Source organism: Barbus barbus, assembly GCF_936440315.1.
Source record: "Barbus barbus genome assembly, chromosome: 30".
NCBI classification, from domain to species: domain Eukaryota; kingdom Metazoa; phylum Chordata; class Actinopteri; order Cypriniformes; family Cyprinidae; genus Barbus; species Barbus barbus.
The window spans coordinates 22,422,712-22,566,890 of record NC_136758.1 but is presented as its reverse complement, the minus strand read 5'-3'; the positions used below and the strand labels follow the sequence as shown (position 1 = coordinate 22,566,890).

Genomic DNA, 144,179 nt, shown 5'->3' with positions numbered 1-144,179 from the left:
CAACAATAACTCACAATCATGTGTGCTTCAGACATAAAAACAAACACATGTGATTCATGACTTGTGAGTGCCTGGGCCTGGAAATGATCGATATTTCTTATAAACAAAATGTTTACCAAAAATATAAATTAAAGTGTGCTTTTTCATATTAGCAGAGCAAAAATCAATGTCTTAATTGATTTTGTCTTGGTTTCCAGTAAAAATATGTAAACATCCTTAAAAAAAGCTATTTTTTCTTGAGGTCAGAGCTGGGTAGATTACTTACAAATTGTAGTCCGTTACTGATTACAAGTTACATGAGAAATATTGTAGTTAGTAACATAATCTGGATTAGACATATTATGTAAATTAGTCTGACTACTTTTTGTATTACTTTTAGATTGCTTTTGATCTAACTTGTTTATCACATAGATTTAAATGGGATTATTGTGTACCATACTGATATAAAGAGAAACACAACAAAAAACAAAGAGAAAGAAAATAAATTCCATTCTTTGTTATCAACATCATGAAATGCATTAAACATTACATTACAGTGAATAATGTGTGATCATGTAATCCATAAAAATTTAATCTGATTACGATCATTTAAATATATATATATATATATATATAATCTAATTACACATACATCATTTTTGGAATCTGATTGTGCAATCCAGATTACATGTAATCAGTTACTACCCAGCACTGCTTGAGGTACAACATTGTTTATGATAATAAGACTTGTTTCACTGAAAATATAATAGTTTTTTAATCTACCAAGCGCATTCCATTAGCTCAAACAGTAGTGCATGCTGCTTGCAATGACAAAGCCAGGGGTTCAAGTCCCAGGATAAAATGTATACCTTAAATTCATGTAAAATACAGCAATATAAATAAATGCATTTTTTTTGTTACCCATTGGCTTGGGTTTTATTTTTGATTTATGCTTAAAACTATATCATTTTTAAAAAAGAAAGACATTTTTTTTTTGTCATACACAATTTCTTCTCAAGTCAAAATATCTTGTTCTAAGGATGTTTAGATTTTGGACTACTGGAAACAAGACAAAACAGCATTCAAGTAGGTTTTTTGTTGTTGTTGTTTTTGTTTTTTGCAGTGACAGTATCAATAGCTCAGTCTGTGATCCACAGCTCAAAATGATCTCATTGATCAGTAATAGAGTTCTTCACCCTCATCTAATATTAGACTGACTACATGTATGTAAGCACATCTAAAACAGTCCTTCACCATGAAATGAAAGCCGATCTGAGAAATGGGATGATGTGAATCCCAGAGATATCAGATCAGAAGCATCATATTTGAGGAAGAAAACTTTGGCAGCAAACAAATCTTCTAAGCTTGCATCTGGAAAAGCGAGTCATTATGATTCTCACATTATAATTTCATTCATCTCATACATCTGAGCGCGTCTAAACATTTGGCAACATTTGGAAAAAAGTCTTCTGCATGCCTGTGAATATGGCACCACCCACACATGACTGTATGTATATTAGCCTCCTGCTCTCGATTCAACACTTCACTGTTAAACAAAAGTGACACTTAAATATTTCAAAGACAGAACTTCACAGTACACATTGATACTTCACAGTATCACATATCCAAGCCATGTAAGCTACTTAACAGTGATATTATCAGCAGTTATTCAGTACAATAAAACATTATCAGCAATGACGCACTTCTGGCATGTTTGTTTTTCAGTAGCAAATGCAGGTTGGTCACTAAGGTGTCCATTATGGCATGGTAAAATATGAATGCGCAAAACAACATCCAAAACCATGGAAATAAAAGGCAGGTTGTCTCAATACATACACATTACATTACATGGATATTTTGCACAACATAAGTTCTGTAAACACTGCATAGATGACTCTAGCACTAACATTTACACAATAACCAATGATATAAATAAAGCATAAAAATCTTCAGAAAGTGCTCGGTTCTCATTAAATATACAGATTTCCTGTATAATGTGTTGTATGAAAACAGCAAAACTGATTTTTAAAGCAATATTTCACTCAAAAATTAACATTTTGTAATTTAGTCACCCTCATATCATTTTAAATCTGTATGATATACTTTCTTCTGTAGAACTGGATGAAGACTTTTATTACTTTCATGTGTAATTTTGGACCCCATTGACTTTCATTGTATTGGCAAAAACTATGGAAGCCCGTTTTCACTTCAGAATTAAAAAAAAAAAACTCACAATTTCACAATTCTAAGTTTATATCTCACAATTTTCTGAGTTTACATCTCGGTTGTTGTTTTTTCCTGCCATAGAATGAAAAATAAAGGTAAATGCGACATCTCGCAATTCTGTCTTTTTTTTTTTTTTTTTTTTTTGCATTTACAAGATTATATCTTACAGTTCTGACTTTTCTTCTCTGAACTTTGAGATAAAAAGTTGCATTGAACTTTTTATTCCATGGCAGAAACATAACAAAACACATAAAACACTCTTCAAAGTATCTCCTTCCATGTTAACTCGAAAATGCATGATTTGCATCCAAAATATCACTTACAAAATATCTTCTTTTGTGTGTTCCACAGATCATATGGGGTTGGAATGACAAGAAGGTGCGTAAATGATGACAAAACTTTCATTTTTGGGTGAACTGTCCCTTTAAATTAATTTGTGCATTTTGGTCAAAATCAGCTTTCCAAATAAATACATACTTATTAAACTCTAAATTGCATCATTTGCATCCAGATTAATAAATGCGTGAAACCGAACACGAAATAAATGTACATCTACTTTGGGACATTTTACAAAAATAAAAGTCTGTAAGTCCTCACAACAGACCCTCATTGGAATTAAGTTATATGAAGCTCTTATTGTCAAGCCATTTTCATTAATCTGGTCCAGTGGTTCAGTTGTGAATTAACCCCAATACCATTTGTCAAGATTGTTAATTGTTTTGTACTCATTGTGCCTTCTGATGTAATCACAAGCCAGACATGTGTGCTCGGCCCAGAAGTACGCCTTTTTCACCTTAAAGTGTTTACGCCAGTCAAAGTACTTCAGGTAAAGCTCCTCGTTTTTGTCAAGGAACAGGAGATAATCAGCAAGCTCCTTCGGAGACGGGAAGTCATCAACGTGGATGAAAGCATTTCCCTGCACAAAGTTCTGATAGTTCTCCCTTGGTGGTCCGAGCACAACGGGTACGGTGCCAACGGAAAGCGGGTTGTACAATTTCTCAGTGATATAGTCTTTGTGAATCGAGTTCTCGAATGCCAAATAGAATTTACAGCTTGCAATTGTAGGGAAATAATCCTGGTCGGAAATGTACTCACCAAATGCTTGTCCGTATGCATGAACCTCGATGTGCTTGTAGAGTTCATTGTAGTATTTCACTCTGACGTGATCTGGGTTCCAATTGCTGACGATCCAACAAATCAGCTTGTTCTTGCTTGGCGGCACAAAGTCCTCCTCTCCTTGGGCTGCGACAATCGATCCATAAGGCACTTCTATATCAGCATCCTGCCGATAGTTTAGAGTTAAATTAAACAAGTTTTCAGTTCCAGGTAACTGAGATGAATGCGAAGGTGATTCGAAGTTCATCCAAATCCATCTCTGCAACGTGGGCCGATACGCCGGTGGCATGTTGGACAGGTCGCTGGTGATGTCCCTGTGATGTATGACCACAGCGTCGGATTTGTTGTAAAGGTTTCGGTCGGCGGTGATGAAGCAGCCATCGATGCTGAACAAAGAGCTGCAGACGTTCAGGTCGTAGGTTTCGCCGAAAGGCCAAAGCCAGACCAGGATAGTGGTCTGGTTCTGCTCACTTCGGGTGGAAAGGAGGCTCTTCGCTCGGGCTGTGGATGTTTCTGACTCAACTGGGCCTGACAACCAGCTCGTAGATGGTTTGATGTACATTAAAAACAAAGTCACAAAGCATCCTAATAAAAAGATACCAAGCAGGAGGGGTCGTAGGATTCTGTAAGTTGGTGCAGATGGCATACTCTGGCCTTTACAGGAAATAGATAAAGATTGAAAGGCAAAAAAAAAAAGGTTATGGGTCATGAAATAGCTGCTTATTAGGTAGTAGAGCTATAGGCCTATTTAATTTTTGACAGGAATGAAAACGATTGTACTGTAGTTTAACAACATACCGACTGTTCAGTTGATGAAATGTCTTTAAAAAAGACTTTCAGTAGGCAAAATCTCTATAAACCAGTTTTGAAAGTTACATGATCAGTTTAAAGTAATTTCTTTAAGATTCTGAAGTCTTTAAGTTTTGATGAAATGCATTGCACCATCTAAAGCTAAATGATGATATGCTGGGTCCACAATTAACAGACGGTTCTTTGACCTAAAATGACCTGCTGTGCAGTGTTTCAGTTGGACAGGGTATAGACCTATTTCTGTAAATAAATTGTTACTGTGCATGGGTGTGCCTACAGTACACTGCCAACACAGGTGAATGACAACACAAAATATAGCTTACTTCTGTATGTACATAACTATGCAGGAAATATTCATATTAATATATTGCATTAAAATTCAACGTCTTACACCATGCATCATTTTGCTCAGAACAACAGTATAAATGCTTGGAAATATGCAATAGCCAGCATTATTTAACTGAAAAATGTAAGCATGTCTTTATATTATATTATATTATATTATATTATATTATATTATATTATATTATAAAACTGGCATTTTACTTGCAAATCAGTTAGCATAGGAATGAACTGTTGTGTGTATCTCTATTAATTTTACAGACATTGAAGCTGGTAATCTTAACTGCTTTCAACACATGCTCTTTACAAAAAGAAAAAGAAATGTGCAGTAAATTACTGTGCTAATAGCAAATCTAACAAATTACAGTTACATAATGAGAGTTAATGACTGTACAAGATGAATTAAGTTGTTTGCGCTGACCTAAAAAAAGCATAAATCTCTGTTCAGATTTCAGAATGAGCGCTTTGACATTTGCAATACATATGTTGAGGTGTCTCATCCATCAGCTGATTATATGTATGCTACTGTAATGAAGATAAACATAAAATCCTAGACTTTATAATAGAGAAGCATTTACATGTCTAGGACGTTTGACTGTACAAGGACACTTCAGATATTAAAATGCTGGCTGGTTTACACATTGAAGTCATGTGATTTATTAAGACAGTAGAATGTGTGTGTGTGTGTGTGTGTTTGTTTTTGTGTGTGTGTGTGTGTGTGTGTGTGTGTGTGCGCGTGTAACTAATCACAAGCACAGAGAAATCCAACATAAATGTAATCTAAATCATCCTAAAAATTCACCTGACAGATTTGCTGATATCCAGAAGGTAAAATGATTGTATGTTCCAGGTTCTTCTTTTTTATTGGCAGAAGAATGTCAGTCTTAAAATAATAGGTCTTCTCATGCAGGAAAAAATACAGAAAATAGATTAGATCACTGTACAATCAATATCAGCTCAAGCATTTTAAGGATTAAAGCTGCAGACTGACTATAAAACTGAGTATCAAATAACACTTTGGGTAGGGTGGAAACAAACATTTTAGACTGGGGAACTAAATGAGGAAGTTTAATATTTTGTTAATAACTCCATATTATTTTATGACTGTTCAGGATATAAGAGGAGATAAGCTTCCCTCAGTGTTTCTGGTAGTCCTAGGTCTGTTGTAGGATTGTCTCCTCAAAAATAATTCTGGATCATAACCAAGAACATTCAGACAATCAGTTTTACACATGGGAACACTGCCATCTTCAGGATGTCACCAGATAATAGAACCAAAAGGCCTATTTACACCAAAAATTAGCTGTTTTAGGATCTAAAAGCATAATCTTTTTTCTTTTCTTGAATCTATTTTTCTTTGTTCATTGAAAATTATGTCATTATTTCCATTTTCCTACATTCCTATACTTATAAGGGTTTTTCTTAAAACTGCATTCCAAACTGTTCATTCCATGCAAATTCTTCAAAAGCAGACCAATGACTTCAAGGGGCTATTAAAAACCATTAGTATCAAAATGCACCGAATAAACATTCAATTGACTTATTCAATAAACTTCAATGGACTGAATAAAGAGCTCAATTAACTGTACAATTTCACAGGGACATCTGCCAATAAAAAATAATCACAGCTTCCACTTAATAACATCCTGTTCTGTTTAACTGCATATGCTTATCTGACACATATAAGCAAATTAACAATTGAACAAATCAGTGAGTCACATATCTTTCACATTCATTATCTTTCACAGTAATACTTCACAATAAGGTTCCATTTGTTAGATAAACTAACAATGAAAAATACTTCTACTTAATAACATCAAAAGTCGTATCTGTTAATAATGTCAGGGAATTGAGCTTTAATGAACTAACAATAGGTGTAATTTTAACAAGGATTAATAGATACTACAACAAATGCATTGCTCATGGTTAGTTCATGTATTATCAAATGTGTCCTTATTGTGAAGTGTTACCACTTTTACATGTGCAGGTATGCGGAGTAAAACGTAGGAAGCAATCAACGTGACAATAAAAATGATGTTTTCTATATATAATGAAATGATTTGTGATTATGCATGCGTTACACTACAACACTGATGGTATTAATAGCACATTTGCTATTAATACACATGTAAGAGCTGTTTAAAAGGTTTATCAGTGCATTTGAGACTCAATCATCTATATGAACGCAAAGCTCTGTAAAAGCGCGGGACACTGATGAGGCTTCTGGGAAATAGATTATACACCTGTTAAAGCAAACATCGCCCACATCCAGTACATAATTGAATATGATAGTTGCTAATGCATGATATATTTCTCAAACTTTGGGCTGTTTAAAGGTCCTGATGGGGAGGGTCTCTTAATTAGCAAAGTGTCTGGAATTTCATATCTTGTTTCTTAACTGCTTATTTTTGGCCAGCAATACACACATGATGCATGATTTTATTAAAGTAAACAAAGGTTGATGAATGTTGCATGCTTGTGTCTCACTGGGAGTCTTTGAAAAGAGAGTCTTTTTGTTTTAAATGTATTGTGATGTATTTGGGACACAGAGTTGCATGCTGGTAGTTGGCTTCGGTGTTCACGTCTAATAAATAGAAGATGTGGATGAAGGACGTGAAGATGAAAAGAAGAAGCATTTGTGTTGTTTATTTAGCAGGCTTTACGAATTCGTGTCTGTGCCATCGGTGACATGCTGGTATTTTATTTAAATAACACGCATCTAAAATCGTTCAGAAAAATATAAATGAGCGTGATACCGTGCAAGGTGATGTGCTTTCGCCAGTGATGCTGAAGGTCATCTTAAAACAGACTGTCACACGAAATATGGCTATTCCTTAAATATGACACGCTCCCTCTCTCTAGCATCTCGACTGCTTTGTCTATTTTAAGCAAAACCGCATCGTATCCAAAAAGGACGCATTAAGCATCCCACGATAACGATCGTCCCTGCGCTCATGCCATGTTTAATTATTATAACTCCAAAATCCCCCAAGAGATGAATGAAAAAATTATAGTGCGCGCAGTGCGTGATATTTAAAGCCTGAACTCGTGTCATACAATATATGCAAAGCATACAGGTAACCTTCATATCAGTAAATCGTTTGTCTCACCTGTCCATCAGCAAACATCCTCGAGGGAAAGCCACATCATGCGCTTCTTTTATTTACGTCCCACACACCTCGCATTATCGGAATGGTGCTGAAAAATCTCCGATGATGGCAATATTCGGAGAGGATGCACCTGAACCCATAGCCTTCGCGTCAGTGCATCACTGCATGTTGCGATGTGTCCGCAATGATGACAGACTAAAATCAGCGCTTGCAAGTCAAAACATGTAACATCCTATGGGTCAGAAACGGAGAACGCGAGCAAGTGCGTCGATGGAAAGGACGCCATGTAACGCAGTGTGATGTGATGTAGAATAATGTCCCCCTCCCCACATGCGCTCGGATACCTTTCCAGTGTCCGTGCTGTTCATATGCATGGATGCAAATATAGATTTAGAGTATGTGTGTGCAGTTAATACATGCAAATGCAAGAATGCAAAGAAATGCATGGAGTGGGAAATGAAACATAACAGTGGCGTTAGACTGGATTATGATTTTACTCATGGATTATTCCTTTGTTCATCATTGCTGTTTGAATTCAGCCTATTACAGACAGTTGTGTATTATTTATAAATAAATGCATGGTATGTATGGGAAAAAAACCTGGTTCAAATAACAAATATGAATTTCCCTCAAAATCTGTTTAATACAATAATTCAGACATTCAAAGATTTGTAGTAAATAAGCAATTGCATGATCAATTATTTGAGAAAATGATTACCACAGGCAATTTGTTTATTTAAAGCGTTCCGGTCAGAATATCTTTGAATGCAATTTGTTGAGTTTAATAAGTCAGGATTTCATATAGGAGTAAAAAGGCATGAAAGTAAAGAAAATGCCTAGTTCCTTCATGAAACTCTAGATGGCGCAGACTGATGGGTCTTAACATAACTGATGATATTCACAGTAGGCACAAGCTGATTGGTTCTTGTTGCATATATACGCAGCCAATGAGCTTGCTGCTTTACTTTTAAATGCCTGGTTAGCATTCACTTGAGCATTTCCCAGCAGGCTTTTTAAAGTTCTTCTGAAACGCTCCACCTTCCCCAGCTCCGCCTGTATAGATCTGCTACAAGTTATTCTATTTGTGCAGCAGCAGTATGTCTTCAATACTCACAGCACCGTATCGCCATATGCATTGGCAGCAGCAAGTTTCTGTACTTGCTTGCAGAAGCAGCAATAATCTACAACGACAGAAATAACCAACAGCAGCAGCAGCCTAGCAGATCTGTTCAACCAAAACCAAATTGTCATGACCATGCTAAAATCTTCAGAAAGTTGTCATGATAGAAATGTCAACAATTCAAAAACAACAAAATAAACTGTGGCCAAATTTTATATTCCTTGTTGCTGTTTGAATTCATTGCATTCCACGGAAAATGTTAAACATACAGATAAAATATTATATATGCATATATGTTGAATTAAAATGCAGAACACAATGTTTTTAATTTAAATCATTTATTGTTAATTTAATAACTTCTATTAATATAATAAATAATCAAGTCAATTATTTAATCAATTAATTGTGATGCCAGAGCAACCATAGGCAATTATGTAGGTCAAACTTTATATTAGGTGTCTTTAATGTTATGCACTTAATTAAAATTTAAAGGATGTGACGCGGTGTGTTATTGTATTGTTCTGAGAAAGACAGTTTATGAATATCATATGTGAATACTGAAAGACCTTTCATCAAACTGTAGTTTAAAATGCATTTTTGCCAAAAATGTTGTATCTTTTTAAATCCATCTAAATTAACAATAACTTAACAATAACTAAATTATTATAATAATAATATAATAATAACTAAATTAATAAAAATTAACAATATTTGTAATTATTTTTGAGATTTACTAGCGATTTCTGAGTAAAAGACTGTTTCTACATCATTTTTTTCAGTGTAGTTAAAAACACCTAGTATAAAGTAAAACCGTTTTATTTACAGCTTCAAGGCAGAATATTTCTGATTGCAGTTTAGCATTAATATTTGATGAGCCTAATCAGTCAAGTTGTCATATACAGTGGTAAAAGGCATGCAAGTAAAACAAAATGCACACAACTCAAACAGAACAAAATAAAACAAATCATGGTCCTTGTAAGCACTACGTAGGGCAGTATTGCTTTTTCAGGATTAACAATAAAGTAATTCACTTTTCTTTACTCCAGCCATTTTATCTGCTCCTCACTGAATTTTCTAGCCCATTTTTGTGTTATCTCTAAATAAACTGTAGGGTTATGAGGAAGGTAGTCAAGATACACAGTTTTACCCCATGTCTTTGGGATGGCCTTTTCGATTTGGGTTCCTTCATGCCATTCATTGAATGAAGTTATAGAGATGATCTGTGGCCTTGCATCCACAGCCGCATTAAAAGAGGTCTCATAATACTTGCCATTAATGCGGTTCCTTGTATTCTGGGAGTTCCAGGGTCTAATGCTAGTGTCAATATAACCTGGCCCTACACTTGGAACAAATACCAAGTCATTATAGTCACAGAAGGTTTTAATGGATCTCCAGTTGTGATGTGAGGAGCCATAAGTAAAGCCGTTGGTCGCAAAGTACGTGTAGAGTCCATCAAATCCAGCAGTCTGTATGTCCTTCTTATGCCTTTCTTCCACAAGAAGAGCAATGAAGATGCCATTATATGGTGTGTTCCTGATTGTTGATATACCATTTGGCTTTAGCAGTTGTGCCCAAACATCTGGAGTTTGCAAGTAGGAGTCATATACATAATACAGTGGAAGAAACTGGCCAGTGCTTGTTTTGTATCTATAAAAAGCAGGATGGTTTCCATATCTGTAAAATACAATTGACAATAAGTGCTATTAAACACATATCTATTCCACTGAACTAGAGAACAATTAATGTGAATGGGTGCAGTCAGAAAACATAGTAGAACATCAATTAACATTCTGTGAAGTGGAAAGATTCATGTTTGTAATAAACAAACATTATTATTTGTAAGAAATTACATTTTTAACATCAACTCGTTGCTTCTGGCTAAAATACGAGTCCTCTATCTATAGAGAAATCTGCACACAACATGCACCGTTAACAAGTAAAAACAGTTGATTTTGATGAGAGGACAATAGGGGATGCACGTTTTCATTGGAGAATCAATTTGTTTATGGACTCATATTTTAGCCTCAAGTGATGGTTAATGGATTTGTTTCTTACAAACATGCAAACAAACATGGATTATTGTGATGTTTTCATCAGCTGTTTGGACTCTCATTCTGATGGCACCCATTCACCCAGGGTGTGCATGTCATGTATTGCTAAACCTGTTCTTATGAAGAAACAAATGCATCCACATTTTGGATTGCCTGGGGCCACATTGTCAGCAAATTTTAATTTTGGGGTGAAATATTCCTTTAATATTAACCTAGATTTATAAATGTTGTAAAAGTATTGTCATTGTTAGCTGAAACACAATACGTTTAACTAATGTTAAGAAACTGAAAGTGTTATCTGTGTAAGTATGAATGCCTAAAGATGAATGAAATGCATCGAACATACCTCTCCACAATATATTTAATATTTTCACGCATATTTGCATCATCTCGTCCTTTGTATGGTTCAATATGAAAAACAACCTGTCAGGGACAATAAAAAATGCATAAGACACAAAAGGAAATACTGAATTTCAAACCTCCATCTATATCTATAGTAGTCAACATTTGAAGTGGATCAAAAAATTTATCAAAGTTGTCCTAAGACAAGAACGCATTTTGGTTTGATGAAACTTTGATGAAAGGTTTTGATCCACTTCAAATGTTGATAGTGTATACCACCTTCAATTGATATTTGTCAGCTGCATCCAGAACCAAAGGCAGCAAATTATCAATTTCTCCTCCATTGTCGTCATTCATACTACGTGGATACCACGAAACAGCTAGAACACCTAAAATAAGCAAAAATATTCAGTGGATAGTGCAAGTGTAGTAAAGAAAAATAATATATATGTTTCAAAGAGGCTTCTTACCGACAGCAGCTGTTCGCAACTGTCGCATGTGTTCCTCTAAAACCCATGGATCTCCAGAGCTGTATGGACCTAGTGCAGGGTAGAAATTGGCCCCGATGTCATCAGGAGGCTGGTGTCGTCCTGATGGATAACCTGAGGCCACTTTGGAGTCCCAGTGTGGTAAGAGTGGATGATCCCAGTGAACATATTTTCCATTAAACTGTGGGTTCCCATACCACACATAGTAGAAAGCGTGCACGTTGTAATTTGGCTCAGGAAAATCTTGCATTTTCTTCTCCATTCTATCAGCTTTCTCTGCTGGTACAGGTTTAGCGGATATAACAACGTTGTTATGTTGTTCCATTTGTCTTGAGGGTGGAATAAGTCTTAATGCAAACTGACTGCCAAAATTATTATCCTCAGGGCTCAGAGATTTTAGGATGACTGATATAATAAACAAGGCCAAGGCTAAAGCAATAAGTGCACAACATGATTTCCGCCTAAACCGTGCCATTACCCTGGAGGCTGGTTAAAGTCCATTCCACCAAAGATGTTCAGTCAATGGTGGAACAAATATGTTAACTGAAACCCTCAAGGTTCATTCTTCATCTTCAATCTTCTACTAGAACAGCTGTAAAAATACATAGCACACTTAAACAAGTAGATACATTTTTTGAGAGCTTTTTATATATTACTAGTTTTTATTTAGAAAAATAAAAAATGTCACAGTCAGAAGGTCATATAAAGGCACCTTGTACATTTAGTTGCACAACTTACTTTATACTAACCATTAACTTTCAGGCTATGCTGCTTTTTACACTCAGTACACATGCAGTAAGGTAAAAGGTCAATCTTAATTGTTTGTTTTTTAATGGTTATGGCTATGTATACATTCAATATAGCATTTAAACGTTTACCTATTAAATGCAACTTATTAAAATAATCAACACATTTTCCATAAAAAAATCAATACATTTTGTTATAAATAATTAATATTTTTAGAGCTAAAACGACAACCATTGAACACTTATCACAAAATCTCATGGAAAAGAGATAAATGGTACAGTTATTTAAAACTGGCACATGTGCAACTGAGACTGAAATTAAACAATAACATCATTGTATGATTATTGCATTTGAGCGTCATACCTCTGTTGACAGACATCAAGTGATACATCTTTTGTATGAAACCAGAATATATCTGATACTTTAATCTAACGCGGAAGTATCGGTGAGGAGTATTTTCTTCTGTCTTGTTTATTCGGCAATTGTAGATATGAACGAGTTTTACTGCGATCTACTGGACGGGAGGGGATTTTACAAATCCTACTATGACGAAGGCTGAACTCATGAATAATAATGAGGTAGCGTTCACGCTCCTCGGCGAAAGGCCAATCACGAATCCTGATTAATATTCATGAGCCAGGCATTCTCCATAGTAGCGTTCGTAGATCAGAGAGCTGTGAAAACCAACCCTCCCTGACAGCTGTCAGATAGTAATCCATCACCGCTTTCATTCATTGTCTGTTACAGTTTGCATAAGGTCAAATTTCATTTTTTTCACGTTTTCCTTGAGAGCAAAATAAATAAGCATGATATAAGTTCAATTGCAATTACATACAGAATAATATGGTACGGAAAATGCCTACAGCAATATTTTTTTTTTTACACCAGATTTTTCGTGTTTGTCATTTTTATTAATTAAAATTAACCTAATTTTAGGTATTATCGCATTTTCATTCGCAGCCATAAGGGGGCACTGTTTGCATTAAAATAAATGGGTTGGGAGGGAAGAGTCTGGAAGACTGCATGATATGTTTATGCAGTTTTTTGAATGCATTCTTGAAAATTTATATGTTCATATTGAGCATATAGAAAAGGACAGCCTTACTCGTGAATTTCCACAAGATGGCATCAATAACATGAAATAAAATAATATTTGGCTAATAAGTCAAATTAAAATGATGGAGTTTGGGATCTACACACCTCAAAAATAAAAGGAACAATAAGTTCTAGACAATCCCACTTTTAAATCTAGCTTACTGGAAGCAGTTTAGACTACATATATACACTCCACTGTCAACACTGTGCTGCTTTAGAACTGACAATCAATCCCTGGTGTTTGAAATTACTTCAGTGACTCAAACAAAGCTGGAAAGCAATCATTTCTAAAGTGCACCATGCACAGACTGTGACAGGTTGCACTGATGCTTTGTGAGGACGGATGCAAAGCTGAGGCATTTTTCGCATCTTAAGGTCTCCATTTTCTGTGATAAAGAGGACTTTGATGTCAGTGCCACTCTGTGCCTCTGAGAATCTGTCACAGTTATTTTTGAACCTAACAGTGAAATTATGGCTCGTTTGGATCGGAATCAAAGGAGAAGCAAGAGCCGTCTGCAACAACCTGATAATTCATATAATTGCTTGCCAGCTCCTTTGGGGTACAGTGAGATTAAGTGCTGTTGTGCTTACTCTGGCCTAGCTCTAATCTAAATATACAGACAACCTCTATAAAATTGGATCTGTTTTTATTGATGTATCCAGTTTTGATGTATGAATAACCTGAAGTGTGGTTGCAATGTCGCTTTCACAATTTTTGGTACCATATAGGCTACAGTTATACTGTTGCACTTTAATAAATATATATGTAAAATAAATAATATAAAAAATATTAATTAATTGTTTTTGGAACTTAAAAAGAAAAAAATAACAATAAAGTAATTTATTAATTAGTAAATTAATTAATTAAATTAATAATAATAATTAATAATAATAAAGGCTATTAGGTAGAACTGATTAGATACTCATTGTCACAGACTAAGCGCATGTGGTCCAACACATAATATTAATTTATTAATATTTAATTTATCATAATATTTTATTACATTTTTTATTCATATTTTAAAACATGAATAACTTACAACATAGGTTACTGCTACATTTTTAGTTGTTAATCAAATTAATGCAATTAAATTAATTAATTTACATTTAATTTAATAAAAATAATTACAAATGATGAGAAATCATTTAATAAACAATACAATTAAACTGATGATTTACTTGAATAACTTGCAAAAGGTTACTGCTACACTCTTGCTTTCTTGCAAAGGATGGAAAAGGGATTTAATAAATGACATAAATTTGAAGAAAATTAATATAATGAAATAAATTTATACATAATTAAAAACAAGGACAATTAATAAATTTAAATTAGATTGAATAATACAAATCATTATTTACATGAATACTTACAATACTGCTACATTTGTTCTTTCTTGCAAAAGGTGGGAAAGGGATTTAAATTAATGGCCAATTTTTATGACAGCTAAAAAAATATTTATTAAATTAATAATTAAAAATAACCTGCATAAATGCGTTAAACTTATAATACATAATTTAATAAACAATAGGTAACACTTTACAATAAGGTTCATTAGTTAGCAACATTAGTAAACATGAACTAAGAATGAGCAATACTTCTACAGCATTTATTAATCTTAATTAATGTTAATTTCAGCATTTACTACTGCATTATTAAAATCACAAGTTGTTTTTGTTAACATTAGTTAATGCACTGTGAACTAACATGAACAACTGTATTTTAATTAACTAACATTAACAAAGATTAATAAATAGTGTAATAAATGCATTGTTCATTGTGTTCATGTTAGTTAATACATTAACTAATGCTAACAAATGACACATTGTAAAGTGTTACCAAACAATTTAATTAACAATACAATTTTTTTTTTTTTTTTTTTTCTAGAGGGCTTAAGTCAATACGAGGTGTCAAAACCTCACTATCTATGAAATCATTACCACGCCAAATGCGTTATTCTCCTATTCGCTTATACACTTGATTAATTTACAGGTGTGAAGATGTTACTTCGCTTGATCGTTAGATTCACAAATTGTGAAACACATGTTTCGTGCTATCTTTTCCCTTTTTACTATGGGCGCATCGCCATGACGTCATCGCCCCAATGTCAACAATGTAGCAATTTAGAGGAGGCGCGTGCTGGAAATGCCACAATCAGCAAAGAGCAAAGCAAAAGCACAAGCACGCGGGCTCGAATGTAACTCAACATAGACGGAGGAGACTGAACACACCGTTCCTCCGGCTTCAGAGAAAACAATAACTCTGCACGCTCCTCCAGCCATGGAGACCATGTGAAGGCGTCTTGCAGAACATCTTCGTGCGGGAACGACTGAAAGTTTAGGTGAGTGACCAAGCCGCCTGTTACAGTTTATGTGTGTTTTGGTTTGAGCGTCTTGTTGTTTGTGGTCTATGCCTCGCGTAAGAGGCAATGTCTCAGCACAGACAGAAAGCTTACGTCAACGTTTTTGGATGTCAGTGCAGCTCCTCTGACTGACTGACTGTACATTTTTAGATCTGCAGGTTAGTGCTGCTGCATTTAGTCTCTGGTACTGTAGATGGCAGGTGCAATTATGGGTTGGACCGGATGCACTCTGACTGAGACAATGGGAAACAGTGATTCAGCAAGACAATATTTAATGCCTTTGTGTGTAATATTTTGTGTGTTCATCCCTCTCAAGTGGACATTAACTAAAGTAAAATATAAATATAAAAAATCAGTTAATTACTCCCTCTCCTTACCATATTCGTTAGCCTGATGTCCTAACATATCTAAAATAATTCAAAATAAATAAATTGTGAATATATATATATATATATATATATATATATATATATATATATATATATATATATATATAATTAATTAGTTGGGCAAAAAAGTATTGTCAGCCACCAATTGTGCAAGTTCTCCCACTTAAAGATGAGAGACCTGTAATTTTCATCATAGGTACACTTCAACTATGAGAGATAGAATGGGGGGAAAGAATCCAGGAAATCACATTGTAGGATTTTTAATGAATTAATTGGTAAAATAAGTATTTGGTCACCTACAAACAAGCAAGATTTCTGGCTCTTACAGACCTGTAACAACTTCTTTAAGAGGCTCCTCTGTCCTCCACTCGTTACCTGTATTAATGGCACCTGTTTGAACTTGTTATCAGTATAAAAGACACTTGTCCACAACCTCAAACAGTCACACTCCAAACTCCACTATGGCCAAGACCAAAGAGCTGTCGAAGGACACCAGAAACAAAATTGTAGACCTGCACCAGGCTGGGAAGACAGAATCTGCAATAGGCAAGCAGCTTGGTGTGAAGAAATCAAGTGTGGGAGCAATTATTAGAAAATGGAAGACATACAAGACCACTGATAATCTCCCTCAATCTGGGGCTCCACGCAAGATCTCACCCTGTGGGGTCAAAATGATCACAAGAACGGTGAGCAAAAATCCCAGAACCACACGGGGTGACCTAGTGAATGACCTGCAGAGAGCTGGGACCAAAGTAACAAAGGCTACCATCAGTAACACACTACGCCGCCAGGGACTCAAATCCTGCAGTGCCAGATGTGTCCCCCTGCTTAAGCCAGTACATGTCCGGGCCCGTCTGAAGTTTGCCAGAGAGCTTTTGGATGATCCAGAAAAGGATTGGGAGAATGTCATATGGTCAGATGAAACCAAAATATAACTTTTTGGTAAAAACTCAACTCGTCGTGTTTGGAGGAGAAAGAATGCTGAGTTGCATCCAAAGAACACCTTACCTACTATGAAGCATGGGGGTGGAAACATCATGCTTTGGGGCTGTTTTTCTGCAAAGGGACCAGGATGACTGATCCGTGTAAAGGAAAGAATGAATGGGGCCATGTATCGTGAGATTCTGAGTGAAAACCTCCTTCCATCAGCAAGGGCATTGAAGATGAAACGTGGCTGGGTCTTTCAGCATGACAATGATCCCAAACACACCGCCCGGGCAACGAAGGAGTGGCTTCGTAAGAAGCATTTCAAGGTCCTGGAGTGGCCTAGCCAGTCTCCAGATCTCAACCCCATAGAAAATCTTTGGAGGGAGTTGAAAGTCCGTGTTGCCCAGCGACAGCCCCAAAACATCACTGCTCTAGAGGAGATCTGCATGGAGGAATGGGCCAAAATACCAGCAACAGTGTGTGAAAACCTTGTGAAGACTTACAGAAAATGTTTGACCTCTGTCATTGCCAACAAAGGGTATATAACAAGTATTGAGATGAACTTTTGTTATTGACCAAATACTTATTTTCCACCATAATTTGCAAATAAATTCTTTAAAACTCAGACAATGTGATTTCCTGTATTCTTTCCCCCCATTCTGTCTCTCATAGTTGAAGTGTACCTATGATGAAAATTACAGGCCTCTCTCATCTTTTTAAGTGGGAGAACTTGCACAATTGGTGGCTGACTAAATACTTTTTTGCCCAACTGTGTATATGTGTGTGTGTGTGTGTATATATGTATATATATATATATATATATGTGTGTGTAGCAAATATGAAACCATAATACATATCTAGCTATTATCTTAGACAATACATATTAGACAATATGTAAAATTAATAGAAAACAGACTGAAAATTTAAGTCAATAATTTGATCAAAGAACTTAAAAGTCATTTTTCCTCAGTGTTGGTGTTGTTACTCCGTTTTGACTTCGTTGGAGTTTTGACCGAGCACTTGCCTAGGCTAATGCTGATGTTATAAAAGCATGAATTATCTGGAAATGCTCAGGTTTTTAAATAGAGGTGTGATGACTTTGGAGGAAGTAAAGCTGGTAAAGATCAGCTGATAACCAAGCCTTTGGTACAATGAAAACATAAATCAAGAAATAATAGACTTAATTATTCCTTGCAGTTTCTTATATTTGGAATTTGTTTCAAAGTAGGGATGTTGAAACATACTTAAAAAAAAAAGTAGAGGAATTGCAGCACTATGTTGTAATGAAAGAAGTGCGAGAGGGCATTGGTTGGAGGCTTTGTGAATTTTTACAGTCACTCTGCCAAGTTTAGCTTGTGTTTGTTGCTTTCTTATTACTATATTTTGAACTAGACCAGTTTAAAAACACTTATGCTACAAAATCTGAAATATATCATTTTCCTATCTATTACATTTTATGAAACCAGTTGCGTTGCACCACAGACCCAGATTTGATGCATTTTAGATTAAGCAAGGAAGGTAAAGATAGAGTTAATGGGTGGATGAGGTGTTTGTGGTTCACGTCCTGTGAGATGAGATGTTCACAGCTCTTTGTGGTGCAGCATATAGAGTAGCTAATTTCCTGTGCTCATTGTAGAAATTCTAGAAATATTCAGATTGATTATGGATAGAAAATCCACCATTACCTTTTAACTTAAATTTGCTCTTTCTTTAACATTTTTGAACATCTTACCTGCATCTTTATTTAGAGCTGTGACCTTAGTGTGGTAATATCATGAGAAATCATGGTCTGAATGTGATAATGAGGTTCAACTGCACTGCAGTACCGATTACAGATGTTCATTTCTCTCAGGATCTTTCTAACCGTAAAAGATTTGGCTTGGGACTTGAATCTGCTTTAGTTTTCATCCTGATTTTATCTCCAAAAAGTGTTTAGCAGGTCAAATCAATGGCCCATGACTAATCAATGGTTCATCTTCACTGTGGACTGTGCAGAAACATCTCCTTAGTCATGTAACAGTGGTTTGTTCTTCTGATGAAAGCACCTGTTTTGTCAGCAGTTGTGGGTTTGTCGCTTATCGCCAGTTGAGAAACAGATGTTTGTCTTCTGCTTGTGTTTGCAACACAGCAGATGTTTCTTCATTGGCTGAAAACTGCTGCCGTAATACAGTTGTTTGATTATGCAAACTGAATTCTGGTTCTGTCATGAAGTGCTTGAGTCACCATATGTGTGACCTTAATGTTCAACAATGGAAGCTGAATTATTTGTCAGTGTAAGAGCTACACTGTACATATCAACATCAGCAGATTTTAGAAACAAAGTCATAGCCAAAATACTTGCTTGACAGTGTCTAAAGTATTTTCAGTGTTTTTTAGTGTACAGTATGTGGTTGCTTGATTTGATTACTGGCCCAATTCGATTACTGGCCCAATTCAAAAACACCATCCTTCAGTGTCTTTTGGACATTTTAGCAGATCTTGTTCAGTTGCTTTGAAAAGCAATAGCAGCCTTTTCCTCAGTCATAATTTGAGCTATAATTCATGTCTTTAGCATGATGTTCACATTTATGCAAACCTCTAACCCATAGTATGAGCATTAATAACAGTGTTGCATGCTGCAAACACCAATAGGCCATAACACTGCAATGGTGTTCAATAATCTCTGCACCATCAAATCACTGACTGATGTGTTCAGAGTTTTGTTTTTGCTCATTTAGTTTCAGTTTGGCTGACTGCGATATTACCACAATATTGCAGTCAAGTCATTTCTATACCTCTGTACCAAAACATATTGTGATTTAAAGCTAATAATGAAGTGCCAGGTCATGATATGATAATACAAATGCCTCTAATGGCCACAGATGGGCCAAAGGGTGAGAGAAATGGGGCTGGAATGCACTTGGCCACAGCTGTCATTTATTAACTATGTGGACTTGATGAACCTGTTGAGTTCTGGTTCACTTCCTGTTGGACAGCAAGAGTACAGTTAGTCTGAGACATTGACGCAATCCAAGAGAATACAGAAACCCAGCTAATGGGGCTATTAAAAGATTTCCTTAGCGGTGAAGGACATTTATTTGTTTATTTTTAATTACACAGGACTATCTGATAAGGGAAATATTGCTGTAATGACTGGCCTGAACTACTTTTTTGTCAAATTAAAAAAATATTATTAATTTTATTCATTCATTCAATAATAGTGGGTCTTGGGGTGGGGGCATGAGATTAGTTGGAATAAAACAATCCTAATATTTGGTATATTTGTCTTTTAAAAATACAAATAAATGAAAAATTTGGATATTTCAATTATACAAAATACAGCAGTTTGTTCATCTGCAACATATAAATGTAATTTTTATATATATATATATATATATATATATATATATATATATATATATATATATATATATATATATATATATATATATATATATACTTAATATTGAATGATTTAGTGGAGTGAAGTTTATAAATATTCATTAATGTATTTATATAGTACATTTTAGTAGTGCAGGATGAAGCTGCTAGAATCAAGTTTAAAAAAAAAAAATCCCAAGACAGTTCTATATGTTACCATGCATTTTATGAAATTATGCATATCTCAGCCATTGCAGCTTCAGTCTGCAAATCCAAATGTATAGCCTCAAGATGCGTTCAAGCTTAAGTAGCTTGCACAAATTTCCAGCTACACCCCCATCTCGTCTCTATTATTTCTTTGAATATAAGTGTCATGATGCTTACCGCTGCGGTTTTTGTATTTTACTGGAATCTTCTGCTTTGACGGACAGATGAAAGAGGAGCTGTGACTCTTATCCTCTGTTTGAAGTAGGTCATCAGCTGACTTAGGTAAAAGTAACCCAGCTGAATATGAATGCAGGAAACCAGCTGCGTAGTAAGCAGTAAATGCGTAGGGGTTTCAGTTTGACATTTGGGTTACATTTAACCCCAATAAACTCTTTGGTCACACTCTCTATGACACATGCGGTTCATGCCGTTATTTCTAGTTTTTGTAGTAGTTCAGTTAAGGTACAAGATGTAGCAGTGTGAATGTAGTTACAGCTAAAGGACATTTTTTTAAAAGGAATAGTTCACCCAAAAATGAAAGTTTGTGGAAAATGCACTCCCCCCTCAGTTTATTTCTTCATCAGAACCGAATTGGAGAAATTTAGCATCACATCACTTGCTCACCAATGGATCCTCTACAGCAGGGGTGTCAAACTCAGTTCCTGGAGGGCCGCAGCCCTGCACAGTTTAGTTCCAACCCTGCTCCAACACACAAACCAAGTAGTTTTCAAATAAGCCTTAAGGACACGATTAGCTGGATCAGGTGTTTAATTAGGGTTGGAGCTAAACTCTGCAGGGCTGTGGCCCTCCAGGAATTGAGTTTGACACCCCTGCTCTACAGTGAATGGGTGCCGTCAGAATGAGAGTCCAAACAGCTGATAAAAACATCACAAAAATACAGAAATAATCCACATGACTCCAGTTCATCAATTAGGCCTAACTTCCTGTGAAACGAAAACCTGCACCTTTGTAATAAACAATTCAATCATTAAGGCATTTTTACTTTAAACTATTGCTTTTGGTCAAAATATTAGTCCGTAATAACGCTTCAAAAAAAGTCCCCTATTGTCCTCTCACATCAAAATCCACCAACATATTTGTTTAGAACTGTTTTAGACTGTTTTGCTTGTAAACATTGCTTGATCTGTGCATATTGTTCCAGACGAGATGACTTTTTCACTAGAGAAAGCGATATAATCGATAGAAGACTTGTTTTAGCCGGAAACAACAGTTTGAACTTGTTTATTTCTAACATGCAGCTTTTCTCTTCACAAGACATTTGATGGACTAAAGAAAGACGTGTGGATTATTGTGTGTTTTTATAAGCTGTTTGGACTCATTCACTGCAGAGGATCCATTGCTGAGTAAGTAATGCTAAATTTCTCCAAATCTGTTATGAAGAAGAAACAAACTCCTCTATATCTTGGATGGCCTAGGTAAATTTTCATTTTAAGTTTAAGAAATATTCCTTTAAGCACAACATGCCAACATATTGAACAATCAACTAGCAGAATTGGAACTATCCTTTTCATAATGCGTAATTTGACCATGAATATCCTAGATTTCACTGAATTTCATTACCTCTTTTGTTGTTATATTTTGCTTTGACTGACTTCAAGTGAGCGGTCCAGTTATACTCTCGCTGCAGACCGAGGAAACATACCTCAGGCGAGATGTGATGTCAGTGGTTCACCTGAAATAAGAGAGGTGTAGACCACATCCTAGAAAATGGAGTGACAGGAAATTTCCAATGGATTGAAATACCTGTGCTTATTTTAGGAAAGATCTATTGAAATGACAACAGTGAACTTCAGCTCAACTTCAGGGCGGTGATTCTAAATGGCATTGTAATATTACTTTCCGCAGTTTAAGGAGAATAATTGAATGTGTCAGGAATTGAGACTGCAACCAGGAATTTCTCATAAATCAAGGCCTTAATTAATCAAATAGTTTTGCCTAATTAGTCAACAGAATCAGAATACATTTTTAGGACACTACCTAACATGGTTTGGAGTAGAGGGCTGCATTGGGTTTGGGCTCCCGTGGGACCCAACGCAAAAAAAGTGGAACACGCAGGTTGTGGGAGCGGGCATTTCTGGTCAGAAATTCTTGCAAACATTAGCTACCTTGTCAAATATCATTCGTTAGTACAGAAAGAGTTCATTCCACCAAAATAATAGATGCTTTTTAACGTTTCTCAACAGTTTGTTGTCCTGACATGCCTTCGTTCAGGTCTTAGTTTGTTTTACATGGATAAAAAGTAATAATCTGTCTTCAAATGTGTATTTATGTTCGTCAAATTTGTAGAGCATGATGAAATTTTAATAAGCGCTCAAACCTTTCAGCTTTCGCTTTTTTTGCATTCCTTCTTTTTGATGTTTTGCAATCGGTTTGTGAGATCACAGAAGAATGAAATCTTCAAAGCTTTTCGGTGTTTCCTAGTTGATTATGTTAATCATTTCTTGCAAGCTATTTGAGCCCACAGTACTTGTGTGATATTCATTTGAAATTCATGATATTTTACTGTATGGAGAAAATCAGGTGCAACCTGCTGGCTGAACCATCAGTCACCCTCAGAGGGTTACTGCCTCCCATGCTGGCCTCAATTACCATCTGTTTAGAAAGGATGTCCAGGCCTTGGTCATGCTGACATCCCATCTACACATGCGAGCGACATGACGTGACAAAATTAGCATGCCCCAGTTTTAATCAAGCAAACTGTATAGACCGCAACAGTATGAAGTCAAACTGCAATGTGCACACAATGTAGGCAGCTTTGTTGATTATATCGGGAGTGCTCTAGTTTTCTTGTGTTGTCAGGCATTGCTCAAGTTTAGATAAGTTCTAAAAGGCAATAAGAAAAAAGTTCCACTGTTTACAGTTTTTCTCAATTGCTAAAACACTATAAACCAGGCTTTTGAACTAAAATTTAAAAACCATAACGCTATTTTTCAAAAAGCACACCCATTTTGCTGAACTATAAACACTGTTCCCTGCTTTGACACACAAGTCAGATTTAGTGAACTGTTACTGCAAAACTCTACACACAAATACATTTCTCAGTGCTTACACCATGTGATCATTTAGAAAGCACTAGCATTCAATATTGTTCACTCAAGTCTGCACAGTTTCAGCTCAATCAGCACACAATTACCCAAGTGGAAACATTAGGAGTCTAAATTTATCACACACCAATCAGAACCTTCGATGGATAGATAAAAGAGCCAAAGTCAGCTTACAGTTTTTCTCAGTGGCTTTGGTACATTTCTCAGATCAGAAATAAAATTTTCAAAACTACTTCCACATCATCTAGTCACTTGTGCACATCATAAAAAGTTTATGAACAAGTTGCGATTGCTTTGGTACATTCAAGCAACTGATTACTGTATGTACATTTCTCTGTGGTTTCCTACATTATCAGTTGCTAATGTCATGTTGCTCAAAATGTATAGTTCTCTGTGCTATAGACTTACCCCTCAAAACATCAAGTCATTGTATAAATCATTACGGTAAATGCAAAATGATTGATCTAGTTGTCAAACTGTCAAGCATATTTTCTACACATTTCTATTAGACTTTTTATAAATTATAAATTAATTTATTTGCATGTATCTGCATAAACTATCTCCTTCAATAAAATGCTTCAGTTATTAATTTAGCATCATCTGATTCCTTATGACAGTTTTCTTGCCATAAAATATTTTTGTGCAAAAAACAAAACAATCAACGGTTTAGGGTAAGTAATATAAATTTTTGAGAGAAATTATTTCTTTTATTCAGAAAAATAATACTTTTTTTTTTTTTTTTTTTAAGCATTAAATGGATCAAAGGCTAAATTATGATGTAGACATTTGTAATGTCACAAAATATTTGTATGTCAAAATGCTGTTCTTTTCTATTAATCCTAAAAAAAACTTGTCACAGTTTCCACAAAAATATTAAGCAGCACAACTGATTTTAACATTGATGACCATAAAAATGTTTCTTGAGCAACAAATCAGCATATTAAAATGATTTATGAAGGATCATGTGACACTGAAGACTGAAATTTCCGCTTTGCGTCACAGGAATAAAAAACATTTTGAAATATATTCAAATAGAAAGCATTTATTTTGTATTGTAATTATATTTCATAATTCTGTTTTTACTTTTGAGCAAATAAATGCAGCTTTGGTGAGCAAAAACATTTAATCTCACAGTTAATCTATGTACCTATGAACACACCTTATTTATGGCAAATTAATGGTAATGCACAGTTGTGAATTTAGTCTAAAATATCCATGATCTATGTTTTAAATGCCTCGCCATCTGCTGACTGTGCACACTGTGAGCTTCTGTGAATATTTATAGCTTACTTGCTGTGTTTTTGTGTCACGGTTGCCTCTGCCCATATTAAAGACAGTTATGAGTCACTTCTCACTTCAGTCTCTGGGAAACCATGATTCATTCAAGCTCTGTTTCAGAAACCAGTGCCCAAAATACTCTGGCATGGAGTCACCCCCTATCTTTACATTAGAAAGCCTGCTTAGGAATGCCCTGATTGACTTGAGGAGTGATATTTCAGCTGTTTAGCTAACACCTGATTGCCTTTGAATAAACAACACTAATTTGTAGAACTCTAATTCATATGAATAAGTGTACTGGCTCAATTTACATTGGCATTTTGTGTCCAACTTGCATAGGGAACTGAACGAGCTAGATGTGAATGCAATCGTGAATGCATCGTGGGACATTTCCCACGGAGTACCAAAAATAGCTTGCATTTTTCAAAGGAATCCATTCTTTCAAACACCATTTGTTCACGTCCTTTATACTGGCTTGTGAATATGACAGTGACCCTCTGAAAGAGAGACAGCTAACCTTATTTTGAGCACAATAGTTCATTGTCGAAACTAATGATGTCATTGTCGAGTTTCCTGCTGGAAAATCCCCCCAAGATGAGCTCTTATCTGAGGTGTTGTGTCATTCTGTTTGGTTGTGTGTGTGGTTTTCTCTCCTGACCTGCAGGCTTAAAGCATCAGGCAGTACTGGATCGCCGCTCCAGCAGCCTGCCACGTCCTGAAACACAGAACATTAGCTCATGGAATCTGCAGATAGCGGTTTGCCTATATATTTTACGAGGATATGCTCATCAACTGTTCTCACAACCAGAGCATCAGGCATGCACAGAGTTCACGTGTAGGCCAATGACAGTTAGTGGTGTGGTATAGTGGTTAACAATGTCTTTTTCTTTCTTTAAATTTAGGTTTGGTAGACTGTCTGTCTATCTAATATATATTAGTGCTGTCAAACGATTAATTGCATCCAAAATAAAAGTTTTTATTTACATAATATATCTGTGTATTTATTATGTGTATATGTATTCACATGTATGTTTATACCAGAGCTGTCAAACGATGAATCGCATTCAAAATAAGTTTTTGTTTACATAATGTGTATACTGTGTATATTAATTATGTGTATATATAAATACAAACACATGCATGTATATATTTAAGAAAAATGTTATATATAGTATTATTATATATAATAATATTATAGTGTATATCATATAAAGTATAAGAATATAAATGTATATAGATGTAAATGTTTTCAAAATACATGCATGCATATATTATGCACACACAATTTTTATTTTGGATTCGATTAATCGCGATTAATCGTTTGACAGCACTAGTGTATACTCATTTAATTTATATTATATAAATATATTTAATATATAAATATAAAATTTTTCTTAAATATATACATGCATGGATGTGTATTTATATTGATGTGATTAGTCATTTGACAGCACTTATATATTACATTATATATAGATTACATTATATAAAGATTATGATCTGAAATACAAATGGAAATCTGGACTGTAGCAGTCTCTATAAATGTCATTGGTTTAGTTGTAGTAACATTTCATCTTATTATTTAAGTTATTGACTAATAGTCTCTCCTTATTAGCATGTTAGACCATCTCACTTAAGCTTCTTTTAAAATACAGCATACCATTATTTTCAGAAAGCTCTTCAGTGGTTGGAACTGAAGGAAGAGCTGCTGTAATCAGGTCAGTGTGAAATTAGGCCAGGCTTCTCTTGGTGGTCATAACGGCCATATTACCCCCTGAAGTAGGAGGCCTTGAATTATATGTACTTTTTAATTAATGTCTTGGTGATTGTGTTAAAAATGGGGTAACCACATTTGTGCTGTGTAATCAATTATTTAATGTTTGTCCATGTGGGATCTAATGGACTTCTTTTCTTGAAATTTTTGTTGAGTTTAAATGTTTAAACAAACTTTAATAGATAGTTAACCCAAAAATGAAAATTCTGCCATTTACTCACTCTCAAGTTTTTCTAAACCTGTTTGAGTTTGTTTTCTTTCTGTTGAACATTAAAGAAAATATTTGAAGAATGTGGCTAACCAAATCGTTTCTTGTCCCCATTGACTTCCATTGCATTTTTTCCATACTATGGAAGTCAGTGGGGACCAACAACTATTTATTTGGCAACATTCTTCAAAATATCTTCTTTAATGTTCAACAGAAGAAAGAAATTCATACAGGTTTGAAACAGCTTGGTGGTGTATAAATGAAACAGATTTAAAAAAATATTGTATAAGAAAAAAAATTAATAAATATTTCCTTTTTTCGTTTTTCACTCACATTCTCTTTAGAGATGTCAAATTGAAAAAAAGAATTGTGCTCAAAATGTTTAATGTCTGTTTATGCTTAATTATTCTGAATTATACATTGTATATATGTTCAATGCAATTTATTACAGTTTGTTACTAGAGTGTGTACATGCTTATTGCAGTCTCTTTTCCATCAAAGGAATTATTACTCCTCCATATTAAGCCATATTGGTGTTGGCGATGGATTTAGGTCGGGGAATTAGGGGCTTCATAAATTAGCAAAACTGCAGGGTTGGTCAGCATCGTGGACATTTTAACAAATGCTTTCTAATTATATTTCCATTCAGTCCTGGAGGAGCAGAAACGGAATAGGCTAGTTCTGTGGTAGGTTTGTTTCCACAGCGACCGGACAGTTAAGCGTAGTTTTGCACTTGAATGAGTTGTCAGTGGATCACTTTTCTCTGAGTAATTTGTCTTTTGATAACCCAGTTCATTGTACTGCATATGCAACACTCACAATACATGATACTTCATACGCCATTGTAATGACGCTCATCTGCATTATGGTCATGGTTGTCTGACATCGTTATGCATCAGTGTTAATGATGAAACATGCTGTAATTCCCTCTGTTTATTTGCATGGTATTTTCCTTTTCAGAGCAGCATCTCTGAATGAATTGACATGCCGGTGATATCTCATTAGTGTGGGTAGAGCAAGCGAGTGACAGCTGCTATCAGACATTTCTCTGTCAGTGTGAGTGGCTCTGTATGTGCTTTATTGGGAGTTCTGTTAATGATTCATGAGCTGATGCTGAAGTTACCAAAGCCAAGATGCTGAAATGCTGTGTGTTAGAGTGAGCAATTGCTATTCAACAGCTCATCTTCACTAGACTGGTTCACAATAATTGGAATATCCCCCTTACTAGTTCCTCCTTTCAGCTTTTCACTGTCTCTAGGAATGAACATAGTGTGATAATAGATCAGAAAACACATCTTGTGTTGTAGAAGTATATGTGAGGGATGAAGCACGGTCAACCGATCATTATCACAAAATAAATCTGGATCAGGTCATCCTCAGGGAGTTTATTATAAAGTAATGACTTGCAGTAAATATTTCCACTTATCAAATTAATATGGACATTGGTGTTATTATCTTACTTATTGATTAACTTCCACTTATAGTCTTATGTGTATTATATCTTGTTTTACATTTTCATTTTCTTGCTTTAACTGGTATTCTAACTATCAAAAGGTTTATGCTCAACATATAATCATCATTAATACTGAAAATTATATTCCGTAATATACACTACAATTATTGTATGATCTTATTTGTTTGTTAATTTCCACTTAGAAAAAGTAGTCCATCAAAATATCAATAATATTTTTTATAATTTGCAGTCTGTGGGTTATTCTATTGATTATTTTTCTAAGATATTTAGCTAATACAACATTTGTTTAATTGTTTTGTCTCATTTATTATTTTATTTATTTATTTTTTTCTTCTGAATTTTTTTGGTTTCTGACCATCATCAAATGGTAAAATCATTAATACTGAAAATTATATTCAGTATCATATAGAATAATTATTTATACGCTACTAGTACATTTTTTGTAAGAAATACACTTTCAGTGAAGATGCATTAAATTGATCAAAAGTGACGCTAAAGACTTTTACATTATTACTTAATTTCTACATTTCAAAATTTACCATAAATCCGTTTCCCTTTATTATGTTTAGATCAGTTTTTTTAAGCATCTGGGATGTTATTATCTTGAAAATGGGAACGGCAGGAATAGTGCAACAGAGGCTACCACTATTGCAACCTGGTCTTGCAAAATAGGCTCATATTCTTTTGCCATTATATGGCCATGCAGAGCCATCATTAGACTCCCTTGAGATGGCTACCCATACTATTATAAACTCATATTTTTTACAGTTGGCAACACATTTTTTGCCTTTTTTATGTAGCAACTGCCCTGTAAAGTAATCATCTGTCAGTATATGAGCTTCAGTGTGCTTGTTTGACGTTATTTTATTTTTGAGACCATTACCCATGATACTGTATGCTAAAACTTTTGCTGTTTATGTGTGACTACAGCCTCTTGGAAACTCTACTAGTGTCGCTTTGGAAATTCACATATCAAAGTCCTAATTATCAGGCCACTTTTGAAGCTGACACATGCTGCTAATTGGCCATCGGCTCAATTTGAGACATCTGTGCGATTGCCTCAGCAATTGTGTAACTGTCCATTATTGGTTTTGAATAATAATATTATTAGGTGATAATGATAATCTGACGCTTATAAAATATGAAGATGATATGGCATTAGTGGGACGTGTAAAGGATATTCAGTCATTAGATATTTACCTTAATTTTGTTAATTATATCACAACTTGGACACAGAAGAGTTCTTTGCAGCTTAATATTAGTCAAACCAAAGAAATGTGTTGTGGGGTTATTGGTGTACTAGCACTTTGTGAAACCTTGTTAGTTAATGGAGAGGAAGTTGAACAGGTGGGGTCTTTTAAATATTTAGGTACAGAGATTGATTCACAATTCTTATTTGAGAAGCATTCAGATAATGTTTTTAAAAAGGCTTATCAACGGTTAGGGTTATTGAGAAAACTGAGGAGTTTTAACATTGAAAAGGACATTTTGATGGTTGTATATAAATCACTCATTGAATCTGTTCTTACTTTTAATATTGTTTCCTGGTTCAACTCTCTCTCTGTTAAAAGCAAAAATAAACTCTTAAGGATAATAAATGTGGCGAGTAAAATAATTGGTGAGAAACAAACATCTCTTTCTGATCTTTTTATTATGACGTCAAAAAGGAAAGCCTTTGTTATTGTAGGAGACTCTTCTCATCCTTTGTATAGTTCTTTCCAGTTACTGCCTTCTGGCAGACGGTATAAAGTGCCTTTAGTGAAAAGGGCCAAGTATAAGAAGTCCTTTATCCCAACTGTGATTGGTATTTTAAATAGGATCTTAAAATGATTTTTTTTTTTTTTTTTTTTTTTTGTATGGATGGATGTATGTAATGTGTTGCTGTGACGATTATTTGTATTGTTTGTATGTCTGAGCCTTTTGTCTAAAGATAATTTTCTACCCCTTTGGGGATAGACAAAGCTTTTTTGAATTTGAAGAACTGCCATTGAGATGAATAGCATTTTTTTTTTCCTTTAAACTAGCTTTCCATAAGATATGTGCAATAAATATTTTTTGAAACTTGAATAATGTGCAGTCATGTCATGTCACTTTCATCCATAGGCTCTGAGCAAGGAATGTCTACGGAGGAGAAGCCTGAAGCTCCCATGTATGTCTATGAGTCGACAGTGCATTGTGCCAACATCCTCCTGTGCCTGAATGAACAGCGGAAGCAGGACGTCCTGTGTGATGTGACGGTGCTGGTGGAGGGGAGGGAGATCCGTGCCCACAGGGCAGTGCTGGCAGCTTGTAGCCAGTATTTCTCCCTGCTGCTCAGGGGCCAGACGGAACATGAGCCGGTCATCAACCTACCACAGAAGGTGAGTGTCCTCATTTGGCAGGGGTACAGATTCAGCATACATTAACAGCCTGCAAAGATGCACCTGAATGACCTGCACAGAAAACCTCACAAAAATCCCAGCTGTGTCAGAAGAGGGGAGATATGAGATCTCTGAAATCCTTGCATTTACTGCATATAAACACCCTTATTGTCGTTTCTTTGTTTATTCACTTTATTGGTCAGTTTTAGGACCATTATTTCCTTTTTTATAAGGCAATTAATCAGACAATTTGTAGCAGAGAACTGTGCCTTTCTGAAAAATTAAAAGACATAATTTCAATACACAATGTTTTGAAATATTTATGATTGCATTTAGAGTGAATGTTGTGAACAGTTTCACAGTCATGAAAAATAAAATTGTCTGAATATCTAAAAAAGTCATGGAATTGAGTAACATCTGAAAATGTTTTGAAATTGAATATACATCACCGTTTAAAAGTTTGTTGTTTTTCAAGAAATTAATACTTTTATTCAACAAGGAAACATTAAATTGCTAAAAAAAGGCAGTTCCCCTTTCAAATAAATGCTGTTCTTTAGAATTTTCTATTTGTCAACAAATTTGTAAAAAAAAAATAACGAATTCTGGAAATGTTGGGACATTTTTTAAATATGAATTAAATGAAAATTAAAAGACTTTCAAATTGCATGAGCCAATATTTTATCCACAATAAAACATAGAGAACATAACAAATGTTTAAACGGAGATATTTTACACTTTTATCCACTAAATGAGCTCATTTCAAATTTGATGCCTGCTACAGGTCACAAAAAAGTTGTCACGGGGGCAACAAAGGGCTGAAAAAGCACAACATTTTGAAAAGATTCAGCTGGCAGAACATCTAGCAACTAATTAAGTTAATTGACATCAGGTCTGTAACATGATTAGCTATAAAAGGTATGTCTTAGAGAGGCAGAGTCTCTCAGAAGTAAAGATGGGCAGAGGCTTTCCAATTTGTGAAAATGGGTAAAAAGTACGTAAATATATTGTGGAATAGTTTTAAAAACAACATTCCCCAACGTCAAATTGCAAAGGCTTTGCAAATCTAATCATCTACAGTGTATAACATCATCAAAAGATTCAGAGAATCTGGAGAAATCTCTGTGCGTAAGTGACAAGGCTGAAGACCTTTGTTGGATGACGTGGTCTTCGGGCCCTCAGACGACACTGCATCACTCAACAACATGATTCTGTCATTGACATTACTAAATGGGCCCAGGAATACTTCCAGAAACCACTGTCGGTAAACACAATCCGCCGTGCCATCTGCAGATGCCAACTAAAGCTCTATCATGCAAAAAGAAAGCCATATGTGAACATGGTCTAGAAGCGCTGTTGTGTCCTGTAGGCTAAGGCTTAAGTAGCTGAAATAAGCACAAATATCAGGGCATGTCAAAACATCTCAAGGGCCCCAAAATCACCTCAGACCCCAGAGGGTTAAAATGAACTGTTTCAAGTGGAAAAGTGTTCTATGGCCAGACGAGTCCAAATTTGACATTCTTGTTGGAAATCACGGACGCCGTGTCCTCCCGGCTAAAGAGAAGGGAGGCCTTCCAGCATGTTATCAGCGTTCAGTTAAAAAGCCAGCAACTCTGATGGTATGGGGGTGCATAAGTGCATACGGTATGGGCAGCTTGCATGTTTTGAAAGGCACTATGAATGATGAAAAGTATATAAAGGTTTTAGAGCAACATGTGCTCCCCTCTAGACGACGTCTATTTCAGGGAAGGCCTTGTGTATTTTAGCAGGACAATGCAAAACCACATACTGCAGCTATTACAACAGCATGGCTTCGTAGTAGAAGAGTCCGGGTGCTGAATTGGTCTGCCAGCTGTCCAAATTTTTCACCTATAGAGAATTTGGCACATCATTAAATGAAAAATACGTCAAAGATGCCCACGATCTCTTCAGCAGCTGGAAACCTATATCAGGCAAGAATAGGACCAAATTCTAACCCCAAAACTCCAGAAACACATAACCTCGATGCCCAGACGTCTTCAAACTGTTTTGAAAAAAGAGGAGATGCTACACCATGGTAAACATGCTCCTGTCACAACTATTTTGAGACCTGTAGCAGGCATCAAATTTGAAATGAGCTCATTTTGTGCATAAAATTGTAACATTTCTCATTTTAAACATTTGTTATGTTATCTGTTCTATTGTGAATAAAATATTGGCTCATGTGATTTGAAATTCTAGTTTTCATTTTATTCAAATTTAAAAAACATCCCAACATTTCCAGAATTCGGGTTGTATCTCAGTGTCCACAAAAATATTAAGCAGTTTATATTATAAATCTTAAACTGTTTTTAACATTTAATAATAACAAGAAATGTTATAAAGATAAGATTGTTTTGAAATAAATTATACATTTTATTTAGCAATGACACTTTAAATTGATCAAAAGTGATGGTAAGGATATTTATAATGTTACCAAAACAAATCTATTGTTTTTTTCTTTCTATTCATCAAAGAATCTGGTACATTTCCACAAGCAGCACAACTTGATCATAATAAATGTTTCTTGAGCACCAAATTAACATATTATTTCTGAAGGATCATGTGACACTGAAGACTGGAGTAATGGCTGATAAATTGTAAAATTTAAAATAATAATATGTTCACATCTGTGTAGTGGTGGGTGGTTTGACCAAAAATCTTTATCACTTTTTTTTTTTTTTTTTTTTTTAGGACTGTGGCGTTTTATTTATCACAAAAAACAGAATGGTCTGACTTAAACCCTGTGAAACTATACTACATAAAACACATCTGCACGAAACAAAAACAGCAGACAGGCTGCATGAGAGGTTGAGAACATACTGTGAATGTGAAACAAAAATAATTTGAGGCCGCTGGCGATCTTTGCAGATCAAACCAGTTTACCGTTTGAACCAGTATATCACCCACCACTAGTTATGTGTTGTAATCTATTGCTGTTTTACTGTCTTTTTGATCAAAATATTTTCCTTTTAGGAATATTATGTTCTAAAAACAAGAAATGTGCTCCTTTGTGTACAGATAGATAGAGAAGTCCGACAGGAATGTGTCAGTGAAGAAAACACGTTCATCGTCTGCAGCTTTGAGTTGGCATAATTGCTTATCTTGTTTACCAACTCAGAACTTCACTGTGCTTGAGGAAGTATGATTTATTCATGGCTGATTATCTGTGTTGTAATACTTTAGGTGCTTTGCGATCTCAAAGCTCAGAGTTATATTACAATATCCCAGATATGTCAGAAGGCCCCCATTTGCCTCTGCTTATATATTAATTATCGTTCATCTTCAAAACGCTTAATGTCAAATTGTATTCTGTAATGACCACGAAATTGGCTTCATATCTCATTCTCTCCTCAGAGCCATGCTGAGCTGCTTCCCTCTTGCTTTATAGTGTGGAGTCTCTGCTTTCTGCTTTGTGTGTGTACATGCGTCCCTGCATGCTGCCCTCATTAGGATTGCTGGTTATAACATTAAAGGAGTCTCATATGGCACTTGGCTTCCATAAAGACATGCTTCTGCAGGCGGCAGCTGCTGATGCCAGCTGAAAATAGATCCACAGAATGCTCAGCATTCCCCCTCCCCTAGCTTTTCTATTTATTAGCAGCTCTGGGAAGACTGACTGAATGTCTGGGGGAGCTGTATTTTCAGCAGAATGACTTTCTATTTTAAAGATGATGTACTTGATGTGGTTGCGCTGCCCTGAGCATTCATGGATACCTGCGAGAGTGATAGAGTGATTGAAAGTGATGAGAAGGGTGGTTTATTTTTGTTCCTGACACTATGCAGTTCACTTCATTTTATTACTTGACATAAAGCTTGTGAGACATTGAATAGGAAGTACAGATACTTTGTAGCATAGATGCAGTTTTTTTACACCACAATTTATAAAATGTGATTTGAGGATAAGCTAAATATTCTCAGTCATTTGTGGTCACGGTTTTCATAAAAATATTAACCAGAACAAATGTTTTTGAGCGCCAAATCAACACATTAGAATGATTTCTGAAGGATCATGTGAGACTAAAGACTGGAGTAAAGGCAACTGAAAATTAAGCTTTGATACCACTAGAATGAATTGCATTAAAAAAAAATTTTAAATAGAAAACATTTGATCAAATAAATGCAGCCTTGATCAGCATAAGAGACTTTTTTCACAAACTTTTTTTTAACTTCTTAATTACTCCAAACTGTTGAACAGTTGTGTGCACCTAAATATCAGTCGATTCTGATTTAATTTCTATATTAGTTATAATCTTAATTATTTTTCTATATTAGTCCTATTTCTATATTTTTTTTTAATATAAATACTTCTATATTAATTTCTATACATTTTTACTTTGAAATGACCATTGTCAACATCTAAAACACGCTTAATCTTTAAAAATGTTAGTTTAATAATACTGTTAAATGTTATCATTGGAAGATATCAAAATAAACAAAAAAAAATTCATATTGTAATGTTATCATAACTACATTCACTTATTTTAGTTTTTCTGTTCTTTTTTTTTTTTTTTTTTTTAAGAGGCTAGTTTATTTATGGGCTATTTTATGCCTTTAATTGGACAGGACAGTATAGAGTAGACAAGAAATCATTGGGTGGTGAGAGAGGGGAGCGGGATCAGCAAAGAACCACAAAAAGGGTTTTCAAACTCTGGTCGCTACACTGACCATGAGGCTATTGGCACTGACAGTATTATCAAATTTTAACGTCTACCATTAATAAGAAATATCAGTGCATCACTGTTACCCAAGTCTTAAAGGTACAGTAGTAAAACAGCCTTTTGTAATTTTCATAAAGGAGGTAGAAAATGTATCGTAATGATGGCAGGAAACCTTGAGTAACAATATAATTGGTTTTGGGGGAAACAAATAAAATGTCACAAAAGTGCCGCTTTAATTTATTAAAATACCACTGAATGACCCTGAAATATCAGCTTGTTTTATTTTCTTTTTATAGATTACGGAGAAAGGCTTTACCCCACTGTTGCAGTTTGCTTACACAGCCAAGCTGCTGCTCAACAGGGATAACATCCAGGATGTCATGGGTTGTGCCGAATTCCTGGGAATGCACAACCTCGAAGACTCCTGCTTCCACTTCCTACAGGCCCAGATGAAAAGTGAGGCTGATGGCATGCAGACCAGCCAGAATCCACCATCACCTCAGACTCTGGTTCAGAACCATCATGATAATGGATTAGAGGATGCAAATGTTCAGCCAAATGACTCCAAACCACCACTGTCCGGATCAAGGCTGAACCCTGAAGCTGAGCAATTAAAAGTCACCAACAACCTGCATCAATCAGGCCAACCTCCAACTTTTGACCTCCCTCGTTATCCCAAATATAGAAAGTACCATCAGGTTCTTGCTAAGCACAATGCAACCACCTCCTCTCACAGCAGTACTTCAAGCTTACACGGCTCCCTGCAGGATACCGTCACCAGCAGCGATGCCCAAGGCCTTGATCTTTCCAAGGTTAAAGCAGAGCCAGCAAGTGGGGAAGACTGTGTGCCACTAGACTTGTCCGAGTTGGAGCAGGATGGTCTAGTCGGTGGTAAAGGGAGTGAGATGGAGATGGAAATGGAGTTTGAAGGAAGACAACTTAGCTCAACGCCCATCGAATTGCCTGTGAGCAAGCGTTCACCAGTGTGCCTGCGCTCCCTTTTTAAAAAGGAAGTCACGTCTTCGGATCATGGTCTTACCACTGATCTGCAACTTACCAGCAGAACCTCTCCCCTTCGAGAACCACAAGTTGCTCCATACGACTTCCAAAAAGACTATCAGACCTTCGTTGGGGGACTTGGAGTGACATCCTCAAAGAACGCTGAGAAATTAACCGATGGCATGTCACTCAAGTCACTTTCCTTTGTGAGGATCTGTTCCCAAGATTCTGAACGGGAGAATGACAGAAGAAGTGTCATCTTCTCCTCTCGAGCCCCTTACCATCTTGCAGCACCCGCACACTCCTATCCGGGTGAGAGCTGTTTGGGCCAGGAGACCCCGGATGACTTATGGGCAGGTTCCAGCCAGTCGTTCCCCTGCTCCCAAGCACTGTCTCCAACTTCTGTCTCTCAAGAGCCCACATTGCCCTACCGTCGCCGGCCAAAGAGCAGCTGTCCGGTGCCCATTAAAATGTGTCCCCGTTCATCTCGTGCCGAGAGCCACATCAGAACCTCCAGCTCTTGCTCTTCCTACTCCTACGCTGAAGATGGCAGTGGAGGATCTCCTTCCAGCCTGCCCCAGTTTGAGCTCTCTACCTCTCCTTGTTCCACCATGGCACGATGTCTGGCCCTTGAACACCAGGAGCATAGCATGTCGGGGCCACCAAAGATCAAGTGCGAGAAGTCGTATGACACTAATTCCAGTGACGAATCTGGATCTTTTTCCGATGGAGATAGTGAATCCTTTCCCACCAAAGAGCACACTCAAGAGGTTGGTATATGTTTGGAAATATTAGTTGCACTAAGGTTGCACATTCTGTATCCCAAATAAATAACAAAGTTGATATTAAAACTTGCAGTGTAGCACTGCATGATTAATCAAAGTAAAACTGAAATCGAGAAATGGCTTATTGCAATTATCAAATCACAAAGACTGTTACATACATAAATACATAAACATTTATGTCAGTGCTGCATGTTTCAGAGTGTAGCATGGCACTGTGCTCATTCACACGTGAGTAGCTCATGATCCAGTGTTTTCAGCAGCTTCATTCGATTGCTTAAACGTGCGTTTAGCAACCTACCACGTGCCAACCATCTTCCCAGACTTGAAAGGAGAAGAACTTCTCCACCTAAACATCAAAGCCCAGTTGTTTGAATGACTGAAAATGAAGAAATTATGAGTCCAAAAGTATTACTATCGTAGTATTGTAATTTAACAGTTGTATTGTAAATTAAAATTATTATATTTTTCTTCAATACTATTTTGTTTTTCAGTAAAATATTACAATAGCAGTATTTCTTATTTTGTTTAATTTGTAATTTTTATTATTTTAGCATATTATTTTATATTATTATCATATAGGTATATAATCACAGCCTTTTTTTCCGAATTGTGCATCCCTACAGACAAGCACAGCAACCCTGGAGCTTTTTTAAAAAAATGCTGAATTTATATTGTGTTCACTATTTTTATCAGAAAAATCACTTTGGTTATTATTATTATTATTTTTTTGTTCCCCCAAACAGTCCAGCCCTGTGCAGTTGTTGGCACACGTTGTCGACATTTGAGCTTTTGATGGGAACAAGTTCAAATCCAATTCTTGATCCGATTAAAATGCAAAATCCCCTTAAATAATTATGAAAAATATTATCATTACAAAACATTCCCACATTTGATTCCCAAGCTTCTGAGATTGAGAATCAAGCTGCATTAACTTGGCAAACACTGGAGGGTTGCCATGGCAATAAGCTCGGAGCCGTTCTTGTTCCTAAGGTCCCAATGACATAATAGTTCCTCCTCCTGACAACACTGACACATTGCCAGTTCAAGAATCTGTGTATGGTAATTTGCTGTCTCATTTAGTCATTTGATTTTTGATGACCCAATTGAGTTGTTGCTGTCAGTATACAAATGACTACAAAGATGTTTTTGTGGGATTCTCAGAATGTTTTGAAGGCAGATCCATATAAAGCCAGATATTTCACTGCAGCATTATGAAACTGATAGCTTCAGGTTCTAAAGTCTGATTGAATGAGTTTCCTTCTGTTGTAAAATAGCAGATATACGCACACCGTTTATACAATAGTGTATATACGTATATACAATAGTACATGTCCATAGCACCATGGTAATACCATGCAATTTTTTTTTTTATCTGTCACAAATTTAAGAAAAAAATAGGTTATGAAAAAATTTGAACCCAATATAGTTTAGAAATCTCTTCAGAAACAGTCTTTCTATAGCCGTCTTTATTTTGCCCTTCACTCTGCCTGAGTTTAAAGCTCCCAGCTGCAGGTCCCCAGACAGAAGTGGGGCAGCAGCCCCCAGGCTCCCATCTGATGATGGGCCGCTTCACCTCACTGGCTAACAGATGAGCCCTACTTCGCAGTATGAGTGCCTTCTCCCAGAAACGACCTGACTTCAGAGAGAAGGAGAGGAGAAAACGTGCCTGTGCTGCTGGAAGCCTAATCTGTCATTCTAGCCTTATTATAGAGCTCTCTGTAGTAGAGCGGTTAAATATAGACCTCCATTTTACACAGACTGAACAGTGGCACAAGGTCACAGCAGAGAGAGGGAGTATTCGTCATGGTGATTACTATGACCAACTCCCTCGGCAGAGTTTTAAGTCAGGTTTCATCTTTGTCATTGCATGGAAATGAGAATACTCGATTCGCAGAATTTGTAATTGAACCATCATGTGTCCTGTGCTCCTCTTCATTTGCATGACATTTTCAGAGCTGTGCTGTGATTAGTTGAACATTATAAAGAAACCGAAGCTCTTTGCTGTAGCTTATTACAAGCATATATTTACAACACACCTAAAATCCTTCAGCGAGGGTTAAAGAACAAACTTAAACCCAGTGGCTAATCTGTAAGGAAATTTAAATTTACAGTGGTTTTAAATAATCATACCATGTAGAATTTTATGGAATCTGTCAAGAAATTAACGCATGTATTTGATTGAAAATACAGTAAAAGCAGTAATATTTTGAAACGCGTTTAAAAAACTTTTCTATTTTAATATCTTTTAAAATATTATTTATTCCTGTGATAGCAAAGCTGAATTTTCAGCAGCCATTTCTCCAGTCGTCAGTGCCACGTGATCCATCAGAAATGATCAGTTTTGAAAAACAGAAATTAATATTTCTATTGATGAATTAGAAATTAATAGAAAGTTCAAAAGAACAACATTTGTTTATCATAAATGTCTGTACTCTCACTTTAGAGTATCCTTGCTGAATAAAAGACATAATTTTTCATCTTAAACTGTGTAAGATTAAACATTTTGACAGAATGACTGATCTGATACTGCATAATTTTAGCATTAAATAGCATTTTTGTGGAAGCTATCTATTTATTGTTAATTTATTGTTTTATATTTGAGTTTCCTGAAGTTTAGTTTTCTAGTTTAAGCCTGAATGCAAATAAATAAAATATTTCATACAAGTTAGATGGCAGTGTCATCTAGTGGTGAAGTTCCATATTTTCTGTGAAGGTTGTGTGAAATTTGCAGAATATAAACATATACATACTGTAAGTATATATGTAATTGTTGTTTGTTAATATTAAGTTTCTTCCTGTATGTGAAGTTATATGCTGCAGTAAATACATCTTAACTCTAATATGCTGTAAACTTGCAGGTGAAACTGCCTTTCTCAATAGACCAGATCACAGAGCTTCCACGCAATGACTTTCAGCTGATGATAAAGATGCATACACTGACCTCAGATCAGCTAGACTTCATCCACAACATGAGACGCCGCTGTAAAAACCGCATCGCAGCTCAGCGCTGCAGGAAGAGAAAGCTGGACTGCATCCAGAACCTGGAGCGTGAGATTCACAAACTGGTAGGCTGCACCAACAACCTTAGAGCATTTGCTTGCATGCTTCACAAGAATCTAGATTTTTCTATATCACCTTCATTATTGCATTATTTTTCTATATCACCTTTATTATTGCACGTGTTTCTCCTCTGCAAGGTCTGCGAGAGAAAGAAGCTCCTAACCGAACGCAGCCAGCTGAAGATCTGCATGGGGGAGCTGTGGGAAAACTTCTCCTTTTTGTCTCAGGAGGTCTGTAGGGAAGAACAACGGAGTCCAGGACAGTCTCAATCTCTGTATAATCTACACTCAGACCCAGTTTCATCCGGTCCAGACCTTAGAATCTCTCCCAATCCCACCAGTATAGATATCACTCTCACCTCACACGACAGCGTGGTGTCGTCCCCAGGCTCAAATGACTGCCAGGCCATAGTCAAACCACCACACTCACACCTAAGAGTGGAGAGAGCGGCTGTGCCGCCCCAAGAGACTGTCACCTCTGAGAGGTCAGAATCTTCCCACATGGCCAGCTCAAGTGTGACGACTGATTTCTGCCAGGAAATGACCGAGAAGTGTACGACAGAAGAGCTGCCCGAGAGAAACGGAGTCTGGTAAACTGCATTCATGTTTTTTATCATGACAGTTGGTTCTGTGTGTTCACATGTTACTTTTTTTTTGCCAGTGTTAAGTTTTGTTAGTCGCTACTTTAGGGGACTGTTCTGTTGTTACGCTCACGGTGCATCACCTGATGTGGTTTTGTTTGTGTGTGCATATGGATTTGTTCTCGTACATGCTGTATAGGATGCTAAAGTCATTTCGTTTTAAACATTTCCTTCTTTTTTTCATATTCATTATATGGTATCTGGTTCTCAGATTTATCTCAGGAATTCCAGATTTTTATTTTTTTTGTTGGTAACTTTAAATCAAGCAGCATATGCAAATGAGATATTGAGTGTTTTGTATCTATTGTGCATTCAAGCATTCCTTACAAATTTGAATAACGTGAGAAACTAAACAGCTGCTCACCTGAATTTACAAGTCGAGCAATCTGTTTGTCACCATGGAAAAATCAACATCTGATGAATAGTACAACGGAGAGCTATTCTACAAAACAGATGATGAAGCAATGACGATTAGCTGCCTAAATGTTCCCTCAGTCATTTTGTGATGAAGCATCATTTGATATGGAAGCAATTTTCTACAGATTTTTTTTCGATGCTCAGTTTTCTAGACTGTTAAAATGACTGATCAGGGATGTCTGTTGCATATAAAACTCTCCAAGCAAACTTTAGTAAATTAAGTTATTCTGACTTGGTTCATTTTGGCAGCTCACACTTAGATCTCTTAGATTTGATTCCTTCAGGGCGTTACGCACATTATCATTTTACTGGAGTCAGAAATGAAAGCAAATCAATGTCATTTTCCTCTCTTACGTTTGTTTTTTGGGGGGGTTTGCAGACCTTTTATCATTTTTTTAAATGTTAAAAAGTTTGCATACGTATCCACAGTCCACTCTGGTCCTAATATTTTCACTTTTAAAAGTTCTCAATTCACTCGCTCAATCAATTCGGTGTAATTTTCACTAGTCTTATAACACTTTTACATGTTTAATGTAATAACATGAGGTGAAAATTCAAGCCTTAAGGTAAAAACAGTTGGAAAAACGTAATGCTGCATTTCTATTTTTGTTTCTAACATTGTTGTTGCTTTAAGCTATCACGTGTAGGAGCCACTCATATCTGCATTGACACAATAATTAAGTTCAAAGGTGAGATGGGGTATATGTTTTATTGTTTAATTAATTTAGTCTGTTTACTTCAAATTATTGTGGACTGCATGACTTTAATAAAATGTAAGACTTGATTAAACCTTATGTTTAATATTTTGTTTTTCCAAAGGTTTTGGGAATCTGATTGAACATGTTAGCATAAATTCACATTGGGGAAAAATCTTATCAAAAATCTCATACAGTCATGTAGGTTAATTTGTGCACCATAAAAGGTGACTCTCAAAAAAATTGACTGTCAAAACTTCAAATATGTCCTATAATGTTTACAAATTACAAGAGTAAATATTCTGAGTTTTTATTCTCATGACTTTATGGATTTGGATAAAACGCGCATCATGCCTTTTGTTATATGATGCACCACAGTTGTGATATGAATATTGTGATAAGGGCAAATATGAATATTGGTTAGGGAGAGTTTTGAAATTCACAGATCTACCTGTAAAATTGATATACCTCTCGTCTCGGACAAGGTCTGTAGCAGAACTGGTTTACAACCTTTTTAAAAGACGTTTTACAATCATTTCTTTTATGTAGATTTTGTATGTATTGTACATATTCTGTTTATAGGTATTTGTGGGATTCTTTGAAAACGATTGTTTTGCTTTCTTTTGTTAATCAAATCTTGAAAAGTTGTGACCTCAATGTTCATAATCTGTATTTGTTACATTCTTGAATGTGTCCACATTGAATTTGTCTACTAGGATATTAAATAAATTGCCAAGCATGTTTTATGCAGATTGAATGCTTTGCGCATCATTTGCTCTGAGGAGTATAACATTTGCATGATCCGTATTCACCCTGAATTCAAACACAAACACTGTTGGAAATAAGAAAACTTTTATTTTCTTCAGAATTTGATGTAAGAGTCCATCAGCTTGCATCACATTTTATGGATGGAAGATACATGATTTAAAAAAAAAATCTTTTGCCAGCTGTCTGAATAAATGTGCACAGATGTCTTTTGGCTTTCATAATTAGACAGAAAAAATGTATACTGTGCTTTACTGGTAAATTAAGGTGCTTGCAATAAAAAAAATGAACAGTACAAAACAGCATTACTTATACCACAATGAAGCTGCGTTAGACCAGTGCTTTCCAAGCAGAACAGATCGGAGTGAACCCCTTTGTCGCTGATATCTCCATTCATTTCTGCTCATGAACGGCCTGTTACATTCCTGTTGTCCTTCTGTCCTTCTTACTTTCATTTTTTCATGATGGAAGAGATATCCAAGAATACACTCTGTAAATAAGACATTTTTCATATCAGTATACAAATTAGACACACATATTAAATATAACTCCAATATTTATTATTAATAATATTAACATAAAATATATAATGTGTAAATATAAACATATATATATATATATATAAAATCTCATTATTGATTATTTATATATTAAAGATCATTGATTTATTTTTTCCTATTATTATTATTTATTATAATCAAAATTAAAAAGTAATTTTGGGAATAGAATCTTTCATATGACCAGCTCAGTTGCTGGGTGGTGTTTGTGTCTACTTGCCATTGACATCCGTCGTCCTCCCCCTGGTGGTGGGTTCATAGGAAGGTCGTTGAGGGAGCCCAGCTCGGACTCTGAACTCCTTGTGGAGGAACATGACGGACTGCCGGAAATGCTGTCTGAGGGCATACGGACCATGAAACTGGCTTTCCTGTTGGGCGGACAGAAGTCGCTCTCGGAGGACTCCACTGTGTCGTTCCCCAGGTCTGGCACATGGTTGGGCCTGTGCAGAGTGTTGCGAAGGCAGGCTGGTATTTCTGTATGACCCTCAGGACCCAATTGACCCGAGTTAAAAGGCCTAACATCCTTCTCTGAGCCGTTACTGCTCTCTAGATGCTGGTCGGGGTTTTCCCGGTCCTCTAGTAAGTCCATGGATCCTTGGGAGTGCAGTTCATGGATCATTCCCTGGCTAGTCTGGTGCATTTGCCGGGGTTGCTGGGTTATGCAGGACACCGGGAGGGTGGCCGCGGCAAAATTGTTGTGACGCAGCATATCGTTGCTTGAGCCGATGTAAGCACTGGTTAAGAACAGCGGAGGGTCCATTTGCCCCTGTGGGATAAAAGTTTTCAACTGCGGGTTTTTGTGGGGCGACATATTCGTCATTACACACAGTTGCTGAATGGTTGAATGCTTGGTATTGCAAACACTGTTGTCCTCGACAAACTGGAGGCCGCTTAGAGTCTGTTTAATTTTTTTCACCCCCAGGTGGGATATTTCTAAGAGGTTCAGGAATAACGAAACCCCTCCGATGACAATCATGAAAACCATGAAGATGGTCTTCTCCGTCGGCCTGGAGACATAACAGTCCACGCTGTTTGGGCAAGGCACCCTCTCGCACTTGTACAAAGGATCCAGTCCAATCCCATATAAGATATACTGCCCTACAATGAACACCACTTCCACCACTGATCTGGTAAGGATATGAATTATATATGTGCGCAGCAAAGAGCCCCTCAGAGGAGCCTTCCTAATTTTCTTCTGCTCTTCTAGCTTCCTCAGTTCCTTCTCCAACTTCTTGTGCTCCTCCAAGAGGCCTTCTGTCTCTTCTAGCTCAGCTTTCAGCTGGATTTTCCTCCTGTGCCGTTCTTTCTCCAAAGCCCTCAGTCGGTACAGAGCATGTCCCATGTATACCAGCGAAGGCGAGGAAACGAAAATGATCTGCATTACCCAAAAGCGAATGAGCGATATCGGGAACGCTTGGTCGTAGCAAACGTTCTTGCATCCCGGCTGGTCTGTGTTGCAGACGAACTCACTTTGCTCGTCCACCCAAACATCCTCGGCTGCCACGCCAAGAACCAGCATCCGGAATATGAACAGGATGGTCAGCCAGATTTTACCCACGATGGTGGAGTGAATATGAACCTCCTCTAAAATGCCCCCCAACAAGTTCCAGTCCCCCATCTTCACCGCCACATGTCCGTGCTTAGGTTAAGACAAAAAAATAGGAGTTTAGCCTATCGTTCAAGTTGATTTATTCTTTAGATTTCTGTATTCATGCATTAGCTGTCATGCATAAGGATTTTTGCATGCATTCGACAAAAAAAAAAAGTTATTTGACATAAAATTCCAAGTCTAGAAAGTCGTGCACATGGAACAACAGATTTGATTCTGACTGTTCAAGTTGGTTTATTCTTATTTTTTCTGCATTCGTGCATTAGTTATCATGCATTTTGCATGCATTCGACAAACAAAAAAGCATGTTTGACAGATTCCAAGTTTAGAAAGTCATGCACAAACAGTTCCTTTGTAATTTTGCCCGAATTATAGTTTGTAAGCACAAACAAAATGAAATAACTAAGCCAATCAAAGCTTTATCCATAAAACCAAACTAAAATCAACTTACATTTCAGTGGGATTTGCTGTCTAGTTTCCTTGGAATATAAACAAGCATGTTTTCCCCGATAAGGAAAATCATTCCTTCATTTTACAGCCATGGAGTCCACACATTAAAGCGCAGCCAGTCTCTCTACATAATGTTGGGCTACAGTGAATGTTCCCCACAGCTGTTGCATGCTGTGAGTTCACAGGATGTAGAAATTGATCAGAAACTGACGGGACAATGCCCTATGGCAGATCTTATCAAGCAATTGCTGAAAACAGCACCCCCACATGCATAAAAAGTTGCCCGCAATGCCAACCAACCAAATGTCCCTCATGCAGTCAATACAATATTCTGCCACACAAAAGTTCATGATATTGCTCTCCAGCAAGCCGTTTTTATGCAAGCCCAGTACTACCATGTTGACTCGAACCAGAAAATGGTTTTCAAACTTTTGTAAGCCTGCATATCCATCCTATTTAACCATTCATCTTTTGTGTAATCTATAATTCTAGCCAATTCAAGCCCAGTTTCATAGCTAACTGGATGTCTGTTAGATGGAGTATTCAAAAGCTGATCCTTTTATCTAACCCTGCACCTAGAACAAAACGATGCATGTTGAATTTATCAACTCTATTTCACCGTTTTCCTTTGTGTTCCTCTTTGAGTTTGTGCTGAAGCTTTCAATGTTGTTTACGTTTGCGAGCACTCAATGTCAAATGAAAGACCTTGCACTCGATTGCATCAGACCCCCCTTCCTAAACTCAATCCATCAATACTGCAGTGATTTGTTTAGCATGCTCTTTTTTTCTAGTTTTATGTGGCACAAATCTCATTAAAAGGCATATTTGCACAATATCGTGCATTTACCCTATAAATCCAATAGCAATTGATTAAAAAAAAACATGGTTTTATATTAAAACAACGGGGGGAACGAGGCAAACCGTGATCCACCAATCAGCACATGCACGTGATTTTGTTATCCTGATTTGTCCCTGCACGAACCTTTCAGGCACTGCACAACTGGATCATCTCGCCGATCACACTACATGCTTCATAAAATGACCAGTCTTCCCTTAGGGCCTTTAATTAGCTTTCCATCACATGCTGACAGAGTCAATGGGAGATTGATTTGATTTTCCCTTGCAGAAGCTTGAACTGCAAATGCCAGAAGTCACATCAGGGACGTTGCATTACATAATGAGTTCATATGGTACCAAGCGAATGGCAGAAAACCATCTATCAGTCTTTTTTCTGCGGTGTTTCATTGTATCTAATTGCCTTGATTAGAGCCAAAATGTGCACTGAGGAACAGGTTGTAGGGTATTGCAACTAGGGGAAATTATACTTAAAGCGCAAAAACATTCATATAGGCTACATGTGCTGACACCTACATGGTCATTATCCCAAAATAAACCCTGTCAGTTTTATACCATTGTGAATTGGTTTATTTTGCAGTAATGAGTGGTTGACTGTATTATCCCACTTATTATGTGGCTGCTCACCAAGTAAATAAATTTACATTAAATATTGATTTGAGTTTAACTTACATGAGAAAAAAGTCAATGCAGTTATACAAGAGACAAGGCTATCACAGTGTGAAAGACTGGTTGGCAGGCTGCAGGCACAATGCTCTGATATAAGATATGTTCACACTGGCAGTGCTTTACTTATAGGTGTGAGTATAATGTCCTATTCACACAGTGGAGGAGCAGCTCTCGCACTGTGTGACATGACACATATGTGCTAGTTGTCCAGGGCTGCGTTTCCCAAAAGCATCGTAATCCTAAATTGACCGTAGATCCATTGGTGACAGTTGGTTCTATGATCAATTTAGGATTACGATGCTTTTGGGAAACGCAGCCTAGAATGGTTCCGTTCACACCGCTGGACTGAAAATTTACGAGTATGAGACGAGTTCTAGAATGCTGTTGTCAATCCTGTAAATAACTGAAATTTGTGAGAATTTATCCGTATTAGTGACTCAAATACCGTGCAAGCCTGACAGCTGTATTCTGCTGCTGTGTGAACGTGGCCATGCTGCATCATATTTTTAAGCGTTTTTACAGCTTTGCTCATTGTAATCAATCACACATGATTCCAAGGGCGTAAATTTCATCTAACGGGGGGGGGGGGGGGGGGGTCATACTATACTATACACCATACTATACACCACGTGGTCATACTATAATTATTCAATTATTTTGCGTAATCCACATAGTATTTTAGGTTTCATCTGGGACTGAGGACATCTCGTATTTAGATATTCAGAATTATCTCTAAGTAAAAATGAAAAAATGCAGATGTTCTTTAAAATAAATTTTACTATATAAAAATGGGCAAAAAATATTAATACTTTTGAGGCGAATTATATATATATATTAAAATTACCCAACTAAAAAGTGAGCAATTTTACATATGTTTGAAAATAAAAATGAATAAAAAAATGTGTTCTACAGTCTGGGGTCTGCCATCAGCAGTTAATGGGGATGTTATGTGACACACGTTTCTTTTTTTTCTTGTTTTTACTTTTCACTTTTTTCCTTATGGCATTAAAAAAGGGGGAAGGGGGTTCAAACCACTTTTTTACACTCCTGATGAGTTTGTATCCTTCCGTGCACAAGCTAGAAATGAGCTTTTGGTCATTGACTTGCAGAAAGTTTTCTGCATGAGTTAGTGTTAGAGGCTACTAGAATACAGGGGGGCGCAGACACTGATCTTGCATACCCCTTGGGAAATGTGCAGTTGTGCCCCTGGGTAACCTTATAATCGCTCATAGAAAAATACATCGGATATCATCATTTTATTAATGAATTATTTATTCATGATCCAGTATCATCTGTATTAAAGAGAAAGAATCACTTCATCCGATGTCTAAAGTGAATAAAGCCTTGACAGCCTACTTACACATAACTACTGAAGTCTGAAAACTGGTTGGCTTTTTGAGTTTATATTATTTTGCTACTTACACAGTTATTTTATTTACACATATTACTTACAATACACAGAGTGGTTTGTAGTGATTTTGTTTAGGGGAGACAACCCTCAGATTGGGGGATCCTCATCCACCTTGTGATTTAAACCCCTGCATGATTCTGTTGAGCTTATAAATGCAGTGGCCAATCAGAGGTGTTCAGATGAGTTATGTTCAGTGCACCTGCTCTCTGACTGAATTCTGCACTTGTGCTAAATCTAGTATCATAAACAAAGTCGTAAAGAACAAACAAAGTCCAAATGTAGGTATGGTAAGAGATCCATTTCTTTAAGTAGACAGCTTCATTTATTATAACCATTTTTTTTGAGAGTGTAAACTCACGCTAGATTGAAATACTATTCTCTTACATAGCCTATATGTTCTTTGTTTGCTTTCTGTATAGGCTATCATTTATTCGCTGTTTGAATAACGGTGGGAGTGAAAGTATTATTAGTAACTAACTTACCATGTTTTTTTAAGTTGTGATCACATTAAATAACATTCTAAATATTTAAATCTGTAGTAATGTATAACAGAAAAATGTAGCCGTAGCCACTGCAACAGCCTTTTGTTTTTGTTGTAGTGCAGAAACATTTTGTTGTTTAGGGCGGGAGTTCGAAAATGGATGGAGGCAGTGGGATGGACATCCACCATGCTGATAGATTACTTTACTCTGATCCATTTCAATCAATACAGACTCGTGCAACCCTGATCTGACTGTTTGGAGATAATGAGATTCCAGCACGCCTGCAGATATTTACTGAGAAGAGGTTTAGGGTGTGAACGGGTCAAAGAACAGAGTGTGAGGATTGCATTTATAAATGTAATTATTTTAGCCTTGTGCTTGAGTTTCAAAGTATTAGATCGTTTTCAACTTTGTAGTAAACATGATCATTAATCATTTAGTGGGAAAGATATAAATTGTTTATGAAAAGATAAGATTCACTAATGAAATCTGACACTGTATACAGAATGATGCATCTGACCTGTTAGACTCCTGCAAAAACAGAAATGCTGTGCTGCAGAGATCATGGTGGGTCATGAACTGAGTGTTATACAACATTTGACTCATCAAACGTTTAATAGATTTCACATGTATGGCATGAATTCTCATGTATCATCAATCACAACAAAACAGCCTGCATTCTTACATGCAGTTTAAACAGTTCTCTTCATTCTCAAGTTGAGCAACTATAATTGCAATTTAATTAAAACATTTAAATTATATTTTGTACAGGTACACGGACTGAAGAACTGAACAATATATTATATTTTACAATAACAAGAACAGAACGATGTAACTTAAGGTAATTCCATCTAGGATTAAAAGAAAGGTCTTTACTATTAATCTTGACTGAAAGTCACCTAATTTACAATATTTCACTCCATATTGTTGGAGTGAAGATATTTTATTCACATTTAAAGTAATAGTTTATACAAATTGTCAATTCTGTCCATTTTTACTCACTATGATGCCATCCCAAACTCTATGATATTCTCTATGAACACAAAGGAATTTTTCCTTTTGCTTAGGAAATAATAACATGTATAATAAAAGTCATTAAAAACAGGGGGGGGGGGGGTGCTAATATTGTGAAATATTATGATATAAAATAATGGTTTTCTATTTTAATACATTAAAAATATATATCATTTATTCCTGTGATGCTAAGATGAATTTTTAGTATTCATTGCTCCAGTCCTAAGTGTCACATGATAAATATGCTGATTTGGCGCTCCGTTTTATTTATTTTGATAGACCAGTCTTCATTAACTGTACTATAGAAAACAAAATATTACTGACTTTTGCCTCAATAAACTCCTAATTTACTGCTTATTAATAGTTAGTAAGATAATTGTTAAGTTTAGGTATTGAGTAATTAGGGATGTAGAATATGGTCATGCAGAATATGTGCTTTATAAGTACTAATAAACAGCTAATATGTTACCCTGGACCACAAAACCAGTCATAAGGGTCAATTTTTCCAAATTGAGATTTATACATCATCTGAAAGCTGAATAAATAAGCTTTCCATTGATGTATGGTGTGTTACGATAGGATAATATATTTGGCCGAGATACAGCTATTTGGAAATCTGGAATCTGAGGGTGCAAAAAAAAATTACAAATTGAGAATTTCTTTGAATCACTATTCGGCAAATACTTCTTCCTGTCATTCCAATTCAAATTCCAGTTGAGCTTCCTGTAGGGTTGGCCAATTAAATTCACATTCCAGCTCAAAGAAAGGAAGCCAGTTTTTCGATTATGAATATTTCTCAAACTTGTTTGAAAGTCAAGATGGTGAGTAAATTGTCAATTATAATTTGTGGGTAAACTATTCCATGGGTTACTTAACATTGAACAAAGAAGTACTCAGTTTGCTAACATAGCCTCATTGTACCATTATTGTAATCACAACCTACATACACACATGGTCAGAATTGTTGGTACCATTTAGTCATTTGGCAGACGCTTTTATCCATTTATTTTACCCTTGGTCAATATGATCAAAGGCGGCTGTGAAAATAAATGTGCATTGTTAATTCTTTTGATCTTTAATTAAAAAAACACACAAAAATCTAAGATTTAATTGGAGAATAAGAATTTACAATGGGGGGAAAATCTCATTATGAAATACATGTTGGACAGGATTACTGGTACCCCTAGAAATTCTTATGTGTAAAATATATCTGAAATATATTCCCATTCATATTCACAATTTTGAGAACATCTGCGTGATTATGAACATGAAATTATCCATGGCTTCCTGTTTTACAGAAATATAAATAGGAGGGAAAACAAATTCCCTTAATGATCCATCACAATGAGAAAAACCAAAGAATATATTTCTGATGTGCAGCAAAAAATAACTGAGCTTCGCAAATTAGTGAAGTGGCTTTAAGAAAAGCAGTGAAAATTTCCATTTCCACCATCAGGGCAATAATTAAGAATTTCCAAACAACATAAAATGTTATGAATCTGCCTGGAAGAGGACATGTGTCTATATCGTCCTAATGCACGGTGGGGAGGAGAGTTTTGGTGGCTAAAGACTCTCCAAGGACCACAGCAGGAGAGTTACAGAAAAAGGTTGAGTTTTGGGGTCAGAAAACCTTTAAAAAATTATCAAACAGCTCCTGCATCACATGTTGTTTGGGAGAGCTTCAAGGGGGGAAAAAATGCTTTCACCAAAAAACAATCTCCAGCATATTCAGTTGTCAGACACGACTGGAACTTCAAATGGGACTGGCTTCTATGGTCAGATGAAACTAAAAAATTAGCTTTTTAACAGCAAACACTCAAGATGGGTTTGGTGAACACAGGGATATAAAGTACTCCATGTATACAATGATATATACTGCTGTATTTTTGATGTTGTGGACCTATGTTTCTGCTGGAGGTCCTGGACATCGTTTAGATACATGGCATCACTGATTTTATAATGGGCCATGTTTGGATCTTCCAACCGGACAATAATCCAAAAACAAACCTTAAAATCAACACAACAATGGGTCACTGGGCACAAAACCAAGCTTCTGCTGGCCATTCCAGTCCTCTGACCTGCACCCTGTAGAACTGGGGTGAACAGAAGAGGAGAAGCACTGTCATGGAGCTGGGAATCTGAAGGATCTGGAGTGACTCTGGATGAAGGAATGGTCTCTGATCTCTTGTCAGGCATTCTACAACCTCATCAGGCATTATAGGAGAAAACTCCTATACTATTTTGGCAAATGGAGGTTTCAAAAAGTTAAGTGTTCCAATGTGTATTAGAGAAAAAACATTTATTTCATAATGATATTTTCCTCCATTTTAAATTATTATTCTCCAATGAAAGGTTAGAGTTTTGTGAATCTTTTAAATAAAAGATCAAAAGGATTAACAATGCAGATTTATTTCCACAGCCGCCTTTGATCATATTTACCAAGGATACCAACAATTCTGACCACGTATGTATAATAATTGCTGCCGTTGTCAAAATGAAACTTTGATTCGGAGTATTCTAAATTTGACATTTTTCACAGGTTTTGCATCCCTGTGTTTTACTATAGTACAATAAAATTGCTGTAAGTTTACTCAGTGTTTACAAAGCTCCAGTGTCATTTATATTGCCATGACTTTTAATATTAGGTGGAATCAAGGTATCTGGATTTAGTACCTTATGTGTCAAGACTCAAGAGTTTGTATTAGTGTTAGTGCGAAGCTTCTGAAGCTCTTCCTCCAGCATGTTGATCCTCTCCTGTAGACTGGCTCGGTCCTGCAGAGCTTTCTGTTCTGCCACCTTCTGCGCTTCCAGGATCTTCCTCTCGTACCAGCGTTCCAGTTGTGTGGAGACAGTCTCAAAGAAACGCTGCGTCACCTCCATGGCGTGCAAGTTTGCCCGCTCTTGGGTGAAGGTGGCCTCCACGGGCCGCTGGGAAAACACCTCCAGGGTCTTCATGGTGCTGCTCTGCTGGGTTTGAGCGTGATGTGCTTTAATCCTGTCCTTCAGGTGCCTGCTGTGTTTCCAGGCCGGGCCGGGTGCTGGTTTTGTTTCTCTGTCATTGAAATGCTTGCTGGATGTGGACAGGCTGCTGCTGCCACTGCTGTTGCAGAGTTCTTCCCCTTTGTCTGACCTGGACTTTGAGACACCAACCTCCTGCACTTCTGCTCGGTGCCACTTGGAGTCAGCAGTTGCCAGCTTCCTTAACAGAGGTTTGTGTTTGACCATTGAAGGAGCTGTTAGGTTATGATATTCATCTGTATGAATGTAGAAAGATATTTTAGAAAAAAAACTTTTTGACTTATGTACTCTCATTAAATATATTTTACTAATTTAAATATCTTATTAAAAGGTCTTATTTTAGAGTAGAGCATAATAAAAACAAAAAATCACTTAAAATAACATAATAAAAAAGTTTAATGCTTAAAGTCAACATGAAATAAAAATCAAACCCTATTATTAATTTCTTAAAATATTTTTTTTGGTCTTTATAAACAACTAATCAGTGATTCTTTCTTTTGAGTATATCCCGGTCCACTCAGAAATACAGTATGTCACATTATGGCAATAAAATGGGTTGGGGAGGCCAGTTCATGTTCACTTTAACATAAGTGAAACAAATATACTTAAAAATAATATAAATAAAATAAAAATACATTGTATTCGATATCAATTTTCCAAAACCAAGTCTTAATAGCTTAACATATATTTATAATTTACTTCTTAGTTAAATGTACTAGTAAAGTTTTAGATATTTTTTATTGGAAATGATAGTGATAAAAATTGATTTTTTTTTCTGATTCCGTAGCACCCAAAAAAAAAAAAAGCTAAAAGGACAATTCAGCATATCTAATTTTGAGTATTCAATTTTACTCAGAAATATGTCACATTGTGGTAGTAAAATGGGCTGGGGAGATCAGTTCACATTCACTTTAACATGAGTAAAAAATATTAAAAAATATTATAAATTCAATAAAAATACATTGTAGTCAAGATAAAATTTCTAAAAACAGGTCTTAATATATTAATATGATAATATGCTTCTTATTTAAATGTACGTCCTGTTTTAAGGATGTTTAGTTATTTTTACTAGAAATAATGATACTAATAAAATATATTTTTAATGCATTTTTCAAAGCTGAAGAACCATTCAGCTTTCTTTTTCTTTTTAAATAGCCCATTTCACACAGAAATATGCCACATTATGGCAGTCATATAGGTTGGGGAGGTCAGTTCATGTTTCTCATGAAGAAAATAGAAATATGATAAAATACCTTTGTATTCAAGATAAATTTTCTAAAAATAAGTCTAATATTATCTTTTGTATATAATTAGCTTTTTAGCTAAATGTACATCTTGTTTTAAGGATGTTTAGGTATTTTTACTGTTACTATAACGATACTGATAAAAAATAATTTGGTGCATTTTTTTCAAACCTGAAGAACCGTTCAGCTTCATCTCAAAGTATCTCCTCGCACGTGCGTCCCCAAATTCAAGACTTTTCCCGTCATTGTTAGGACCTGCTCCTGGGCTGGGTAAAACATTGACATAGGTGGCCAGCGAGCTGGAGCTCTCCTCAGAGATGAGTGACAGCAGCGGGAGACCCTCGGGGTCTGAATCCACCAGAGACTGATCCACCGATGGAGAGCGCAGAAGTTTGTAGTATTGTGTCTCTGCAGGCATTCGCACTTCAAGATCCTGAATCTTAGACATGCACCAGCTTTTCACAGCATCGGTAGCAGCTACCTGCTTGAAAGATAAAAACAGAGCAGCATAAGTTTGATCAGTGATGCCAAGGCCGATGCGATTGTGGTCGCACCTCTCTTCTCTAAAGGTGTTGTACCTGTTTTCTCTCGCCCTCCACGCGTTCCAGGGTGGCTCTCTGATTGATTCGATAATGACACTCCATCCTTTCAGCCGACACCCGCTCCTGTGTGAGTTTCTCGAGAACTTTAATCTGAACAGATAGAGATATGAGTCTCTAACACCCACATTTTCAGTGGCATTGGTTTTGGAAGTGATTTTCCGATTTATTTTATCCATAGGGATTACAAAGAGTCATGTCTTTCTTCTTGTAAGTTATATAATGGTACTACTTATATTCATATACATTTTTCAAATACATTTTTCATTAAAATTCCTAGAATGCCAAGTTGAAGAATTTTCATTACACTACCATTCAAAAGTTCAGTAAATTGTTTTTGTTTTTTTTATGCATTAAATTGATGAAGTGACAGTAAAGACATTTATAATGTTACAAAAGATTTAGATTTCAAATAGTCTTTTTATGAATTAAACTATTCAAATCATTTCTATTCATCAAATAATCCTGAAAAAAAAATGTATCAAAATTTCCATAAATATATTAAAGTAACACCGCTGTTATTAACATTGATCATATTTAAAAATGTTTGCTGATCACCAATTCAGCATATTGGAATAATTTCTGAATGATCATGTGACACTGGACTAATAGCTGCTGAAAATTCAGCTATGAATAAATTGCATATTAAAATTAAAATAGAATACAGTTTTTAAATTAATAATATTTTACAGTATTACTATATTTTACTGTATTTTATTTAATAAAAAAATAGCTTTTGCAAGAATGAGACATTTGATAAAAAATATTTGTAAAACATTTACCAAACTTTTAAAAAGTAATGTACAGTATGGGTTTCTTCTCCAAATATAGAGGTTAGATAGGTATTCTGTAAGTTAAGGAAATTCTAAACAAAAAACTTCATAGCAAACAACAAACCTGGTGCTTGTTTTTTTGCTCTATTCTGCCCAGCCTGCAGTTGATCTCCTCTTGGACAGTGTGAATTTCTGACCTCATCTCCATCTTTGTGGCTTTCAGCTTATTCTCCAGAGTTTTAATGAGGGGCTTACAATGACAGTCATTCGCAGGAGCCTGTTTGCAGACACTGGTTAAGAGGTTTAAAACAAACAAATGCATTGCACTAAGTCTAATGTAGAGTTTACCTGCTTTATCTGTCCATCTTTATCCCTGTATAGTGTATAAAGTTGATAGGCTTTTCCAGGAACGTCCTCTTTCTCCTGAGAGCTGGGGCTGCTGTGTTTTACTCTCTGGGATGGAGATCCTCTCTCATGTAGCTGATACTCTCTCCGGAACACATGTTCCAACTTTTTTAACAGCAAAAACATATTTAGAATTATTAAACAGAGTACTTTTTAAAATGGTCGTGCTAGAGCAGGAATTATAAAAGAGCATAGGCTACATTAGGAGGAAAACATTTTCAGGTAAAATGTGTCACCTAAAAAACATTTAAATTAACTTCTTGTATTTAAGACAAAAAAAAATGAATGAGTCTATGTGATTATATTAGGTTATACTGATAAATGCAATTCAGATTATTAAAAAAAAAAAAGTTTTTTTCTATTATAATGGATACAGTTTAATCCATACATGTAATAATCGCTAAATTGTTTTTAGTAAAATTAGTAAAAATAGTTTAAAGAAGTGTATATATTATTATAAGTGTAACTATTAAGCCATCTAATAAGCAGAATAATGTACAGTCAACATGTCATTACTGAAAGATAAACCCTCTACAAACACACCATATCACCACACATTAGTGCTGTACATCATGGTATTTTGGTATATATTATAATATTATAGTATGAAATATTATAATAGGTATTAATTAATAAGGATTTAAATTTAAAATCACTACCTGTCTTCTTGGGCTCCTGATCTTTCTCCTCGTGCCGGGGCTTAGAGTTGCTGTTTTTCGTTCAGGTTGATGTACTTGATCACTGTTGTTTGTGTCTTCTGCCACTTCAGTATAGTCCTGCACAATGATGGGAGTGTTTAGCATGAGAGGGATATTTAGGCAAAAACAATCACATGACCTCTGATCTCTTTTAGGGTTATGGAAGCTTAGTAGTCATGTGACATTTTCTTCACTGGCCCCTAGACCCCAATCATATTACAAACGATGAATCTGCAACAGCACAGATGTTGTTCTAGATGGGTGAATCTTATCTGAATTTTCCACCTTCTCTCGCGAGGAATGAACTCTGGGGAGGGACTGAGCTCTCCTCTGGGCCCGCAAGACATCTCTTCGTTTTCTCACAGTTTTCCCTCGAGCAAACCTCTGCACCTAAGCAGGGACATACAACCTGAGTTACAGTATGCTACTGTTAAAATAAGCATCATTTGCATCATTTGTTCATTTAAAGGGGTCATCAGATGCCCATTTTCCACAAGTTGATATGATTCTTTAGGGTCTTAATTAAGTCTATAACATACTTTGGTTAAAATTTCTCAATGGTAATGTAAAAAACACCTTTACTCTGTCAAAATCAGCTGTTTTCATGTTGGCGGACAACTCAGGGCGGGTCTAAGGTAAGGCAATCAACTATCATGGGAGGGGCCTGTACAGAACTATGTCATTCTGACAGGAATCTCAGAACAGCCTGATTTGAGAAAGGAGTTTTTAAAATAGGGATTTAAAAAATACCACTGGGTGGATTTTTATCATTATAGGATATTTGTGTATGTATATGTTCAAACAACTTGAAAAGTGAATTTTGCATCCAATGACCCCTTTAAAAACACTGAATCATTTAGAAATGAATGAGGGGATTGCCTTTATGAGTGAGTCATGGAGTCATTCATCAAACCGGTTTGTTCAGTAGAGCTTATTCAGTCAAAAGTAAATCAAATAATCATATAATGCTTTGCTAGAAAGAGCAGGACAATGAATTGCTTCTAAATGGAAAACTTTGAATGTAATAACATTACTTACCTGATTGGATTTTGCTAACAGAATAGCCAAATCTCGGTTGTTATTGTCCCGGGCTTTATCAAGAGCAGTGTGGCCTGTCTGTTGATAGATTTAGTATGTAAATAAATTGACATTTAACAGACACTGTACTTCTTTACACTCCAATTTGTTACGCGTACTGTAGGTTGAGCTACCATCATCCAACCCCAGCCCCCATTAAAACTTACTTTCATAATAACTATACAATCATAAAGAGATTGAGATTACATGACTTACATTGTTTTTTATGTTTGCATCAGCACCTGCTTCCAGTAACAGATTGACAGTTTTCTTGTGATTTAGGGCAGCAGCGACATGGAGCGCAGTGTCTCCTATCTGTAAAGTATGTCGATTTTCCACAAGATTATGACCAAAATAAACTGTAAGCAATTACTAGATGCTGTAATCTAAACCACAATCTAGCAGTTTAGACAGACCATTTTAATTTTGTTTATTTGTCTCTCAATTTTACGTTATGTGCCACTTCATTATGGTTTGTTGCAGTATAAAATAATACATCAAGCCATAATTAATTATGTAGTTTTGTTTTCTTTTGACAGTTTATTGCATAATTGCCTATTAACTTAGACAAAATAATTTAGAAACTAGGACACAGCAGTGACACAAAAAATAAACCACATTGGTGCTGGATTCAAAAGAATCAGAATGAGGATCTGACCTGGTTTTTCTCAGCCACAGAGCAGAAAGAACCCAAGAGGATCTTAATCATGGCCAAGTGATTGTAGCGTGCAGCAATGTGTAAACATGTGTCACCTGCCTGGAAGGAAAGAAATGATTGCACTTCTTTTTCAGGATTTTAAACTGAACTTTTTACTTTCAGTTTGCAATTTATATAATCATTTAAGATAGATTGTAATGATTTTAGACGAGTGCACATGCATTGTTTTTGCTGTCAGGCATCGCTCCACCTAGAAGTAGTACTCGAGCGGTCTGGGAATGCCCATTCTGGCACGCTAGATGTAGAGGTGTGTTTCCTGCCTTTAAAAATGAAATAATAATATAGTTTAAATAATGGAATAGAAACTGATTGCAAGGATCTTTCATCAGAATTCACTAAAACAGAGTTTCTAAATTTAACAGAACATATCCAGTTTTGAAAATGTTGGGTTTTAGTCCATATCTGTTAGCTTTCCATTTATCTACAGCAAACTGATTTAAAATTACCAATTTACAGTGTACATATCCCATCACAATATTCCACTTTTTCATATATAACCAACCCTGATCAAACTCACCTACCTGTGATTTTCTAATGATCTTGAAGACTCAGATTAGCATGCTCAGGTGTGTTTGATTAGGGTTAGAGCTAAACTCTACAGGAATGGGCCAGATTTGAGGATCCCTGTAGCCAATCAAACCCTAAGAGCTGATTGGTGGATTTTTGTCTATGTATGTATTTGAATGTATGTTGTTTTAAGTTTGTGTTATCAAAAGTTCCTTTTGTTGTGCAAATGAAAAGCCCATTAAATTTTTAAATAATAAAAATATAATTTAAATATAAAAATAATAATAATAATAATAAAAGCTTCAAAATGAAATACTTAAACATAGGAAATACATTTTGCTTTTCAAAATATCTGTTGAGGTCTTTAAAGAAACCACACTTTTTGTTATTATATATATATATATATATATATATATATATATATATATGTATATATATATATATAATTTAATTTTCTTTAAATAAAAAATCTGATTTAATATCAAAGTAAATGTAAAATAATGCACATGAAAATGACATACTTTGTTCTTCACTTGGACATTGGCCCCAGCTTTGACCAGTAGCTTTACACATGAACTGAATCCATGCCATGATACCTCATGCAAAGCAGTGTTTCCTTCCTTATGAAAGAAAATCAGATTCTATAGCATTGATTTTACCACAAATAAATGTTGTTGTTGTTTTTTTTCACTTAACAAAATCAACTCATTCCCTGTGCAGTAAGTCTGGATTTTTACATCTTTTATTAATAGATTCCCGAATCTTGATTTGTATACATTATAACAATTCTGATATTATAATATTCATTAAGAAACAAAATAAGGATTTTTGTAATGCAAATGAACAGACCTTGTCTTGTAAATCAAGTGCACAGCCTCCATGGATGAGGGCAGAGATGGCATCACGGTTTCCCACAACAGCTGCCCGGTGCAGGGCTGTCTGATGACCCTGGAAAAAACAAAAACACATCCATTAGCACTGGTTCATATATTCTATCTAAGCTCAAAAGCCACCAGAGGTCATACATCAGCCACATTAAGAACTTTCCTAGAAGACTGCAAATTGTGGCCTTCGCAAAAATCTCAAGAATATTGGCTTAAGCCTTCTTATCATCTGCTGTAATGGTCAAAACGAGAAGTAAAAGAGATAGACCATGGGTTTACATCTTCCAGGCTGCCTTTGAAACCGCCGTCCGCCCCCTGCCTCTGTGTGACTGTTATGTGAGACCAGGTGAATTCACAGCAACTGTCCTGTGCAAAACAAGACACGCATGCTCGCATAAAAGAAATCACATGCAGATGCGCCACAATCCCACACACACGGACTTACAGACCCGAGAGAGTATGACCAGCTGGCTTTACTGACATTAAAAGAGTCACGTGGGTAATCCCTCGCACAGGAATAGAGAGAGATTCATTGTAGTCTTTCCTTTAGGTCTAGCAAAAGAGGGAATATTTCTGGATAAGAATGAAACTCATCAGATCTCTGTGTTTTAAGCTCTTGCTTTGATTTCTGGCCTGTCTCTGTAAATTTTGTGTATGGCAATATATGCTTCTCTTTTATAAAGCCAAATTAAGAACTGAATGGTTAAATTAGGACAAAACAAGTGGTAGAATTGAGAAAATATACATTGTTTTCTTTCATTTTTCCACTAAATGTGTGTTTTTACTTTCTGTAATTTAGTGTCAACACAGCAGGATGATAACTCTAGCAGCGACTCTAGCATTTGCCTACATTTAAAAAAATTAATTGAGACTACAGGATGGTATGAACAGATTTTTAGCTCCATACAGTATATTGAATTTTCACCACAGTCCAACTGGAAATCTTTGACTAAAGACTAATCATCAAAAGGCTGATGATATTACTAGATTTTTATAAATATAAGTTTTATTATTGTATTTGTAGTAATATTTTTATAAATATCCGACAATGATGATTGCTTGATATTTCTTATTTTTATTCAATATATTTTAATCTGCATTAATTAATGGTCTGAGTTTTTTATATTAAATCTCCGATAAAATAAACATATAGCGGTCATCTCTTATAAGTATTGTTATTATAAAATAAAATAAATAAAATGGACTAAATTTACTCAAATTAAAACTATTAAAATGTTTGTTAACTGAAAAGCTGAAATAAAATTTTAAATGTTCACACACACACACACACACACACACACACACAAATTAGAACTGAAAAAAGTTGAAGTACTAAAATAACTTTTTGAAGCTAAATATATAAAAAATAACAAAATTACTAAAACTTGCAATTAAAATAAAAACTGAACAATTAAAAATAAAAGCTAATTTAAAATAATAGTGTATAATAACACTCGAAATGAAAATGGGTCCATTTTGTGCCATGTCTCAAGAATCAGCACTGATTCTTTGAATTGAATTGGCTTGAGTATTTCTCAGAAAAGAGCACGTGATGATCTCATTCTCTCACTGAAGAGTTATTTTGATTGCGTACAGCAACATTGAGGCATTAGAGAGATTGGTGAAAACAGATTACAAATATGCATTAAACAAAAGACACATTAATAGCCTGGACCAAATGTGCTAGAGAGCAAGATTGAAGAGTTGCAGAGTTTGATCTCATGGGTTTAGCAAGATGCCCCAGATGTGAGTCCTAAAAGCTACAGCTGGGACATAGTAGCACAGATGGAAAAGAGCTCTGGTGTCTCTTTTACTAGTCAAATAGAAAAACGATACTATTGTTGCAAGCTGCTCAACAGTTCATGAAATGCTTGGTGCTTATATCCTCTTTTAGTGAAGCTCACAAATTATAAATATGCTGCACTGCAAAACCTTTGTACTTAAATATTCAAAATTCAAGTAATGAGACTGTTCTGAAATTGGTCGTATTGGAAATAGCTCACAAATTACAATTAATTACTGCAGAGGATCCATTGGTGAGCAAATGATGTAATGCAGATTTAAATGTCACTAAATCTGTTCCTTTAAGCAAAATAAAGCAGGTGTTTGAGGAAGGCATATTATTGCATTTGAAAAAGAACCCATAACTTGGGAATACAAATCTTACAATGAAACAAACAGATTAAGTCTGGATGTCAAGAAGACAGAGATGTCAATTTCTTCAACTTCTCTCAGATCCTAGAATAAAGCAATCAACTCTCAACACAGCACTTCTGCATTGATGACCTTCTACTATCAATGTATCTCCTTTGAAGTCATCATGAAGAATGTAAAAGCAACATCTGGGAGTTTAAAGTGGGTCGAAATGTTGCATGCAATAACAAGAATACAGCATTTCTGGATCTGTGTTTTGCTTATGCAGTTTGTTATCAAGGCCACATTCATCATGTGGTTTCATGAATACTGCATTACTCTGTCCACAGGGAAATTAATATATGTATTAAGATAACACGAAAATGAAAAGTGTTTGAAGGCCAGATGGGTGGATCCATGTTATCATGAAATAATTAACAAAAAGTAACAATCTGTGCTCATCTAAGGAACACGACCAGAAAATGCTTTCCAGACATACTAATAATAATAAATATTTAACTTACATTTTGTGTCATTTTAATATATTATTATTATTATTATTATTTTAATTCAGCATTTAATAAATCAATGTAAATCATGTATTGTTTCAGCATATATTGTAGTTCTTTTACAGTATATTATAGTTTATTTTATATGGAAATTAGAATCAGTACAGATGTAAAGCTCCTGTTATTGCAGTTTTTCTGCTTATAACTCAAGCCTCATGGATCATTTCTAAGCTGATCTTTATTAAAATGATCAACTGACCTCGAAGCTTAAACTGAACCACAATCAACAACAGCATCTGACAACAGCAGGTCTACATTAAATATCTCTGTGTGTAATAAATTAATTTCTATATGTTCCATGTATAATATACCAGTGCAATAGGTTTATGATGTAGTGTATATTTATGTAGTTTACTTTACGTGTAAATTTTGTGGGCATTACAAAAATGTTTTAAAAAAATTTAAATTTCAAATAATAAAGATGATTTAATGATAATAATAAAATGAATACATTACCTTTTTAGAGTTTCCGTTGTGTCGGAGCAGGACTGGGTTTCAAAGCATCATTGGCTGGAATGAGAGAGTAAAGGGGCAGAGTTCACACACTTACAGCAGTGCACACACTGAACATCTGTACTACACCACCTAACCACACTCACCCCCTGCTGTCCCAGAGGAAATATCAGCATCAGCAGGCAGTCTGCTGGCTTTGTGTCTGTACAGAGGCAGAGGAATTGCAGTAGAACACAATACGATGGCTATCGAGCGAAGATGAGCTGGAGTTCAAACTGGAGTCACTGTACTGTACAGTGACTCCAGTTTGAACTCCAGCTCATGTTACGAAGTTATAGACCTTTGCCTGTTCTTTATCTTGCCTTTAAAGCATCTGTGATTTTTCAAACTTCAAACCTGCATACAAACTCTCTGATGAAAAGATCTTAAACATTTTTCAGAATATTAGCTATAAAAAAGAGCCAATAAATCCTTTGAAGTTAAACAGACTGGTTATGACCCTGAGGAATCAGGAAGAGTGTGCAGCTCTCTGAAGCAATTGTCTTTATTTCCGTATTAGGCAATGCGTTGAATGTTCCCTTATTTGGTTGTAAGGCCTATTTGGAACATCAGGACAAAGTATGTAATAAAGTTTGAGACTGCAGGTTCGCTTCCAACAGAATGAGAGCTAAACTAGAGAATTGTTTTTAATATCTAAATAAAATAGGTAACAATTTACAATAAGGTTCATTAGTTAGCATTTGTTAACAACATTAGTAAACATTAACTAATAATGAATAATACTTCTACAGCAGTTATTAATCTTAATGTTAATTTCAGCATTTACTAATGCATTATTAAAATCACAAGTTGAGTTTGTTAACATTAGTTAATGCACTGTGAACTAACATAAAAAACAATGAACTGTATTTTCATAACATTAACAAAGATTAACAAACAGTGTAATAAATGCATTGTTCATGTTAGTTAATACATTAACTAATGTTAACAAATGACACCTTATTGTTAAGTGTTACCAAACAATATATATGATACAATTTTTGTATCGGTGAACATTAACAGAAAATGAGACGTGCTTTAATCTTCTCTATAAATAGTTATTGAGTGCTTACATCTCAGCTCTTACAGCGCCATCCAGCGGCGCAGACAGAGGCCTTCAGCTTTTACTCAAAGGTAAGAGGGCATCTTGGCTACGAAATCAATATTTGAAATAAATAAAATATATATTTTAAAGTCGTAGAAGGTCATAGAAAGTTTTTTATAATAATTAAATAATTTTAAATAATTAAAATTATTTTTACATAATAATAATAATAGCAAAATGTTATTATTATCATTATTATTGTCAATTATTTTGTTAGAGTGTTGGATATCTAGTATTATATTACATATACAGTATATAAATACATAGCCTCTCTCTCTAGGCTACTACAGTATTATAATTATGGTTGTGTTAATAAATATTGTGCATTACTATTATTATTATTTTTCAATTGACCCTCTAACACTAGAATTCTCTTGTTTTCTTTATATTTATAAAAAAAAAATGACCCACTAGCATTCTCTATTCTTTTTCTATTCTGTCTGTATATATTTATATAAAACTTTCTTCGTGTACTGCATTAGACTAACCGAGACTTGTCCCAGAATTTACATATTATTGCTCTTTTGTTGATTTTGATTGCTTCTATTGTCGTAATTTGTAATTCACTTTGAATAAAAGTGTATGCTAAATGACTAAATGTAAATGTATATTTTACTTATTATAAATTATTTACATTTTAAATAAGAAAAATATTATAGCAAAGTGTTATTACTATCATCATTATTGTTATCAATTACTATTTTGTTCATTTGAGCTTTTAATGTCTATTATATTACATATAAAGAGTATAACAGTTTTGCCATTATGGTTGTGTTAGTAAAATATTGTTATATTATTATATACAAATTATATATATATAGTAACAAGACATTATTATAATCTCACTAAATAAATAAATAAAATTCTCTTAATGTGTCCTTATGTGAACAAAAGACTACATCTCCCAAGATCCACAGCCATCGTTGGAGTCCATGCACAGGCTGTTTGTTTGGGGAAGGGAGGCGTCCTCTCCTCTGTCTTCTCTCACAAGTTGTTCTGCACGCAGCTCTTGGTTCTGTGATGATAGTGATGAATAGTCACAGTGTGCTGTGATTGCTCACGCAGGCGGGCTGCTATGTGTGTGTCACAGAGCTAGAGAGCGAGGGGGAGGTGAAAGTTCACCATGGCTTGGCCATATCAGGTGACAATGTGGAAAAGTTTGGCTGGTGGCTCAGATTAAATTTCTCAAACTCGGAGAATGACAAGCGAACGGAAATACAATGAAGCGGACGGAGAAAACCAAGCGCTGTCTTTCGATTATTATGAGGATGATGATGATTTCGACACATTCACTGACGGAGACTGCGGCTGTGATGAAGGAGGTTAGGGGTAGTTTTAATTTATCACCCATAAATAAGGGCTTATGTATATTTTACATGTTTCTGAACGAGCGCAAAGTATAACTCCATTGCAAAAACTATTTCCATTGTAACCGCGGTTTGCTCTTAAAATACAAGTTAATTTGTTACTACAACAAAACTGTGGTAACATGATAGCCAGCAGTGTTATAAATAAATAAATAAATATTCCATTAAATTATATAAGCTTCTTACACTGTTTGGGATCCGATATAAATTTATTATGGTTTTGAAAGTAACCCCAATTATTATATATATAGGTTTTGGGTGGAAACTCTGGCTGGTAAATATTTACGAGGGATTTATTAATAAACTGTTGTAACTAGATGTCCCCCAGTGTCATTAATAAATAAATAAAAGTAAATATTCAATGAAGTATTCTGTAAGCTTCAACTATTAAGAACCCATAAAATGCATATAGTTTTGAAAGTAACACTGATAACTGTGGGAACTAAGGTGCATTTTTGGAAACTGGTAAATATTTATGAGGGATTTATTAATAATGGTACAGTAAAACTTTGCTAACTTGGCATTAGCCACCAATATCATAAAAATATAGCTTGAAAACAATAAAGTACCAACAAACCATAGTAACTACAGTAGTTTGGAAGTTTGGTGGAAATACTACGGTAAATATTTTCAAGGGGTTTATTAATAAGGGCGCACACCTTTTGTTTCTCACTTGGTTTTAGTTTAAAATGTCTAAAAGATATATTATATAAGCCTATGGATTTGTGGCTTTTACAATGTCTTTTTCTGATCAATTTAGCTATTTGACTTTCATAGTACCTTCAAGCTTCCCCTTAAGGCAAGATTTCTTAGAAAGCAGGTAGATTTATAAGTTAGGCATTGGTTACAGCTCATTGTTTCAACACAACTTTAGATGCAATCTATGATTGTCAACTCAGCTGAAGTTTTCCTTCACTCAGTTTTTACTATTGTTTACCAATTCAACAAACACACTAGTGTTCCTTCACTCTGTGGTGCCGCGGTTGAACACTTCGATAAACACTGCAGGATTCCTAAGGCTGTATTTTGAGACTAGAAGTGTCCCTCAGTCTCACCAAATGCAGTTGACATTCCTCAGCTGAGAGCTAGCAAGGTCACAGTCATCAAATCAGCTGCAGCATGTGATATGAAGGAGTGGAATGCCAGTGTAGGCTTTGCCCACAACTCCACACTCAAGCTCTCCAGCAGTCATTCTGGTAATATGATTCAAACTGATGGCAAGTATGCCATTTCTCTTTTCACTTTGCTACATGTCTAATTGTAAGTATATGAACTTGTCACAAGGCATTTTGTGGCCATGTTCATATTTCTTTTAGATGTTAAAGTATGTGCAATGATGCAGAATGATATTGCTTTGAAATTAGATAAATATGACAGTTTTTCTAAAGCCTCTCTTATGAAATTTCATGTCAAAATGTTCTGTCTCATATGAAAGAAAAAAAGCTTGTTTAGCCATCATTTTTGTTATTAAATGACATTTTCAGGTTTGTGTAAACATTAGAGCCAGCTGCAATTATTTTCAGTAAACATCAGAGCTGCTCCGTTTAGAAGAGCCCTCATGCAGCTCTCCTTCTATTGAAAATTAGGTGTACTTTAATTTTGGACTAGTTTATTATTCAGCTGAATACATGATTTTTCTTCTCAAGGGTGGGACCTCACATCTAACTGTTTTGTCCAAATCTGCAGCACTCTGACTAAAGTGATTAATAACCTTTGTTGGTTGATGACGCCATGTTAATCAGGTGTTATTGTGTACTTCTGTAGTCAGTACCTGCAGGACTGCTCTCAAGGGCATAATGGGCTAGTTACCAGTGGTTACTAACCACCTGACAGACAGATATGACATACATTGAAGACAACCAGAGAGACTGGAAAGAATCATATATATATATATATATATGTGTGTGTGTGTGTGTGTGTGTGTGTGTGTGTGTGTGTGTGTATGTATACACAGGGCCATCGCTAGTGAGGTGAAAGGTGGTGACGATTATAGGGTCCCACGGCGGAGGGGGGGGCTGAGGCCAGCCTAAAAAGACGCTCAGGACAGTTGACGGGCCACTGCTGCGTCGTCGTCATGAAAGCTTATCATTAGCACGTGTTTTTAAGCCGGCCAATTTAAACATTCAAAAGAGTTTAAAGCATTCAAACACAAGAAGCGGAAAAGCTGAACTGAGTACTCCCGAACCGAGCTCTCGTTCGGGTCCTCCTGCACCTGAACGAACAAATAGGCTACAAATCGCAGTTTAAACATGCAAACAGAAAAGGATGTGAAAGAGCCCAATTCAGCACCCGCGCGTGGTGTTCTGTGCGCACAGGGCGCACGCAGAGAGACGCGTGTCAAAGCGCTTAAACACCGAATTTGCCTCTTCTTGCTCTTGTGCATACAAAATTATGTAAAAATATCCTTCTTGGAAAGTATCTTCGAAACAACTGTCGGTTATGTCTTAAGTGAAAGAAAACAGTGGAGAAAGAAATCGGATGTGTATCATTATAATGGATGCATTGTCTCTTAAAGTGACCGCGCCTAATTTACTGGAGCTGTCGGTGTCCTTAATGTTAATCCAAGAAAATGAAAGAAAGAAAATAACTCTCCCGACTGATTACTTTGTAGTTTTAACAAGAACTAATCCACAGTCAAACCAAAAATTAATCAGACACCAGATATTTATTTATTTATTTTACTAGTGGGTACAGGACAGTAATTTAAAAAAAAAGCATTTCTTGGTAATTGGTCAACAAAGTATTGATAGTTGTATAAATATTGTCATACTAACAGTTGTCTGAATTTTTTGGTTGATTGTAATCCATTACATACCTTTCTATCAAAGTTATCTAACATTATAAAGAATTTGTTCTGACACAGAATTTGTTTTACTCTGAGTTCTTGTCATGTTTTATTACCATTTTCTAAACTATAGCAAATAAACTGTGATAATATGAGAAATGTTAAATGTGTCTGAATAAATTTTGGTTTGACTGTATATTTAATTTTTACAGTGAAGACCACGCAGTGCTATTTTATATTTGATTATTCGGTTCTGTGCCTGGACACCTACAAACTTGAAAAACGTAAACATTGTGTAAATAGCACAAATAAATAAATAGTACGAACATACAAATCAAACAATTTCAAACAGGGCCCACTGGTACAACCTGCACCGGGGCCCCGCAAACCCCATCTACAGCCCTGTATATATATATATATATTAGTTAGAAGTTACTGTCTATAGCATATTACAGTAAACCTGAGTAAAACTGACATCAAGTAGGTCATTCATTCAAAATGGCTACATTCACAATAAATAGCATATTACTAACCAGTGTGACTTTCTCATCATCCTGTACTTCCAACAGCAGATGACACAAATCAAATATTGTCTGTATGCACAAATAACCAAACCCATTTTGGGTAATTCAGGACACACTGGCTGCTCAAGTATTTGTCATATTTGTGTCTCGTTCTGTAAGCACAGATTGTTCTAATATTAGTAACCAACAGCACAGTCTAATGCTAAAGGGTACGTCAGTGACAATTAGTTGTTGAGTCTGAGTCAGTTTATACCAAAAACATAATAACTACGCTCACTCTCACATTTTTCTTCTGACTTTTGTAAATGTAGGATTGTCACTCGGTCACACTTTATTTTAAGGTCCGATTCTTGCTATTAACAAACCATTAACTACGACTTTCGCCTCAATAAACAGTTAATTTGCTGCTTATTAATAGTTAGTAAGGTTTTTGTTAAGTTTAGGTATTGGGTAGGATTAGGGATGTAGAATATGGTCATGCAGAATATGTGCTTTACTAATAAACAGCTAATATGTTACCCGCTGACTCTCTGTTAGAAGTACCTCTCTATTTACAAGGCCTTGTTTCAAGAATATATACAACTCTTATGTCTTTAAAGAGTGTAGGAACAGCAGATGGGAAAAAGAGCTCAGAGTAGTATTTTCAGAGGAATTTTGGAGTAATGCCCTCCGTAAAGGGAATGGTAGTACCTTCTGTGCCCGATTGAGTTTAATACAGTTTAAAGTATTGCATCGTATGCACTTAAGCAGAACAAGGATTGCCTCTTTTACTCCTACTTTTGACAAGACCTGTATTAGGTGTCACCCAGGTGAAGCAGACCTGATTCACTTGTTTTGGACGTGCCCCGCACTTACTGCTTATTGGTCAACCATATTTGATACATTTTCTAAAGTGTGTGAAGTACAGCTGAAGCCATATTTGGAATATTTGGTGTTTCAGATGATGGATCAAATTTGACTCAGAGCCAACTAAACATTATTGCCTTTGCATCGTTATTGGCTCAAAGACTAATTGTATTACATTGGAAATCTACAAATTCACCTAAAGCATCATACTGGCTTCAGGATTTGATGTTATACCTACTCTTAAAAAAGATTAAATATTCAATTAGAGGTTCCAATAAATTCCCTTATGTCTGGCAACCCTTATTATCATATTTCTCTGCTATAAATATACTACCTGGGGAGTATAATACCTGATTGTGGTATCCAATGACCTTTTTTTTTACTATTTTTTCTTTTCATTATTTATCATCATTTTATTTCTGTTTTATTTAGATTTATATGATCATTATTGCCATCATAATTATTATTATTATTATTTATTATAGGCAGTTTGTTCTGGGTTGGTTGCGGAGGGTTTAAGAATGTAAAAATACAGTTTTTGTACAAATAATAGCATTTGACTTTGGAATAAAAATAAAGAGAAAAAAAACAGCCAATATGTTAATAATGGGCATGCTAATAAGCAACTAGTTAATAGTGAGATTTGGTCCCTATACTAAAGTGTTACCTGTCACACTTATTCATAACTGAATTGTGTATAAAAAGGCCATGTATGTTGATAAAAAAGAAAGTTCAAAACAACAACTTTTATTTGGTAATAATGTAAATTCTTTGCTATCACTTTTTCTCAATTCACAGTAATTTCTTCCTTGCTGAATAAACGTATTAAAATAATTCTTACTGACTGTAAACTTTGGAACAATAGTGTAAGCTCTATTATAACTGTCACTAGCAGTTTGTTTGAATGCTAAGTTTGGTTTACCATTAACCAAATATGGCTTACGTATGGTGATCTATGATTCTCAAGCAGTGTTTCTGTGTTTGGCTGTTGTAAAGTGCTGGGCTTCAGTGATCCGTTCAGCAGTGAGGTGAAACCTCGTATCCTGCTCATGGGCCTGAGGCGAAGCGGCAAGTCTTCCATTCAGAAAGTTGTATTCCACAAGATGTCACCCAATGAGACTCTCTTTCTGGAGAGCACTAATAAGATTTGTCGAGAAGACGTTTCCAACAGTTCCTTTGTCAGCTTCCAAATCTGGGACTTTCCTGGTCAGATTGATTTCTTCGACCCCACATTCGACTATGAGATGATATTTCGCGGCACAGGGGCTCTCATCTTTGTCATAGACTCTCAGGTGAAATATCTATCTATCTATCTGTCTGTCTGTCTGTCTGTCTGTGTGTGTGTGTGTGTGTGTGTGTGTGTGTGTCTGTCTGTCTGCCTGTGTGTGTGTCTGTGTCTGTCTGTCTGTCTGTCTGTCTGTCTGTGTGTCTGTGTCTGTCTGTCTGCCTGTGTGTGTGTCTGTGTCTGTCTGTCTGTCTGTCTGTCTGTCTGTGTGTCTGTGTCTGTCTGTCTGCCTGTGTGTGTGTCTGTGTCTGTCTGTCTGTCTGTCTGTCTTGTCTGTCTGTCTGTCTGTGTGTGTGTGTCTGTCTGTCTGCCTGTGTGTGTGTCTGTGTCTGTCTGTCTGTCTGTCTGTCTGTCTGTGTGTCTGTGTCTGTCTGTCTGCCTGTGTGTGTGTCTGTCTGTCTGTTTTCTAAAAACACACTACAAATATGTTACTGTGTAGGATGATTATGTGGAGGCATTGAGTAGACTTCACCTCACCGCGACAAGAGCCTACAAGGTCAATCCTGACATCAACTTCGAAGTGTTCATCCACAAGGTCGATGGGCTTTCAGATGACCACAAAATTGAGAAACAGAGAGACATACACAAACGAGCTAATGATGATCTAGCTGATGCTGGTTTAGAAAGAATACACTTAAGGTTGGTGTCATAACAGATATTATGTGGCATTTTTGAAATCATTGAATGTTGGATTTGTGATTTGAAATGTATTATTTTTTTCAGCTTCTACTTGACAAGCATCTATGATCATTCAATCTTTGAGGCCTTCAGTAAAGTTGTGCAGAAACTCATCCCTCAACTTCCCACCCTTGAGAATCTGCTCAACATTTTCATATCAGTGAGTAAATGAACATCTTTTAGTTCACTGTGTGGCTCATGCACTTCTTTATATCTTGATTTCTCATATTTTCAGCATGAATAACCAAAGTGAATCTCTGATCAGTGCTTAGTGTTGAATTAATTATGTTCTTGCTCAATGACTGATCATTTAGAACTTAGCGATTTCTAGTAATTCATACATTTTTGAGCTGAGGTATTGAGACTTATGATTAATTAAGATGTCATGAGTTGCAATCAATGATGCATAGAAAGTTATCTTTAGAATCAAAAGAGTGATACAGTAATTATGAATAACTTGTAAAGAGTTTTCACTGTCATGCAAGAACATGTTAAAAGAATGTTATATGTGATGTTTTTTTTTGTTATTTATTTTCATGTAAACATGCAAAACCAGAAAGCATAATTTTCTGTCTGTTAAGAATTATATCTATTAGCATAGGTACATTAGCACTGGCCTGTAATTTGTGCTTGCAGTGAGGTATAATGGAAATAATATTCCTACAAACATGATGATCACAAAACCCATTATTATTTATTATGATCTTTCTCAGACATAATATAATTTTATGATGCTCATGTTTTATTTTAATGTTGATCTGGAAAGCAATTACAATTAGCAGAATCACAAATACTTCTGAAGTTTTTTTACATTAGCCAGCGGGTGGCAACAGAGGGTAAATTGACATGGTAAAAGCCTGATACATGAGTACAATAACTGAGCAATTTATAGATTTTATATTATGAAGATTGAAGTCTCTTAACCATCTGCCATTCAATGCAGTGTGATTTTAATCACTTTTTATGCATTATTTGATTTCACAGATTGATTCGGATTTACCCTTGATCTGTGTCCCTATACTGTAAATATATTTAGATAAATGTAAGATGTTACAAAATATTTCTATTTCAAAAAAATTCATCAAAGGATCCTAAAAAATATATATATATCATGGTTTCCATAAAAATATTAAGCAGTTTTGACTGTTTTCAAATATATTAAAATAGTTAATAAATTAAAACAGTTATTTCAATAATATTGTAATAATATTTCACGATATTATTGTTTTACTGTGTTTTTGTCAAATAAAGGCAGCCTTGGTGAGCATAAGAGACTTGTGTTCAAAACCATTAAAAAACATTTGAATGGTAGTGTACAGTATATATTCACGTGTGTTGTATATATTAAAATAATTGTATTTTTTATCACTTAGCTTCTGCTAAATAAAGAAATGTAAATGTAAAATATAATTTAAAAGTACAAATATTATTGAATATAATTGCAATTTAAAACTTTCTTATTGTTATGATTAAAAAAAGCAGTCAAAAAAGTCATAACTTGGGAAGAGGCTTTCTAGTCTTTCAACAGCTTTTATAGAATTAGATGCATTTTATAACAACAGTACTTGCAAAGCAGTTGATTACTTGGTTGCGCAATTCATTTCCACTTCAAAGTGTTCTTAGATATGATGTCCTGTTCCGCTGCATTTCTTAAGAATAAAAGCTGACCCCTAACCCCCGTCCTGTGCTCTCATTGCAGAATTCAGGGATTGAAAAGGCTTTTCTCTTTGATGTGGTCAGTAAGATTTACATAGCAACCGACAGCAGCCCGGTGGATATGCAGACCTATGAATTGTGTTGTGACATGATAGATGTGGTTATCGACATCTCGTGTATCTATGGGTGAGTGATAACCGAGTGACAATCCATCCAGTCACATTACGCTACAGAACATGTTCTTATCCCGTAGACATGAAGGAGCATGGCAAGTTTTGCATCTTCTCCCACTATAATTCTTTTGTGGCATACATCCAAAAAAAATACCCAATAAAATGCAACACTCTACATTCGACCACCTTGTTTCCCTATTGCCATTGTTGGCTGGGATTTAATCTTTTGTGGATTAGTAGCATATAACTCGGGGATATGTAAACACTGGCTGTAAACATTGGAAAGGCAGAGTGTGGCACCTCCAGCGCCACTGACCCAATTTGTCCTGTAATTTGTAGGGGTGTCCTCGACTAAGGGTTTTCATAGTCAAATCGGAATTTTTGAATCTTGCCGATATTCGACTGATACTCGAATCATATGTTTTGGGGGCGGAGCAAAATACACTACCAAGAGTCAAGTCAGTCATAATTACTGACGTTAATGCACAGGGAAGATGTGTATCGGACGCCTCGCCGATATAAACGGGGTGAATAATGTTTTTAATGTTTTATGTTTTGATTAAAAGATCTTTGGATGAAAAATTCGGACTCAAGGTCTCTGCACACTGAGTCCAAAATTTTTGCGTAGCATGCATTTTAATAGGAAAGGATGGGGAATACGACAAAAACGGAAAAACGCATGCAAAAATTTTGGACTCAGTGTGCAATGGCCTTCAGTGTGCAGAGACCTTAACTCAACCAAATGCACCTTATACGAGATAAATGATATATAGGCTACACCTGGCTGAAATGTTTTGAAATCCCTTATACCCTACCTGATCGAAAAAATCCAGTCTTTCACTCTGCCTGTGTCAGTTTGAGTCGTGTTAAAGATTTAAATCCCTGCCGCCAAAATCCTCTGTAAGGAAAATTTTATGGAAATTGAAACTTAAATCTATAGGGGTGGTTGGATTTATTCAAGCATGTTAAAATATTTATTTGAAGCTTCTTTCTTTTCAGATTGTTATTTATAGCATTATTTTAATTGACTGTATATTAACTTGTTGGGAGAAAACTGGTAGTTTAATGTGATTTCAAACATTTGAGCACCCCCATTTATCCAAAAAGGCATGATCATAACACCTTGCGAATATTCGACTGTGAGATTGAGAGTCGAATCCGTCTCCTCCTTTCGAAGCATTGAATCGTCAACTATTCAGGGTCACCCCTAGTAATGTGACGGGACACAGCGGTCTGGGTAGGTACAGGAATGCAGGCCTGACCCGGGGCCCTGCATATGTTGGTTTGTGGTGGCCTGCAAGAGCAGATGGGACACCTCATCACTTTCTGATGAATAGGAGAGCAGGCAGGACAGTTAACCCTGCGAAATTGTAGCCTTAGTCTGTAACTGAGAGGACTCTAATAGTTCACCCAAAAATGAATATTTCCTGATAATTTACTCACCCCCAAGCCACCCAAAATTCTATTTTTCAGCCAAGTGAAGTGAAAGTTTTGGAAGAACGCATTTCAGGCTTTTTCTATATCTAATGCAAGTGAACAGCTCAACGTAGACCATTTTTGACGGTTAAAAATCCATATTTAGCTTCAAAGTAATCCACCTGACAAATAAGGCTCTTCTCTAGCAAAATGATCAGTTATTTTCAGGAAAAATAAAAAATGACATACTTTTTAACTATAAATGCTCGCCTTTGTCCAGCTTGGTTTAAGAGAAACGTGCAAAGACTACATGTCAAGAGTCTTTCACACTGTAAAATAGGCCAAAAGAACTATTTCAGCTATTTCAGATGATTTTTAAGTTGGAGGAGAAGAAGAGATCGCTCAACACTTTGATCCTGAGTACATGGATGATGGAGGAGGATGACAAGCCTCTGAAGCTAGAATGCACACATGCATGGATAATTTTAAACAACAAACTTACATTATTATACAGCAGCAGCCATTCAACTTTTGAGAAGGCCATTATTTGTCAGCTGGGGTTGTGTGGATTACTTTGAATCTGCCTGAATATGGATTTTGGACCATCGAAAATGGTCTGCAACTCCACCTCTTCTTCTCCTCCAACTTCAAAATTGTCCAACATAGTTGTTTTGGACTGCTTTACAGTGTGAAGGGTGCTTGACATATAATCTTTGCAGGTTCCTCTTAAACTGAGCTGGACCAAGATGAACATTTGTATGACATTTATTTATTTATGTATGTATGCATTTATTTATTTATTTTTAAAATTATATTATTTTATGGAAATTACAATGTTTTACTAGAGAAGATTTTTCATGTAGATTACTTGCTATCTAAATATGGATTTTGGACCGTTCAAAAATGGTCTACAATGAGCCATGTTCACTTGCATTAGATGGAGAAAAATCCTGGAATGTTTCCTCCAAAACCTTAATTCCTCTTTGGCTGAAGAATGTAAGTTATACACATCTTGTATAATGGCTTGGGGGTAAATAATCATAAAAATGTTCATTTTCGGGTGAACTATTCCTGTAAGCCACAAGATGGTCATGTCAGTTCAGCCCATTTCGGCTTGACAGCTTGTGCATTAATTTGTAGTATATGGCTTTTATTTAGATTTGGCGAGCTGCTGTGGAATTAATTTCCGCAAGCCTTGTTTGTATCTCATTGAAATTAATAAGTCGCTTATTTGTTCCCTATTCATCATATTGACATTGATTCGTGTTCTCCGTTTCAGGAAGCTCCAAATTACATGCTTTATTATGTCGCCTCAATTTGTTCATCATCTTTTCCGTACTTTCTTTTTTGTGTGAAAATATTTATATATTTGTAACATCCATGCATAATAGCATAAATTAGTTTGGTTATAAAAGCGGAGGATTATGACAGGGCATCTGTTCATTTTGATAATTATGATATGAATCAACATCTGTTCCACACTGCACAATTTTTCAGCTGTATGCAGTCTGTTCTTAAACTGAATTGGGAAAGTGTCTTCCTGATGGAGCCGTAATTCACGCTGCTCTGTGTCCTCAGAGGAAGCCGCCCGTCAGGGACATGTTCATTATGTGCATTCATCATACAAATTGAAGGACAAGTGCAAGAAAAATAGAATGAGATGGAACTGCAGAGAGCATGGAAGACACGATGAGAGATGGTTGTGCTTTGTTTTATAGTTGTTATTTTCCATATAGGTTGACTGGAGATGAGGCAGGAACTCCGTATGATAAAGAATCCATGGCCATAATCCACTTGAACAACACTACGGTCATGTACTTAAAAGAGGTCACTAAATTTCTTGCCCTGGTGTGTTTCCTCAGAGAAGAGAGTTTTGAGAGGAAAGGTGAGCTTTCTGGACATCATGCAAACGTGTTCGGTTTGATGTTATTGTTTATATCTGCCTTTTTTCAGAGCTTGTTGTCACATGAAGAAGTAGTTTTAAGGGTCTCAGTAACACGAGTCAATTATTAAAGTCCAATTATAAAACATGTTGTATGTTGGTTTATCATCTAGATTTGAAATTAGTTTGTTTAATATTTTATACACTACTGTTCAAAAGTTTGGAGTTGGAAAGTTTTTAATTTTTTTATTATTAATACTGGATGCATTAATTTGATCAAAACTTAGTTAAGACATTGTTACAAATGAATAAATGATCTTCTTTTGAACTTTCTTTTCATCAAAGAATCCTGAAAAAATGTATCACTGTTGGTGTTTTCAACACTGAATAATACATAATAAATATTTCTTGAGCAGCAAATCAGCATATTAGAATGATTACTGAAGGATCACGTGACACTGAAAATTCAAACATTTTAAAATGATCAACCCCAAAATTTTAAACAGTTGTGTAAATGCACGTGTGTTTAATGGAGTAAATATTTCTTTCCTTGGCAATTGATTTTTGTAGCCAACACTTTAAGGTTTATTCCTATACAGAAATTAACTGAAATGTATGACAACTACAACATTAACTATATTTTTACTGCTCTTCCAATATTCTGTTATAAATTGCACTGGTGACAGTTTCAAAAGCTAAAAGAAAGCAAAAAGAAAAAACAGCATACCGCAAAATATTTATTAACTATTAACAATTCCCACTAGAAATCCTCATGCAGCACATACGGATTCAATAGGGACTACAATAAAGACCTAAAGATCAGCTTTTGCCCACAAGGTGTTTTTAGCAATTACTGCTACACTACATTTGTCTTAAATCAGTCAGAAAAGAACCTGCTGGTGTAAAGCGGCACTCACATGAGAGAATGGGATAATTAATGGAATCCTTGGGAGGCTAATGAAGATTGAAATATTCATGCTAAGGGGAATTACTAAGGGGGTTAGGGAGAGTATCATGAGCAATCATGTTAGTCAGCAGGGAAAACAAGGCATTTTATAAAGGCGTAGATTTGCGCTGGCTTCTTGCATGATCATAAAGTATTATATATTTTATTACATTTTTTCACACTATATCTAACTGAACTTATCAAAACTTTAACTCAATTATAAAACCCTAAATCACTAGGGAAGCTGGTTCTTTTTTCTGTTCAAACTGAATATTTAATAATTTGTGGTTTCATAAAGCCTAAGTTGGCACCCGTCAAGCGGTTACTGTATGTTTTACGTCTAGCTTTCAAAGTATATCTGTATGTAGGTGTTAGTAAATGTTTTATGTAGATTTTTTTTCTTTCTCTGGATCAAAGCTAAATGACATATCTCGTTATGTGTGTCATAATCTTAATTCAAAGTGCATTTATGCAGTGATCCAATTTGGGAATGGGTTGAACGACTCTCCTGCCGCAGGCTAATTACACTTGTCTTTGCTCACGCAGGACTTATCGACTACAATTTCCACTGTTTCAAGAAAGCCATTGAGGAGGTGTTCGACGTGCGCTTGCAAGTGCAGAGGAGTCGGAAGCTTCTGAGCCAGAGGAGGTGGAGCAGGCAGACCGTGCCAAATGGGACTCAGGTGCATCCTCATTGAAGAGTATTAAAAGCTTCCTGGTCTGTTACAGTGACTCCGGAGTGAAGGCTTCACACAGGCTTTGCTTGTGCTTTGCATCTTCTTCAGGGCCACTTGCTGCTCTTCAGCAATTCAAAATAGCAATATAGATTCCGTTGTGCATATCTTGCACTGCTAATTTAGCTCAGTCCATGCAAAGTTGTAAAGTAAGCAACCTTTTTGTTGTTTTCAAGAATATTTTTTACTCAATATCAATCAACTGTGCTTGAGTTTCTCACAAAATGCATGGTAAAAGCCATTTCCAAAGTCACAAGTGCAAGATCATATAGTACTTTTGTCGCATTTTTACAGTAGGGCACAAACATCTTATTTAACTTCAAAATGCATTGTAAAATTATTTTTTTTATTCATTTTTAATTGCTTAAAATTACAAATTAATTCCCCTCTTTAATCCATAATTATTTATTTTACTACTCCTGCAGATTATTTACTTTGTCATTTATGGTTAAACAGCTGTTCAGTTTTGCATGTATTTCTTTATTTACTTAAAATTGTATTTTAAGTTTGTCAGCAAATTTTTCAGGGCTAACTACTGTTCTTCAGCAATCTAAATAGTGCATTAAATATATTGCACAACTAACTTAGCTGTCCATATTTTAACGGTTGACAAAGAATGCAAAAAAAAAATATTTTCAATATTTACCTTATACCTTAGAAAAATCTGTGCTAAAAGTTACAAATATAAGATCATACTTCTGTCAAGTTTAGAGCATAAACATCTCAGTTATTGTCTATATACATTGTAAAATAAAAAAATTTTGTAAAAAATTATTTTGAATTGCTTAACATTTTAAATGAATTTCCCCTTTTAATTCCTAATTATTTACCCAGCATCTTATTTGATCTCATGGATATTTTTTTTGTTTATTTCCTTAAAATTGTAATTTAAGTGTGTCAGCAACATTAAGTTAACAAACAAGCATATGATTGGTTGTTTTGCATACACCAGTGGTTCTCAATCAAGGAGCCGGGACCCATTAGAGGGCCTCAGCAAACTTCTTAACAGACTTAAAATAATTCAAATGAATTATTATTATTATACAAATAATATTAATATCATAATTAAACAACTAATGCAATTTCATTATTTTCCCCCTCAATAGCTATTCATAGTTTCTGTTTGCAAAAAAAAAAAGATTAAAAACAAGCATCTTTGTCATAATTATAGCAAAAATATTGTATATAAAAATATGTTGGCCTCCAAAACGTTTGAGAACCATTTGCATATACAGTTGCCATATTGTATACATTTAAAGCATAAAAATGTATGCTAATTTGTAGCATATTTATTTATTTATATTGTTTAAAAAAATTAAAGTGCTTTTGGTTAAAAAAAAGTCTCTTTCTTTGTCACTTACAACTACATAAAAATATATGATGTTTTATTAACAAAGTTCGGGAGGAGCACGTCAGATACTTAGCCTAATTAAACAAGTGGTACGTTATCATGTCAATCAACACACGGATATAAATACAGCTGACATACCTCCACTCATTCGACGGTCTATCAGCATCCCTCCACCACCCCTTCTCCACCAATATCACTAAGTTCTCACCACACCATGGGGGGATGCTCTGGGTTTGGGCCATTCCGGAGCTCGGAGCCCTCCCCCAGGACAGCACGCCTAATACGCATTACGTAACTCGTGCTAAATATATGTAAGTGTGAACTCGTGAAATTTTTTTATTTCACTACCACGTATCTTAGACGTAAATTTAAAATGTCTTGTAGCTAAAATAATTCTTATTCTCACATTTCACCAAATGCAATAAGCGTTGGTTGACTCACAGACACTTTTCCCTTTCAAGGCCATCCGCGCTTTTGCTCACAAGGAACAATTAACTTCTTTGGCGTCACAGGAAGTACAAGGTCCCGCCTCCGCCCCGGCGCTAATATCATGCAACTGATTTCAGCGGTTGGTGTGTGTTGCCAGGGTTTAAATGCGTGTGCAGTGGATGTGTCTCGCTGTGGGGTTAGAGCACCAGCATTAATCCCAGGGGATACCTTTGCTTCGGCAATGAAGGCTGATGGGTAAATCTCATGAGGTCAGAGCCGCTTACGCAAGAGCTGCTTCTCTCTGGATGGACACTAAATCATCTGTAGTGAAACTACAATGTGTTATGTAAGACAATTTCATGTTTAGTATTATAATCTCTATCAGCGGGCCAAACGCTATTTACTCGGCGAGAGCAGGGACGCATCTGTGATTGAGAGTTTTTCCTTTTGTGCTCATGTGTTGTTAAGGTGAAGTGAAGAACTTGAACTTGAACCTCTCTCTTAGTGCGAATATATTAGAATCTAAGAAGGACGCTTTCTTGGCAGCACTTTTAATAGCGCTGCTGTTGCCATGTCAAACCGAGTGTAATTTAAATCTATCAGCCGTAGTTCTCAGTCACAACTAGTCAGCTGCTATAGTGAACGTACCAATCAGAGGCTGTCATAGAGGATTAGATTGCTTCAAGACTTAAGCTGTCGCTCCACATTAAGAAAAGGCTTTATGGGCTCTTCACAAGGTCTTCATTGATTGGGTGAAAAGAGAGCAGTCTTCATGTAACTCGTGCTGTCAGACATGAAGTACACATCAGACACATGTCAAGTTATCCAGATACTTCCGCTCTCACTTATCCTAGTACACATACACAATTGACGGATTTTCAATGTATATTTAAGCTTCTTGGTTTACTTTGTGTATTGCTTTTTATTGTGCAGCATAATTTAAACAAATTTTTTTTGTTTTGTGAAACTTTACAATAATGGTCAATTTGTTAAAGGAACAGTTCACGCAAAATTGAATATTTTTTTTATTGAATTTTGAATTTTTTCACACTCAGGCATCCAAGATGTAGACGAGTTTGTTTTTTCATCTGAACAGATTTGGAGAAATTTAGCATTACATCACTTGCTCACCAATGGATGCTCTGCAGTGAATGGGTGCCGTCAGAATGAGAGTTCAAACGGCTGATTAAAACATCCACACGACTCACTTCTTGTGAAGTGAAAAGTTGCATGTTTAAGTTACATTAAGACGTTTTTAACTTCAGATTGCTGATTCTGGTTAAAATATGAGTCCTAAATATTGCTTTCTCCAGATAAAAAGTAATCTTGTCTCAATCAGGAGAGAAATACACAAAGATCAAGCACTGTTTACAAGCAAAACCAATATGGCTCAAGAGATGATCTAAGGTCCAGAAGAAGTCTCTTCAGTTTCAACCTCTCTTAAAAGTAATCTTTGTTGTTGCATAACTATTGGCCCTGATCAACAGCCCCAGATTCTGTGACGAGTGAGGACAGCCCAGCATCCAGCCTGCGTTTCTTTGACCTCGCTATTTCCCCAACGGAATGAAGAAGTTGAAGGAAAAACAGCAGATCTGATTTGTGAATTTACCTCCTGCTGACACATGAATATGCAGCCTGAATATTATTATTAACAATTCAGAAGTGCCTCATTAAAGATAACTTATAATTTAGGCTCACAGCATCCAGCAAATCTGAGAACCATTTCAATTTTTTAGGAACCGAGGAAAACATTCAATTTAATGATAAATGAACAATTTAACAATTTAATCTTATTTTTTGTGACCTATTTTCAAATTTCAAATGCCACGATTTGTTTGCAACCCCGCAAAGGGAAATGAAGGTTGCACTAAAAAAATGTTCAATATGCTTAAATAAATGAACAAATGATGTACATTTTAAATGACATTTTTATATTCCCTTATATTGGCAATGACAACAACAGGTCTCATTTTCACTTCAGATTGCAGGTGTTTCATGCAAGGTTAAAGGTTATGACAACATATGTTTTACTTTTTATTCTCTTCAGTTAGGCTGCATGTCACGTTTCTGGAGTTCAGAATAAATATCAGATACAAGTATGTCACGTGGGCTTTTCTTCAGTGAATTGTTACAAACTGCACAACCTATCAAAGCTTGCTTGTCTATATTTAACCTTCAATAGTGAACAATGTTTTGATGTTTATCACCTTGGAAACAGTTTTTTTTTTTTTTTTTTTTGAAGGCAGCTTTATAAAGCTCTTTGCAAAATTGCATGTTTCTCTTTCATAGAGCATTTCAAGAGGAACATCACATTGGTCACTTATACTGTATGTCACATATTTCTTCACCAAAAAATATTTATCTTTCAAAAGCCCTTAACTATGGTGTCTGTGTTAAAGGCTCACATAAAAACTGATGTCCAGTTTTCTGCACACAAAAAGTTATCTAAGCCTACAAAATGTGTTTTTGGCTCTGTGAATTGTAGCAGTGGCCTCACTAAAGCACTATGCAGAGTTTTACATTTTGTATTAAATGTTTTTCAAACATTTGAATACACTATTCACTGTAAAAAATATCAAAAAAAAATTTCATGCAACTGAGCAAGGAGTCCAAGGTTGCTTATAATCAAGCTATGCTTGCTGGTTTGATTACACTCACGTGAATTTATTCATAATAAATATATAATCTCAATAAAACAGTCTGTTTGCTTAACTTGAGTTGGAAATAATCATGAATTGATAATTAACCCATAGTATTCATTAATAGTTTTATAACTGGTTTATCTTTCGTCTTCGTTGGATTATACTGAGCTTGCAGTCATTTCCTGCATATTTAATATCTATTATCGCTCCAAAGTCTGATTTGTAATTAAAATAGTCTTTGAGGCTAGGACCTTTTATGTTATGAGAATCATGACATTCAAATATTTTTGTTTAACTGACTGTTGTCCCAGTCAACTGATTTTCTACAGAGCTAGTTTCATATCTCTCATATCTTATGGTCTTTTTTTCTCACATAATAAAATAATTTAAACTCAAATCAATATTTCATGTCACTTATTTATTTACTGTATTTCAGTTATGAGAAATCATAGCAAAAATGAATATTACAATCATTTTTCATGGCTCTCTGGAATTTATGATTCTGATTAGCTGAAGGCAATCAAATAGTTTTACATAATTGACTGTTGACCAAGCCAACTGATTGTCTACATAGCAATTTCACATCTCTCATCACCTTATGGCCTTTTTTTCTTACATAATAAAATAATTTAAACTCAAATCAATTTTCCATTCAATTTATTTATATCTACTTTATTTCAAGTCTGTGAAAACATAGCAAAATGTATATTATAATAACTTACATGGCTCTGGAATACAGTGGGCTCCACTAATATTGGCACCCTTGGTAAATATGAGCATTCAAAAAATCACAAAATTTTAACCTTTCATTGAAGTAAAGCAATTAAAAGTGGGGAGAGTATCTCATAATGAAATAAATGTTTTTCTCCAATGCATGTTGGCTACAATTATTGGCACCCCTAGAAATTCTTGTTAGTAAAATATCTCTGAAGTATATTCCCATTCATATTTACTTTAGCACACCAGGGTGACTAGGAGCATGAAATTGTCTAGCCATGACTTCCTGTTCCACAGGATTATAAATATGAGGAACACAAAGGCCAAATTCCCTTAATCATCCATCACAAGGAATAAAACCAAAGAATATAGGTCTGTTGTGCAAAACAATATTATTGAGCTTCACAAAAGAGAAAGTGGCTGTAAGAAAACGCATTGAAAATCCCCATTTCCATCATCAGGGCAATAATTAAGAGGTTGCAATCAACTAAAGATGCTAAAAATCTGCCTGGAAGAGGATGTGTCTATATTGTCCAAATGCACGGTGAGGAGGAGAGTTTGAGTGGCCAAAGACTCTCCAAGGATCAGAGCTGGAGAATTTAGTAGAATTTAGCTGGAGAAATTTGTTCAATCTTGAGGTCAGAAAGCCTAAAAAAATATATCAAACAGCCCCTACATCACCACATGTTGTTCGGAGAAAAATTATCCTTGCTCATCCAAAAACAAACTCCAGCATATTCAGTTGTCAGACACAACTGCAACTTCAAATGGCACTGGCTTCTATGGTCAGATGAAACATAAAAAAGAGCTTTTTGGCAGCAAACCCACCAGATGACTTTAGTATACTGCTGGATCTTTAATGTTGGGGGTCTGTTTTTCTGCCGGAGGTCCTGGGCATCTTGTTCAGAAGCATGGCATCATGGATTCCATCAAATACCAACAGATAAAAAATCTAAACCTGACTGCCTCTGTTAGAAATCTTATAATGGGCTGTGATTGGATCTTCCATCAGAACAATAATCCAAAACAAACATCAAAATTGACACAAAAATGGGTCACTGAGCACAAAATTAAGCTTTTGCCATGGCCTTCCCAGTCCTCTGACCTGAACCCTGTAGAAAATGAGTGGAGTGAACTGAAGAGAAGCAGCGCCAACATGGAGCTGTGAATCTGAAGGTTCTGGAGAGATTCTGTATAAAGTAATGGTCTCTGATATTTTATCAGGTGTTCCCCAAACTCTTCAGGCATTATAGGAGAAAACAGAGCTGTTATCTTGAGAAAAGGACATTGCAATAATTGGGTGCCAATAATTGTGGCCAACATGAACTAGAGAAAGCATTTATTTCACAATGAGATTTTCCCTCCACTTTCAATTGGTGTACATCAATGATAGGTTCGAAATTTGTGAATTTTTTGAAGGATAAACAATGCAGATTGATTTTCACAGCCGCCTTTGCTCATATTTACCAAGGGTGCCAATATTAGTGGAGGGCACTGTACATAATTCTGATTGGCCAATCGTGACATACAAATATTTTTTGCATAATTGACAGTTATCTAAAGCTACTGATTTTCTACACAACAAATTCCATATCTCTTGTCACCTTATGGTCTTTATTTTCTCATATCATAAACTCAAATCCATATTTAATTTCACTTATTTATACTTACCGTATTTCAACTATCAAATATTTTTGCATAATTGACTGTTTTCCCATGCAGGCAACTGATTGTCTACATGCCCTTTCATGACCATATGGTCTTTTTTCACATAATAAAATTATTTAAACTCAACCATTTAAATCAGTATATCGTGTTCCTTTTTTAATTTTTATGTTATAGCCATTTAATAAATGGCATAACACCTGGCGGGACATTATTAACACTTGTAATTTCATTGCTGCACATATGTTTCTTCTTTCATCACATCTCCAGTAAAACGTATTTCTTCTATGACATTGTTTACATGCGTCTTGCAGTTGCAGTTGATCAGTGCTGAACAAAAATAAGATGAAAAAGACACGACATGGTTGTCACTCGCCTTTTATTTTCTAAATCTGTAAGAACGATGCATGTAACATTAGTCCGCAATTTGAGGTTTCCAGCAGTTTGAATGGCGAGAATGATTCCAGCATCCATCATCTAGGGAGGAGATGAGCAAATTTAACGCAAAAGAGTCCTACATTGCTTTGCTCCGCACTTCAAAAGATCTCGCCTGTCTGCATGAGTGCTAACCTCCAATCAGAGTCACTCAGATTGCCAATCTTTGTCACTTGGCTGTTAGCGCAGAACCAATGTGGCAGCGCTCATTTGGACACAGTTAGGGCTGGATATCATGAGGTTGACACGGCACGTTTGGAAAGCCTCCTACATGCCATCAGTCACGTCTTTACAAAAAGGTCCAAGGATAGCTTTGTTTATATTTCCAATTGAATTTCTCCATTTTGATGTGCAAACACTGCAACACAAAAGCCCTAGCTGTGCAGGGGACAGATTTATCCATTTAATATGAGAGGCCTGACAAACTTTTACGTAACGGATCCTTTAGTGACACACTGGCGATGCTCCAGCTCAGTGGCAGGCATCAAGTGGATACGGAGCTGGGGCGTGGCAGCACAGAATTGCTGTGAAATCCCAGATAAGCTGAGTTTCAGTGGCAGTAGAGCCGGAGCTGAGTGAGTGGGAGGACAAATGCATGAAAAAAGAGCCTTACCATCTGCTGCTGCAACAGTGGCAGGAAGGCAGACCTTCAGGCAAGCCCCTGGATGGAGATCACCCAACAAACCCCCCAACCCCCCCCCCCCCCCCCCCCCCCAAAAAGCCAGGGGTTTGTGAAATCTTCGTGAGATTGAAAAGATTTCAGTTGCATTAGATAACAAAATTGACTTTTTCTCAGAAGTAAATTTTACATGCTGTCTTTGCACTGACTTTTTTAGGAAACGTACACGACGTCAGTTTCCATCACAAGGACTTTTTGTGAAATATGCTATATTTCAACGCCATTTGATTTGATATGTAGATAACGCTTTACAAGGAGATTCCATTTGTTATTAATGAGCTACCTTAGTTAATATGAACTAATATCGAAAAATACTTCTAAAGCATTGATTAAGGAACAGTTCACCCCAAAAATTAAAATCTGATGAAAATGTATTCACCCTCAGGCCGTTCAAGATGTGCAGATGAGTTATTTAGCACTACATCACTCAGAATGAGAGTCAAAACAGCTGATAAAACAAAAAAAATCCACAAATAATCCATCAGTTGTGTCTTCCTGAAGCGAAAAGCTGCGTCTTTTTAATGTATAGCAAATGCATTGTTCCTTGCTCAATGCGTTAACTAACATTAAGAAATAAGACCTTATTGTAATGGATAATTACACCAAATACTCACTGGTGTATTGTATTGACATTATGCATGTTTCCCAAGATTATTTACATGTTGTAAATCAAATTTGTCATTCCTAAACAGCATCGTTACCATTCAAAGAGAAATATTTTGGAATTGCGGCCATTACTCAGAGGATCCAGTTTGTCTTGTTGCGGACGCAAAAAGCATGCAAATTAACAAAAGGAAATCCAGCAGTATTACTGTAGTCATGGCAAACTGCCTTCTGTCTGATGTTCTCTCAACAGGAAATAAATTACAAATGGAAAGAAACAGTGGGAAAAGACGCTGACTACCATTGTTTGATTCTTTTTCATTCTCTGGGTTGTTCAGAGCTTATTATATCATTAAATAAATAGTTCATTATGATGCTTGTAAGACTGGAAGAAGAACAATTCATAGAATGGTTTATATAATGGTTATGATATTCAAAAGACATTTTTAAGCAATCGAAACCAAGGGACTGAATATCACATCAGTAGATTTTCAGAAGTTATGCATTCATTCCGCACGCTAAAAAAATCTATTCATCATTTTGTTGCATTTAACTTGGCATAATAATTTCAGCCCAATAGAGCTATTATGTTGTAGCCCTAAAATCCGGAACAGACTGAGTTTTTTCAAGCCATGGGTTCCCTTGGGATTGTGTTAGGTATTTTTAGAATGGTGGTTTTGGATTTGTGAGTAAAAACGTCTGTGGTTTACATTACTTGATAAAAACTTTTTTTATGTAAGTTGCTAACAAGCTGTTAAATAAGGACTGCAACTACCAAAGGGCATTATAAATCCTTATCCCCCTTATTTGTTATAAGTAGGCCTACACAACTAGAAGAAGAGTGCAGTAGAAAACTATTTGTGCTACAGACCAGTGTGTTTAGAAATACGACAATACATTTAAATAATATGATAAGAAATACTGCAATATCAAGTGACATAAAGAGCTGTTTTGTGCAGCTATAAATAACCGGAAGCCTTGCACAGTCACGTTACAAGTGGCCACTCCCACAATTAGTCCTACGATTTTAAATAAACAGCAGTTTAAAAATTCATAATTGAGGTGAACTCCTGTGTAATTTGTGTGTAACCACAAATTTTACTTTAATCATGCATAAAAGAATGACGTTACTGTCTGCATCAGTGGTAGAAAGTTGCGTTAACTAGATTGCAACTTAACTTCTTGGTTTCAGTTCGGTTTATTGTTTTACAGTGTAGTAAAAAATAGGCTAGTAAATGCCACGATTATGCAATACATAGTAGCTACTGTAAACGAAAGCATCGTAGGTGAGTCAAACTGCAGCGCATTGATCCCACGAGAGTTATATGGAATTGAGTTGAGGATGTTTTGGCATTTAGAGGATGCATTTCACCTGTGCATTAGATTTGAAAGCGTGCATATTTTCGGATGCAGAACATTTTCGGGTAATATGTGTCTTTCTAATCCGTCTTTTCCTCCAACCGTACAGACAGCTGTGGGAAACGCGCGTATGCCTACCGCTGATGCTCTGTGGTCAAAGCAGCTGTGCATAACCAATGACAGGCAGAAGACGCCGCGCGAGGCTGCAGAATGCGTCGCGTCGCGCCGCGCTTATATTTAAACCATCAACACATCGCGCATGCCAGAGATGCGAGCTGCAGCGATTTCTGCGCTGAGAACGGAAAGATGCTGCCTTTCCCGAGACGCCGCGTTCATGGATTAAGCTGGATTTCAGGACACACCTGTAGATTTTTCACCTGCTCTGCATAATGCCTTATCGGAGACAGTTCCTGATTTTAGTGCTCTTCCTGGGCTCGTTTGGGGAATGCCGGAGTAAACACAGCACCAGAGAGAGGAGGTGGACAGGAGCTGTGGAAACTCAGAAGCATGGGACGTAAGTGGCATTTCGGTCTTTCACAGCTGAACTTGGATTGACATGACATGCTGCTGTGGATTCACAAAAGATTATGAAAAAATGCTGATGTTGATGACTATTGTGGTGGTGGTGGTGGTGGTGGTGATGATGATGATGATGATGAAGAGCAGTTATCACATTGAAGATAGCTGAAGATGTCTGTCAACAAGTAGTCTACACACAACATCTTTGTTTCCATCTAATTAACTAGTCACAGAATTACTGTGATTTCTACTGAGTTTCAACTGGATTTTCTTCATCACTGAACTTCTTACTGCATGTTAAGACATAAGGCAGCAATTCAACTTAAGGTTTGGTAGGTTTAACAGGCTGTGATACTGATATTTACAAAGAAAAGTCGCAGATATTATACAGTTTAAATATAGGAACTGAGATTGTAGAAAACAAATAGTTGAAATTAACCCTAAAATGCATGTGTCTGGGTGACAGTTTTTGCTTTACTTGTGGTCTTTTCATCTGGAAATTCAGCAATGCCTCAATGAAGTCTGAATTTTAATTAATTATCATTTTAATTCTGTGCATTTTTACCACAAATTATATGAATTTTATAGGGGAAAGGTTTGCATTTTAGGGTTAAACGAAAACTTGTTACAAATTAAAAAAACATTAAGCAATTCATTGAAAATGTATGACACTTTTGTTAATCAGTCAGGTGGCTAGTTATCAGCCAATTCTCCATATGGTCAAATATCATTTGCACCATAAAAAAAATTTTTTTGAAGTTCTAAATAAAAGAAGGATTATTGGAGTATAATACTGTTTCATTCTTTTTACTTCAAGTTTAATTTAATTGCATTTATTAGTAATTATTTGTATTATTTGTAAGTGAACATTGTTTCCAACTAAAGTTTCAGTGTATTGGTTCTTACTTATTACAATAATTTGGTGGTAATGCATCTGATATACCTGTATGTGTTCATTGCTGCACATAAGAGCTGAGGTAATGGTGTGAACTCATTGATGTTTTTCGCAGACTCATTTTTCGACCACCTTTATTAGCCTGATTTCTATATGACAGCAGAGGGCCATAAATGAGGCCAGGGGCCGGGGCGCAATTAATGTGACCCAGACAGATGATACCGCCACTGAACCAAACACGTATCACTAGCGTGCTCGAACTGGTGCTTTGTACTCAGACAAACAGCCACGTGGCACAGGCATGTTTCGCTCATCTGCCAAGGACAGTACATTGGCACAAAGCTGTCCTGACAAACAGCTGACAAGGGTACAGCTCCATGGGTCTAGAAAATTAAAAAAAACAAGCAATCTGCAGAATGAACATGTTGTTAGAGTACAAATTTGCATGAGAAAATCCAGCAGTATTGCTGCAGACAGGGTGCCAGTCAAGTCATGGCAAGCTGCCGTCTGTCTCATATTCGCAACAGGAAATAAATTACAAATGGCAAGAAGCTGAGAGGAACGAGGCAGTCGACTTCTCAATGGATACTTTTTTGAGTCACTGTCAGTGATTATGTTGTCACATAAAGAGTTAATTATGTGCATTGTTTGACTAGAGCAATCGCAGTTCATGAATCCAGTGTTCGGGACTCATCTGAGCGTCTGTTGATAAGATCTCCTGTAATTTGAAACAGATCTGGCTGCTGCAGCTAGTTCACCGTTGCCTTAATTTGTTGATACAAGTGCCATGCATGATCTTAATCCGTCATTACACTTTTGTGGCTGCATTTTCACAGAAATTATGTAAATGCCATTGACTTTGAGGGTTCAGGCTGAATTTTTCATGTAACCTCTGGTAGATTCCACATAACAATAGTGCACCTTGTCTAAATTTGTGATATAAGAGGCTGATCTGAGTTTGTGACTTTGAAACCAACAGCTCCCTGGCAAAGAAGCCACCGGATGTGACAAAATCACGGCGACTGAAAACAGAGCAGTTGTTGAAAGTGGACGACCATGACTTTACCATGAGGCCCGCGTTTGGAGGTTAGTTCATCATACTTCTGTGTTGCAAATGTAAATTGCATTTCTTTTCCTTAATTTATAAGCCACAACCTTACTCGGGAGCCTATTTTTAAAAAGCCTTCAGAGACATGTATAGCATGTGTAAAGGTTTAATGTCAACATCCTCTGAAGATTAGTCAAAAATAAGGCACATGTTCTTCAAGCATGAGTCTAAAAAAAGACATAAGTCCTGTTGACAAAGTGCTATTATGATGTCTTCACTAAATTAGTTACCTAAACGCCACATTTTATTTATTTATTTATTTATTTTGCATTGTTTTGATCTCATGTACAGATTGCACATATTTAGTATGCACAGTTTGAGAACATTCAGGTCAGTCATTTGACCAGCAGGCATTAAATCTACATTGGCTCCCTCTAGAGGGGTAAACAGCCTCACTATTAAGTACTGCTATGGCCTGTAATTAAGACTGGGATTTCCGTTTTACTGGAGTTCATATGGTTTTGAGAATTGGAGTTTATAATGTGCATTTTTATAGGCAGGAGAATTTAGAATTTAATCCAAAAAGTTGCCTGTATTGTGTAGCATATTCCCCAAACAATTATTTTACATATAGTATTTTTAATTCATCAAATATGAAATTCTAGAAAGTCTGAAACCAAACCTGTTTTTATTTAAAACTGGAAATGAACTTGTGGAGTTTGTGCAGTTCAAGAACTGCTGTCATTGAAGCAAAGTGGTAGAAACCAATTACTTTCTGAAATTCATGCTTATTTTTCATGTAAATATTCCACTCGAATTGCTACGATGATAATATAATTGCTCTGTTATTTCATGTTAAGAATAATAATGGAAGTTTTTTTTTTTCTAGAAATAAGTCAGCGTGCTTTGATTTAATTTATGCATGGACCTTGATTTCACATATTTCCTTTACAAAGCAATACCTTATTAAACTCACTCAGATCAATTGCATTGAGACATTTTTTAAGCTTTTAGCTCGGCAGATGGAGCCTTGTACACTTTACTCAAGCTTTTTAAAGAAGTTTTAATGAGATTGTCACTGTTAGGAGAATTAACAATCAATCTGATCACAGAAACAGCTGGATGTGAGTACAGACTGATCCTCTGGGAAGATGAGATTATAAAATAGGAGTAATTTATCCAAAAAATGCAAATTGATATTATTTATTCGCTCTCATTTCATTTCTAATCTATATACTGTGATATTTTCAGCGGATTTCAGTGATAGTCATAGTCGTTTTGTCATAGTAATACGATACAAACACGTCCAGATTCAAAAATGGCATATCAACAGCAAAATGTTTGTGTGTGTGTGTACAAACATAACCTACCATTTTTGATATGCAAGAATGACTTATGGCTTCAGAAGATTAGTGGGTTTAGTTTATTTTCATGGCATTTTTGGACAGTCATAGTCACTATGAACTGTCACTGCAGTGGTGTAAAGATTCAAAAACTTTTCCAAAAAATGTTCATTTTTGATTTATTCCTTTAATGCAGAGACTTTTCTACCATGGCTAGAATGGTATTAAAGGATGATATAAGGGGGAGCTGTACAACACAACACAAAAGTTTGAGCAGTAATGGCTAAGAACTAATGAAAGTGCTTCTACTAGTCCATACAGTCCCCCTATTATTTTTTTAATGATGTGTTCCTATATAGGGCAAAGAAAAAGAAACACTCCCGCGTTTGATGCCGTTCCTCCTATGAATAGAGTATCTAAAAAGTCATTCATTTGGATGCTCTGACTCTGCGTACGTTTGGGAATTGCTCTTTGTTCAGCAGGGGGTCACAGCAAAGGGAATGAAAATAGCCCAAACATATTCACCCCCTCAGACGCATACACAGATCTGTCAGCTCTGACAGTGATGCATTGCTGCATCTGCTTGACGGTGAAAACCTCACTGCTAGTTCAAAACATGATGTAATGAGTTCACAACTGTCATCCAATGTGTCATTGATTCATAGTATTATAGATTTTCACCAAGGGGTTAAAGGCCATTTTCATGGGCTTTTCTTCCAAAACACAAAATAGCAATCAATCAGTTAAAAAAGAAGTCATTTTAAAATATAGAATTATGCAATAAGCTATTTTAACAAAAGTATGTTTATAATATAGCCTATATATATATATATGGGTGGTGGTGGCGCAGTGGATAAGACAGATGCCTTTGGTGTGAGAGACCCGGGTTCGAATCCACTGTGAGACACCAATGTGTCCCTGAGCAAGACACTTAACCCCCTAGTTGCTCCAGAGGCGTGCGACCTCTGACATATATAGCAATTGTAAGTTGCTTTGGATAAAAGCGTCAGCTAAATGAATAAATGTAAATATATCTGTTTTTAATTTTATTCAAGGTAATTACGTTTTTCAGTAAATGTCAAATAAGTGAAAGGATATTTTTGGGTGTTAAAATCTTCCTACAGTAAGGTTCTAAAAGCTGTCCATGAAAACTCAAAGACTGAAAAAATGCCACTAAAACAGTGAGGTGGCAAAAGACGAAGATGCATTATAATTATTATATTATTTCATTTTTTATCCCCATAATTGGAGAGAATAGTTTTGTTGTGAGGGACGTGTGAAGTGGCTGTGCATATATGTCTATACCAGTGGTTCTCAATTCCAGTTCTAGGGTACCACTGCTCTGCACATTTTGTATGTCTTCCTTTTTTAATGCACCTGATTCAGATCATCAGCTCATTAAGAGGGAGATCCATGAACTGAACTAAGGGCGTCAGATACGAGAGACATACAAAATGTGCAGAGCAGTGGTACCCGGGACTGGAACTGAGAACCGCTGGTCTGTACCTTATGTGCCAGACTATACTAAAACCAAAATTATAGAGAAACTCTTCTTCAAATACTGAAAAGGTTATGAAATACCAGTGATTAAATAAAGAGATTGGTTCAGAACAAGAGGTTATTTTGCATATAGTCATTTCTCAAAAATATCTTGCAGAAATATAGAAATTGTTGCTCTGTCAATATTTTTTTTTATTTATTAAAAAATTATTTTAAAATGTAGAATTATTCAGTTAGCTATTATAATATACTTTATAATAATAATAACAATAATACTAAGAATAATAATTGGTTTTAAACTAATTAAGTCTTTTTTCAGTACACGTCAAGTAATTCAAAGGATTCTGGTCTTAAACGGATAGTTCACCCAAAAATGAAAATTCTGTTATTAATTACTCACGCTCATTTAGTTCCAAACCTGTAAGACCTTCGTTCATCTTAGGAACTGATTAAGATATTTTTGATGAAATCTGAGAGCTTTCTGCTGCGTAGACAGCAATGCAACTACCACATTCAAGGAGCAGAAGGGTAGTAAGGAGAAGAAATTGTTGAATAAAGTCATTATTTTTATTTTCTTTGCACACAAACAATATTCCCGTAGCTTCATAACATTACGGTTAAACCACTGATATCACATGGACTATTTTAACAATGTCTTTACTACCTTTCTGGGCCTTGAACATTGCTGGACAATTGAACAAGCTCTCAGATTTTATCAAAAATATCTTAACTTGTGTTCTGAAGATGAACGAAGGTCTTACGGGTTTGGAAAGACATGAGTGTGAGTAATTAATGAGAAAATTTTAATTTTTGGGTGAACTATCTCAGCTCTCAGTATATTTGTGAAATATACCTATACTGACATTGTAGCTCAAAAATACTGTATGATACCTGATGGTAGGTAGGTAGTTTTTATTGTCATTCAACTGTACATATGAACAAAATTCCGTTCCACTGGCTCATAAGTACTGCACCAAGCTAAACATAAACATGTACCACAAATCAGTATAAAATTATAAATATAATAAAAATAGCAATAACGTGCATTTAAAAAGAATATAACACTAAAAGAATAACAGCAGCATATAAATATTAAATGATGCACACAGTAATTAGCGGCATCTAAAACAAAATAATTGCACTTATTAAGTACAATTATTACACATCGTAAACAGTGCTGTTATTTCAATGTCTCCATCTAGTTCACATAAGACTCACTATGCTCTCTATAATACCTTTGTACCACACTAAAACCAAAATAATAGAGAAGCTCTTCTTAAAATCCATAAAAGATTGTGAATTGCTCAGTGACTAAACAGGGGGTTGGTTGGTTGTTTTGCTTGTAGATGTTACTCAAATATATAATGCTGTTTTAAAAGTATTTCCATGGCTTTGTTGAACCATTTCTTTTCACAGCTCAGTCGATATGCAATAATAATTATTATATATAAAATCATGCACTTTGCACCATTGGCCTCTATGCTATCATATTAAACAATCCTTTTTAGCATGCTTTTCATCGACCAATTGCAGTATCCTATGCAATGATTAGTAAAAGGCAGTGCAGGTATAAGGTGCCGTGTGTACTGCATAAATGAGATTTACTTCAGAAGCAAAAGAGAATTGCTAATGCATGACTGCAATCTGGTTTAAATCCAGAGACGGCTAACTGATGGTGCATAAAGTGTATGCCTAATCCTCCATAAGGGGAGTGTCGTGGATGTACGCAGAACATATAGCACTCACTGCGTGTTTATGGCTCATTAGAGGGCAGTATGTGTTTCTTGATGTGAAGGATTACACATATTAAAGATTGATATCATGTTGTAGATAGCACATATCCCTGTTTACTTCTGTCTGCAGATTTGCATATGCGCAATGCTGCTTTCAATACCAATGTTTGGGCCAGCAGCGCCTGAAAATCAAATACGAAATGAAATGAAAGATCAAAAGATATCAAGTAACATCTCCATGCCAGGATGCCACATGTCTCGAAGCCAGCGGCATGTGTTATTCGTACAGCCAAAATTGGCTGAATTCAGGCATTCGGCGAAAGGATCAGTTACGAGCTACATGAGAAACTGAGGACTATTGTAATCACATTACATTTTGTTGCTTCTCCCTCTCTTTTCTCACTTTTTTTATTCGTCTGTTAAAGACTTAAGCGGTCCTCGCTGATGGGTCGGTCCATCTGGAGGATCGCTCGATCTGCTATGGCGCTGGAGACGAGATTAATCTGGCAGCGGTTTGTACTGATCTGCCGGTCAGCCAGCCCCCGTGGATTAGCACATGCAACAATCCCAGCCTGCCCTGCCCCACAGACAGCTGGTTTAAAGACCGCCCACTGGCCAAACATCAACCAGCGATCACCAGCTCAATGTCATAACCTCAGGAACTTTGAAAAAAAAGCGCTATTAATAAAATCAACCCTGGATCTTTTTTAAGTACTTCACTTTAAAAGGAACAGCATTATGTCATTTCAAACCTAAATGACTTACTATCGTGAAAAAGAAAAAATATTATTTTTATGAATTTTGAGAGGATAAAAAGTCATATGGGTTTGGAACAACGTGATAAAAACTGAATAGTTATTTACTATTTCATGAATTTTTTCATCATCATTTTGTTGTTTCAAACCTCTATAACACAAAAGAGATTTTTTAATTGGATAAAAAAAATTGTACACAGAAAGAGAAAATTCTTTTATTTATTTATTTTGATGAACTATCCCTTTAATGAACATTTGCTGTAATCATTGTCATTCTAAACCTATATGTCACAAAAGGATACATTTTATATGAATTTTAAGAAGATAAAATGTCATGAGTGTATGAATAATAATTCTTTATTTGTTTCTTTGTATTTGTTTATTTTTTACTAACTGTCACTGTATATCTATTGCTTTATAACTTTACTAAACATTTTTATTGTAATCATTATGTTGTTCCAAACCCATTTTACTTTTTTCTTCTCTTTACTTTTTGAAGTGAATTTATAAACAGTAATAATAAACAGTAATATGAGTTTGAAACATAATGAGAGTGTGTAAATAATCAGTTTATTTATGATGAACTATCCCTTTAAGGAACATTTTGTCATAATCATTATGTTGTTCCAAACTTACTTTCTTTGTTATGTGGAACACAAAAGGAGATATGTTTATTAATTTTAAGAGAACAATTTGGAACAATTTGTGTAAATAAAAAGTGATCCCTTTAATGATATCCAGTTAAAACAGAGGTCTTTGAATTCGTTTTTAACGAGAAAAGCACAAATACCCACCTCCAAGTGGTAACTACAATCGAGAAATAGGACAGCTGAACTCAAGGTCATTCTAATGGTTTCAGACTCAAACTGACAGCAGGGGGGTTGATTAGTTTGGACAAATCGATTTTACCTAGGAGCTGTGTCTTTATTTAGGCTTATTTGTGTGATATGAAAAGCCTTGATGGTACATGACAGGGAAATTGACAGGATGGTCCAGTGGGTGTTGCATGGCAAGTTTACTTATGAGAATCTGGATTACATAATGAAATTTGTAAAAGTCATCTCCACAGTTGGCGGTTATTTATCTACAGGACTCAAATGTGTTTTCTGCAGCATATAAAATAATGCTTGTGCTTTCATGAAGGGTTTTTATGAGCGATACATTAAGTGACGCGTAATGGCAAGTTTCAGTCAGTGTCAGTATCATTTTGAGCATCAAAGTTTAATCCACCATTTCCAATAATCTTGTCGGATTACTAGGACTAGGAGTGGCCGATGGGACGCACTGGAAATCTCGTTTTGAATCTGTCTAGCGATACTACATGATCCCCGTCCATATGTACAGGCCGCCCCCTGCCCATTTACCTAAATGTCTTACCTTCTGAGTGACAGATAGCCCTATTACACTAATCCTGCTATAGAGCAAGGCTTTAGATTTGCTACAAAAGACCTTACAAGTGCAGCTCCATGTAGGAAATCAAAGTTGCAGTTCCGGTCGAAGGCCTGTCCTTTGAGAGCTAGCGTTCCTTACAATCCGTCAGATGTCAAAGCAGCTGCTAAGCCTTTTGTGAACAGATCTGGTGGAAAGCAAACAGATCCAGATCTGGCTGTGAGGACATATATGATGCTCACAGAAGCAAACACTCTGCTAATTGCAGTGGTAAGAAGCTGTCAGAATCCAGTAAACAATGAGTATTATGAAAAATTAATACATAAGAGGCCATATAGCTGTGAGATGGAGAAGATGGTGTAATTCAATTGACAGACACTGTTGTATATGTTGTATAAATGGATTAAATGCTTTGATTTTTTTGCAGGTCCTGCTATTCCAGTGGGAGTTGATGTACAAGTGGAAAGCTTGGACAGTATTTCAGAAGTAGATATGGTAGGTAATCCTAAACCGTTGCTTTTCACATATGTTGTTTTACATAACACCCTCAACTATTCGACTCTAAATTATAGAACATAAGAGCACACATGAAACGGTCGAATTTTAATTTGACAAAAATGAAGCCCGTTTTTAGGATTTTTGGCATTGTGACATTATTTACATTAACGTTTAATACATTTCGGCCTCAAATTTTCAGATACATCCAGATGTCTTGAATTTTTTTATTAAATATAAAGATTTTAAAAAAATATGTTTTTATGTTATTTAAACACAATAGCCAGTAAACACTACCATGATGTAAAATATTTTGCAATTTAAATAAATAATATACTGTACTAGAAAAACAATAATTATGAAAATCTACTATGCAAAAATAGAAAAAAGTCCTAAAAATAGGGTTCATTTTCAATGCAAAGGATAATTTATATAAGAAAAATAATAAGAAAATAAGATAAGAAAAAATATTTATTATAATAAAATATTAATTCTTATAGTATATATAATTTCTTTCTTTTGATTTTGATCAAAATGACTTTGACATGATCTACACAAGTTTTGTAAGAAGCACTCTCAGTTTCATAATTCTCTAGCTTTTTGCCCATTTATTACTGGCTGTTTTGCAGTTACTGAGTCCCACAAGGGTGTTCCTAAAAAAGAGCTGCTGCATCTCTGATGGCAGAAACTTTGATCATGGATCTTCTTTTTACTTTTGTTTTATCACAATATGACACCCATTCTGCCGTTCCATTCTCATGTTTTGGGTTTCCCTTTTGGTAGAAGCCTTTGTGTGATGCAACAAAGAAACTGTATGGTGTTTTTATTGACCAAAGATAATTACTGGCCATTTGAAATGTTTATGGTTATATAACCAAAAGAAAGAATAGAGGGGGTATGATCTGCTTGAGCAATTTAGAGAGGCATAGCTGTCATATGGAGGATCGAGAGTTACATCGACTTTCTATTTAAAATAAACTGCACAGAAAACCCTTGTAAGGAATTGATGTGCAATTGGCCTTGTACTTGCTGCAGCAATAAAACAGTTGTCACTCCCAAAACTTTGGAGTGTGTACATTGCCAGTATTTATAAAGAAAATGAAGCTCACATAACCTTTGAAGAACATGTCTAGCTCATATTTCACACTAAAATCAAAAGAAAAAAACTACATTTTGCTTAGGACATAAAGCCTACATAATGTTTTTATCATTGGTCTTCATTTTCATGTCAATTGATCATAGTGGATATTTTCCCTCTCAATTTTCATTACTGTAATGCAATGAAAATCCCATTCTAATCACTATAATGAAAAAAACAATGTTATGTATTATTTATGTCATCACTTATATTGTTGCAAACACAAAGAGTTCCCTCCTTGGATCACAAAAGGAGAATTTCTGAAGAATGTGGTCATTCTTTTGATTGCAATGACAAGGAATACAGCTTTCAAGCTTCAAAAGGATACCAAAGTCCCATAAAAGCGGTTCCTATGACTTGTGCGCTATGTTCTTCTGTCTTCAGGGGCCTTAAGATTTGGGATATTTCACACAAGTCATATGAACCACTTTTATGATACTTCAAAAAGGACAGAGAAGTTCTAGTCTTCGCTCTTGTGAAATGCACAGTCTCCAAACATCTCCTTTTGTGTTCCAAGGAAAAATACAGTCATACAGGTTTGGAATAACAGCACAGGGGTGTAGCCATCATTTCAGAAGTGAGGGGGACAGAAATGTAGTATATACAGTATATATATATATATATACAGGGCTCGAACTGAGGGGGGATCCCCCTGGTCGAAAAAAATTGCAAAAAACACCCCCTCTGTAACGAGTTTCTTTCTTGAGAGAATGGGTATAACTGTTGTACCATGGCGCAGTACGTTTTTCTCTAACCTTTTTCAATTTGAGGGGGGCAACAGCTTCTAATGTGTTAGAGAAGATCGTGCCCATGTTGCTAGTCATTTCTTCTAGTTCATGTGTATTTATGGGTACACAGAGCAGTTGAGATAAATCAGGCAGGTTATTTGTGAATCTGTCTTTGGTGGCTGGAACAATAGTTCTGCCCGGACGATAACGCGGAGCCATATAACTAATATCAGTAATACGCAGCATGCACGATACAAGGAAATGATCAGTAACATCATCACTTTGAGGTACGATTTCTATATCAGTAAGATCAATTCCATGCGATATAATTAAATCTAGCGTATGATTAAAACGATGAGTGGGCCCGGTGACGTTTTGCTTGACTCCAAAAGAGTTTATTAAGTCAGTAAACGCAAGTTCATCATTTGTATTATCAACGTGAATGTTAAAATCTCCGACAATTAGCACTTTATCAACATTAACCAATAGATCTGAGAGGAAATCTGCAAATTCTTTTAGGAAATCTGTATATGGCCCTGGCGGCCTATACACAGTTGCCAGAGCAAGAGATAAGAGAGATTTCTTTTGCATATCTAACAGTGTAACATTAAGCAGTATTTCGAATGAGTTAAACCTCCTGTGTCCTGTTTTCTGAGTAACATTGAGAATATCACTATATATTGTTGCAACACCGCCGCCACGACCAGTCTGACGGGGCTCATGTTTATAACAGTAGCTTGGTGGAGTAGACTCATTTAGACCAATATATTCATTTGGTTTCAGCCAGGTTTCAGTCAGGCAGAGTACATCAAAATTATTATCTGTGATCATTTCATTTACAATAACTGCTTTGGGTGAGAGTGATCTAATGTTTAGGAGCCCAAGCTTTAAAAATAGTTTTTGTTAATTTTTTGCGTTTTTCTGGTTTAATCACGATCAGATTTTTTCTAGATCTTGCATTAAATTTATATTTTGACCTCGCTATTCGGGGAACAGACACAATCTGTATAGATTGGACAACGCAAGTACTTCTATTTTTTAAGTGGGTAGAACAAAAGTCATCATAGGAGTTATTTGAGAATTGGCTTACTAGTCAGATGGAGCATAGCGTCCTGGAGATGTTGTCTGACAGGAGTTCCGCTCCGACTCTGCTGGGGTGCAGGCCATCAGCACGAAAAAGCCTAGGACGCTCCCAGAAAAGATTCCAATTATTAACAAAGAGCAGTTTCTGTTCTTTACACCATGACAATAACCATTCGTTTAAAGCAAACAGTCTACTGAGCCTTTCGTTTCCTTGTCGATACGTGAGAAGTGGTCCTGACACGATGATTGTCGTCGCGGGCGATGTGCTGCATACCGTCTCGATTATTTAACCCATCCAAAGTGCACACACACAGCAGTGAACACACACACACCCAGAGCAGTGGGCAGCTATTTATGCTGCAGCGCCCGGGGAGCAGTTGGGGGTTTGGTGCCTTGCTCAAGGGCTATTGAGGATGGAGAAGGCGCTGCATAGTCACTTCCCCCACCTACAATTCCCTCCGGACCTGAGACTCGAACTTGCATCCTTTGGATTACAAGTCCGACTCCCTAACCTTTAGGCCACGACTCCCCCTTTTGCCTATTGTAATGAAACTGGTATTATTAGATTCCTTGGGTCATGCTGAGAACAGTGATACCAGTGTTGCCATAGTCAGCCAAATTTTCTGTCCGCCATTTTGCTTTTTTTAACTCCTCCTAGACCGTTGGTCCGATTTTCACCTAAATCGAATCGTATCATCTTCAGACCATGCTGACAAAAAGTTATGGATTTTGTGTTGATAGACAAAACCGTTTTCGCATACCACAGCAACGAATTTGAGGCATGATGCCAAGATGAGGCTGTATCTCTGCAATGCTTTGGCATATTGACACCAATCTGTGTGTGTGCCATTGTCACCTAACACAGAACACACCACATCGCTTTAATAATGGTGCCACCTGTTGGTCAAAAGTGATAAGCCATTTAATCACATTACTTCAGGTTGTATTTATGATTTTTCAGCCATTTCAATTGAAATCACCCTAAAATTGCTTTTAGAACTCATTGTTGCACTTGGTCTGATACTCCATGCTATGCTTAGCTCCTCATTGTGCTGCTGGAGTGCTTGGCCCCGTAATTGCTACTTGCAGCTATATTTTAAATCTATATTTATTCACACCGGCTCTTGAAAACCTCTATGCGAACATACTTGCCCGAAAAAGTGCAGGAGATGAATTTAGAGATATTAAAAGTGGGGGGGGGGGGGGGGGGGGGGGACACGTCCCCCGCGTGATCTACGCCCATGTAACAGCATGAACAAGGTGATCATGAACAAAACATGAGTAAACAGCATGAGAAATTGATGACAGAATTTTAATTTTTGGTAGAACTATTTCTTTACAATCATATCTTTCAGTAAGTGGCTTTGAGGGAGATATGTTTATTTTGAATGAAAATAATGTGCTAATCACACAAAATCTTAATGGTCCTAAACGCCTTTATCTTATTAATGTCAATTGTAATTTGATTATAAGATTAATAAGATTAATAAGATAATTTATTTTTGTCCTATGATTTTGGGGTCAAATGAAACAAGTTCTCATGAGATTAACCGAAATATACACATCCATTCAAAAGTTTGGGATCAGTAAGTTTTTATTTTGTTTTGTTTTTCACAAAGGCTGCATTTATTTGATAAAAATACAGTAAAACCTGTTATTTAGTGAAATTTGAAATACCTGCTTTCTATTTGATTTTTAAAATGTCTGAATTTTCAACAGCCTTCAGTATCATGTGATCTTTCTGAAATCATTTTAATATGCTGATTTGGTGCTCAGGAAACATTTATTATAATCAATGTTGAAAACAGTAGTGATGCTTAATATTTTTGTGGAAACTATTTTTTCAGGATTCTTTGATTAGAAAGTTTAAAAGAACAGCATTTATTTGAAATAGAAATGTTTGTAACATTATAAATATCTTCCCTGTCAATTTAATGCATCCTTAATGAATAAAAGTATTAATTTCTCATCCCAAACTTTTAAGCAATTCAGAAAACAAGAATGGTAGAGCCTCCGTTAAAAATGTCTTTTTCTTCATCTGTGTAGGACTTTACTATGACATTATACCTGAGACACTACTGGAAGGATGAGCGCTTGTCTTTCACCAGCACCACAAATAAAAGCATGACTTTTGACGGGCGCTTGGTGAAGAAGATCTGGGTTCCTGACGTCTTCTTCGTCCACTCTAAAAGATCTTTTATTCATGACACCACCACAGAAAATATCATGCTGAGAGTGTTCCCTGATGGTCACGTTCTTTACAGCCTGAGGTAAAAAAGCCGATTATCTACACCGGCATTTCTGACTTTTAAGTGAGCCATTATAATTCCAATTATATGTAAGTTATGTATATATGTATAGAGTTTAAATATATTTATGTAAATGTACTTATACATATTTATTATAATTCCTGTTTATTTTGTACAATGTAAGAAAAAGTTAATATTTTTTCAGTTGTTCAGCAGTTACTACATTTCACCTTCAAGCAACTCAACTACTGCGTGTAGTTTCATTTAAACGTGGTTCGAAAACAAAAGCACGTCGCTGGGCTTAAGCATTTGCATATTGCTGCGGTGTTAAAATTAGAACGATGCTTCTGGCCTGTGATGTTTTTGCTGTGTCTTTTGTGCTGTGAGTTAAAAATTAGGCCAAGCTACCTGCGTGCAGGCTATAATCAAGGGCTGAGTTCAAAGTCAAATTTCAGACCCTGTTCTGGCTCCAGGGAAAGTGTCATTATTGATGGGACTGGCCCAGATAATTTCCGTTGTCCAACAAATGATGGACACCACTGTAGAGAACAGAGGAGAGAAATACAGAGAGAAAAATGAGACGGCCTTAGTGTCTGTTCAGTAAATGGCGCTAGTGTGCCATTCTTGACTAGCATTACTAAGCACATTTACATCGCATTTACATTTTTATTCTTAGCAGGAGCTTTCTTACCAAAGCTACTGTCATTCCAAGCCCATATGACTTTCTCTTTTCTGTGGAAAATAAAAGGAGATGTTTAGCAGAATGTCCAAGCTGCTCTTTTACGTCCATTGTATAGAAAAGAGCAGCTTGGACACTCTGCTAGAAAGCTACTTGCGTTTCACAGAACCAAGAGAATAAGGCTGGTAATAAACAATATCAATATTATGTTGCTAACGATGATAAGCTCTGGACATTTTGCATCATATTGGTAAATCTAACAGCCGCTAACAGTGTTTTGAGTGTCTGCTGTCTCAATATATGAGGACAGTCTACATGAAACCTAATCTCCAGACCTCTTCTGAGAGTCACTTCACAAGCTTTTCACCATTTAATTAAAGAAAAACTACCAAGAAAAACATTGAAACTCAAAACCGCCAAAATAAACGTTTGGTGTGATTTGAAAACATTATGAAGAAATATATTACTAAATGTACTTCTCAAAGTAATACTAATACTGATATTATTTTTAAAGCAATATCATACAACCAACATATTTTTTCCCCTGTTTTACTTTATGCAGTTTTGTTGTGCAGCATCTTATTTGACAAAAAAATTATATTCTAGTTTTATTGTAAATTAATTTTTATTTTCATTTAATAACATTTTAAAAGATTGATTGCATTGTTAAAGTCTTCATTTTATTAGCCACCATTTGCGATGATAAATTTGTCTTAAATCATAAAACACAGTACCCAGAATAATGGAAACCATAGAATTTAGGCAAAAAAAAATTAAAAGGTATCTTACTCTGTGGAGTTTGTGAACTATTTGTTTACATTCATTCTTAAGGTTTAACAAACATGTGGAAAGCATGTCTTTCTGTATTAACGCTAATATGTCTATTAATGTCTATTTCTCTATTAACGCTAAAATAGTTATGATAAATATCAATATATGATATGAAAAAAATATTGTGATCATTTTTGGACATATTGCCCAGCCCTACAAGTAAGTCATACAAGTTTGGACATGAACGTGAGGAAATGATGACAGAATTTTCATTTTTGGGTAAACTGTATCAATACAGTTCCCAATTTGATTTGAAACCGCATATGAAAATTCCATGGATTTTGGGTTCGAAAAGTGAATAAAGTCTGTGAGGAATGTGATGAAATATAAAAATCTAAGACTGTATTTTCATCTGTGTTATACATGGTTCTTGTGCCCAGGGTCACCGTTACAGCAGCCTGCAACATGGACTTCAGCCGTTTCCCGCTGGATACACAGACCTGCTCTTTGGAGTTGGAGAGCTGTGAGTGAATCATTAATTTGTGTTATTTTTAGTGCGGCACATGCTCAATTCACTCTGCCAAGTTAGTTTTTCCTGAAATGGATCCTTCTTTTCTAGACGCCTACACGGATGAGGATCTGATGCTGTACTGGAAAAGTGGAGATGAGTCTTTGAGTATAGATGACAAAATCTCTCTCTCTCAGTTCCTCATACAGAAGTTTCACACTACCTCTCGGCTGGCTTTCTACAGCAGCACAGGTATTGGGGGATTATTTGTCAAGTTGATTTATTTCAAGTAGTGTGGCCCCAAGACGGATTTGGACACTTAAGTCACACTTAAAAGTGTATGAATTCACACTTAAAAGTGTATAAATATCAAAGCAAGTGGCATCTGACTGCAAGCATATGATGCTTTCCTCAGAACTAACTTTAATTCTCTGAGGTTTTGCAGTGACATTTCATCAGCTGGTGGCACTGGTTTATCAGATGTGTCTTAATTTTGGACAATGTGTAAATATTTTTTATCATTTACAGTCTAACAATTTTTTTTGTGTATGTGTGTGAAATATTTAACTTGTGCTGTCTTGCTTTAAAATATACTACTGTTCAGTAAGATTTTAATAGATTTTTTGTAATGTAGTAATTTCTATTAAATAAATGCCCTATTTTCTATTAATCAAAGGATCCTGAATGAAAAAAAAATCATTGTTTCTCACAAAAATATTGAGCACTGTTTATAACATTTGATAATTATAAATGTTTCTTAAACACAAAAAATTAGAGTGATTTCTGCAGGATCATGTGACACTGAAGACTGCAGTAATGATGCTGATAATTCAGCTTTGCCATCACATGAATAAATTACATTTTAAAATATATTTTATTTTAAATTGTGAAAAATTGTAATAATATTTCACTATGCATAGTACAATATTTCAAGTGTAGCTAAAGTGTTCACTAGGTTAATATTTGACTCCTTGATCTGTATTTTTATCTCTTTCTCTCTTTAGGGTGGTACAACCGCCTGTTTATAAACTTTACGCTTCGCCGCCACATTTTCTTCTTCCTGTTGCAGACTTATTTCCCTGCCACGCTTATGGTTATGTTGTCATGGGTATCTTTCTGGATTGATCGCAGGGCTGTTCCAGCCAGAGTTTCATTAGGTAAGATTATCGCAAATCAACATTTTTGCCTCAGGCATCACTGCTGCTTCCTATGTTAAGTTACACACCCGCAGATCTTAACAGGATGTGTTGATTTTATCAAGGCATCACCACGGTGCTCACCATGTCCACCATCATCACTGGGGTGAACGCCTCCATGCCCAGAGTCTCCTACATCAAAGCTGTGGACATTTACCTGTGGGTCAGTTTTGTGTTTGTGTTCCTGTCCGTCTTGGAGTATGCAGCAGTCAACTATCTGACCACGGTCCAGGAGAGGAGAGAGCGTAAGCTCAGAGATCGAGCAGTTAGAGAGCAGGTAAAAAACATAGAATTGGTTAAAGAAACAGTACAACAAAATGAAAATGTATGTGTTTTTTTCAAGTCCTCATGACATGAAATGGAGGGTTTTGTTGCTCTTAGTCCATATTTATTAGCTTTGAGAGTAATCTGTATGCTAACATGCAACTTAAAATGTGATTAAAATCTACAGTCTTTCTATTCTAGAAAACTGTTCCAAAATCTTGAAAAAAAACAAATTCAAGTTATAATATGTTTACTGTTGTCACATGACCTCATCATAATGCATATCTAATTTGGTTAGTTCTGTCTAGTGCTGTCAAATGATTAATTGCGATTAATCGCATCCAAAATAAAAGTTTTTGGTTACATAATATATGTGTGTGTGTGTTGTGTATATTTATTATGTATATATGAATACACACGCACACATACATATTTATATTCATATAATTTATATCATATATAAATATATAAACATAACATATGTTTCTTAAATATATACATGCATATATTTATATATACATAATAAATATACACAGTACACACAAATATTATGTAAAAAAAAGTCTTCAGTTTTAGCAGTCCAATCACATAATGAGTCTAGATATTTAAGAGCTGTTGAAAATTACAGCTGATATGACTACCAAACTGGAAATGTTATACTCGTTTTACATTACGCAGTGTTTTCCAACTGTGTTTCCGATGTGACCTCATTATGTAAATGTAAATAAAAGTAGAGTAATTTGAATCCCATATCACATATAAATAACTCTTGTAATTTCAATCAAATATCATAACACAAAATATGGTGTGGATATTTAGTCTGACTCATCCATGAATAGAAAAGCATGTCAACCGCATTGCATTGTGGGATATTGTACTTCACACAGTGTACACATTTTAAATTTATGTCTGTGCATACAGAAATCTTGCCTACAATGAACTGTATACAATATACATACTTAATTTTATAAACTACTCATGTTAAAAGGCTACTGGCATGCATTCTAGATAGAGTGCAACAGTGCCTGCCAACTGGCCTTGGTTCATGGAAGTATTTTTCCCATTTTTTCCCCATATGAATTTTCAGAGGTCTTTGTTTAGGAGTTATATGAAATGAACCAAGCCATCCGGCTAGGATGTGAATTATTAAATCATTTTAAATAATATAAGCTGTTGGCTTCAACAGACTCATATTCCAATCGATTAGCAACCTTGTACAGTAGCTCACAGTTTATAATTACTATAAAAAATCAGGGCCCATATTCACTAAACATTTTATCTTACCACTACGATTTCTCCTAATAAGAGTAAAAGTTTTTAGGAAAGAGTTTTCTCTTAAAATGTATTCACAAAGGTGCTGAGACAAACTTTTACTAAGGAATAGAGAGAAGTAGAGGAATATTGAGTAGAGGGCAGGATTTTATTTTTGCGCTCCTCCTCTCATCTTTCACTCGCAGCAAACTAACGGTCGGAGGGGTGTGGTGAAGCAAATTCTGCCCAAGCCATGGCACAAGCCATCAAACTCACGTTATCAAAGCAGCAGTGCCGTTCCGGAGCAGAAGCAAATGATCCGATTTTGAAAAAAATTATTACCAAGACAAACATTTTTTTTTTACCTTGCACGGATTAATTGTTCACTTTAAGACTAACAATATGCACTAACAAAATAAATATTGTAAATTTTGATTTCATGTGGCCTTTAAGCTGAGAGTAAGGGCCGGGTTGACCTTGTTGCTATGGGTGATGCTTACTAACTATGCACACAGTGATTGGCTGATAGGGGAGGGGTCTCTATCAGAGTGTCATAGAAATATTGTAGAGTTCAGTGTTGCCATATTCAAATAAACTCAAACAAATATTTTAAAATAATGGCTAAGTGTCACTAACTAAACAAGCATATGTTCAGATAATTTTTTATGTGCCCCCCCCCATAATTAGTGAATATGCATATAAACAGCCTTTTAATTAACAGAGTACAATAATCATGGCTGATAGTAAGACATGCAAACGTAAAAGAAAACCAAACTGGAAACAAGAACAGCTGTTACTTCTTGCCCAGCTCGTTAATGAAAACAAGATATAATCAAAGGAAAATTTGGAATTGGGATTAACCTCCAAAACCAAAGATACCTAAGATACCTCAAATATTTCTAAAATGTTTACATTCTGAGGCAGAATTTAGTATTGTTTGTGGCTTGGTCTTAGTGATTCAGGAGTCCTCTACACTTCTCCTATAACCTTTCACAGATTTAGGAGCTAGTTTTAGTGCTAAAACGCTTTGTGAATGTCACATGTATGTGTCTGTTTAGTTCCGTTTTGCCCTTATTTGGTAGTTCCTGTCTTCATTAGTCATTATCATTGTTTATTCATATCACCTGTTCTGTATTAATCATCTTGTTTGCTCCTTTGTTTCCCGGTCTTTCTCTTCTTTGTCCCGGATTGATGTTATTCCAATGGATTATGTGTGTTGATGCCTTTTAAAACACTTTTCGGCGACCCCTTTGTGTTTGTGCGCTTCTCTACATCCACGTCCTGTGACAGTGAAATATTCTTAGAGCAAAAATCTAGGAGTCCTAAATTTAGGACTGACACGCCCTTTAAGATTACTTTTAAGATTTTAAGTTAAAGCTACTTTTAGCCTTAAGATGCTTTGTGAAAACAGGCCCAGTTCTGTGGAGAAAAAGAATAGAATTTTAACTTTGTATATCTCAACTGTTGTGTTCTGTATTCGACCCCACATTTTAGCAGGAATTACATCAACACAGGAAAGAAAAATTGTGTCTTAACACATTTCCTCACATTTCCTACTAATGGCTGAGTAATGTTGATAAGATAGTCAGCCATCAGCTAATTAACACCAACTGATATTTTGCCCTTGTTAATGATCTTCTCTGTTCTCCCTGATCGCCCAATTCAACCTGTTCCAGTCATTGCCCTGCACCTGCGGTATGTCCCACACCAGGACCATGATGTTGGATGGGACCTACAGTGAGGCTGACACCAACAGTTTGGCTGGCTACACAGAAGCTCCCATGGTTCCCGAGGAAGTGCCAGAGAAACAGGAGCACATGGTGGTTCACCTGTCAATGAGCAACGAATCTAACAACACTAAGAAAAAGGGCATCCGCGCCTTTCGCATTATGCAGAACACGCATGCCATTGATAAATACTCCCGCATGATCTTCCCGGGAGCCTATATTGTTTTCAACCTTATTTACTGGTCGGTGTACTGCTGATCGTTCTCCAGCTACATCCATCTTTTACTTTTTTTTTTCTTTTTTTTTTTATATTGGACTTATGGAGGTTTTATACAACCATCCTTGACTTTTTGATGCACATCAAACATTGGCTCATGTGATACCAAACTGCAGTTACCTTTGTCACTTTTCATACGCAAAAAGACTGGCGAAGTGAAGGCGGGTTAGAAAACGCTTCATATAGGCCTTTTCAGCTTTATGACAAATGAACTGTACAACACTTATCAGACTTTTGTACGGGCTTATGTGTTTTCTCTTCATGTTTGCGTCATTGAACTATTAATGATATAGTATGTACAGAGCAAGAAAGTCTGGTGTTAGCTTCTCATTTAAAGGTGTACTAATTAATTTTTCCACTGTTTTATAGCTAACAAAAATGATTGGTTTAAACATGTTACACACTCACATGAGATCCAGTCATATCGTTGGCTTAGAAAATACAGATGTAAATACATAATGTGGGTTGCCATGTTGAGATCACATGACTAGCTAGTGCAATTTAAGCAGTTTAATAAGTTAAAATATTTATTTATATTTCATATATTTATAGTTTAGCAGTGCTCAAGGTGCTCTACAAAATAAACAACACAGACATAAACAAATCAAATACAACATACATTAAAGGCACAATCTAACGTACGTTCCTAGAGTTAACACACAAAAAAAAATATGAAAAAGAAAACTAATTTATTTAACATTCTTAAAATTATTTAGTGCACCTTTAAGTCTAATTGCTTATCTGCACAGTCCAGTTTTATTTAATTTAGGCAAGACAGTTTGTTAATGCAAAGGCAATCGCTCATGTTAATGTATCGTAATTATCAGTAACAAGAAAGAATCTCGTTTCTGTCTGAGGTTTATTTGGATGTATGTTTATGTGGTGTGTGTATGTGAGTGTATTTGATACCATTATATTTCTCATGCAAAATAAATAATGTATTTACTGTGGTTCATCTGCTTGAATGTTTATTTTATTGATTATATTTAAATTTTTTATCAGTTTTTTTTTTAATCAGGATTGTAGCTATACTCCAACCTGAATTTGCCTTGATAGAACTCAGTGTAGATTCATTGGTGTTTGGTGATGAGTTTTTGGCTCAAGGTCTGCATTTAAAGTCACACCAGAGGTGTTCAGCTGGGATCAGGACTTGGCTTTCTGCAGACCAGTCAAGTTCTTCCACACTGACTGAATCAATCATGTCTTTTTGAACCGTGCCTTATACACAGAGGCACTGTCCTGTTAGAATAGAAAAGGGTCCTGTCCAAACTGTTGCTATAAAATTAGAAGCACACAATTCCCTACAATATCATTATATGCTTAAACATTAAGATTTGTACTCATAGAAATGACTAAAGTAGTCAAACATGTTCATTAGAAGGGGGTGACCCAATACTTTTGGCAATATAGTGTATTCATTTTGTCATATATATATTGATATATTGTTAGTTATGTTTTATTGCATTATCACTCATCCTAAGAGCATAACTTAATAGATTATATTAAAATATTAAAGTGAAGAAAATCAGAACTATAGCCTACCTTTAAAAAAACATTACTACTGTTTCCTGACAGAAGACAATTTATTTTTTAATTCAGCATCTCTTTTAGGTTTCACAGCTGAGTCTGGTCAACACCATGGAGTATTTATAAAAGCCTATAAAAATCAGTCAATAATAATGTCATCCTTCATCCTGAATGTCCATTCAACAAGGTCAAATAGACTGCAGTTGTGATGTCAATTTGTAGGCCAACCGGGAAGGCTAATTCACCGTGTCAGTAGTGAAGAGACCTTCATGTCTTGTTCTAGTAATGTTATCCACAAACCTGTTTTTATTCATAAATTAACATGGCTAATCTAATGTGAAATTCCCGAGGGAGTCCATGGCTCAGAAATGCTCACTTTCTTCCAAGTTGTTTAGGATTTATATTTACCTAGGGTTTATAAAAACAAAAAAGCTGTTTATTCATGTGATATTTACAATATGGTTATTTTATCAACACTAAGACATTCTTTTTAATAGAGTTCAATAGATGGGCTTGAAACCATCATTCATTAATTGAGCTATGCTAGATGTCATATTTATAATACATATTGTATTCGTTATTTTTGTATCTGAGTAATATGCTGGGGAAAATACACATTAGAGCCCGGTTTCACAAATGGGGCTTAGTTTAAACCAGGACTAGGCCTTAGTTAAATTAAGATATTTAAGCAACTTTTACAAAAATGCCTTAGAAGAAAACATTACACAGAAAACATCTTGACACTGACATATTTTAAGATATGTCAGAGCAAGATATTTTCAGTTGAGACAGCTCAAATATGCATTTTAATCTGGGACTAGATTAAGCCTGGTCTGTGTTAAACTCCTTTTTAAATAGCTAATTAAAAATAATTCCTTAATACTCAAACTTGCCATTTTTCTCCCCGAGGGAGGTTTATTATTGAGGGATGTTATTTATATATTAATTTATTAATTCGTTTTTATTACATTTGTTTTTATTGATAACGGTTAATAAAGCCCGCTCTATTTTTGAATGATTCTGGCGCGCGCGGCGGTCACGTGCGCTCATCGGTTACTCGGCGGATGTGCTGCTTCTGCCTGATCTCCTCCTCGACCAGCCCAAGCAACTGACAGGCCTTCATTGACTTCCTGACGGATCACTGCAACTTTGTAGCTCGAGGAGCAACTTAAGGTCATTTCTTATCATAAATACTCGCGTCAGATGCACATATATCTGTAAGTACGACCACTTTATCGGCTGTTTGTGATCTGTACACTTCTGTGTAGCTGAATTGCTGTTCGTTACTTTCTGAACTCGAAGTTTACAGTTTATAAAGTGCAACACGGTGGGATTTAATGCACTTAACTGTGTCCGCATGCTTCATTCGAGGCAGTAATCCTCTATATTTTGTTGTTACACTAAATTAGATGTGTCTTTAATGTGGTATACAGATTCAGGCAGAGAACAGACCTTCAACTGCTCCATGTATGTAAATCAGCGGATAATCGTGTAAAGGAGGGTTGTTTTGGTTGTGATTTGACATGATTATCTGTGTTTATAACAGTGTTAAACTGGACAGATATGATGTATAAGTGGATATGATTTCATTTGAGAAGCATTTGTTTCTTGCAATTTAATATAACATGCAATTTAAGCCATATATTTTCTTTTGGACTGTAATGTTAAGTGTACATCCTTTTATTTAATCATATGTAGCCTGTATTCAGAGTGTTACACACACACACACACACACACACAGAGACGTGTGTGTATATAAAAAGATAATAAGTAGTGTAGAATATTTAATGTTTTGTTCATGGACCTACTGCATAACCTTCAAGGCCAGACCAATGGCAGTACAGTGTTCTCCAGATGTATTGTTTGTGTATTTTCATATGAAAAGGGTTATGGGAATGCTGTGGGAGATATGACTCATGCAGGAAAGTGGCTTATAATCCTTTTTAGGGCGCCCTCTGTAAAGAAGAAAAAAAGACCACATTTGGGTCTGCTTTTCATTCAATCTCTTGTTTTGAAAGAACATATGTAGCCACAAGGAATTGTGTTTCATGCCCCCTAAGAAAAGTTATGCAGCAGCATTGCCAGTGTTCAGGGTTTGGCGGGAGTGCTGTAGGGTGGAGTGGATTGGTGGTTACTAATATTGGCTGGTAACCAAAAGGTGTTTGGTTCAAACCAGCTGCTAGGGGTGAATCATGAACCGTCACCATTTGTGAGCACAGCAAGCCCGCCAAATTCACATAATTACTACAGTTTGTTGTTACTACTGTAAAAGTGTCTAGAGTTATTATATTATATGGGATTTCCTTCCAACACGGTAAGATGCTATCATGTTAATTCAGATTTTTCTGTCATACTGTTTTGTTTCATTTTATTTTTAAATGGCAGAAATACCAAATGAAGAGTTTTATTGCAATAACAATGGTATTTTAGCAACACAAAAGGTTACCAGTTCAGTTTTTTTCTTGCTTAAGGTGTACTGTAAGTTTTTAAACTTCACTTATCAAACCATCATCCAAAGTGTCTTGATGTATGAAGATGAGGTATACATCTTTTATTATATGTCTCCTTGAAATCAAACCATGTCTACTTAAGGAGTGGAGATAATTATGTATTATATACACTACCATTCAAAGTTTTTTTTTTTTAGAAAGAATAAATCTCTTATGCCCACCAAGGCTGCTTAAAAATACAGTAAAAACAGAGTAACTATTTTAATATATTTAATATAAAGTTCAGCTTCAGTGTCACATGATACTTCAAATCAATATGCTGATTTAGTGCTCTAGTTTTAAAATTATCATTAGTGTTGAAAACAGAGGTGCTACTTAATATTTTTAGAAAACTGATCAGTTTTTCCTGATCATTTGATGGAAAGTTAAAAAGAACAGAATTTATTTGAAACATTTTCTTGTATGATTATAAATGTCTTTGCTGTCAATTTTGAACAGTGTAATACAAGTATTTATTTCCTTAAGTCTTACAGACCCCAAACTTATATATATACATATATATATATATATATATATATGTAGGAGAAATTGTAATGCTAATCATCACTTTTTGTTGGGGGCATTACAGTGCTCAGAATAGCAGCTGTAGGAATGGAAAGTCCCACCTCTTAGTTAAAAGAAGCAATCACCTATTTGTTTACTCCAGAATGTAGATTAGAGCTAGAGGAAAAACAATTTATGATACCATTGTTATTCAAACTATATTCCAAATTTGAAATGTTATAGACACAATTTTGACCAGATTGCAGTCTTTCACCATTCAAGTAGATAGAGCTGCTTTTGTGTGACTGTAAATGGCTGCCCAGGGGTGTTACCAGTGAACAGACCTGTTCGATTTGCCAGTTGGCCTCCAGAAACACTTTAAATAAAAGAATCTGCTTTAAGTGATTTAAAATGAATTTGTGTTATGGCAAAGGCTTGTCTTTAAATTCACAGCTGTTGAATTTAGAAAATGTGTTTTTGCATTAGGTCAGCCCTAACCTAATGACCCAGCAAGAGCAGCATGAGTTCAGGGAAAGTTTTGCGGAAGCCCATTCCTGGATGCAGGCCGTCCAGGAGAGGCTTAAGCAAAATGATAACACCCAAGGACCCAGATCAGCGCTGGAGGTCAGGCTCCGAGAAACAGAGGTGAGATCTTCCTTGACCTTTGACCTATTTAGGGCGTGGTCTCATTGAAATAGAGCTATCTCAGTTTCTCATTTTAATTTCTCAAAAGCTTTTGAGACAATTTCACAAGAAATATACAGACTCTTCAATTTAAAATTCCCATTTGTTGTAAAGAAAATTCATAGCTCAGAGCCTGAAGGCCATGTAAAGATGGACAGGGTGCTGGTGGCTTCTGAAGCTCTGCTTCGAAATGGAGATGAAGAGATGAAGAATCAGACTCTTTCGAAACTCAAATATATAAAAGCACTATGGGAGGAGACGTCAACCTATATCATTCATTGTCACAGGTACAGGCTTTGTCCATAAGTAGATCATATGTATAAAAGTGTATTGCTATATTAAAAGCATTTGCATATAGTCACTGTGATGCTATATTACTACAGTCATGTATCTATCTGTCTATCTATAAAATAAACACTGTAATAATACAAATATGTAATTTATTTATACAATATTATATATATATATATATATGTGTGTGTGTGTGTGTGTGTGTGTGTATATGTATGTGTGTATATATATATATATATATGAAAATTTTGAAAGATATACCTTATAATTATATAGAGAACAATGGGAAATGCTGTGTATCCTTACATCTGAAAATGTATTTATTAATTTGATTATTTTTGTGCCCCTCTGACAGCCGTGTTGAGTGGGTGTGGCTGCACTGGAGTGAATACCTGAAGGCCCATGAGGAGTTTGGGATGTGGCTAGAGAAGATGCACAAGTCTCTGGAGCCCCTGCTTGAGATGCAGCTGGGTCTCCAAGAGAAGCTGTGGCAGGTGGATCATCTGTGTGTCCTTCACAGTGACATTCAAGCACAGGCTCCGTTTCTGGAGAGGCTTCTGGATGAGGCTGCAGCCCTGTTCAACCGCACCGAAGACCCTAGCGTAAATGAGAAGGCTAAGCAGGGTCTTCAAGATGCCTATGACCACATTCGAGACCGAGCACAGGTAAACCTTGAGTTTCCTTTTCTTATCACTGACAAACAAACAGCCTGAATGAATTTATGTGGTGACTCATTTCTGAATGTTTTCGAGTTTTGAAGGTAATGCCTTTGTTCTACATTAAAATGCTGCATTTAAAGGATTGGAAACCTTTTGAAGCTGTATTGTATTGTTAATGTTTTATAAGGTTGTTCAGCATGTTAAGTTAAAACAGCCTTTTAATCTTGTCTTCAAATTTTTTTTTACACTCACTCGTGACGGTCATTCAAAAGATCTAGTCTCAATAAGTTAGCATTGTTTTTCAGTTCTCCGTTGCTCTCACTGACAGGTTGTAGCTTGTTACACTTTTATAGTTATTTTGAAAGAATGAATTATTAAGGGACTCTAGATACTAGTTAGTAAAAATTATTGTTTTTTGAAAGCCTTTTTTGCATTTATTTGATCAAAATATTTTTTGTTTTACTGTATTTATTACAATTTAAAATAACCGTTTACATTTTTAATACTAAACACCATTTATTTGAAATAGAAATATTTTATTTATTGGAAATAGAAATGTTGTAACCAATTTAATGCATCCTTGCTTAATAAAAGTTTTTTTTTGTTTAGTTTTTTCCTTTTGAATGGTAATGTATAATTTATTATTTAACCTATATTATATTTCTTAAGACGTCATTCATTTATTGCTGTTACCTGCAGAATTAATCAAGATCATCAAATTGAAAATAGTATTATGTCAGATATATGATTTTTATTTATTTTCTTTACATAAATGCATGCAGGAAAGATTAACATTGGCACAGAAAATAGCAGAGGAGCACCAGCAGTACCAAAGTTGCATTGATAAATTTCAAACCTGGCTGATGTCTAAAAGAGAAGAAGTCAGCCGTTTCAGCGACATTGAGGATACGACACAAAATAGGCTGAAAGCCCTGCAGGTACAGTGACCTACTTATTTGGGGGAGGGGAGGTCAGAATGGTCAACTGGGAAAATCATTTCTGTTTTTGGAAGTCAAACTGTGGAGAAGTCATTCCAGTTTAGCTGAGTACTTGCTAATTTGTGTCCTCATTTTCACTTCGGGCTACTGTATTAAAGGGTCATATGAAAAATCTGATTACTATGACTAGTACTATGTGAAATCTAGTACATCATCTAAACCTCAGTTAAATAAACCATGTTTTGCAACTTCCGATGTAAAAAAAAGACTTTGTGATTAATAAATGTTAATAATGAATAAACACCAATTGTGTGTTAAGAACCTGTCAGGTAGTGAGGAGGCAGTAAAATAAATACTTTATATTAATACTAATATAGTAATATAATTCTATAAATGATGCTATGCAATGCTATATTTCACTATAATATACTCCAGTTTGTGACTAATGGTCTCATCAGATTTAATAAATCTGAGCTGTGCACATCCTTGGACTCATTCTTTGTTTCCATAGTAACACTAACACCCTAAAAAGACCTTGTTGTTGACAAGAAGGTACTTCAATACATTCATTTCTGTATTAATTCATCTAGAATTACATATTAAAAAAGAAAAACATCAACTATAATAAAATTTGTCAAGCTATCTTCCCTCACTGCCTTTATCCTATTCCGTTTCTTTCTTTGCCGCAGTCGTGTTTAACTTGCTCACTGGAGATTAGGGAATGATTTACTGTAAAGCTGCTTTAAAACAATAAGTATTTTAATAATTGCTGTATTAATAAACTTGACCTGACTTTCACTGTTGATGCTGCTGCCATTTTTTATATATTTTTATATGACAACGGTCAGAGTTTGACAAAGGCGTGAACAGTTTAATGGTATGGACTCACCAAAAATGAAAAATGATATGACCCTGTAATTAATTTTATGATTATAGTTATTCATTATGTATAATAATATATAACAATAATTTATATGAATATAAATTATTTAAATTGATCAGTATATTATTTTAGTATTATTATATACTAATATTTTTAATTGGCTTTTATTTTTAACTTTAGCTAAAGTTTAAGTAATTTTGTTGTGTAATAAGTTCTATATATAATTAATAATTTACTTTTAGTTTTAGTAAGTTTAGTACTTCAGTTAGTTGCCAAGTTTTATTTTATTTCAGCTTCATCTCAAGTACAATTTTTAATAGATTTAGTTTTAGCTTTAGTTAACAAATACAACACCGATTGTATATGAAGTTTTAGTAATCATTGAGTAGTCTATTTGCTGTAATTCTTAATTACTGGTCTGTGTACTGATACAGGCCGATGTCTTTGGCCATTGTATCAAATTCCATCTCTCTTGACATGTTTAGAAGGCCTTATTGCAAATATATTCAAAAGAATATGTGAAATGAATTATAAATAATTCATAATTTTCTACCCATCCAACTTCTGTCAGGAACTGGACGCTAGTATAGCCAAAGAAGAGCTCACTCTCCAGCACATTGAAAACCTGTCTGAAGCAGTGAAGGCCAACACGTCTCCAGCAGGTGCGGAGAAGATCACAAAAGAGATGGAGGAGTTGAGGCAGGCCTGGCTGAGGTTACGCCAAGCACTGCTGGAGAATCAAGAAGAGCTCCAGAGCTCACTGGACTCTGAGAGCAAGTATTCAAATCGTTGTAAGGAGCTGTGGACGGACCTGAGGCAGCTTCGAACCTTGGTCCAGAACCTCAGCAGTGATCTGGAAAGCAGGGATGGAGAGAGGACTGAGGAAAACATGGTAGCTCAATGGAAGACGCGCACGGTTAGCACTCTGTTCGTCTCTCTCACCACTTCCAAACAGTCTTCTGATGACTTCTTGTAGGATACAGCTGGAGACCCAGCATATTTTTGTGACAGCACATGATACCTATGGTGATTTAGGGAATGCCTTAGGTAAATTCCTGTGTGGGGTGAGACAGTAATTTGAGCCGTAGTAAAACTAATTCTACATGTTGTTTTTGAAAGAGTAGTAGTGTGGAATACCTCCAAATTCACTATGAATTTTTGACACTTTGTAAACTGTATTTCAATGAAAATGACCTGAATCTTATTCCCTAACTGCAGTAGACATTGGTATAGGGCTTCATTATATGCTATCCACTTTATTAGACGTTGAGATGCTTTAGTAGTGTGTGATTTAAACATCAGTAGCGAAAATGGCGTCAAAGGTTGTATGTACAGGTTGCATAGCATAATATTTTAGATCATTTTAGATATTTGAAGCTTTCCTGTAGCTCAAATAGTAGAGCATGGCGCTAGCAACGCCAAGGTCATGGGTTCGATTCCCAGGGAAAGCAAGAGCTGATAAAATGTAAAAACTGTAACTTGAATGCAATGTAAGTCACTTTGGATAAAAGCGTCTGCTAAATGTAAATGTAGATATTATTGACAATATTGCTGTTTAAAATTACTACTTTAGTCCGTCCCGATAGTCTAGTCGGCAAGTGTGCCGACATATAACGTTATTGTGTTACGGTCGTCCCGAGTACGAAGCCAGGCTTAAGGACCTTTCCTGATCCCATCCCCTCTCCCACTTCGCTTCCTGTCTGCTCTCCACTGTTATATCATAATAAAGGCAAAACACTAAAAAGAAATCTTAAAAAAAAGAAAAACAGTGCGTTATGCATTTTATATGTTTCATTATTACATGACAATCGTGAAACGATTAAGAAAAAAAACTACTTTTAAGCCATTTCAGAACATATATGTGTATATATACGTGTGTGTATATATTTATGTGTGTGTGTGTGCTCTTTATTTCAATCCATCAAAGTAACCAATTAGACAAAGTTTGCTGTAAGCAGTGGGGGAAAACCAACAAGGATGAAAATCTTTTTTAGATCAATGAAAGCTGTCTGGACCACATGTGGAGAAATTCTGCATTTATGCCCTGCTTGAATGAGCTGCCTTCAAACACAGTATGTGTGTACTCGTTTCATTGATTAGTTCTCTACGTCCACATTTCAGGGAGTGCGCAACAAGCTCATTGCAGAGGAGCCCAGGGTGGAAGAGCTGAAATCCCGGTTGAAAGAGCTATTCCGATTCCCACAAGACTCCAAAAGCCTGTCTGATGAGATTCTAGCAGTGGTGAAAGAGTACCAGAGGTGAGCAGCAACCACACACGCAAAGAGCCTCAGGCAAAGGAGGAATGAGCCAAGAAGAAATACTTTGATGGATATTTTATTAATCATTAGCTATTGATAATGTCGTTGGTAAACATTCTGTCATGCAGACACAATGGGAGGCTTGTCATGTAGGTTTCCGTCCTCATTGTGTCACTGTCGACGTGATGTCAGTCACACAAGTCTAGTCAGCCATAAACAATGTGTATCCAGCCCTAAAAGAGTGCTAATGTAAGCACTTCAAACAATTAGTGCATAACACACAGGGTTTACTACATTTATTTATTCAGTTGTTTGGTGGCAGCCATCTTTTGAAAACTCTATAAGCTCACACTGTATAGAACTACTAAGCAGAGTTGTTCTGTGTTTCCTGTGTCAGTGTGAAAGGCAGATCTTTCAGGCTGTCCTCTGAGAGCGAGATGGCTCTCCAGCACATACTGCAGGATCCTCTGTGTGGCTTCGTCCAATGGGATCAGGTCGTTTCTCAGCTCCTGAAGGCCTCTGCCAAGGTGACTGATTTCTCCCAGATCGCTCTGCTCGTGCAGCATATAGAGGTAAAGTATTCTACATTTTTATGTTTCAAATAAATGCTAACCTTTTTAAGTCGTCAAAGTCATCCTGAAAAAAAAAAAAAAAATGTGTGAAGGTAGGGTTGGGCGATACGACCAAAATCTTATATCACGATATGACTAATTTTATATCGCGATAACGATATATATATCATGATATAGTAATTTTTTTCTTTTAAAAGGGTTTTTATGGTATTAAAATCTTTGATACCATTTGAACGAATATTGGACAGCTTCCCCTTTAAGACCGAAGTCCGGATCCAATATATTGTTACATATGCGTTTTCTCTTTCAGCTGTTTACTCTCTCTTAAGACCTAAATCGCTGTGTTTATGAGGATACTTGCAAAGACGGGCATTCTGATGCATATAAGTGTTTATGTAAACATTCAAAGCCAATAAAGCGGCAAAAAAAAATTTTAATGCGCGGTCCTCTCACACAGAAACAGACGGCACACACATATAGATCTCTTTGTGTTTCAACGGCTTAAAATCGGTTGTTTTAAAACTGCAGTGCTTAAAAATGCGTGCCCATGCTACAGATGTAGTCCCTCGTTTAGGAACGAGCTCCTTGTTTTGTTCCCGTGGTGGCGTGTATAGATCGCAGTCATCAAAATGATGAAAAGGTATTTAAAAGTTATTAAACAATGTAATTTGCGACACCACGAAATAAACAATAGACTTTTTATTTCGTCCATCCGATATATATATCATCATATCGCACAGCCCTATGTGAAGTTTTTCACAAAAATATCGAGAAGAACAAGTTTTAAACATCGTTAAGGATTTTTTCATCAGCACCAAATCCACATATTAGAATGATTTCTAATGATCATGTGACTCTGAAGACTGGAGTAATGGCTGCTAAAAATTCACCTGAGCCATCACAAGAAAAAATTACATTTTAAATATATATTCAGATAGAAAACTTAACTACTTAACAACATAACTGAGAGCGAGAGAACCAGTGTTCAGCCGTACATATGGGAAGTCAAATGCACTGAAAGTGGGACGAAACCGCACGCTGTTACAGAGCTTGCGCCGCGCTGACTTGTCCAAGTCCTGCGACCGCGCTACCGAACGAATCTCGCGCTACAAACGGCGCAAACTAATCACACAAGCGCAGTGCTGATCAGCTAAAAAATACTTAATATATGCACATAAATATGGTTAAAACGCTACGCACTAGAACGACATGACATTCACAAAGGAGTCTGGAGTGATACACGTTTTTAGGTAGATTTTGAGGCGCATTACCTTGAAAAATTAAAGTAATCCACGGCATCCTCGGCAGCTCAGATGTTAGGAGAAAATTAAGACTCTTATTTTAAATCTTACATCCAAACAAACAGCACCAGGATTGCTTGCTAGACATTGTTGACCTTACTGCTCGAGCGCTGAGAAAATGGAGGATAGCTGACAACCGCTGAGGGCGGAAATTAAAGCAACGTAGGGCTGTCAATCAACCCCCGTGGCCCGGCCCTCCGAAATGTGACATCACACTGTGGTGATAATCAAAACGGCAGATCTTGACTTGGTTTAAAGGGGATTAAAAAATGAGGAGTGGGTGGATTTTTTATCATTGTAGGGTGGTTGTGTTCACACACTGCCGACACACATTTTTGTCCAAACAAAATATTGATAGATATCCGATCAGTGACAACACATGAAGTGGCCAGGTGTAACAGGCCCTTTGACACCTGATTTACACTTTGTTTTGAGAAAATAAAGGTTATACATCGAGTTTATGCTACGATCTGTTGTGGATATGATCATATTGTATTTAAGCATTTGCTGTGATTTTTGCCTTTATCTTGGCACCTAAATGCAGTGTTAGTGCTTTGTTTCCTTTGAAGTTATTGAGTGTGCTCTTTCTTCTTTTGTTTTTTGCTTTGTAGAAGTCACTTAAAAACAGCGTGCAGCTCCAGGAGCGCTTGAGTTTGCTCCAGGTGAAGAGTGATCTGCTCAGCTCAGTTTTTGGCCAAGAGAAAGCTGACGATCTGTTGGAAGAGCTCAGCGGGGATGTGAGGAAGAGAGAGTTACTCCACAGCCAGCTCCTACAGTGCAAGAACCACCTGCAGGTACCCCACCAGCCACAGCTCAAAATTTTACTGCTGTATGTACAGACTGTAAATGCCTGAGCTACATCAACGCTCTTCACCCCACCATTAGACAAAACATGCATATTCTTGCATAACAAAAAATGTGGTCAAAGTTAATGCATATCATATATGGATGAAAAGAAGAGATGTACTGTTCATTCGCCTAAATGTATGCAGGCAGATAAAATAGTATTTTCCAAAAAAATAAAAAGGAGGCCTACCTCTCCTTTAGATGTTGTTTTAAATTAAGAAAACTTTTTTTATTCAACTGTTATTCAGTAGTTTCTATATCATCTTGTCATAAAAAGTTTATTTGTTAAATATGTTGTTTTTATTTTCAAAATTTCTTGATATAAATGTACTCTTGTATCACCCACTAATATTTTATTTTCTGATTATGATATAAATGTTTTCATATATTACCCACTGATATTTTTTATTTTATTTTATTATAGTATTTTATTTTTGTAATTTTCAGATTATCGGGATATAAATATATGCTTAAATTGCCCACTGATAGATTTTTTTATTTTATTTTCAGATTCTCATGTTATAAATGTGTTCTTATATAGCTTACATCCCTGTCTTAAACCTTATACCTTCTCAACACCCCAAACCATGTTGTATCCAATGAATGTCCTTAGGGTTTGATATCAAAGACGAAGGACTTTTCAGATGCCTATGACTCCATACACAAAAAACTAACCTCCATAAAGGAGCGGTTCAACACGACGGATGGACTTCAACCTGACATTCTTGCTAAGAAGACCCAGGCCGACCAACTCCGGGTGAGCAGCAGAGAAAACAGAAGCGTATTGCTGTTTCCGACTTAAAAAAAGTTTTGCTTAGCACACAGCTTTTTGAGTTTCTTTTTAAACAGCCGTTTCGTTTTAATCTCTGCATGTGGTATGCTGTAGACGTACAGTGACTTTTGATTAGATCATCTTTCAGGCACACACTAAAAGAGTCATGTGAATAATTTAAGAAGCTAGGAGTTATGTCACGCTGAGCTCAATGTGTTTGCGCTGATTGATCAGAGTGGCTTGTCCAGGTGGGAGCGGGAAAGACTCGCTAGTGGCAGACTGAATGTAAAATGAGTGTGCATCTCTCTGCAGGTCATTAGAAAGGACTTGGAAGATTGTGAAGCCCAGATCATAGCTCTCGAGACGCTGGTGTCATCCAACCCTGCAAACAGGACGAAGTTTGAACGTCTGTATGCGGACTGGAAATTGCTTTATCAGGCGGTTCGGGTAAGTTTCGCTCTGCTCAAGATACTTCGAATTTCCTATCTTTGGTAGTAAATTTAATAAAATTTGTAGTTCTTCCAAAAATGAGAAATGAGTCATCAATTTGTAACCCTCATATTGTTCAAAAGTCACTCTTGCTCTCTAAGACTGCGTATATTTGATCAAAAATACAATACAATTTATACAATTAAAATACTATAAAAACAGTGGTAGTGTAAGATATAGTTACAGTTAAAAAAAATTACTGATTTCTATTTTAATTATTTTAAAAGGTCATTTTATTCCTATGATGGTAAAAACTGAATTTTCAGCATCATTACGCCAGTCTTCAGTGTCACATGATCCTTCAGAAATCATTCTAATACTGTATATGTTAATATGGTGTTCAAAAGACATTTTTTCTTATTGTTAATATTGAAAACAGTTTTTACTGTTTGATATTTTTATGGAAACCATGATACATTTTTTTACAGCATTCTTTGATGAAAACAATGTTCAAAAGTGCAGCATTTAATGGAAGTTTTTTTTTATTGATTTTTTCATGAAAATTAATAATTCTGTGGGACAATCAAAGATTTGTTGTGGAATTTACAAAAGGGTGTCATGCTCATACATCGCCCTTACAAATATTGTTTGAACCTGATTTATCACATGCCCAGGCATCCATGATACAGAACAAAATCTGTTGAAAAAAATTCTGTATGTTCTAAATTTGGGAGCTGTTGCAGAGGGAAGATTTTCAGAGGAAATTAATTATCTTTTTTGAAAGAACTATTCCTCCTATTCATAATAATTTTTATCGTTAATTGATAGAAATACAGAATTCGGAATAATAAGGGGAGGCTACATATCTTTTTACTAGCCACTTCAAAATGACCAACTTCACAAGTGATTCTGATTTAACCCTGAAGATCTGTGGAAACCGCTGTGATCACACCCCGGTTTCCACACCTCCTGCTGTGTGTTGATCATGATGATGATGATGATGAATGAGATGGCTATGAAGACCTTGATCAAACCTCCTTATTTCAGTTTTAATGCACACTTGTGGCCTGAAGAGATTTTATTTTTTTCTGAAAAGATACCAGAATTTTATTGCATTAAAATCCTTCTCACGTCTGTTTTGGGTTCATAATGTATGTGTGTATTTATGTTTATGTGTTGTTGTTCATACCAGATAAAGGTGAATGAAAGTGAGGAGAACATTGCAGAACATGAGAGTTTCCATGACAATATTCTGAATATGGAGAAGTGGTTAATGATCATGAGACAGAAGCTAGAGTCGTTTCGTGGATCAGATGGGGAATGGAGCATCAATAACCGCCAGCATGAGGCTGAGGTACATCCATGAGCAATTTACTACAGTTAATGTTACTGTTAATTAAGAAAGGTACATGACATTAACAATACAGAGCTTCTGAAAGCTTTTTGCAATGTTTGAAGGATCCCATTTTAATCTATTGTGATTATTATTACAAAAGTTATGGTTTATATTATATTTTTATGTTTTATTTGAATAATATATTAATGTTGATTTATTTGTTCAGTAATCTGAATGAGGAACCCAAACATTTTAGTTAAAAAACGTTTTGTTAGAAACATGTTATTCCAAGACATCATTCAAACAATGTCCAAACTAAAGGTTTTAAAACACTTGATAATTAAAAAAAAAGTACAGATGTATGCTTCATATGCTGTTTTTAGCATTGTGTGCAAGGGGAAAAAGCAGTGTTAAAAATTAATTTTAAAATGTTTTGTAAAATTCTAAATATTTAAATCCCAGGCTTTTATTGAAAACAAGAACCTGTTCTTAATTGACTTGCCAGGTTAAATAAAAATGTATGGTTGATGAAGAGTTAACATTGTTATGGAAAACCTGGAAAAATAAATATCAGCCAATTAGAATTAGGCCTGTTTTCAGTCCTGGAAATTAAGAAAATCTCAAAAGTAATAGAAATTGGTTAAAAAAAAATAGAATTTCTGAATATAGGAATACAGACCAAACTAAATGATAGTTAAACATTCGTTGTCGGTTATTTTTATAATTTTTCATCATTTGTTAATTGATGCAGCACCTATTTTGGCAGAAAACATGAATACCATAGTACATTTTGAGAATGATAATTCTACACTTTTTAACCAGTTTTATAAAGATATTTAACAAGTCTAGATAGTTGATGTGTATTACTTCTATTACTACTGAAGTCACTTAAGTCATGTCACAAAAGCAAATAAATGCTTGCCTGTACATGCATGTCTATTTGTGGTATTTTGGACGCAACCTTGTATCACTGTTGTTGTCCTCTAGAGGGTGCTTGGAGAATTTCTAGAGAAGGAGATTCAGCTTCATCAAACGGAGGCTCAGGGTCAGACTGTGCTGGCCAGAACCTCTGATGAAGGCAAAGTTCACATCCAGCAAGACCTTAAACGCCTCAGAGAGACCTGGATGTCCCTCCACATGCTTAGTCACAATCTTTACAGGTAAGGCTTGCAGTAATACTGGGTGTTGATGGTATTAAATAGCGAGAAACTATGACTCAAGGAACATAATTATGACATTTGTCAGACCTGATGATCAAACCTCAGGAATTACAGCAGACATATTTAACATTCTGTTTGTACTGCACCCAGTTCATCTGGTAATCTTAATTATAATGGTTGTTGATTGTTTCATGAATCAGTGCTGTGTTTACAAGATGTTTACTTGTCAAAAGTTGAAGAAAAAGATCCAGAATGTAACATTTGCTATTGAACATATTTTAAAGGTGATATGTGTAATTTGTCTGTGTAAAATACTTCAAAATAGACAAATATTGGCTGATTAGTTACTGACCTGGCCAGTATATTTCACTTTAGTACTACTGCTACTGAATATAAAATAAAAATGTACATTTTGACAACCTATTAATTGCTTTCACCATAACTTAATAGGCTTCTGAATGAACATGCAGCCACAGGCGATCAAGATTCACTATTACAGAGAACCGAGTTCTTGGACAGATGGGCTGAAGGGCATCACCAGGGAGTGGCTTCAAACTATGAAGTGCAACTTGCCAAAGGAGATGAAGGAACGGACCAGCATCAGAGATCCTACCATGGATCAGAATCAGCAGGCCAGCCAGAACTGGAGAGGAACATGGCAGCAAATCTGGATCGAATTCGAATTGTGCTTCCTGAGGGAATCTCAAGACCAGGAGGTTCAGAGGTCTGGAGAAAAGAGTGGACTTACCAAGACCAGTCCATGGATGATGAGGTGGATGCAGACATATCTGGAAGTGACCGTAAGGTGAGCAGGAAGCGGACTGGGATGGACGAAGGTGACATGATCAGCAGTGGTGGTTGGACTGGGGAGTGGGAACAACACAAAGCTGGTTCTGGGATTGAAGACTTGGATATAAAAGGTAGATACAACGTTTTAAGTGGGATTGACTCTGATGCACAGAAAAGGATGCGGCCGTCACAGATCCCCCCTGATGACATTCAGGTTAGGATGATTAAAATATGATTCTTGTTATTTTGACAGTCAACATTAGGGCTGGGTATTATATAAAAAAAATGCACTTTTGCCGTGATTTTGCTTGCAATATAACTAAATTACATAGTAATTATTCCAATGCTTTTACTTGATCCAGGTTTTGACCATTCAGCTTTATAATATTTTGCGGTCTCTCCGTGTCTTTTGACTTACAGGTATAATAATGTAAATAGCAAAATGACTTAAAAATGATAAGAACTGGTAGAATTTTCAAACTTTCAAGCTCTTTATAGGATTCACAGGAATAAATTGCATTTTAAAATATATCAAAATAGAAAAAGGTTTTACAGTTATTTAGCATAAGAAACTTATTTCTTAAAATGTAATAATAATAATAAAAAAACATTCTGAACCCAAATTTTTAGGCAGAAAAGAAAATGAAAATAATAATTTTTTTATTGATTTCGTGAAATGTCTTTATTTTAAACTAGAATTTTAGTTTAATTTACATTATTAAACATGTTGAGTCATACTCTCGAGTCTGGTGCTATTTCAGAGCACATGCATAAAAAGAGATGTGCAATATCGTCAAAAGATTTGAAAAATATAGAGAGATTTTTTTTTTTTTTTAGCCAGCCCTAAAGCCACTATTATGCAAGCAGTACCTAGGCTATAATCATAAACGGACAGAGGGATGTCTCTTTTCATTTCTGCTGCAGATGGGCTCTCAGGGGCCCCAGCATCATGCTGATATGGAGGCTCAGAGGAGGGAGTTTGAAGCGTGGCTTCACAAGGAAAATGACAAACTCACAGGAATTCTGAACAACCAAAGATCCTTGAGCGCTAAAGAACTGAGGATAAGACAGAATACACTCAAGGTTGGTGGTGTTTGTTAAATTTTTTTGCTTTATTTTGATCTGTTTTTGATTAAAGTTTCATGCAGAGTCCAAAATATCAAAAAGTGTTAGAGTAAAAAACAATCTTTGATAGCTTTGATATCTTATTCAACAAAGCGCAGGGTGATATTTTACTTTGGTCACAGAACATGCTGGATAATTTTCAGTATGTGAAGCTACATGTCTGTGGGAATCTGATGTGCAGTGCAGTGTAGTGTGCCGTGCATATGTTTACATCAGTGCAATTGTAGTTGCAGTTATGGGAAGCTTTGAAAGGCTTGTGCACAGGTTTTACCCCAGGCTTGGAAAAATTCAGACTTCACAACTACCTGAAAACTGTCATATCTGATGACAGCCACTGTGTTACATTGACACTTTTTTTGTTCACAGCCACAGCTTCACAGCTTTGATTTGGGAAAGCTCTTGAACGGCAGTTCATAGGTGGTCTTCCTGTTGAGTATACCATGAAACTACTTCAGTCTATTGTGTCTTGTGCTCTGTCAGGAGAGAAAGCCACATTGAGTTTGTCTTCAGTTATTTAAATCTCCCCTACAGCTGACAAAATGTCCAGATTCTTCGATACTAAAACCTGACTTTGTTAGCAGAAACTGCTTCCTTCCCCATTAATAACTGTTGCTAATTCATTCTGTAATTTTTACAGAACTACTTATAGGAATGATTTAGAGATTTTCAGTATAATGTGCCTATAAAGTGTTAAAAAATCTATTGGATATTATTTCTGTGGACAATTTATTTTATTTTTCTTCCTTTAAAGAAATTAAATTTCTCTGCAGTGTCTTTAAAAACTGATGAGTGTGAATCAGATTTGTTATTAGTCAACTGAAAATATGATATTATGAAGCAGCACAACTGTTTTCAACATTGATAATAATAATAAGTGTTTCTTGAGCACCATATTAGAATGATTTCTGAAGTCTGGAGTAGCGGCTGCTGAAAATTCAGCTTTGCTTTCAGAGGAATAAATTACATTTTAAAATATATTCAAATAGAAAACTATTTCAAAATTCTTCAGTATTTACTGTATTTTTGATTAAATAAAAGCAGCCTTTATGAGTTTTATGAGTCAAAAACATTAAAAATAAAGAAATCGGACCCCAGACTTTTGAATGGTACTGTACTCGCATCAGAAAACTGCAAAAGCTTGCGTGATCATATTGTGGACATCAAATTTCTAAGGTCGGCAATGTTTTTTTTTTTTTTTTTGAGCAACAGGTTAATTTTGGATTCTAAATAACTGAATTATGATCCACAAATCCTTAACTACTACACCCACATAGTAATTGTGTTTATGATTTTTTTTTTTAATAGGGTTTATGTGCCAATATAGCATTGGGTCAGCGTCAGTTCCAGAAGCTGATGGTCGGTCGGCAGAGTAAGTCAGCAGAGGAGGACGTGGAACTAGATGAGCTGCGTTACCGCTGGATGTTATACAAGTCCAAACTTAAAGAGACTGGTGACCTCAAAGATCTGCTGGAAAACAAGGTAAAAAGAGGAAATCTGTAATCATTATTTTTATTTTATTACTTTTATTTTAAAGCTTTATTTATTAATTCAATTAATTTGTGTTTTTTTATTATTATATTGTATTGTATTATATTATATTAGATTAGATTATGTATTTATAATATAAAATATATATATAATATAATATATTATTCAATTTACCTATTTTTCATTAAAAAATTTACATTACATTACTTTTTTTTTTTTTTTTTGCTTGTGCCATAATAATGCATTTTAAACCTGAAATCAATTGTCACTCCCTTCTGTTTTGAAAAATTGTGATCTAAATGATTACATGATGAATACTGGGAAAGATCCATACATCATCTACTACATGATTTCCAATGCAGATTTTGATGCAGTGTCATGTGTCCACCAGAAGAGGGTAGCAGCTTGTAGCCAGATGTAACTAACTAAACCGAATGTTTCTGTTTGTTTCAGGGAGTTAGTGGACAAGGACAGGAGCATGTCCGATCTGGAAAGGTAGGTTTTATTCTTTGAAAGGAAGCCTTGATGCTGTGAGTGGGCTTGTGTTTAAAGCAGGTTTCAAAATCTCTCTGATCTGACAGTGGCGAATGATTAAAGCCTTTTTGAAAAGAAAGTATTCCCTTTTCAGGGCTAGAACAGAATTGAAAGCAGTGTTTATTGACACACAACTGAAGCTGGTGGAGTTTGTTTCTGCGACGTAGCAGAGGCATGAGATTAATTGTAAAAGAAGGTGCTCATTATCAGTTTGAATCAGCTGCATACTACTTTTTTCTTCTTAAATATTGTTTCACTCTGAAATATGTCACTTTACAGAAGCAAAAAGGTTTTTGAATGCCGTTTCATGTTGACTTAAGAGTTTGCAAGCAGTCTCAAGTGAACTGAGACACTGTTCGGCTGGTTTAGTAGGAGGGCTTTGAAATAGAGGCTCATAAATAGCATTTTGAAAGCCTGAACCAAAGCACCGTCTAGCCCCCAAAAATCGAATGCTATTTTTTGGCTCCGTGGGCTGCTTAGAAACATTGCTCCACTGCGTCTCTCTGGGGAATGTGTTAATCTTTCTCAGTAATTTCTCAATTTTCTCAGTGTTCACACCTTTTTTAACACCTCTCTTCTCACTCTTTCACTCTCTGGCCATCTGTTCACGAACGGTCACGTCTGCTTGAGAAGAGACGCAGGTGCCCTGCTGACTACATATAAAAGGCTGTTCTGAGTTTGCCTGCGTTATTTACACAAGCAGATATTAGTGGATTGGAGATAGAAATGTTGTTTTGCACATGCAGCATTACCATCCAATTATCAAGGCTATTCACAGACACTTTGGTTGAGCTTGTTCTGCAAAATCTGCACACTTAATTCTAAGTTCTTGGGTGTGTGTATACTATATGTATGTCATTTATTATTTAACTGGCTGTTCCAGAACATAATATTGTCTTGGCTGTATTTTGCCATTGCAAACATGTTTAAAGGTGCTCATTAGTGCACCATAAATCGCACGAGTAAATGTTGCTCGTCTGAGCCACAGCGTCTGTCTCTGTCGTGGAAACGTCATCTGCTGTCTTAGTGACCTGTCATTATCATGAAGTATAAACTCTGCGACAGAGACAGAGACAACTCGTATAGACTCTTCGACTGTCTCCGTCACTGACCAAAAACAGTCATCTAATTGTGAAGATGACACTTTAGTTGTCAGTGAGATGATCTTTTTGTAACTGTGATTATAGGCTGTCCACAGAGAATCTATAATTATTTGTTGTGATCAAGTAAATTGTCCTATTGTATGATTATCAAACCAGAACGATATGATTGGATTATGTGTATCTGTAAGAACAGTCTATAATTCTGTACATTACACCAGGCCTGAGCACTGCTATAATTACTTTTCACTGTAATTATGTTGTCCTGAATAGAGGCTGACAGAAGAAAGGTGTGGAAGGAGATTTTGGCTTTTCATCCACCCACATTTCCTCCTCCTCACTTTCTCGTACTTCTGCACTCTCTTTCAAACACCAGAGAGAAAGAGTTCCCATGTTCCTCAGCTTTGCCGCAGTTAAATAGAACGGGTTGTATTAGGTTATCTCAGAGCGATGGCAGTTGTTGAGCAGCTGTGGGTGGACATTGACTCCCACAGTTCTACAGGAGCTTGAAAAACGTCCTTATTTTTTCAGGTATACATGTGTCTGTGCGAATTTGTTTTTCGGCATCCAGTGAGTCATGAGAAAAATGACTCAGTCGTAGTGATGTTTTTTTTATCAGATGTATAAAGCTAATGAATGAGAGATGGGTACTGAGTTTGTGCATCAAGTCACTAGTCAGGATCTGTATTTTTATCAAAGAGTTTGTGTTCTCGTTAGCAATTTAAAATTACGTTTAAACTCGGAGAAGCACCTTTACACTCGGAATTTGAGCTTATTATGTTTACACATTATTTTTGTTAGAAATCTAGTGAGTCACCTTGGCAACATTTTTAGGTATATGGCTACATATACTTCAGAAATACCAAGACGGTTCCCTCATATTACCATGAAAGGGATAAATGGCAATGCCCAATATTATGAAATAAATCCCTCCTTCTAAATAATATAGTCACTGCGAAGGCCAACCTGAAAATTGTATTGATTGTATTGCTGATTTGAAATATGTTATTTAAATGTACGTTCAGCCAGCAGAGATTTGAACTTGAGGTTTTGTAATAGAGCCATTCAACATGTGACAGCATCTGTGGTTGTGTGTTTTGCAGGCGAGCAGTGGTCTCAGCTTCCTGTACCGTGTATGTCGCGTGGCTCTTCCTCTCCAGCTCCTGTTGTTGGCACTGCTGCTGCTGGCCTTCCTGCTGCCTATGATGGACGAGGGCACCAGCTGTTCACTGTCCAACAACTTCGCCCGCTCCTTCAACATCATGCTCCGCTACGACGGACCTCCTCCCACTTAAGCGTCAACAGTCCAAAGCAGCTTTTTAAAAAACAAAAAGCAATCTGCGCTTGTGTTTATATAACAAACACTTATATTTTTTATCATTGTTCTGTTAATGTTTTAAGTCATTATATTCTTGGTTCTCAGCTGGTCTCGCCCCACCATACACCCACCAGTGGACCCAGCAGATCAGAAAGCTCTGTTTGTGAGTGTGTGTGAGAGAGAGAGTGAAAGTGTGAGTGGGTGGATGGCATAGACGCTCACAACCTGCTCGACATGATTCAAGCTGTTCATTTCTCTACAGGCATTTGGAGAAACCAGTGCAGCTTTTACAAAGAGCAAAACTCTCTTAAAGACATCTACTCAGGATCCATTGCAAATCCCTCATGTTTTTATGTTCGTTCTGTTTGTAGCTAGTTACTAAATGCTTAAAGGGATAGTTCACCCAAAAAAGATGTTCTGCCATCATTTACCCACCCTCATGTTTTTCCAAACATGTTTGATTCACTGTCTTATGTGTAACATTTTTTGTCTATACAGTTAAAGTCAATGGGGGTCCGGTGTTGTTTTGAACCTCACTGGCATTTATTGTATGAATAAAAATATCTTAAAGACATGGGGGATGACAGAATTAAAATTTTTGGGTGAGCTATTCATATAAATAATTTTAATACTGTGGTATGTCTTATATTTAAACAGAATTGTGCATGTTTTTATTTTAGAAAATCTTATGTTTGCTGTTTTACTCAGGCCACTCGAAAACTACACTGTGTTTGATCGTAGGATATAACTTATCACTGTGCTGCAGGTATTGATTCTGATGTCATAGATAAGACTGCCAGCTAAAAGGAAATTGTCAAAATCAACAGACATTCCTGTATCACTCCATAGCAAAGGTGCTATGCACATGCATTTATAGAATAGATGGTTTTCTTTCAACGGTTTTTGGAAGTTGTGATTGCAGAATCACATTTTTGAGCTTTAAGACTGAGTTTTGGCATTGGTTTGCCTCTGATTGTTGTTATAGGTTATTGTAAGTGTGTTTTGCAGGCATAGATTAAGGAGTAAAAATAGTCCTGTTTGGGGAGAATGTCCTTTTTTGAACAGAATGTTGGAACTCTGTGACCTTCTTAGTCTGTTTTTCTTTTCTTCCCTTTTTTTACAAGCAGTGTCTCATCTGGGATTTCTAAAGTCCCAAAACCATCAGAGGTCGAGTTCACTTATTCTTTCAGGACTGCTTCTTTAAGGTCATGGTTTGATGAAAGGAATGCCTTGATTATTTTTTTTTTGTCCAGAACAAAGACAAACGCTCTTGTCTTTCAGAGCTGGCAAAAGTCAAAATCCTCTTTAAAACGCATCCTGGAGCTTTGTTTGCAGTGTTAGACATGTTATTTAGAGGCTAATTGCATGGCTTTACAGCTTTGAGTAGTATTACACATACGCACACCGCACTGAACTGCGTTTAAAATCGTATTCAGACATATCTCTCCTATGTTAAAACTGTCATTTCCATTCATATGTGATGGCACTATCTGATGTGAAATGCATTAATAATAGTGCATGGTCAGAAAGAGTCTTAACAGAAAATATGCTGCATTTTCTAAAAGAAACTGTAATGTTGAAGCTAGGCGTATCAGTTTATTGCATTGCTTTAAATGAACCCAAAAATCAAAACTTGCCTTAAATGTACTCCTCCTCAGCCCTTACAAGATGTAGATGAGTTTGTTTCTTCATCTGAACAGATTTGGAGAAATTTAGCATTGCATCACTTGCTCACCAGTGGATCCTTTGCACTGAATGGGTGCCGTCAGAATGAGAGTTCAAACATCTGCTAAAAACATCACAATAATCCACAAGTAATAAATATGTTTATAATAAACAAATCCATCATTTTCAAACCAACTTTAACTTTGTCCAGTAGTATCAAAAACAAACAAACATCTGAATCAGGAGAGAAATATGCACAGATCAAGCACTGTTTATAAGCAAAAACAATTCTAAACAAATATGCTGGAGGATTTTGATGTGAGTGGACACCAGGATTTACTATTATTATGGACTGGTATTTTATCCAGAAGTGAGGATTTAAAGTTAAAACGGCTTAATAATGGATTTGTTTCTTACAAACACAACTTTTCACTTTACAAGACATTAACTGATGGACTGGATTACTTGTGGATTACTGTGATGTTTTTATCAGCTGTTTAGACTCTCATTCTGACGGCACCTGCAGAGGATCTATTAGTGAGCAAGTGATGTAATGCTAAATTTCTCTAAATTGGTTTTGATGAAGAAACAAACTCGTCTACATCTTTGGATGACTTTAGGGAGAGTACATTTTCAACAAATTTTTATTTTTAGATGAACTGTTCCTTTCATCTCTATTTATGTCAATGCAAACCCTTTAATGATCTATACTTGTTTCTTCAGTAATACTGTATGTTCCATTAGGCTGCAAATGCTAGACTGTACAAAATTCTATTAAACGGTTCAGCTGTGTTACAAGATCACCGTATAATGTATGCTAATATAGCTAGTTTACAGTACTGTGTGTATGAGAGAGCTTTCTCATTGGAGATATTTCATTTGGGAAGTACTGGAAATTATTTCCAAAGACAGCTAACAAAATCAAATGAAAGCATGTTGAAATTATAGTGACTTCAAATGCATGAAGGGTTGTAAGACCATGTATTAATAAAAAAGGTTAAACATTTATTTTATTACCATATTTTGGATTAAACTCTTATGATGTATGTTTAAACTGATTAATTTATATATATATATATATGGTATGAAGCATATAACCAGTATTTTTGTATTTTACTCCAGGCAATAAACATGCAGTGCATTTTCAGTACTGTTTGTGTTTCTTTTGTTGCTATGGACTTGAGATTGAATAGATCAAATGTGTGACTCAATATCAAGATTCCCATTTTGAAAGCCAGTGATCCTCTTTCAGCAGGAAACGTCTCTGTTAATCTGCATTCAGCATTAAACCAGAGTGCAGGTGAGAATAAACATCACGCAGTAGAGCACAGCTAGGTCTTATCCATTGGGGCCATGTAAGGTCATAAGGTCAGCCTGAGGTTACTTTACGAATTATTTAATTTGTTTCGTATGGGTGGAAAGGAGGAAGGTTTTTCATTTCATCAGTTTACATTTTAGGACCAGACTAGCTATGGTTAAGGAAATGAGCATTTGGGTGTTGATTTGCATAAATTTGTAATTTCTTTGTTGCCGTAGCAACAATGTGTGTGGTACTCTGTCACTTCCGATTCATTTTTCATTTCATTTAGGTCACCAGCTAAAGGCAAACTAGATGTACTTGAAGGATCCTGCACAGCACTGTGAGAACAGCTATTTGAGTCACTATCAGACTGCAAAGATATGTTTTGTTTAAACATTGGTGATAGAGGAGTGCGTTTATTGACATAGTCACTGTGTAGTCAGGTGGTTGTTTGTCTTCGAGGTGTGTATGTGATCTCTTGCCTAGTTGGCATAAAGATATGATAGTATATGACTTTGATGGTAAAGCCCAGTCACTGAAAGCACACTTGCATGGCCTAATTTATTCAAATGCGAGTGGGAAAGGGTTGGATCTGTCCTACACGCTCACTCACATGTGCAGCAGCAGATTTCACACTGCCGTTTCCTTCCTGCTCCGCAATGGGCAGATATTTCTCTGATGTGGAAATGCTGGGTGTCATTTCAATGCGATCCAAATCATGTTTGTTTGCTGATGCCTAGAAATTCTGGAGGAGGGATCCAGATGGAGGCATGATGTACTTTAGCCATTCGGGTGAAAGTAAAGGGCTTTGAATAATACAGTGATCATTTACCCAGATTCATTTCTTTGGAGGGTGACTGCAGCTCTTCACCCTTTAAACTCACAGATACTGACACGTTAACCAAAAACCAATAAAAAAAAGTCCCCTTTATCTGCAAAACAAGAGGTGACTTTGTAGGTATGAAGCTATTTAAAGTGCGGAGTGTCTATTTACACTAAGTGCAAATAGCCCGCCTTGTTGGCCTTGTGTGTGTGTGTGTGTCTTAATATTTTGATGTACTGATTTAAAAAAATGGTTTTAGGTTTAGTTTTTGTTCTAGTAAACCATAATAAACTATAACTAATATTATTGAAAAATTAATTAATCAAATTGTTCAATTAACTAGTTTTGAATTGAAATAAAATGAAAATTTAAATAAGTTCTAAAATTACTAACTAAAATAAAATTACATAAAAGTTATATAGAAATATTTAAAAATGACAAAACTAAAAATAACGGGACGTTTTTTCAATCTGAATAAAATGAAAACTAAAAGAATTTCAAATCACACAAGCCAATATTTTATTCACAATAGAACATAGATAACATAACAAATGTTTAAACTGAGATTTTTTTTAATTTTATCAACTAAATGAGCTCATTTCAAATTTGATGCCTGCTACAGGTCTCAAAATAGTTGTGACAGGGGCATGTTTACCATGGTGTAGCATCTCCTCTTCTTTTCACAACAGTTTGAAGACATCTGGGCATCGAGGTTATGAGTTTCTGGAGTTTTTGATGTTGGAATTTGCTCCCATTCTTGCCTGATATAGGTTTCCAGCTGCTAAAGAGTTCGTGGTTGTCTTTGACGTATTTTTTGTTTAATGATGCACCAAATGTTCTCTATAGGTGAAAGATCTGGACTGCAGGCAGGTTAATTCAGCACCCGGACTCTTCTATACGAAGCCATGCTGTTGTAATAGCTGCAGTATATGGTTTTGCATTGTCCTGCTGAAATACACAAGGCCTTCCCTGAAATAGACGTTGTCTAGAGGGGAGCATATGTTGCTCTAAAACCTTTGAATACCTTTCAGCATTCATAGTGCCTTCCAAAACATGCAAGCTGCCCATACGGTATGCACTTATGCACCCCCATACCATCAGAGATGCTGGCTTTTTAACTGAATGCTGATGACACGCTGGAAGGCCTCCCTCCTCTTTAGCCCGGAGGATACAGCGGCCGTGATTTCCAACAAGAATGTCAGATTTGGACTCGTCTGACCATAGAACACTTTTCCACTTTGAAACTATCTATTTTAAATGAGCCTTGGCCCACAGGACACAACGGCGCTTCTGGACCATGTTCACATATGCCTTCTTTTTTGCATGATAGAGCTTTAGTTGGCATCTGCCGATGACACGGTGGATTGTGTTTACTAACAGTGGTTTCTGGAAGTATTCCTGGGCCCATTTATTAATGTCAATGACAGAATCATGCCAATAAGGGATGCATTGTCGTCTGAGGGCCCGAAGACCTCGGGCATCCAACAAAGGTCTTTGGCCTTGTCCCTTATGCACAGAGATTTCTCCAGTTTCTCTGAATCTTTTGATGATGTTATGCACTGTAGATGATGAGATTTTGCAAAGCCTTTGCAATTTGACATTGAGGAACGTTGTTTTTAAAGTATTCTACAATCTTTTTACACTCTTTCACAGATTGGAGAGCCTCTGCCCATCTTTACTTCTGAGAGACTCTGCCTCTCTAAGACATCCCTTTTATAGCTAATCATGTTACAGACCTGATGTCAATTAACTTAATTAGTTGCTAGATGTTCTCCCAGCTAAAGTTTTTCTAAATTTCTTGCTTTTTCAGCACTTTGTTGCCCATGTCCCAACTTTTTTGAGACCTGTAGCAGGCATCAAATTTGAAATGAGCTCATTTAGTGGATAAACGTGTAAAATTTCTCTGTTTAAACATTTGTTATCTATGTTCTATTGTGAAAAAAATATTGGCTCATGTGATTTGAAAATATTTTAGTTTTCATTGTATTCAAATAAAATAAAATAAAAAAACCTCCCAACATTTACGGAATCCGGGTTATACTATAAGTATATAACTAATACAAAAATAACACTGCGTTACACAAATAACACTGACCCACCAATGAGTTATAACTTTGTTCAGTCTGTTTGAATCAATAATTCTTACTCTGGACCCACACATATTGACCATGTTCATTGAATAAAGAAAGATGAACCGCATTAACCTTGCGTGATGTAAACGGAAATCCACACTTTATGGTAATAGAATTATCTTGGCAGAAGACATTTCTGAGAAGAAACTGTAGTCACACTAGCCGGATGTGCTCTAGCATGTGGCATAATCACATTTAAGCCACTTAACTTTTGACTTAAGCCAACAAATGTGTAACTTGTACTCAAGTAGGATATGAAAAACACACCAAGAGGTCCTGGTCACATGGTAAACTGCTGGTGTTAATGTGCCGGACGTGACTCACATTGCAGTTTTCTTGTTGGTTTAATAATGTGCTAAAGTTGGGACAATTTTTAATCTTGTGTGACATATTAAGGAAAGTTTGTAACTATAAAAGTCAAGAAGCTATATCACTTGAGCAAACTGGATGACTTTTTGTAGCCCTGTCATTGTTAATTAATCAGCAAGCATAACAAATGGCTTAATGTCACTGTGCACCTGGTCTGTTAAAACTGTGGCTGAAGAAATCTATTTTATTACACTAGCTGGCCAGAAGCACTGCAGTAAATATTTAATTTTGTGGCATGTTTCCATGGCAGCCAAGGTTCCCATATCAGAGGTGTTTTCCGCTGAGAAAGTCTTGTAAATGCAAATTGACAGCTCTTTAAAAAAAAAAGAAAAGCTTAATTTGAAGACCGGCAAACTGAAATATCTGTCTATCTATCTAGTTTGGTGTCTGTACCATTTTTTTTATGTTTTTGAAAGGCTGCATATATTTGATCAAAAATACAGTAAAAACATTAACATTGTAAAGTATTATTACAATTTAAAATAATCATTTTCTATTTTAAAAATAAATTAATTCCTTTGCAAAGCTGAATTTTCAGCAGCTATTACTCCAGTCTTTAGTGTCACATTGTCCTTCAGAAATCATTCTAATATGCTGATTTTATGCTTAAGAAACATTTCTTATTATTATCAGTTACAAACAGATGTGCTGGTTAATTCTTTTGTAAAACATTTTTTAGGATAAAAAGTTAAAAAGAAATATAAATATTTTGTCACTTTTTGATCAATTTTATACATTTTTGCAGAATAACCATCTTACCAAAATTGTATAATATATTTATTATCAAATATTTTAAAGAAAATGTATATATTATACATGCTAACATACGACTTGTTAACATTATGTATATATATATATTGAATCTTCCAGCTCCTGTTAGACATTTAAAGCCAGTTAACATGTTAACCTCGCATTATATGCAGGAGGATTTCAGAAAGAGTGTAACTGTCTACAAAGTATTGTTTACACAGAGCAACCACCACCCAAAAGAATTACACCTGTAGTACATTAGAAGATCATCCACCCAGAACAGTAGTCAAAACAATAAATTGGTGCCACAAACATAAATGATTTACTACACACATTTTTCTGATGAAGATTTGATATAAAAGATGTAATAAAAATATAACCTTAATGTGTCTGTTTTTAAACTCTCCAGAATGCCTTCCAGTGTAAGTGCTTCACTTTGCATGATATTTATTGGCGTTTACAAAATGAGAGACTAATCTAAATGATTTTCTGTCATTACTTTTAGGTTAATATCTACTAGCACCCAGTTATGATATAAAATACCAGTTTTATATGCTATTAAATCAGTTGCAAAATTGAATAGTATGGTCACTATAGTAGTTAGATATGCCTAAGTGTGCATTATTTAGGCATTATTTACCAAGGGAAGAGCATGTGATAACATCTCCTATCATAAGCTGTTTATTGCAGCTACTGTAGTTGAATATGCCAGCAATTATGTAATTCTAATCTGTGTTCTTCAGAGCAGCACAGGCTGGGTTCATCTGTGGTGAATGCAAATGGCTTGGCTGACTGACTGACCTGATATTAGAATGACCCTTTTAATTAATGCCTGCTAATCCCAGACCTTAATAATGCCTTTGTAGTGGTCAGTGTTGTAGTGGTCAGCCATTAAGGTAAAGTTGAAGGCCGTTCCCTTTTATGGTGAACCACAAAACCTACTGACCTTCAGCTTGGGATCAAATGCAAGAGAGGGTGATGAGATATCACTGGATCATCTGCACAAAGATGATGTACTACCATCAAGAATGTTACGATGAATGGATCAAGTATTGTGTTTCATTAGTTTTCATATGCCCACTGCTCTTCAACTGTGACATCAGTGTAGCCTCCTCCTCCGTGTTTCTCAGAGGACAGCTGGTCGGCACCAGTGTGCTGGCAGCATTAGCAGGGCACTTGTTCTGTAAAGCAGAAAAAATAAATCCAATCAGTGCTACTGCAGCAACTAGTGGCATCACACCAGAGCCTCGGGTCAATGCACAAGATACACAAAACAGCTGTGGCCCACATCAAAATAAGGTGAGTGTCAAGTCTACAGGCAGAAATTCTGCCTAAATTAAATATAGATTCAGTTGGTGTCAATATTAATCAAAATCCAAAGCTCACTGACTCCCTTGAGGTTTTAAAATGATTGTTTCCATTAATGATCAATAATGCAAATTCTTGCAGTATTGACTGTGGAAATCCAAAGGCTAAAACAACACGCTCTTATGGCAGTTCATACCTATTTTAAGTTTTGGTGAACTGATGGCTGATTCGCATGATCCCATTTGTATGTTTACGTACAATTTTGCGTACTCCATACTGACGGCTAGCCTACGGGTGGACTTTTCTGCTTATTTTTTTTTTTTAAATACGTTTTCAAATAAATCACCACCTTGTAAAATAGTTACATTTTCTTATGGACACACACATATATGCATATAGACATTTTCTTTGCTTACATTTCCTAAAAATCATGTTTTCATACAAATCACCTCATAAAATAGTCACTTTTTCTCATAAAATTGGATTGGTTGAAACATTTTATGGAAGTACACCAATGCATGTCAGGCCTGGTCTACCATATTTGGGTGTTAGTATGGAAGCACATTTCCACCACTGACTGAAAAATAAAAAAAATTGTGACTTTATCTCACTGACTTTTTTCTTGCAGTTGAATTTACATCTTGCTGTTATGACTTTATTTCCCAGAACTGCAACTGTTATTTCTCACAATTGCGAGTTTATACGATTCTGACTTTTTAACTCGCAACAGCAAATTTATATCACACAATTCTGAAAAAAAAAATGTCAGAACTCTATTGCAATTGTGAGTTTATATCTCACTATTCTGAGAAAAAGGTCAGAATTGCGAGATGTAAATTTGCAATTGTGAGAAAAAAGTCGGAATTGTGAGAAGTCAAATTTCTGCTGGAGTGCCCCCTGCAGCAACGCTGAGACTGTGCATGCATTGGGTTATGATTTGCACTCTTCCACTTAAAGGAGATGGTCCTCACTGCAGAACACAAGGTCCAGGGGGTGAGGTTGGATCCAGATCGAACTTCTCCCACCTTACATATAGCTAAACCTACCCGTCTCCACCCCCTGATCACTAAACCTACCCATCTCCACCCCCAGATGTGGATCCAGCCCCATCCCCTGGATCTTTGTTCTGCATTGAGGAGCTACTGACTTAAAGGGGTCATATGATGCAATTTCAAGTTTTCCTTTCTCTTTGGGGTGTTACAAGCTGTTCATGCATAGATAAAATCCCTGAAGTTGCAAAGACTAAAGTCTCAAAACCAAAGAGATATTCTTTATAAAAGTTAAGACTCTGCCCCTCCTTCCTAATATGGCACGTTCAAACACGCCCCCACATGTCTACATCACAGTGTGGGAAGATTTGCATAACACTGCCCAAACGTATACGCAATGAAAGAAGGCAGAAATATATCCTTGCTGTAGTATTGTTGTTGCCGCTGGCGCCATGTCCTAGAGACGCTGTGTTTCGTTGTGAAAGTGAAAGTACTTTGCTTGGGCTTCCAAAAGAGGACATAACTAGAAATCAGTTTTTAAGTTGTATTTACAACACTGTTCCAGATGTTACGGGGCGAACAAGCGTGAGACGTGCGGCTCCATTTGCAAGGCTTTATTCAATGGCGAGGTCACAAAACAAGCAAGGTTCATGCAATGGTAAACAGGAACATAACAGGCAAGACAATGAGTAATCCTAGGGCAAGCGTGGGTCGACGATCGGCGAACAATATCCAACAGGGCAAGGCAGAGAGGTAATCCAGGTGTACAAGCAATAGTCCAAGAGAGGTGCAAACAGAGTCCGAATGGCAAGGCAAAGGGTAAATCCAGGAAACGAAGGCAAGAATCAAAACAAGGCAGAGAGGTAATCCAGGTGTACAAGCAATAGTCCAAGAAAGGTGCAAACAGAGTCCGAATGGCAAGGCAAAGGGTAAATTCAGGAAACGAAGGCAAGAATCAAAACACTAGAAAGCACGCAAGGCAAGACTATGATAACTGAGTGGGCTCCGTAGAGTAGCTATCGCTAGGAGAGTGATATACGCTATACAATACTCGGCAGAGAGGAAGAGGAAGTCCATGGTTTATGTAGGGTGTGATCAGTGCAATCAGCTGTGTGTGTCGTCAGTGCAATGGATGATGGGAATTGTAGTCTGAGGTGGCGTGCAACAGTTAGTGTGGTGTAAGAGTCCATGTGGTGAGCGACTGACCTCTGGTGGTGAGTTAACGGAAGTTTATAGACCAGATTCATGACACCAGAACAGTAGAGTGTGTGCAGCGCATTTCACGGAGGACTATTTCCTGAACCTGGAAGAGTAGCCCACAATGCTGGCTTGCACAAAGGCTGTTTCTATAAAGTGAGGCAGTTTTGCAAGGACAGTCTGGTGCTTCTGACTCACAGCCTGTAAGTACGTTTTCTTATTTAAAGAATTTGCCACTGACGATTCAAACGCGAGTTTTGAGCTGTGTAGAGTAGTGCTTGTTTGACGTTTTTTCGAACACAAATGCAGACATGGTAATGTTCACACAGTGTGATGCAACGCGTAAAAAGACAGTATAAGTCATTATAATCAGGAATTGTGTCCCCACTGGATGCAACAAATGCCTCGTTTATAATGGGTTTTATCGCTTGAGATATTTGGCCAATCACAACGCACTTGATAGCTGGCCAATCAGAGCACGCCTCGCTTCTCAGAACGATGAGCTTTGTAAAAATCGATGCATTTCAGAAGAGAGGCGTAGAGGAGCAACAATAATCTACAGTATGCAGAAAGTGATGTGTTTTTTGAACCTTAAACCGCATAAACACATTGCATTACACCAAATAATGTTCTTTTTAACAACGTCATTTGCAACTCCTTTAACGAAGTCAAGTTTGCATTTGAGTTTATTCTGGTCATGTATAGCCTACTTACTTTACATAAATACACCAGTTAAATAAATCTATATTTTAAAAAATCCAACCACAATGTTATTGTAATTCAAAGGAT

At 35.9% G+C, this 144,179-nt stretch overlaps 8 protein-coding genes across 8 annotated transcripts; 4 read left to right on the top strand and 4 right to left on the bottom strand.

Annotated features, from left to right (window-relative positions):
* Window positions 1–2,887: 2,887 nt before the first annotated feature.
* Window positions 2,888–3,970, bottom strand: LOC306849986 (4-galactosyl-N-acetylglucosaminide 3-alpha-L-fucosyltransferase 9-like; the record flags this gene model as incomplete). Its single annotated transcript, XM_079385390.1, has 1 exon — window positions 2,888–3,970. Exon 1 carries the CDS (start codon window positions 3,965–3,967, stop codon window positions 2,888–2,890), a length of 1,080 nt encoding a protein of 359 aa, XP_079241516.1. The 5' UTR covers window positions 3,968–3,970.
* Window positions 3,971–9,029: 5,059 nt separating this feature from the next.
* LOC306850088 (glycoprotein endo-alpha-1,2-mannosidase-like) lies at window positions 9,030–12,824 on the bottom strand. The gene is made up of 6 exons (XM_079385528.1): window positions 12,695–12,824; window positions 11,567–12,176; window positions 11,376–11,485; window positions 11,101–11,177; window positions 9,391–10,377; window positions 9,030–9,332 (listed from the first exon to the last, which is right to left on the bottom strand). Exons 2-5 carry the CDS (start codon window positions 12,057–12,059, stop codon window positions 9,741–9,743), a joined length of 1,317 nt encoding a protein of 438 aa, XP_079241654.1. The 5' UTR covers window positions 12,060–12,176; window positions 12,695–12,824; the 3' UTR covers window positions 9,030–9,332; window positions 9,391–9,740.
* Window positions 12,825–15,574: 2,750 nt separating this feature from the next.
* On the top strand, window positions 15,575–42,849 carry LOC306850110 (transcription regulator protein BACH2-like). Its single transcript, XM_079385556.1, has 5 exons — window positions 15,575–15,765; window positions 30,572–30,828; window positions 35,801–37,273; window positions 40,147–40,353; window positions 40,486–42,849. The coding sequence occupies exons 2-5, from the start codon at window positions 30,586–30,588 to the stop codon at window positions 40,939–40,941; spliced, it is 2,379 nt and encodes a 792-aa protein (XP_079241682.1). The 5' UTR covers window positions 15,575–15,765; window positions 30,572–30,585; the 3' UTR covers window positions 40,942–42,849.
* A 467-nt stretch (window positions 42,850–43,316) lies between these two features.
* LOC306850209 (gap junction Cx32.7 protein-like) lies at window positions 43,317–45,040 on the bottom strand (the record flags this gene model as incomplete). The annotated part of the gene is made up of 2 exons (XM_079385716.1): window positions 43,317–43,355; window positions 43,643–45,040. The coding sequence occupies 2 exons, from the start codon at window positions 45,038–45,040 to the stop codon at window positions 43,317–43,319; spliced, it is 1,437 nt and encodes a 478-aa protein (XP_079241842.1).
* Window positions 45,041–49,496: 4,456 nt separating this feature from the next.
* Window positions 49,497–59,508, bottom strand: LOC306850098 (ankyrin repeat domain-containing protein 6-like). Its single transcript, XM_079385539.1, has 12 exons — window positions 59,473–59,508; window positions 58,602–58,704; window positions 58,385–58,479; window positions 57,943–58,041; window positions 57,688–57,765; window positions 56,935–57,039; window positions 56,611–56,727; window positions 55,895–56,056; window positions 55,671–55,823; window positions 54,753–54,866; window positions 54,346–54,658; window positions 49,497–53,166 (listed from the first exon to the last, which is right to left on the bottom strand). The coding sequence occupies exons 2-12, from the start codon at window positions 58,624–58,626 to the stop codon at window positions 52,601–52,603; spliced, it is 1,827 nt and encodes a 608-aa protein (XP_079241665.1). The 5' UTR covers window positions 58,627–58,704; window positions 59,473–59,508; the 3' UTR covers window positions 49,497–52,600.
* Window positions 59,509–65,153: 5,645 nt separating this feature from the next.
* Window positions 65,154–79,757, top strand: rragd (ras-related GTP binding D). The gene is made up of 7 exons (XM_079386064.1): window positions 65,154–65,456; window positions 70,653–70,948; window positions 71,381–71,580; window positions 71,665–71,779; window positions 73,319–73,461; window positions 76,601–76,749; window positions 78,239–79,757. The coding sequence occupies exons 1-7, from the start codon at window positions 65,333–65,335 to the stop codon at window positions 78,388–78,390; spliced, it is 1,179 nt and encodes a 392-aa protein (XP_079242190.1). The 5' UTR covers window positions 65,154–65,332; the 3' UTR covers window positions 78,391–79,757.
* Window positions 79,758–88,415: 8,658 nt separating this feature from the next.
* Window positions 88,416–110,807, top strand: LOC306850415 (gamma-aminobutyric acid receptor subunit rho-2-like). Its single transcript, XM_079386063.1, has 9 exons — window positions 88,416–88,820; window positions 90,700–90,806; window positions 97,916–97,983; window positions 102,979–103,202; window positions 105,072–105,154; window positions 105,251–105,391; window positions 106,144–106,296; window positions 106,401–106,612; window positions 109,527–110,807. Exons 1-9 carry the CDS (start codon window positions 88,696–88,698, stop codon window positions 109,833–109,835), a joined length of 1,422 nt encoding a protein of 473 aa, XP_079242189.1. The 5' UTR covers window positions 88,416–88,695; the 3' UTR covers window positions 109,836–110,807.
* Window positions 110,808–112,502: 1,695 nt separating this feature from the next.
* LOC306850655 (nesprin-3-like) lies at window positions 112,503–135,671 on the top strand. The gene is made up of 18 exons (XM_079386402.1): window positions 112,503–112,598; window positions 114,861–115,019; window positions 115,173–115,345; window positions 115,705–116,014; window positions 116,791–116,946; window positions 118,401–118,745; window positions 119,951–120,087; window positions 120,485–120,659; window positions 122,572–122,754; window positions 123,420–123,563; window positions 123,891–124,025; window positions 125,200–125,361; window positions 126,331–126,503; window positions 126,954–127,506; window positions 128,217–128,375; window positions 129,723–129,896; window positions 130,359–130,400; window positions 132,643–135,671. The coding sequence occupies exons 2-18, from the start codon at window positions 114,876–114,878 to the stop codon at window positions 132,832–132,834; spliced, it is 3,357 nt and encodes a 1,118-aa protein (XP_079242528.1). The 5' UTR covers window positions 112,503–112,598; window positions 114,861–114,875; the 3' UTR covers window positions 132,835–135,671.
* Window positions 135,672–144,179: the final 8,508 nt, after the last annotated feature.

Coding starts and splice junctions, on each gene's coding strand:
- LOC306850088 (XM_079385528.1), bottom strand. CDS start 12,059: ATGGCACGGTTTAGGCGGAAATCATGTTGTGCACTTATTGCTTTAGCC. Junction 11,486..11,566: donor GTTGCGAACAGCTGCTGTCG/GTAAGAAGCCTC, acceptor TGCTTATTTTAG/GTGTTCTAGCTGTTTCGTGG. Junction 11,178..11,375: donor CTGACAAATATCAATTGAAG/GTGGTATACACT, acceptor TGTCCCTGACAG/GTTGTTTTTCATATTGAACC.
- LOC306850110 (XM_079385556.1), top strand. CDS start 30,586: ATGTCTACGGAGGAGAAGCCTGAAGCTCCCATGTATGTCTATGAGTCG. Junction 30,829..35,800: donor TCATCAACCTACCACAGAAG/GTGAGTGTCCTC, acceptor TTCTTTTTATAG/ATTACGGAGAAAGGCTTTAC. Junction 37,274..40,146: donor CCAAAGAGCACACTCAAGAG/GTTGGTATATGT, acceptor GTAAACTTGCAG/GTGAAACTGCCTTTCTCAAT.
- LOC306850415 (XM_079386063.1), top strand. CDS start 88,696: ATGCCTTATCGGAGACAGTTCCTGATTTTAGTGCTCTTCCTGGGCTCG. Junction 103,203..105,071: donor CACGTTCTTTACAGCCTGAG/GTAAAAAAGCCG, acceptor TCTTGTGCCCAG/GGTCACCGTTACAGCAGCCT. Junction 106,297..106,400: donor TCCAGCCAGAGTTTCATTAG/GTAAGATTATCG, acceptor GATTTTATCAAG/GCATCACCACGGTGCTCACC.
- LOC306850098 (XM_079385539.1), bottom strand. CDS start 58,626: ATGCCTGACAGCAAAAACAATGCAT. Junction 58,480..58,601: donor TGACAGCAAAAACAATGCAT/GTGCACTCGTCT, acceptor CCTTCCAGGCAG/GTGACACATGTTTACACATT. Junction 56,728..56,934: donor TTCATTCCTCGCGAGAGAAG/GTGGAAAATTCA, acceptor ATCATTGTGCAG/GACTATACTGAAGTGGCAGA.
- rragd (XM_079386064.1), top strand. CDS start 65,333: ATGACAAGCGAACGGAAATACAATGAAGCGGACGGAGAAAACCAAGCG. Junction 70,949..71,380: donor TCTTTGTCATAGACTCTCAG/GTGAAATATCTA, acceptor GTTACTGTGTAG/GATGATTATGTGGAGGCATT. Junction 71,581..71,664: donor TTAGAAAGAATACACTTAAG/GTTGGTGTCATA, acceptor TATTTTTTTCAG/CTTCTACTTGACAAGCATCT.
- LOC306850655 (XM_079386402.1), top strand. CDS start 114,876: ATGACCCAGCAAGAGCAGCATGAGTTCAGGGAAAGTTTTGCGGAAGCC. Junction 116,015..116,790: donor ACATTCGAGACCGAGCACAG/GTAAACCTTGAG, acceptor AAATGCATGCAG/GAAAGATTAACATTGGCACA. Junction 129,897..130,358: donor AAGATCTGCTGGAAAACAAG/GTAAAAAGAGGA, acceptor TGTTTGTTTCAG/GGAGTTAGTGGACAAGGACA.